The sequence below is a fragment of the Phascolarctos cinereus genome, unplaced genomic scaffold (genome assembly GCF_003287225.1).
Source record: "Phascolarctos cinereus isolate Bilbo 61053 unplaced genomic scaffold, phaCin_HiC Scaffold_2;HRSCAF=192, whole genome shotgun sequence".
Classification (NCBI taxonomy): Eukaryota; Metazoa; Chordata; class Mammalia; order Diprotodontia; family Phascolarctidae; genus Phascolarctos; species Phascolarctos cinereus.
Window position 1 is genome coordinate 60,738,198 of NW_027555625.1, and position 144,179 is coordinate 60,882,376.

General features: G+C 43.5%; 4 protein-coding genes and 1 pseudogene across 9 annotated transcripts in view; 3 read left to right on the forward strand and 2 right to left on the reverse strand.

Annotated features, from left to right (window-relative positions):
* Positions 1-585: 585 nt before the first annotated feature.
* DUS2 (dihydrouridine synthase 2) lies at positions 586-67,303 on the reverse strand. Of its 4 annotated transcripts, none has more exons than XM_020989298.2 (16): positions 67,213-67,303; positions 45,438-45,580; positions 36,216-36,261; positions 32,298-32,389; positions 31,209-31,252; positions 29,376-29,436; positions 27,760-27,807; positions 25,212-25,277; positions 24,844-24,914; positions 18,344-18,430; positions 16,532-16,700; positions 13,205-13,326; positions 10,512-10,655; positions 8,363-8,450; positions 2,863-2,936; positions 586-1,946 (listed from the first exon to the last, which is right to left on the reverse strand). In XM_020989298.2, exons 2-16 carry the CDS (start codon positions 45,561-45,563, stop codon positions 1,709-1,711), a joined length of 1,476 nt encoding a protein of 491 aa, XP_020844957.1. In that variant the 5' UTR covers positions 45,564-45,580; positions 67,213-67,303; the 3' UTR covers positions 586-1,708. The 4 variants fall into 4 exon arrangements, 3 of the variants coding, with proteins under 3 accessions (XP_020844957.1, XP_020844958.1, XP_078005538.1); XM_020989299.2 differs by lacking the exon at positions 67,213-67,303 and adding an exon at positions 33,823-33,914 and having other exon boundaries at positions 45,438-45,458; XR_013484522.1 differs by having other exon boundaries at positions 1,921-1,946; positions 2,863-3,044; positions 67,213-67,300.
* On the forward strand, positions 67,258-69,389 carry DDX28 (DEAD-box helicase 28). The gene is given in 4 exon segments (XM_020989296.2): positions 67,258-67,497; positions 67,499-67,867; positions 67,870-69,005; positions 69,007-69,389. Coding segments are annotated over 4 exon segments (1,743 nt in total). The 5' UTR covers positions 67,258-67,353; the 3' UTR covers positions 69,101-69,389.
* Positions 69,390-84,730: 15,341 nt separating this feature from the next.
* DPEP2NB (DPEP2 neighbor) lies at positions 84,731-91,456 on the forward strand. Its single transcript, XM_020989304.1, has 2 exons — positions 84,731-84,847; positions 90,119-91,456. Exons 1-2 carry the CDS (start codon positions 84,781-84,783, stop codon positions 90,436-90,438), a joined length of 387 nt encoding a protein of 128 aa, XP_020844963.1. The 5' UTR covers positions 84,731-84,780; the 3' UTR covers positions 90,439-91,456.
* Positions 91,457-96,794: 5,338 nt separating this feature from the next.
* LOC110210385 (dipeptidase 2-like) overlaps positions 96,795-144,179 on the forward strand; it is a 49,868-nt gene continuing 2,483 nt past the window's right edge. Inside the window, exons 1-10 of one of the 3 annotated variants that reach the window (XM_020989302.1) lie at positions 96,795-96,921; positions 130,938-131,024; positions 131,206-131,450; positions 132,815-132,941; positions 135,801-135,930; positions 136,483-136,624; positions 137,418-137,487; positions 138,026-138,202; positions 138,920-139,004; positions 139,174-139,249. In XM_020989302.1, coding sequence (XP_020844961.1) covers positions 131,299-131,450; positions 132,815-132,941; positions 135,801-135,930; positions 136,483-136,624; positions 137,418-137,487; positions 138,026-138,202; positions 138,920-139,004; positions 139,174-139,249 — 959 coding nt within the window. In that variant the 5' untranslated portion in view covers positions 96,795-96,921; positions 130,938-131,024; positions 131,206-131,298. Of the gene's footprint in view, positions 96,922-129,077; positions 129,126-130,937; positions 131,025-131,205; positions 131,451-132,814; positions 132,942-135,800; positions 135,931-136,482; positions 136,625-137,417; positions 137,488-138,025; positions 138,203-138,919; positions 139,005-139,173; positions 139,250-144,179 lie in introns of those variants that run through there. The other 2 variants (XM_020989303.1, XM_078149413.1) reach the window with 2 other exon arrangements.
* On the reverse strand, positions 115,091-128,712 carry LOC110210504 (ADP-ribosylation factor 1 pseudogene; annotated as a pseudogene).

Consider the following 144,179-nt stretch of genomic DNA (forward strand, 5'->3'; position numbering starts at 1 on the left):
CTGCTGTCAATCTGGACAATTTATACTTTTGCAAATATTCATCCATTTTATTTGAGATTGCCAGTTTTATTAGCAGAGCCAAAATAATTGCTTTTTTTCCCCCTTTGTTGTCTGTGAATTCACCTTCTGTTTTGATAATGGTAATTTGGTTTTCCTTTCTTTTTAATCATATTAGCAATGGCTTATCCATTTCATTATGTGGGTTTTTTTTTAAACCAGCTCCTAGTTTTATTAGGTCAATGGGTTTACTTTCAATTTTGCTAATCTCTCCTTTGACTAGCTTACTTCTACAAAGTACTTGCCTCAAGACCCTGTGAAATGGATAGCTAGAGGTCTCATCCTCTCAGGTGGCTTAGTGAGGACAATGACTTTCAAAAGCACACAAGCAGCAAATGTCCCAAGAGGGGTTAAAATCTGAGGTTTCTTCCTACATATGGCACTGCAGAGGTTTTCAAAAGGCTGCAGCATTTTTTTCGAGTCATGCTCCAAGAAGCATTTTTACCTTCAATTTGTCAGTGTTCCTATTAGTAAAATGAGCCTTTGGACCTTGTTCTAACTGTGCAGATAGGAGCGCAGACACAGAAGACTGCTTAACCCTTTTTAATTCTCCTCCTTGACATCCAACCCGCCCAAACAATCTTCCTCAATGAAGACAGCATGGAGGCAAGGAAGAGGGCCCTGTGGACACTGTTCATCCTTCGTTAGGACTAGGAGCTCCCTTGGGACCATCAGAGTCAGGAGTCACGGTTTGATATGCTCCAGTGGCTGCCCAGGCTGTGACCATTAGTTCAAGTTACCAGGGCTCAGAATTCTATCCATCTGTTCCCAGGGTCTTCCAATTAGCAGCGGCAAAGATGATTAGTGGCTGACAGCAGTCAATTACCACTGGGATGGGGGGAACCTTCCCCAAGTAGACATTGTTTCACTTGCTTCATCTATCTCCCCTGGGAGACAGGGCAGAAGGTGTGGTGAGTGGTGCTAAGTGGAAGGAAAGGCAGAAACTCTTTTGCCCTTTCCCTACCTAGACCCTCATAGCTCAGGAAGACCCTACTAGTGACAGTGGAGGGAGGCCCTCTCTGCCCCTCCAGTAGCCTCAAGGATGAGGTGCTCACAGGGGTGAAGGCTCAACTCAGTGCAGAGGGCCATCTTTACTGAGGAAAACATAGGGTACCTGGAACAGCTGGCACCACAGAAGATTCCCAGACTCTGGACTTGTGGTGTCAGCCCTGGACAACATCCTCTTGTGTCCTCTCCAACTTCCCCCTCCCCCCAGCTTCAGGCCTCCAGCTCTTCTGTTCTCCCTCCCCAGGACACCAAATTACTCAGTGTCCACCCCCGCCACCCCCTCTGCCCATCCTAAGTCCATAGTGAACCCACAGGTCTTTCGTCACTGGCTCATGCACATTGTGAATGGCTGCTTTCCACACCCTCCAGTGGTGTTCAGACCTGTCTTATGGAAGGGTAAGCCAGGCCAAGCAGTCCAAGTCTCTTGCTTCCCAACACCTGGTGGGGTGGGGTGCGGCAGTACGAGCTAAGCAGCTCCATGTCCCAGTCCCTGAGCCCCACCTACACCCACAGCCACCCCTCCCCACACTCCTTCCAGAAGGCCCAGAGCTCCCACATGGGGGCTTCCCCAGGTCGCTCCGTGTTCTGGGTCCACAGGAATCCTGGGGGGTGGCAGTGGGGAGCGTATGAAGGTGAAGGAGAGTCATGGCCTGTCAGGTGCACTGTTGTTGGTCCCCAGGGTCAGGTGGGGCTTTTTGTGAGGGGCCCCTCCAGGAGGGGCCTCCTCGTTCTCTCGGTCTTTCCAAAGTTCCCTCTCCTCCACTTTGCGCTTGTGCATGAGGGGGCTCTGTGCGTCGTCACTCAGCTTCCCCTCAGGGAGCCCTAGGCTTCTCAGGCAGACGATGGCTGCGGCTTGTTCCGCCAGCTTCTTGGACTTGTCCCTAGGAGAGGACCAGGCACAGAGTGACAGGAAGTGAGGCAAAGATCTCAGGAGCAGCCAAAGCATAAATAAGCCTTAGGCTCTTCATTGGAGCCTGATCTGAAGAAGACAGGCTTCCAAGGCCAAGGACATCATTCCTCATGGTCCCCCAAGGATCTGTCAGCTAGTGGTCACCAGGGGAAGTGTAGAACAAATTCGGCATGCACCTTCAACCCCTTACCCTGAATAAGGGATGACATTATTGACAAAGATTGTCTACATTGTGGCAGAGCGGAGAGGGAGCTGCTCTGGGCCAGAGGGAGACCTGGTCCAAGCCCTGCCTCTGACGTGTGTTAGCTGTGTGTCTGGGGGCCTCAGTGGCCCAGACTTGCAGTTATGCCTCAGTGGGAGCATGTCCACAATGGCTGCTCCCTGCATTGCTCACATCTCAGGTCACAACAAAAAACCATTCTTCTGTTTATTTATCTGAGCACATGCTGCTTTCCCAGAGGAACAGATGCTCCCTGAGGACAAGGCTATTTCCCATGATGGCCTTTGTATCCTGAGGCACAAGAGGAAATACCTAGCATTAGGAATATTACCTGGTGATGGCTGGAGATTCCAGCTGCCTCGGGTGTTAAGCACAGAGAGAGACAATGTCTGAGATGCTGGGCGGGGGAGAGACTGACCAGTGGGGGCCAACTGGTCCCTTGCCTACCCTTGGGCTGATGAGATGGTATTATCCCCAGTCTACAGATGGGGAAATTGAGGCTCAGAGAGGCTGAGGATCACGATCAGGGTCAATTAGGAAGAGGTGGGGGCTGGGAACTCAAGTCTCTTGTTACTCTCCTTCCCTACTCTTTCTTGCCTCTCTGCTGGGTGGGGAAGGAACATTCAGAGGGGCAGCAGGTCGGAGAAAGAGAGATCTGGCTACTTACCACAGTGCTGATTGGTACTTGTGCTCAGAAACAGTGACAATGGAGCAGAACAAGCGGTCCACTGGTCTCTGGATCTAGATGGGGAGAGTACAGATGGGGCCCAGGGCCACAGGTGACTGCCTCGGAGAACGGAGATGCACCCTTGCGACTACGCCTAAAGCAATGTTTTCTGCTGAGGGTCCCTGGGAAGAAATGGAAGAGCCCCTATCCCCAGGCTGCTCTTTTGCCTACCCCTTCACAGATTGCTGTGCTGACTAGTCTACCACAAATCTGTGTCCTCTCTCTAACAACATCTTGAGGCTCTGGTATGAGCTTTACAAAATGAGGGCCTCACTGACCCTCACAACAACCCTGCAGCTAGCTGTTACTATCTTGAGGAAACTGAGGAAGCCAGAGGTTAAATTACCGTAACTTTTCTTGTCACTGTGTTCATATAATTCCTGTGTGTCTTGGCAATTAGTTCATACTTTTTGTAGTTACTTTAATGGGAATTTCTCTATCTCTTCCTACTGAATTTTGTTGGTAACATAGAAATGCCAATCACTTATGTGGGTTTATTTTCATTTACTTTTTTTCACCTGGCCCTCTTTTTAGTTGCATCCTCTGCAAAAAGTAACAGTTTTGTTTCCTTTTTTCTTATGCTTACTCCCTCACCTTCTTTTTCTTGTCCAATTGTTACAGTTAGCATTTCTGGAACTACATTGAATAATAACGATGATAATGGGACACCCTTACTGGAAAAGCCTCCAGTTAAATCTCCATTACAGATAATGCTGGCCCTTGGTTTTAGACAAGATGCTACTGAAAGTATCAAGGAAAGATTTATTTCTATTTTCTAGTGTTTTCAACAGGAATGGGCATTGTATCTTGTCAAAAGCCTTTTCTACATCTCCTGGTTTTTCTTGTTCTTGTTAAGAATATGGTCACATGTTTATAATTTTCCTAATACTGAACCATCCCTGTGCTCCTGATATTAATCTGGCCTGGTCAGAGTACATCATCTTTGTGATGTGCTACTGCAATGTCCCTGCCAATAATTTATCTACAATTTTAGCATCAATATTTTTCTTTTTGTTTTGACTCTCCCTCGTTTAGGTCTTCAGACCATACTTGTATCACAGAAGGAATCTGGTCATTCCTTTCTTCGCTGCCATTTCTCGGTGTCCTTCCTCAGTGACTTGTGCACTGGCACAGCTCTCACTCTCTTCCCAGCCCTCTAACCCTTCCCTTTGCTGGGTCTTCACCCAGGCCTCTCCCCAGGGCCCTCTTCTCTTGTCACTCTCTAGTAGAGGCATCAAACATGCAGCCTGAGACCGATGTGCAGCCTGCAACATCCTACGTGCAGCCCCAGACAAATCAAAATGTAACCAGCAAATAGTTAACAAAATAAATAACAGTACAATAAAACACAGATAATATTACATTTCAAAACGAAGTCGCTCTATGGCCCTCAGGGTTCCTTATGTATGGATTAGTGGAGACTGACATCACTGCTCTATGCTATCTGCCTTGGTATTCTCATTAGTGCATATGGGTTCAATGACCACATCCAAGATGTCTCTTAAATCTGTCTCTCCAGCCCCAGACCCCTTCCTTATCTCCAGTCACGCATCACCAACTGCCTTTTGGACATCTTAACTGGATGCCCCACAGACACCTCAAAATAGCCCCATCCAAAACAAAACTCATTATCTTTCCTCCAAAACCTTCTCCTAGACTTCCTGTATGTCGTGGACACCACCATTCTCCCACAAACTAATTCAAACAGAAAAGACTTCAGGAGCCATTTAGCCCAATTAAACCTTACAACAACCTACCTGACAAACGGCTGCCTAAGCCACATCCGAAGAGCTCGGACGAGGACGCGCCAGCCCCGGCTGATGTGCCATCCCACTCTGGTCAGTTCTCTAGTAAGACCTTTTTCCTTTCATCAACCTAAACCTGCCTCTTTGCACCTTCCGTCCACTGCCTCACCTCCCCTGAAGTCCCTGTGAACAGAGCCATCTTATCTCTTCTAAGCCCACCCTCCCCAGCTCCTTCCCCAGATTCTGGTATGGCCCATATGTGAATGAGGCCATTCTCCGGATGTGTCTTCTCCATTTTATCCAATTTATCCATTTTCTCCGAAAGTGTGGCCCCCAACTGGACCCCGCACTCCAGAAGTGGTCTGCCCTGGGCACAGTGCAGAGATGCCACTTCCTCACTTCTGGAAACCAGGCCTCTCTCAATACTGCCCTCTTTGCAGTGGTGTTTTTGGTTACCTTATCACCCCAGGGCTCACACTGAGTTTGCGGTATACAGAAACTCCCACATCCTTCTCAGAACCACTGTTGCCTGTGTCTCTTCTCTTAAGACTGTGAAGCCAATTTTTAAAGACTCAAATATAAGACTTCACATTTTATTCCCATTAAATGTTAATTTATGACATTGCCCAAATTTTCTGGGCCATCAGCTAATATGCTAGCTATTCCTCTCAGGTCTGTGCCATATGTAAATTGATAAGCATGATATTTGTATCCAAGCATCTTCAACAAATCACTGATAAAAATGTTGAGAAGCACAGGACCACGCACATATCCTTGGGGTAATTCACTGGGGACCCACCTCCAAACGGACACCGCACCATTAATGGCATTAATAGGCAAACTATAGGCATTTTCCTGATTGACCAGTTCAGGACCCCTTTTAAAGGAAGAAATACAATTGGACTTTTATTTTCTATTCTTGGCAAAACCATGCTGGCTCTTTGCTCCCTTTTTTACACGCCCTCTCGCTATCCCTTTAATAATGCTCTAGAATTTGCAAGGAATTGAAATCCAGCTCGTGGGTGTACAGCCTGCAGATTCTATCTGCTTCCCCTCATTTGTCCTCCAGCCCCGTGTCGCCCAGCCACTCACTGTAAGCTTTCACCTGTCACTGACAGCGGCTCAGCAATCTAAGTCATGAGTCCTTTCATTCCCCAAATACGACGTCCATCTGGCCAGATGAGCTGGATTCACCAAGGACATCTAAGCAGTCCTTATCAGCCATTTTTGTTCTGTCCTTTCCAGTCCCAAAGTCAGGAAGAGAGGTGCAGGGGAGAAGCACACTGGAATTCCCTGGAATGAATCCTTCCTCACCTTACTCGTGGTAAGAGGAGGGCACTGGACCGAGGCTCTCAGCCTGTGATCCCATGAGCCTCCTCTTTGCCCCAAACACAGCTGCCTTCCTCACTCCCTCTTCTGGCCGTCCTTAGCTTTCCTTCCTAACCTCAGCTCACTCTCATGCCTGACGCCAGTCTTCCGGCACACCCGGTGCCAGTCTTCTGTACCAGTGCTTTGTCACCTGCCCTTGCTTCCACAGTCACTACTTATCTGTGGAAAATCTAAGTTGGCAGGTAAGCTCTCCGTGTACCCACACTGTTCTCTTCAGACAATTCCCATTATTTCTTCTTACTGGAATTGTTTTTCTGTATGACTTCAAAATGTAATTCTTGAGAGTTTCACATCCCTTCTGGGCTGTCTTCCCTTGTTAGAATTGTAGTTACAGGATCTTCTTTATCTTTTCCTGAAATATATGTGCTCTCTCAAAACTAAGGTGAATGTCAGACTATACATGGCTTTCCTGTCCTTCTCCACCACAAAGTCTAAGGAACTAACACTTTGCCCTGCAGTGTTCCCATCATGTTCTCCTTAGCAATCAATTCTTCCTTATCAGTGAGAATCGGATCCAGATTAGAATTTCTTTTGGGTGCTTCCTCCACACTTCGAAGGATGAAATAATTAATTAAAGCAGTCCAAGCAGTTGTTAGCTGCTCTGGCTTTACAGGTGTCTGGATAACCGAAGTCCACCACCACTACGAGATCATGCCCCTGGGCCAGGCTCCTGTTTTGCTTCCTGAGCTCACTGATTTCTTTTTTCTATGTGCTACGTTAAATATGTTAGTGCCCCCCACCACACTTCCCCATTGGTTCCTGGGTTTCCTAATATGAGTAAACCTTCTTAATGTACGATGCTACCCCACAGCCTATCATGTTTCTAAGGCAGCTGGTGGGACAGGAGACGGAGCCATGGGCCTGAAGTCAAGAAGCCCTGAGTTTGAATCTGGCCTCAGACAAATACTAGTTGACTGTGGGCAAGTCACTTAACCTGTCTGCCTCAGTTTCCTCATTTATGAAATGGGGGTAATAATAGCATCTATGCCCCACAGTTGTTGTGAGGATCCAATGAGAAACTATACGTCAGATACTCGGTAAAGCATAGATCAATGCTGCTGCTATCATCATCACCACCATCATTTCTTTTGAATAAGGTACCCTCCCATCCAGAGCCATGGTCCAGTCCTGGGTCTCATCTAACAAAGCTTAGTGATACCGGGGCAGTCACATTTACCTGCCCAGGTCACCTTGCTGGCTTTCTCCACTTTTCTTCACGTGGCAGGGATGCCAGTCTTTCTATCTATGGGTTACCCTCTGGCTCACTGATATTCTTCCTGCACTGAGTACCCCATTCCATCCAATCTGGCCTGTCTAGGGAAGAATCCACCAACCCCCTCCTCACTATGGGCAGTGGGCCTCTCCTAAGGCAGCCCTATAACATGGTAATATTTCTGGTTGGGCTATCTCACTGATGAATCATACTGATCCTGTCATATACTATAATTCCAGGAATGTTCTTACACAAATGGTTGCCTAGCTACACCTCCTCCCCTCCTTTTCTGGGCAGCCAATTTTTCTGAAGCCAAGTCCATGACATTTATCCCTCTCCAATCTCATCTTCTCGATTTGGTTTCCTGTTTTATCTGATCTCCTAAAGATCTTTTTGACCCAACTCTGTCATCCCCAGTGCTGCTTCCCTCCTGGCTTTGTCATCCGTAGACTTGGAAGAACTTCATTTATTTCTTTAACCTTGCAAGTCACTGATAAAAAAAATGTTGAATGGCACAGGAAAGACCCCCAAGACCCTCCACTAGAAACCTCCTTCTAAGTTGACCTATTAATTCTTTAGTTTGGTCAACCAGGTCAAAATTCGCCTAGCTACATCATCACCTAGCAAACAATTATGATAGTGGCATATGCCAGATATCGGATAACTGCTTCTAATTCAATAGTTAACTTTTAAATTAATCAGGATTCACCAGCTGGGCAAGATACACATGACAGGAGGGCATCGTCACTGTCCTGCCTTGTGATAGGGTAAGGTCTCTGGAAGTCCCTCTCAGTTTCAGACTTAGTGGACTGGGCCTCTTAGATGATCTGGTGTGAGGGGACTCAGGGAAGCTCTTGTTAGTGCCAGGCCTGCTCAGGTCTGTCTCTGGACCCACAGAGGGACCACTCTGACTTCTATCCACTCCCCACTCCCACCAAACCACACACGGGCTTTTTGGAGCTAATTTTGGCCTAATATGCTGCCCCAAATAGGCCTCCCCTAACTTACTGAAGCAGACATGAAATGGATTTTCCCCTGTAGCCTGCCAGACCAACAGGCACAGCAGAATGGACTACCCCCACCACCAACTCACTGTTTCATACACTGGCTGGGCTAACTTCTCCTTCCGGCACCATTCCAGCAAGCACATCTTAGGTGTGATCTGGGGTGGGTATTGTCTCCTGAAGGAGAAAAGAAGTCAAAAATGAGTCCACTTGTGGAGAATGGAAGAAAGGGAAGAGGAGAAAAGATTGTCAACCAGCTCTCCCTTTCTTTCCTTCCTTGCTGGGTGCAGCCAACACAAATGGATGCATTGTAATGGATGCAATTTATCTGCCAGGCAGCTCCTGGCTGCTCTCCTCTCCCTTCTGATGCTCATGGATCTCAACTGTCTGGTTCTGAAGAACAGAGGAAGTACTGAGAGGAGCTGGATGGGCTGTGAGAATGAACCACCACATCCAGGAGCTCTCCTTGCAACACTGATCTCTCACTGATCTACTGAGAGCCTGGGATCCCCTGGAACCCTCCCTAAGGCCCACCGCAGTGGAAGCAGAAAAAAGTACTGGCTCTGATGCCTAAGGACACGGGTCTGACACCAGCCCTGCAGCTTGATACCGTGCAACCTTTCTCTCTTTGGTCCTTACTTTTCTTGTCTGTTAAATGAAGGGGCTGGACCAGATCACCTCAAAGGTCCCTCCCAGATATAAATCCCAATGTCCACCTGCCCACCGGGGAGTGACAGCAGCCCAAAAGGAGCCATCCCAGCTCCCAAGAAGAGCAAGCCCAACTCTGCTGATGATGACCAGCAGCACCGCCTGGGTCAGAAGAGAAGAGAGAAAGAGGAAGGATGGAGGAGTCAGGCACTCGCTGGGCAGCAGTGCTCATGCAGAGGAGGTGCAGAAGCATCTGTACAGATGTGAGAGGCGCAAGAGAGGAATGAAAGCATCAAGATTCCACGTGTCCTATTATTTGGATGTTCTGCTAAGTCAGCGGCTGCCTCTGTCACCCGATGGCCTTCTCACAAGAGGATGGCCAGCCCTGCTGCTCCTGAGGCCCTCTCTACACATAGGCAAGGAATGTCCCTTGCCCCTGGTCACTGAAGTTGCCTCCAGAACGAAGGCCCTGCAACCAAGCCCTGGGGGAAGGGACAGATCCCAGCTCACAAAGCATGGCGAATCACATGCAGGGACGAAATTCAAAGCAAAGAGACTCACAGGGGAAAACCAGCAGGAGCATCCCAGGCAGCCTGTGCAGCTGTCACAACAGGATGATTAGTGTAACAAATGACAACAGCATCAGGAAAACAGAAGGGCTCAAAAAGGGCTAAGGCTCTGGGAAAGACCCCAGAGCAGAGGCCGCATGGGAATGGGGATACGGGTGGGGAGAAGGAAGATGGTCCTGGACCGATCTTAAGTTCTCCGTCAGAGCCCTGAGAGGCAGCCAACCTCCTCCAGCCAAAGGGCCCCGCAGTGGCGGTGAAGAAGGGAGGGCGGGGTAAAATGGATTCCTGGATTTAGTCAGCAATGAGCTGTTCTTCTGATGTTACATAATGCCCCCTTCCGATTCCTCAACTAGGAAGATTACAGGGGAGGGCAAGCATCATAAGCTCTCATGGAACTTCTTACCAGAAAAAGGGGGCTTCTATTTTCAGAAAGATGCCCTTTCTTGGGAGTGATATGTCTATAATGAAATCTTCAAGTCAGAATAAAAACCATCGAGAAACATTTGAGCTTCCTTTGGGGTGAGGGGAGCTTCACAGTGCAAGCCAAGGAAAACTTCTCTTCTGGGCTCCAAGAACTCCCTTAGGGGTCACACCACTCAACACAAACACCTTGAGAAAGAATCCCAGAAGGTCAAAGTCGTTTCCACGGGGTTAGAAAAGATGACAAATCAGGTTTGGCCCTCGGCCACCAGTAAAGGCCTGAGCAGCTTGCTTATTACTACAATGAAGGGGTTTGCTGACGATAACCCCACAACATCAGGCTTTATGCACCATGTTCAGGTTGCCTGGGGACTCTCCTCACAACAGCCTTGTGAGGTGGGCGGTACCATAATCATTATCCCCATTTTCCAGATGAGGAAACTGAAGCTCTGACAGGCTAAGAACTTGTTCATCATTCTATAGCTAGTAAGCAACACAGATCCGAACCCAAGTCTAGGGCTCCATCACTGGAGTACGTTGCTTCAGGCGATCCTTGCTGTCCCTTCTGGAGTGCCCTCCCGCCTACAAGCTTATGACTTACTTGTCAAACTTAACCGCCATTTTGATGACATCAGCGTCTCCAGCCTGGGCATCCTCCTCCTGAGCATCGTTTTGGAGTGTGGCTGCTTTGGCTGTCAATTCTGCTGTTATCTTCTTATAGAAGCTGCCCAATTCAAAGGCGTCACTGTGGAAGACACCAGAGCTTCCTTAGCAACACACAGCACGGCTGATTCTCAGCAGGCACCAGAAAAATGTGGCGCTCCCTCCCTCCCAAACTGGTGTGTGCTTGCCTTCTGCCCTCTTCACTCTCCTGGACCTACCAGGCTACACTCCTATTGCCACATGCCACATCTTACCAGTTCTTTGGCTCACACAGTTGCTGTTAAGCGACCAAATATCCTAGACTGGTAAGAATTTGAATTGGTTGCAATGGTTCATCACCACCATGAGGAGACACTGTGGTCCCTTGGAAATACACAATTCGGCAACTGCTGACCAGTTAGGAAGGGCCCACTTGCTGTCTTGCTGCTGCTGGGGTACTAAGGGGCTAACTATACCCAAGCTGGAGGCTTTAGATCACCCAATCAATCTTGATCTTAGCAGGGTCTTTATAAACATAAGGGAGATACATTGGCAAGACTGCTTCTCAACCAACCCTTTCTTTGTAAGGGCAATGAGTGTGTCTCCTGCCCCACCAAACGCATGGTTTCAGCAAAGATGGAGAAGAGAAGCCTGGAAGCTCAGCAAGGACCCTTATATCAGATGATGACAGCTCACCTCCTTCTGTCCAATAAATGCCACACACCTGGCCAGAGCCTAACCTTCAGGACAACTGCCTTCTCTCACCTGTCCACTGAGGACTCTGCCCACCAAGGCTGCCTTCAGAGCCAATGCGGTCACTCACCCAGCCACCACCTGCCCCAAGAAACAGGCTCAGAAACATAAGGAGTGGCCCTTTTCGTCTGTTCTGACCAGCAGTGACCTAAGGAGTCTAGATGACTTTTGGCATGAGGTGAAAGCACCGACCACCCTCTGCCAGCATGCCATCACTTAAAGTCCGAGGAAGCCTTCTCTAAGCCCTCTGGCTGGTAGAGACCTTCCCACTCGGACCTCACACAATACTTTTGTTTTGCTTCTATTTAATGCACTTATCATGTGATGTTGAATGTTCTCATCATCTCTATGTGTGTCTCATTTCTCTCTTCTAAGCCTTTTTAAGCTTCACAAGGGCAGGCACTATGTCTTATCTAAACTCTGTATCTTCCCCAGCCTAGAACAGAGCTTGACCCACACTGTCACTTACAAGTAGAGCTGAGTAGTGGGCTGAATTTAATAACAAGAAACTGAGTAGGGGTAAATGTAAAGATTTGCATAGGTTCAAAAAATCAATTTCACCAGTATAGGATGGGGGACCTGACAGTGAGGTTCGCTTGCAAGGCCACCTATGACAATTATTTTAGTTTGTTTTCTACAGGTAACACCTGGCCAAGCTAAGAGGAGCTTTGCTCAAACAAGTCTGTTGTTTCTTTCCAATGTGATAACAGTGGCACCACCACCTACTGCAATTTACCTCTCCAACCTTCCCTCCTACCATTACCCTACATTTAAAGATATTTTCACTGATTCATTTCCAAATATATCACTCTTCATTCCCTACTTGGGGAACCATTCCTATTAACAAAGAATCCCAAAAAAGGAAAAAAAGAAATTCAAAGAACCAACACTTTGTGTTTGACAGTATACCCAATATTCCACAACCATAGTCTTTCACCTCCTTGTATTCAATTTTATTCAACAAATACTTATTACATACCTACTAACAGGCTCACTGGAAGAAAATATAGGGAGTCAACTGACAGGCTAACCAAAAAAATTGAGAGAGAACATCTCTTTCTTACCCAGTTTTGTTTTTCAAATTCACAAGCTCAACTTACATTTGGGTTCTCATTTCCTTTCTGAAATATATAAAGTAACACGTCTGAAAAGCTCTGGAGAACTTATGGATAAATCAGTAGTGTGATGTGGCAGCCAAAAAAACTATTGCAATCTCGAGCTGCAGTAAGAAAGGCACAGCTTCAGGGAATGCGGTTGTATTACAACAAGCCCTTTGAAAGCTGCCCCAGAGGCCACACTTCAAGCACAGGGCTCCAGGGATGTCTGGACAACCATTTGTTCAGGGATGTTGTACAGGGGATTCAGATTGGCCTGGAAGGACTGAACAAGGTCCCTTTCTTAGATTGGTCAATCCTGTACCATCTCTATTCTCCTAACTTCTCTAACACTTACAACAACCATAGAGAACTCTCATTTCACACCAGCCCATGTTCATGGCAGCCTTCTAACCACTATTTCATCTCCGTATCTATGTCCTATCTGCCCCTCGAGGGCAGGGATCAGATTTTATGCTCCTCTGGGAAAGGTCCTGGGGGCCCAGGGAAGCTCCCTGAGGCCTCAGGGGCTCTGTAGAGGGGCCCTGCCTGGCCCCCTCCGGGGGATATGGAAGCTCCCAGGGATCTGGGATTGATTCGGCCTTTGTCTTTGCATTCTCAGGTCCCACACACAGCTGGTGCTCAATGAACTGCTACCTGACTGATTAAGAATCCCTGACGGGTCTGACGAGGACCTTGGAGGGAAGGAATGAATCTCCACCCCAGCCACTACTTCTCAGCCTGCCCCTGGTGTAGGGGCTTCCTCCCCAGGCGGCAAATCTCTCTGGCTATCCCCCATACGCACCAGATTTCCTGGGAAGACTGGGCAGCATGGAGCTTCTTTCCCTGGGGAGTTTCTAGCTGTTCTCTCAGCATCTGGCACAAGCAGTACTTGGTGTTAGTGTAGTGGTTATCGTATCTCACCGCCTGGGAGGAAGAGTGAAGAAAGAAAGAGACTCAGGGCTGAGGAGAGGTCAGTGAGGCACAGGGACTGTGTGCAGGATGAGAGAAGAAGGGGGCCTCTCTTTTCATGACCCTTCATGAGGCTCTGAAGTCAGAGGATCTGGGTTCAAATCCTGTCTAATTTCCTTGCCTGTAAAATGAGAGGGTTGGGCTGGAATGCCTCTGAGGCCTTTCGCAGTACAGACCTACGACTGACCTATGGCTCCTGCCTGGGCCAGGAGGGCGGCGGGATTCTTCTTGAGCAGTGACATGAGATTAGCTTCCTTGGCACCACTGGGGGCCTTTATGTGGTGTTTTAAGGTTTTTCAAGGGGTTCCTTTATGCTAACCCTGTGAGATGACCACCATCTGACTTGTCTAAGTTCCTATGGCTAGGCAGTGTCAAAGTCAGGACTTGAATCCAGGTTTCTGACACCATGGGTGGCCCCTCCCTCACTCTCAGAGGAATTCACACACCTGGTTCCTCTTATGAGCAGGAAAGAGTGTTTAGTTTCACAGAAGAAGTTGTATCTTAAACCAAGTATCTGATCCCTCTAAGTATGGGGTGAAGAGGCAACCATCAGAAGCCAAACACGAGAGGGGAGGGCGCCCTCAGAGAGGATGGACAGCTATCTGCTATCTCTACTATTTTTCCTTCCCTGGCCTGGAGCTTTCAGGATGCTTCACAGACGATGAGAAAACTTTGCAATTCATGTTTCCTAGGATGGCGAGGCAGGGGGGAGAGGCCCAGGAGGGCACATGATCCTTCATCAACGAATGGGATGCTACCTCCTAGGAAAGCCCCTGCAGACCCTAGTCATCAGCTACACCTAGGTGGAGTAGGACGCACCTCACGTCTCACACACACTCTCTCACAGAACCACAGGCTTTAGACCTGAAGAGGCCGTGTCATTCCTTCTCTCATTTTACACACATCAGCTGATGTGACTAGTCCGAGGTGGTGAGCAGCAGAGCTAGGTTTTAAACAGGCTCCCTGACCCCAAACTCGGAGCTCCCTTCATTGCCTTCCTGGGGCTGCCCCTTCAATACTGCAAGGCAGGAGAGATCATAAACCTTATTGCTACTGATGGAGAAGCACCCTGCACCCCAAAACGAAGGTAACAAATCAGGAGTCTTTGATTTTGCTACACTTTAGAGACAGAATGTTTTCTTTCATGGTGCACACTCCTTCAGGGCAGGGAAGAAGAGAGAGAGAAGGCGACGAGTCATCTCACTCAGCAAAGCTATGCCCAGCCTTATTCCACTTCCTCTGGCTGTTTTATCAGCTCATTGTGGTTTCACCCCAGCAACCTGCACTTCTGTTTAGCAGTGAAAGCACATTCTGCCCTGTTCCAAGCACATCCATCTCTCTATCTCAGCATCTTCAACAACTGTAAAGATGCCGTTACTGGCTCACAGTGAGACCAGGAGTGGGTGTACCCCAGCCAGCCAGGCGGGCTTGCAAGGCCACCTACAATCATTATTTTAGCTTGTTTTCTACAGGCAACACCTGGCAGGCTAAGAGGCGCTTTGCTCAAACAAGTCAGCTGGTTCTTTCCTATGTGATAACATACCCACTGGAAGAGAACACAGGGAGTCACTTAACAGGCTAACCAAAGTTTGAGAGAGAACATCTCTTTTTCACCCAATTTTGTTTTTCAAATTCACAATTTCCACTTAAATTTCGTTTTTCCCTTATGATCTCATTTCCCTTCTGAAATACCTAAAGCTACTGGCCAGAAGGGGATGGGTGGGGGGGATGACCATAGAGGATCACAAATAGTTTGAAGGTGAAAGGATTTTAGAGCTCAGTCCAGGCCAAATCCCTGATTTTACAGAAGAGGAAACTGAGGCTTAGAAGTGAAATCTTCTGCTGTTCGAGGACACACTATGCCTCCGTATGGTTTTTAGACCAGGCCTTCACTGAACAAGTGAAGCCGCTCCAGACTCTTTCGAGACTGGATCACAATGACTCTCTCTTGTTCAGAAGCATTCATCCCTCTGCCAGTATCCCATCACTCGGCCAACTTGTGTGACTTCCAGTCAAAGATGCAATTAAGGTCCCTCTGTCAGTGGAACGAAAGCAATAGAAAAACAACATTCTGGCAACTTCTTTTCTAGGCTCATGCGTGATCCCCTTGCCCCTCACCTATTTATACTCATTGAGGATTTATTGATAACTGCATCTGGCAGCTCCTTCAAACCCTCCCCCTAAGGGAAACTGGCTTAGGAAGAGCTAACTCTCAATCTCACCTTCCTGGCTCGTGGGTTTAAAATATTCTGGGAATGAAACGGTTTTGATTAACAGCCCAAAGATATGTTGCCATGGAGAGAATTCTGTTCACAACAGCTGTTACATTAACCCCTTCTACCCTGCTCATTCCACTGAGATGTACTCTTAGGTTGTATTATTTTAATGTGTGTTAATGTGCTGTTGCATCCCTGTTCTTAACTTGTTTATTCTGTGTGTTCCATAAAAATTCATGTCTGCAGCATTCCTTCTCTCCCTACCACTGAAGATTACTACTTTCACAAGGGCAGAAGTTATGCTTTCTTTTTAAAAAAAAAACAACAGACACAAGTCTTTATCAAGGCAAACAACTGAGTCTTTAGCCAGTCCAGCCAGCCACTCTAAGGACCATTCATTTAGTATCTCCTCTGTTTTAGTGGAGTCAGCAAGGGGAGAGAAAAAGCAATGTTTGAAAAGCCAAGAAAGGAAAAAAAAACAGCAGAGCAGGAGGTCAGGGGTGTGCATTAACACGATGCTCCCGAATGAGAAGGATTTTAAAGAAAAAAGCTTTAACCAGAGGCAGCATGGTGAACGGGGAAAAGCACTGTGACTATGAGCAAGGCACTTAACTTCCCATTTTTCTCATCTGTAAGACGGGAATAATGCCAGTGTACTCATCTCACAGGGTTGTTGATGTAAGGATAAGTAAAATAATCCAGCACAACACAAATATCAGCTGTTATATTACCCGCATCACACACAGACACCCATCCACAATTTGAGGTATGACGGAAAAAGCAGGGGATGCATAAAGCAGAGGACCTAGGCTCCAGCACTACCTGTATAGCCTTGGACAAGTCACTGACACTGTAGGCCTCCTCTGCACAGTCAGTTGGACAAAGTGATACCTAAGGTTCCTTCTAGCATCTCTATAACTGTTCGGACAAGTAATGAGACCTACGTATTTTATGTACTCTTGCATGATCTTTTCCAGAGGCTGCAGGCCCTCCTTTCTGAAGATGGATGGGTTCCACATGGCTGCACGTGCCACCATCACGGAAGATGCTGAAGTCTCTTGCCGGAAGGCTTCTAGGTCTGAATATACTTTGATGTGGTCATGAGATCCTCCACTGAAAGCCAACACAGGGAGTTATTGCTGTTTGCAATTATGAGACCAACCTCATCAAGCAGAGTGGTGATGGGAGACCAACCCCTGCCCGAGACACTGTGAACATCCCTAATGGGAACAAGACAAGAGGACAGTCCACAGAGCCAGAAGCTTTATGCCACCATGTCTCAGCAGGCTGCTAAGTGGAGAGGATGGCACCTTCTATTTCACCAGGCTGTAGCATTTGTAAGAGGCATGAATGCTCTGTGGTGATCACAGTAACCCAAGCAGTTTGCTAACTATACGCCCACACTCTGCAGCCTGAATGACAATCTCACCTCTGACATTTCTGTGATAGGGATGAAAGTCATAAAAAACCAGACCTGGACATCTGGATCCAGGGTCCCAGGTTTAAGCTGGCCCATAAGAGCAGAGTTGGCACCAATGAGTAGGGTTTCTGTTTTCTCAAAACCACTTCTAAGCTCTCTCTTAGATGCTGCCCCTTGGAGAGGTTGAGTCACCCTACCTGGATCTGAAACAAGCAGAAGTTGCTCACACCTCTGCTTTCACCCAAGCTGACTTGACAATCAGTTCCCAAAAATAGCTTCCAGGGTCCCACCTGCAGGCTCTGGGCAGGACACACCTTTGGTTTTTGCCCTGGCATCAGTATCTCTTTGCTGCGGGTATCCCTAACACACTGTACACCCTAGCCCTAAATCCTGTGCTATCCTCCAGTTCCTGTCTGCCTACCTGCCGACTTGGTGCTTTGACGTGACACTCAATACTACCTGCGTGTTCACTAACTCCAACTGCTTCCCTGGCTCCTGCCTCCCCATCTCCACCTTGGCCTTACATTACAGCTTTACTTTGTTTCAAGGTGTGACTTCAAAGGGTGTCCTTGGTGGAATGGGATGACATTGTGACAGAGATGATGGCCTAGGGTTTCCTTTGAGATTTAAACCCTTCCTATACGGAAGGAGAAGAAAACTCTAGACCACTAGTCTCACAACAAAAAAGGAGCTAGAAGGGGGGTTCACCTTCCGAGGCTGTCTCTCAAGACAAGAACAAAAAGATGATGTAGTGAAGGAGCCAAAGGAAGGGGCTAAAAGAGACGATTAGGCCTGCCTCTATTTACATTCCAACCCACAGCAGCAATGTTTTTAAACTCTCCCAAGCTTGCAATTTTTAGCTATGCTTCCCTCATAATATTAAAAACTATTTAAGTAGTTTAGTAGTAAATTTAAGTAGTTAAGAAGTAAAAACTCTTAAGAGACATCAAAAAAGTGTGTGTTTGCTTCAGAGACAGAGGGAAAAGCTGCATCCTGTTTAGTGGACTCTAGAGACAAGAAAGCCTTGGTTAGAAGAATAAGTGGAGGCAGCCAGAAAGGGGAGAACCTGGACCAGTTCCTGGGTTTGCAGAAAGCGGAACAAACCTGAGTTGGGAGCCACTCAAGAACTCAGAAGAGATCCCCGAGGATGTTCACTAGCAGGCAGACCCTAGGGGATTTCCCAAGCTCCTGGCCCTCTGCTCCCATGACCTCTATGTTGACAGAATGAGCAGAACCATTCCTACAAAACGCACTGTTCCCCAGCTAAATTTCCATGGGCTAGCATCCAGGTCCAATTTGGATCACTCTGAATTACTGATTAATAAGAAAAACTTACTTAGCTATTACCGGAATGGAGACAGCTTCAGCAATGGCTTTGATAATATCACAGTGGACAGGATGTTGAGGTCTCTCTTCCTTATTCCTTTATGACAAAAGAAGGGAGAGAAAACACTGAGGTGAACAAAATACACCCAAAGCTTTCTCTGGGTTGTCAGGTAACACGACCATGCTTTTCCTGGAGAGTCCCAGAAATAAGCTGGACTCTGATGAAACCAGAAGACACTCTTGGTTTAGTGGCAGTTGGGAGGGTGCATGCCTGTGCAACAGAAGGAAAAACCCCTGGCCCACTCATGCTGTCAGTCCTAGATCCCCAACACAACAATGACGTGGGCAGGAGTGAAGATGCATTGGTGGCGGGTGAGAGAACGATAAGATGGACATGACTAACATAACTCAGAGCCATACACCTGGACGAGTTCTGAGAAGACTGGAAGCCATAAAAACTAAAGTCCTGGAATTATTGTCTGTATAATGCCCAAGGAGACTGTGGGGTTGGAGGGGAGAGGGACCCTGGATTCCCCCACCCAGTCCCACTGACACTACGTCAGGATCACTCTGGATCCATCATTTTTTTCAGCCTTGGAGACTGAATCCAGATGGCACAATGCCCAAATACTGGGTCTCCTGGTTTGTGGGATACAAGGCCAATTACAGACTATTAGTCAGGACAATCATGTATTTCCCGAGTTGCTTTCAATTTACATTTCTTATAATTGTAATTCCCACTGCATGAAACCAGCCTTTGAGGATAAATGGGGTCCTAACTAAGCTGATAATGAACAATGATACACAATGTGAAAGATCCCTGATGCCGTTGGGAAGGACTGTCTTCTCAAATTTTCCTATAACAATTCATCTGTCTGTTTATCGGTGGTTTTCCTCATAACCCTTGATCCTGCACTAGTCTGATCTCTAAGTCATTTCCCCATAGCAGAACGAAAGAGTCAGGACTATGCCATTTTCCACCACTGTATCTCCACCAAATGTTTCCTGAACTGAGTAGAATGACTGGAGGCTCAGGATTAAAAATACCAGAAACATGGGGTGCAGAGAGAAGAAAAATCAAGACCTGTCTGGCTACCTAGTAAAGCCAAACAGGCTACCACAGAAAATAAAGTTATCTTTCAGAAATAGAAGGTAGGGAGGAAGGGAGGGAAGGAAAGAGAGAGGGAAAGAGGGAAGAAAGAAGGCAGGAAGGGAAGGAGGGAGAGAGGGAGGGAGGAAAGAAGGAAGGCAGGGAGAGAGGGAAGAAGGGAGAAAAGGGAGAGAGGAAGGGAAGAAAGAAAGGGGAAAGGGAGGGAGGGAGGGAGGGAGGAAGGAAGGAAGGAAGGAAGGAAGGAAGGAAGGAAGGAAGGAAGGAAGGAAGGAAGGAAGGAAGGAAGGAAGGAAGGAGGAAGGAAATATCCTATGGCAAGTGAAAAGTGACCTAGAAATTAGGAGGGATAAAAATCACTCAAGAGGTACCTTGCAAAGGCTTCAAAGTCAGTAAAGAAAATCTTCAAATATAGTGAGAGGAACAATGCCAACTAGAGAATCATTAGGACCATTTAATCAAGGTATGCATTCAAGGATGAAAATGAGTTAGTAGAGAGGGTAAACCAATTCTTTGCCTAGAAGATCCCCTGCTCCAAACAACCTTTTGATATAGACAAGTCTGAGCTGCTGAAACAAAGGGCAAAGAAAACAGGATGCTCTAGAGCTAACCAACAAATGAGATAGATAAATCACTGGGACAGGAGAGCACCCACATGAGAGTTCTGAAAGAATCTGAGAATCAGGCTATGAAAATGTTCTGCAAAATGTGTAGACTGATGCAAACAGCTACTGTGCTACTTGACAGTCAGTGTCAACCTCATCAATCACTAGCAGGCAGACTCTAGGTGTATTTGGGAATATACAGCTCCTAGGATTTCACGGATTCATTCAACAAACACTGATGCTACAGGTATTCCGTACAAAGCACTGTACACCACAATGGAATTCTAGATTTAGACAGAAAAGGTAGAAAAATTGGTATTTTATAGCAAGAATAGTCCCTCGATAAACCAAAACTTGGTCATTTTTGTTTCATTCTAATTATGACAAAACAAAGACAATGCAGCTTAACTGAAGTTACTGTACTCTACCTGCATAACGAATCATCACGTTTCCCCTCTTCCCCCAACTCCGCCTCGGGGATACAAGACTGTATGTCAATGGAACAGGTTCACATTATTACAAAGAAAGTGACTAAGATGGCTGGTTGCCTGCTTAATGCACAGTGGGCCTGCCCAGAGTATATGACTAGGAGGCTGGGAAACATGGCAGAGGGCAAAGACGGCTAGGTTTCAGAATTAGGAGACCCCGGTAGAAGTCCTAGCTCTCACACTGAAGAGCTGGATGACCTTGGACACCATTTAGAGTATTTAAAGCTTCAATCTGTCACTATGTGAAATAGGGACAGTAATACCTGCATTGTGGACTACTTGGCACTGTCAAGAGGAAAACGTTTTGTGAACTCCAAAGTGCTCTAGGGATACGAGCATTCTGCTCTGGTCAGGCCACAGGGAGGCCATTACTAAACTGTCCAGAGAGTGATGTGACTGGTATATGTGCCATCAAAAATGCTGGTAGAAGAAAGGAGGCCTAGGCGTTTAGTCTGGAGAAAAGAAGACTCAGAGAACAAAAGACAGTTATTTAACGCATTGAATGGGCTATCGCACCCTGTGAAGGAGGGATTCAATGGTTTCTGCTTAGCCCCAGACAGCAGAACCAGGAACAACGATGTACAATCTTAGTAAGAAAACCCTTCCTAACAATAGGACTGATACCCAAACGAGCTACTTCAGAAGACGGGGGTATCTCCCTTGTCAGCTGCCCCAAAGCAGAAGCACAAGGCCCCTTGTGGGGGGTGGGGGAAGGATGGTGTCAGAAGGGGATTCTAGTTCAGGTGGATGGACTGTCCTACATGGTCTTGGAGGTCCCTTTCCGCACTGCAATTCTGTGACAGTAATGAATGCAGAGAGGTATGGAAAGATCTTTATAAACTGATGCAATGAAGTAAGAAGATCCGAGAAAATAAGAGACATGGTGACAACAACCAATGGAAACGGAAAGGACCACACACCAAAAATCACGAGTAAATACAACAAAATCATCAAGATCAAGCAGGACTCCCATGGAGATGAGAAGATGCCCCCATTCCAGCCCCTCAGGGAGGTGAGACGTCCACAGGTGTTACACACTGCAGAGGTTTTCAAAGTTTTCCAATGTATCAATCAGTTGCGCTGACTTCTCTATCTTCTCTTAAAAAAAAAAACTATTTGTTATATGGGATGGTTCTCTGGGAGGGGCAAGGGGAGATGCCACAGTGATCTAAGAAAAAAATCAATAAAAACCTATAGGCCCTGGTCCTTAAGGGAATTTCCAATTCAAACAGCTAATAACCTCAGTCCAGGAAAGCCCAGAGGATGAAGGTGAAGAACACGTTATTCAGGGAGGGAAACACAATTCAAGACCAATGACCCCACATCACGAACTTCTGAGAAGAGGAAAAATATCAATACCAAGTATTCCTTCGCGGGTTCAGAACACTTCAGGCGTCAATACACGTGCTCATATATATCCCCTCTGAATCTTTATCTTCCAGTCATTAATGCCTTCTCCCTCCTCAAACCACTGTACCTGTTATATCCCCTAGTACAACGTAAGGGCTTTGAGGGCAGGGACTATTTTGTGTTTTATAAACTGATGCAATGAAGTAAGAAGATCCGAGAAAATAAGAGACATGGTGACAACAACCTTGACCATACTAGACGCTAAGAGATCATTACAGAATTGAACTGATGAGACCCTGATGGGTGGAGGAAGAAGTGCAGATTGTTTGTGGGGCTGGTACAGAGGACCACCACGGCTGGTGTCCCTTTTCCTGGGGGCTCGTCAATGGCACACACCATCTCAGCTGGGCACAAATTGCCTTCCACCAATAGCACTGGAAATAGTGGCTGCAGCCCCTACCAAAATCCATGTTTAACCATCAGAGACACTGGACTCAGCCTCTGGTGAAGGAAAAGCCCAGAGGAGGCAGAGACAGGTTTCTCTGAAGAAGTAAGTTACAATGTTTGAGTGTAAGCTTCAATGCTTCAAGGAATCACAATTTGTTGATGTGAGCGATGCAGAACCTTGTAAACCCCCTTTCCTTCTGTATAGATGGTCTTTGGGTGTTACGTGGTTGAGTACACTTATCAGCCCAGAGCTAATCTTTCTGCCCTTGACTTGGAGGGTCTTTGGATGATAGAGTCAATCAGACCCTAACTGAAATTTTGGTGCGAAGCAATGAGTTATGGGGGGGAAAGTGTTCAACTTACAGGCAGAAGAAGACCTGGGTTCAAATTTTGCCTTTGAAAGAAAAAAGCAAGCTGCATAAGCACATGTAACCAGGCTCAATTCGTCATTTATACAGTGAGGAGAAGACCCACAGTGGCGATCTTGCAGGGGTCCTGGGAGGTTCCAATGAGATAACCGAAGTGCTTCACAGGCTTCCCTGTGCTCAGTGAATGTCAGCTCTCGTTACAGCTTGCTGGAGCCAGCCAGGATGCGTGTCGTGCTGGCCTAGCACCGCAGAACCCGAGGTCACCTTCCTAACATCAGGAGATTCCAGCCAACAGGTCAGCTCCAGCCTTATTCTGCCCCTGGGCTGCTTACAATGCTGTTGGAGACTATGTTACCTCAGCTCTTGTACCTGTGAGATTGCCATCAATCGCCAATACCTTAGTGTGTTCTAGGAAACCTCTCCACAGACAAGCACTCCAAGTGAATACAAAATGCTTCTGGCCACTTGTCAAGACTCAGGCTCAATTACAGATACAACATGCTCAGACATTCTCTGATATTCCCAATCATTTGCTCAGTTCCCTATAAGTTAAATAAAACAGGTTTCTACTTACCATCCCTTTCAGCTGATTATGATCCTGGTTACTCACAGTTATTTATACTTACCAGTTAAAATGACAAGAAGAAGATAAAAGTTTCTCAGATGTTTTAAGACTACGTGTAAACGATTTACCCTGTGACACAAGGGTGACATTTTGGGTCGGTTACCGATCACGTTTCAGGAGGCACACAGCTTGGAAGATAGCCTGCCCCATTCTTATCAGGACTTGTCCTCTGGGCTTTGGAGACCTTTACTTGGGAAGCAAAGAGCAGGGCTGCATCATCCACCAGTGGCTGGACCAATGCACCAGACCTTAGAGCTGCTGGAGAGCAGGAGAGGGGCCCTTCCACCTTGCTCTAATGAGAATAAAATCTCTTAAGAAAGGCCACTGGTGTTTACGACCCTTTTGCACACCCCACTAATCTCATCCTCAGTCTACTAACCACCTCTGCCATCCAGAAGACTGCTGTGAACTCAGAAACCTGCACATTGGGGAGCCCACGTAGACGTATGCCCCAGGAAAGCGGTGACAACACCGTGGGGTCCTCAGGGCAGGGGGTATGGAACTAGAACAGTGAGTGAAAGTAGGGTCAAAGACTGAACAAGACTGGTTACTTGGTTTTCCTTGGAAAACAACAACCTTATCCTAGCTTTGGGAAGACAACTGACTGGTAACAACCCATGGGGCACTGGTTGGAAGGGACGCCTAAAGCAGACACTTGGACCATTGGTTAAATGACAGTGGCTAGTGACCACAGAGGGAAAAGACAAAAGAAAGGCCACTCGGGAACAACGAATTTGGGCTGACAGCCTCATCCACCTCAGCAGGTCCTAAAGGCATCACTGTGCTGCATCACCATTCAGTAACCAAAGCTCACAGCCCCACAGTGCACAAGCACAAGGACAATGACAATGCAGAGAACATTCTGTATGACGGTGTGACAAGTGAAGATCTTCCATAAAACTCATCTTCAGAGTAATGCCAGCCCCTAGTTTCCTTCTCTTATTAGGGAATTTTATTAAATTTGGACCACCTTAAAATGTTGGGACCCTAAGGGGACCACTCATAGGAGGAGCTTTTAGGGTCTTATGAACTTGACTGCTCACGTGACTGCAGACAGGGTCTGTGCAGGAAATCACCTACCTGAGAAGGTCAAATAAAAATGATGAAGCAGAATTGCCCATAATGGTAAAGAGGTGATCATGAGACTGCAATCCCAGAAAAACGTCAAGAGAATGCTAAGCTCCTTTCCATGGGGTGACTGCCCCTTTTTCTTCCTAACAGAGCCGGCTATAAGAGCCGAGCACTTAAGGCTAGAGCTTTGTGCTGAGGGACAGGTAAACTCATCTGGCTGACAATGGAGAAGAATCAATTCCTTTCCCATAACGAGCAGTGTAGTACAAAGACCATGGGAGTTAGTCAGCCCTGGGTTCCTAGCTCCGCCCCTCTGGGGAAGTTTCTTCTCCTCTCTGGGTCTCGGGGCTGTGAGAGGGCTGGGTGAAATGATCTCTAAATCTGTGATCCAGTAAGCCACTGGAAGAAATTCTCTTAAAAATCCTGCTTTCCCATCAAATGTACTTACCTCCCATGGACCGCAATGGCTGCTACCCCAGTCCTCTCTATCCGCTTCACAAGATTCAATGTGTCCTCAAGCTGAGGAAAATGACCAAGGAGGGACATGTCACTCAATTTTTATGGGAATTGGATTATTGTCATCTAACTCACAAAGGGATCTCAGCCCTTCTCTATCTGCCTTCCCCAACCCCAATCCAAATCAACAAACATTTATTGAGCACCTACTATGTACCAGGCACTGTGCTACAAAAAAGAGGCAAAAGACAGTCCCTGCCCTCAAGGAGCTTCCCATCAAATCATCTCATTCTGCTGCTCCCCCCCCCCCATTTCATTAGAGATTGACAAGCTCTTTTGAATGAAATGAATTGTGTTTACCGATGGCAGGATCCGAATCTTGCAGGTCACTGGTTTGCAAATCCCTTTAACAAGGGTACTCAGAATCTACAGACAGGGGGAGAAATGGAAGCATTTGGGACAGTAACTTTATTACATGGTAATGCCTTAATTAAAAACAGTAAGTTGTTATATAAATTGCTTAAGATGTGATAACAAGACCTATATATCCCCATACCATAGACATGGCATGTGCGGGTGCATGCATGTGATAGTGGTCAGACGGTCTGGGTTAAAATGGTAGCTCTGGTTATTTGCTCCCAAGGTGACCTGTTGGACCTCAGCCCCTTCCACTGTGAAATGAAGGAAAAGGTTGCACCGTATGGCCCTGAAACACCCTTCCCACTCTAAGTCTATGACACAGGAAGTGGTAAAATGGCAACAAAGCTTGAAACCTATCCAACGAATGGGCCTGCCGATAATGCTCCCTCTCACTCATCGGGTATGAGCAGAGGCACCATAATGTTTTGCAACCTTCAGGAAGAGCTTCATGTGGTAACTGAACCACCTTTTCAGGAATTTTTGTAAGAGCCCCAGACGAAGGCCCCGAGGAGTTTTAGAGAACACGCCTTGCTACCTCTCAGCTTCTCCATCAGGCCCTTTGGACTATGGGCACAGAACAGGGAGGGGCTCGTCACATTTCTATAATGTCTTCAAGTTTCAAGAGCACTGTCTTCACAACTACCCATGAAGTAAGCAGTGTGAGACCTACTGGCCCCATTTTACAGATGCATGAGCTGTGGCTCAGAAGTGAATTGACTTTTCCAGGGTCACAAAGCTAATTCTGAGCTGGCATTTGGACCAGAAGAGTAGTTCTCTTCTGACTTCAGGTCTAGCCTTTTTTCTATAAAATTACATCATGCTACCACTTGAAGTAAGAGTATAAATTCTCTCTTTCTCTCCTCCAACAAAACTGTGGGTCTTAATTACTTCTCAGCCAAGAATGAGTCATGTTAATTCCTTAGAAGGTCTGTTTTCCCAGTTGAGTTTTTGTCTTTATTTTGTAATTCTGCTTCATGGTGGACCTAGAGAGACCGAGACAATACACTTACTATTGAAGAGGAGGGTTCAACTAGTCCTGATGATGTCACTGCAGGCAGTGCCCTTTATCCCGAAATGGAACTATTACATCAGAGCCTTTCATAGAGAGAGGAAGAAGGTTTTCATCTGCGGTCGGCCCTTCAAATTTCCCATTCTACTGCTATAGCTTACTGGAATAAGCTCTGACTGGCCATCTTCAGGAACCACTAAGTTCCCTCGCTGGCCTGCTTGCAGCGCTGGCTGTCGACCCAAGAGGCTGACATTCTATTGCATCTCCATCTGATATCTCCATCATCTCCTCAGTTCAGGCTGCAGCCCACCCAGGTCTAGGGCCTCAAGGACCCCAAGCCAAAGCACAGGAGGCACTCCCTCGTTCGTGAATCACAGTTCAGCATGCGGACTGTCCACCTGTCACCCCTCTGCTCTGGTCTGTCTCATCTCTTCTGCTTATACACATCTCTGATGTCTCATGTACTATTCTTATGCTCAAGTCAGTGTTGGTAATGTGCTGTGTCCAATTCATACCTAATGTTGTCATCATCATCATCATCATTAGCATTTATGTAACACTTGAAGGTTTTCAAAGCTCTTTACAAGTATCATCTCATCTGATCTTGACAACTACCCTGTGAGGTAGGTGCTATTATTATCCTCATCTTACAAATGAGGAAACTGAGGCTGAGAAAGTTTAAGTAACTTGCCCAGGGTTACACCGCTAGTGCCTGAGGTCAAATTTGAACTCAGATCTTCCTGTGCTCTAACCACTGTGCCACCTAACCATCCCATCATCGACCTTTCCGTTGTTCACTGGGTCACTTACCGTTTTAATTCTTTTGCTTCTAGGTAGCTAGGTGATGCAGTGAGTACAGCACTGGGGCTTGGGGTTGGAAGATCACAGTTCAAATCAGACCTCAGACACTGACTAGCTGTGTGACCCAGTTTCCTCATCTGTAAAATGGGAAAAATAATGGCACCTACCTCACAGACTTGTGAGGATAAAATGAGATGTCTGAAAGGCATTGTGCAAACCTTAAAGTGCCAAATAAATGCTAACTGTAGTTATTAATACCTCACTTGTGGCTTACAGTCTCCCAGAGCTACCTACAGCATTAAGAGGTTGCGCGATACATCCTGGTCACTGAGGCAGGGCTGGGAGACGGGTCTATCCACTGCACTGCAGTGCCTCTCCATGAGATGTTATCATTAGTGTCTACTAGCAGTGTGAAAGCTCTGAACTCCCTAAGAATAGTAACAAACGTCCAGCCTAGCAGTGAACTTCAGCAGAAAACCTCAGAAATTCACCTAACTTGACCAGTGCACACAGGGAAAAAGGAGAGTGGGGAAGAGTCAGGACTTTGCTTGGTATCTTGTCCAAGTTGGGAACAAAAGGTAGGTTATGAATTTGCTTTTACATAATTTCTGGAATCTGAATGTGGTTAATGGAAATATGTTACAGTCTAGCCTAGGGAAGTGTGAATTATTTACTCACCTTCTCGATTTTGTCAGGGTCAGACAAAAGTGCTGCTCCCATTCCTCCCTTAAGAAAAAGCACATTGAGAAAAGACTCATTATAACTAATATACCTATTAGCTCTCAGTATTATCCTTTGCCCTTGCAAAGGACCTACCTCTGAGGCACTCAAGCTGTCATCAGGGGTGGCACTACTCTTCATTAATAACTTCTCCACATATGGAAGAAAACCCACAGCCATCTTAGGGATAAAGACAGGCGGGCTTGGGAGACAGTGTGCATCAATCCCACAGTAAGTAAGGAACAGTATTAAAAACCAAAGCAAATGGAAGGCCTGGATAGATTTCAACTTGTCAGCTGTATCCAGCTGTTTCACCCTTACTTACCTCAAAAATCCTAAATCTAAGGTTTTATGAGCGCTCTCCCTCTCTTCCTCAACCTATGACATCAAATCCAATTCAAATTTTAACTAATGGAGGCCATTAGCCCCATAAAGCATCTAAAACAGTGTGAAAACCAACGACTCACACAGCATGCTGCCATATAACAGCAGTATGAGGGGTTGAGGGGACAGAATTTGAGCAGTAATTATTTTAACAGGTGTGCCAAGTATTAATGAATGCCTGTGGGACACATTCAAGAGGTTTATTTTAAATAATGACTGTTTAATTTTATGTTTGAGGAAGACAGGTTAAATATCAGAGGGATAGTTAAACTTGTATAGACTCACTCAAGCTCAGCTTGCCATACTGGATGCATCTGCAGCTGAGACTTGAGACTCTGACTGGGTGACAGGTGTCAAGTTTGAGGAGCTGGAAGATGCTCCCTTACTCTTTACCTAACACTGATAGCTAATACTGACAGAAAGAGCACTTTCAAGCTTTACGTACATTATCTCAATGGAGCGTCACAGCAAGCAGAAGATACTGAGGCTTAGTGACTGTCCGAGGCAGGCTGTCCAGATCCAAGGCCAAGGTCCCTTCCATGGCGCTGCTACGCCAGGGGTCGAAGGACCACATGCAGCCTGCCTCTTGTTTCAGTACAGCTTGTGAGCTGGATATAGAAAAAATAATTTGTTGCATTTTAAAATGCAGAAAGTGTTCTTGGTTTCCGGGCTGTACAAAAACAGGGGACAGGCTGGATTTGGCCATCAGGTTGTATGAAGTTTGTCGACCTTTGCACTACGCAACTACTAGGAAGTTCCTAGAAGACAAATCAGACGGAGCCCAAGCGCTCAAGTTTACACTGGTCAGGTAAGACCAATCAGGTCCTAGCAGCGACGATCAAGATGTAAAGAGTGGCACAGAAGGCCCTCTATTTTTCATACATCCTTTGCCTCATGTCCCTTTGGACCAAATCAAAGATACTTAAAGGTCTGTACAGTCCAGAAGGCAACAAAGCAAACCTTCCTACCCCTAGGGAGCTAGGGCTACAGAACAACATGTTTTACTGAACCCAGACACTTCAGTCAGTCAGGCTGTCACATCTGGACTATCTTTTCAAAGACAAAAACAGATCAGATGATGACTGAACCCATGAATTTCAATAAAGCAAATGTAAGGATTTTATTTAATGTATAAAAATTACACATATATGTTTCACTCTTCATATCTAAAACAAAAGGAAACAGTTTACCTTAGTGGAGTATTCTTTTGGACAACCCATGTTAATGTCAACACCAGCTACATCATTCTCTCTGGGAAAAAAAAAAGGAACAAAAGGAATAAATATTTAACTCAAAGAAGGAAGAAATCGTAAGTAAGAAAAGGCAAGGGGAGCAGGTAAGCTAATCATATAATAATGATTAGAGGCAACAGAGGGCCAGTCTGAGAGCTATACTGGTACCCCCCAAAAAATAAAAGAACCCTAAGGAGGCATCCAGCATGCTAGGGGAATCCTCTGTGGAGGACTTCTGCAAGGATAGATAGGAAGATGTGGAGGGCTGTGACCTGTGCTGGTGGGAGGAGTGCACAAGTTCCATCGAGCTCACACGCCCCTCCAAGCACAGGTGTGCCCAGAGATCTTTTGCTCCACCATGCACACATGACTCGAAGATGATCCTCTGAGCCCAACACATCACTCGAGGATGCACACAACAACTTCACTTGGTGGTAAGGGAGCTGAGGAAGCCTTTGGAACTTTACTGACCATAGAACCATGGTGTTTGATCACAGCTCTCAAAGACACAGCTAGAGAAGGAAGCCCTGACTATCCCGCCACACAGCTAAGATGCAGCACTCCCTACTCAGGTGGGACCTCTCCAAAGCCAACACATGCCCCAGGACCTCAAGTGCACAATCACAGGAGCTCACCAAACTCAGCCCGTGAGAGGTTCTGTTCTGCACAGGTCACTGAAGGCTATTTTGGCCTGGAGCTGCTGCTTGTCGGAACACAACACATGCACACACGCCACTACCTTAACAACAGGCACATGCACTTTCTGCTGTCCTCAGTGGAAGTGGGGATTAGCTACCTCCTTTTCTGCGTGTGATGATGTCAACATTTCAAAGACCCATGATTCCTCTGGCGCAGGCAACCCCTTCCCCCCCCCCCACCAAGGCAAATCACAACTTCTTTAGGAACTGAATGCGTGCCCCTAATGGTGAGGAGCCCCTCAAAACCAAATGCAGCTGCTTGGCCTGAGGATCAGGCACACAAACCCTGCCTTCTGGGAGCCCAAAGGCAAAGCCTTTCAGGCTGCAGGGGCTTACACTCTTCTGACAGCCTCAGCGTTACCTCCACCCTGCAGTGAAGCCTGGAGAAGGCCTGTCCTAGAGCACGTGTAATAACACCAACAGCTCAAAATCACAGAGAGCTTTCCCCACAACAGCCCTGTGAGCTAGGTGGTGCCAAGGATGATTAACTGCATTATGTAGAGAGGGAAACTGAGGCTCCGAGAAGGTAAATGACTTGTCTGTGGTCACACAGCTACTAAGTGTTGGAGCTAGGGGTCTTTCCATGACACAAAGGGAGAAGAAAGCAGGCTGTCCCATTCAGCGTCATGGATATAAACAGCAGATGCTCCGCGTCTTCAGAAAGAGGAGCTGTTTGAGTAAGTCTGACCTGACTTAGGAAGGGATCCACAAGGCTCACATTTGTTTACAAGCAGCCCCAGTGGATGTTGCTATGCTTGTGGCTCTAAGACTCCCTCATTGGTATCTCAGAAAAGCTATGTTTGAAAAGTCGGCCCCACGCAGCTCATAAGTCAGCTTGTCCTCTTCTGGCCTTTGTAGGTACACCTCAGTCACAGGGACTTCCACGTGCCTTGACTTGGCCTTTAAAGTTCATTAGAGGGACCGAGGCAGCCCCCATCAGAAAGTAGATGGCCCACTGTGGCTCAGTGCTGCTGGAGTGAAGTTTGAGATGCTGATCAAGCGCCACCGTCACCAATGCAGGTCACGGCAGAACCACAGCCAGGGCCTCCAGGGGCAGATGAAAAGCTTCCGATGAGCTTCGGGCACAACTTACACAAGCTTGGCCACAGCAAGGGCTCGCTCAGCATCTGCAGATCCCTGGGGACACAGAACAAGACATTCAACAACAAGCCTGGCCAGCATCTAGACACAAGAGGCATAGAGAGAGAGGAATCTAGCTACTGTTCTCTCTTTAAAGGACATTATCATCAGACTCATTAACTGTTGTATAAAGAGCGATGTTTAAGGAATGGGAACATTTGAAAACCAGGGGATTAAGCTGATGCTGATGCTTTTTAAGGCTAGAAGGGCATTTAGGATCTACTTCTGAAAAGACACCAAGAAATGTTCAAATCAGAGAACAAAGGGGAGGATTATAAACTCACAGCTGGAGGGGGCCTTAAAGATCATCTAGCCCCGGCCACCACCCAACATTCCCTTTCATGCATTAGGAAGCTACGCCCCAGAAAGATTCAGTAATATGACCGAGGTCATGTAGGGAAGAAGTGGACAAACTGCAGTGACCCCCGGTCTTCTGAGTCCGGGGGACGTTTCTTGGACCACACTGCCTCCCAGAGATAGAGACATGAGAAGAAATTCTCTCCCCCAAAACCCATCTTTCAAAAGTCAAGGGAAAAATCTGAGTATTAGTTTCTGGAAAAAACTAATTCTGGCCCCAAGAAACAGTTATAGAAGATAATGATATGAAGACCAGTAATGAGGAGTACTAGGGAATAAAAATAAATAATTCAAGCTAAACAGCTGGATTATTCCCTTTAAGTTTATAAAAATTAAATTCTCAAACAGAAAAACATACCAGACTACTTCTTGGCTCAAATAAAATGTACTATAATACATGTTTATAATTCTTAGAAAAAACTCAGCTCTTAGGGGCTAGAATGGGGTCACATATAATTGATGACGATGATGACGATAACAACAGATAGCATTTATACAGCATTTTATAGTCGGCAACGTGCTTTACATATGGGCATTGTACTGACTGAGGAAGCAAACTTTAGAAATAACAGAGATCACGTGATGTTCAGAATGTGAGTCAGCAAGAGCAGCGCAAGCAATACAGAAGGGAGGGAAGCCAACCAGCTGGGCGGAGTCGAGTGAGGCAGGGCCTTGAGACTCTCACCATCTGAAAGACGACCTTGTTCTGCTCCCTGTCACAGGTACGGAAAACGACTCTCTCGTTGGGGGCTACAAAGTCAATGGTATCCAGCACCTCTGTGTGGAAAGAAGAAGAATAATCAGCACAACAGCCAGAACACAGTAGGCTCTTAAAAACGTTTACTTATTGACACTATCTTCCCATTGGCCTACTCTGATCCAATGAAGCAGAAGGATCCTTGTGACAGGAAGAGAGCAGTTGCTTAAGCCAGTGATCTTGCAGCTGGTTTCTCACCTGTCTAAGGAGGAAGGGGGACTAGATGACCTTTAAGGTCTCTTCCATATCTAAAATTCAATGCTATTATGGAAAAACATATTTTATATGGATCTATAACTGCCTCTCAGATTTTATACAGACAGGTAGAAGGCACAACTTTCAATTTCAGAAACATCTCAATGACCCAGCACCATGTGTAATTAGATTGTCTACAGAAGAGAATTTTCCAGATAACCTTACTCAATGTCCATGCTGTGACCTCCAATCCCTATACCCCTCAATTCTCTCCCAGGACATTTCCCTTACACTAGCCACTCTCTCCTTTTCTCTCCATCTTGACCCCTTGGTGAACTGATTCAATTCTACTCTCTACAACTGAATGCCTAGCCATTGGGTCACACCTGCCATTTGCCACCTTCACTCCTACCCATGTACTGGCCTTTAACGCTCTTGATCATCTCTCCTCTTTGATATTGGTTTTCAGGACATTACTCTCTCCTGGTTATCCTCCTTCCCATCTGTCCATTCCTTCTCTGTCTCCTTTGTTACATCCTCTCCCAGGTCATGCCCTCCACAGAGGTATCCTACAGGGTTCTGTCCTGAGTGCTTTTCTCTTCTCCCTCTGTACTGCTTCATCTGGTGATCTCATCAGCTCTCACGGATTTAATTACTATGACGGTGATTCTCAAATCTACCAGTGATCTAGTGATGCTGGGCTCTGGGCTGTTCCATGAACAAAACACTCCATCTCTCAGCTCCAGGCATTTTCTCTGGCTGTCCCCTAGGCCTAGAACACTCTTCCTCCTCTGCTCTGACTACTGACCTTCCCGGCTTCCTTTAAACCCCAGCCAAAAGCTTACCTTCTACAAGAAGCCTTTCTCAACTCCTCATAATTCTAGTGACTTCCCTCTGCTAAATATTTCTTATTTATTGTATTAAGTTTGTTTGTATATATTTGTTTGTTGTCTCCCCCATTAGATTGTGAACTTCTTGAGGGGAGGAATCGTCTTTTGCCTCTTTTTGTAATCCCCACTGCCTAGCACAGTGTCTGGCATATAGTAGGAGCTTAATAAATGTTTATTGATTGATTGATAATGGAACCTTACCTGAACAGCAATAATTAATGATTAGCAATAGTAGTGTTAACATCATAATAGTTCTATTAGAGGTAACATGACAGAAGAGATCTGTGGCACTTACTAGTAATGCTTCTCTGGGGAGGTAGAGACAATGTGAGAGTGTGTGTGAGTGAGAGAGAGTGTGTGCTACTTACTGCTTGTAAGATGTTGGGTAAGGCTAGCACTTAGAATAGTGCCTGGCACATAGGAGGATTCGATTCAATTCTCGGAGACTCAGCTTCCTCCTCTGTAAAATGAAGGGGTTGGAAAAGGTGCCCATCAGCTGTAAATCTGCCTCAGGCACAACCCTAGGGCTTACACACTAAGCCCAGGCAATGATGAGCATAAGTGGAAGGAATGACTACAAGCAATGACTGCCGGAATCCCCTCATCCGGGGCAGCCAAGATGGTGGAGTGAAAAGGTAGTCGCTCTCACTCTCCCCTGTCGACCTCGGAATCCCCTGATTCTACTCCTCCTGTTAATCACTACCACTACTGTTAACCTTTTCTGATGATCCAGGGTCATCCCGAGGAAGATCAATCATTGTACGTGCCCCCAAGGACATCTTAGGATGATTCCTTAGAAGAATAAAAAACTGACCCCTTTAAGTCCAAGTCACTGTCCAAGAAAATCACATGTACTTAAACCACTGGCCTAAAGGATTTATTTCCATTAGCTTTTTTCTTGTACTGTTGATTTTGGCATTCTTCCATAATTAGAGGTAAGAAATCTGGACAGGTAAAAAAAAATTAACGTCTCTGGAAAACTTTTCTTCTTTTGTCTAAAAGTTGGTTTCCTTCTCTGTTCCTATAATATGTTAAAATTCTAAGAACTTCAGTCCCTTCAACTCCATGGACAGTTTAAATGCCATTAGTTGTGGTTTCCCCCCATTTGTCACTCCTTCAGACTCTAGTTCTGTGGCATAAATTGCTTATTAATTGAACTGAATCCACCTGGCACAGGCTCTCCCTCCTACCAGAGGTGCTCTTCCACCTTACTCCTTACTCTCTGGATCTCCCCAAGGCTCAGCTCAGGTTTTACCTCCTTTGAGAGGCCTTTCTTCCCTAAGTAGTTAGTACTGCCCCACTCGTCCTATTTCTTTGTATTTATTCTGCATATATCCTGTATTGATTCATTGATTGTCATGGGTTGTTTCTCTCAGGGAAGTTCCAAGGTCAAAATCAAAACCCTCTGCTTGGGATTCAAAGCCCTTCACTCCCTGGCCCCCTGCTACCTTTCCAATCTTCTTATACTTCACTCCCCAAGACACACACTTCAACTCAGTGACACCGGCCCCCTGGCTATCTCCCAAGCAAGACCCTCCATCTCTTGGCTCCAGGCACTTTCTCTGGCTGTCTCCCAGGCCTGAAAAGCGCTCTTTCCTATTTATTTCTGGTTCATATATGTAACTTGTTTGTTGTACATATTTGTATTAGATTGGGAGCTCCTTGAGGGCAGGAACTGTCTTTTGCCTTTTTTTGTATCCCCAGAACTTAGCACAGTGCCTGACACATAGTAGACACTTAATAAATATTGACTGATTGATTGAAACTCTTTAAGATCAACTTTTGTAACTGTATTCCTCTGCCCAGTGAAGGTGCTCATAGTCACTGATTCATACCTGGAATTCACTCCCTTCTCACCTCTGCCTCTTAGAATACCCAGCTTCCCTCAGGGCTTAGCTCAGGTAATACTAGGACCTATACTAGGCCTTTCCTAATTCCCCTAGTTGTGGCCTCCCCTCTCCCTAATTCCCCATAGCTCTTCATGATCTGGTATGACCTTGGCTTTCTGAGCTGGATTTCACACCATCCCACCCCATGGAGTCTACCCTGCAGGGCTTTAACAAGCTTTATTTACACTGTTCTCTGTGTGTGAGTGTCCTCCTTTCCTCTATGCCTGATGAATTCTTGCCCATTCTTTACAGCCTAACTCCTATCAGTGAGTAAATATCACAGATACAGCCAGTTCTGGCAAAGTCAATCACAAACAAGAACAATCAGAAATGGAGCTCTAGCTCCTGAGAACAGAAGAGTGTGTGTGTGTGTGTGTGTGTGTGTGTATGTGTGCGCGCGTGCGCGCTCTTATAGAAATTTAAAATGTAAAAACAAAATGAAAAGCCTGTATGTCTCACAGTCGTAAACACAAAGGCAGCCTGCTGGCCATTCCCACAAAGAAGCAGGCTTTTATCAAGCAAGAAACATTTATACAGCACCTACTATGTACCAGGCACTGTGCTAAGCGTTTACAATTATCTCAATTGATCCTCACAACAAACCTGGGAGGCAGGTGCTATTATTATCCCTCTCTGACAAATGAGAAACCAAAGGCCAAAAGGTGAAGTGACTTGCCCAGGTTCACATAGCTGGTAAGTGCCTGAGGCTAGATTTGAGCTCAGGCCTTCCTGACTCTAGGCCCTGAACCACCAGCTCCTTAAGATCATTCCCAAACGACATGAAAGAATGAAAGTCTATTTAAACCGGCCAGCACTAATTGCATATGAAATAGAAAACACCCCAAAGAGCCAGAGAGGAGCCCTGTGCTTACCATTGACAACTCTCTTGCACTGAAGCATCTTAATGTCAATCAGCTCCTGTCAAGAAATGAAAGCATATTACATTAGTTCTTGGGCAGGCGGAGCTCTCTGACTCAATGGGACCTTCCCAGTATTCTCAGAGCAGTGCCTCTGCCTATGACAATACAGGGTACTCACAGAGTTGACAGCCTCAAGGCCCTGAATGCTCTCCTAAATACTCGGCAGCCATTGGAGCCCAAATGATGTCATGTGCTCAGTCCTGGATGCCGCATTTTAGAAATGACATTCACAGAAGGGCGACCACACCCTCTGCGGGTCGTCTGAGGGAACTGTAGACGTTCATCCTAGAGAACCCTAACCCTAATCGGGAAGGATGTCATGGGGAAGAGGGATGACTTGGCTTTGCCCCAGAGGGAGCAATGAGGACTAACTACAAAATGGAAACTACGAAGAAAAGGAATTTTTGCTCAATAAGGAAGAATTTAATAATCCGAGTCCTCTGGAAATGGTACGGACTGTTTGAGGGGAGGAAAGGGCAGCGAATTCCTTCTCAAGCTTGAAGGTCGTCCCTCTTCGGGGATGCGGCTGCAAAGATTCATGCTTCTCAGAGGATAGATTAGGTGACCTCTGAGGCCTCTTCCTACTCTAAGGTTCCAAGAAACATAGAAATGGGACGGCCTAATTCAGCAACCCTCAGTTTAGGGAGAAATCTGGGTGGCCCAAATCCGGGGTTCCTGGGTATGGGTAGTGAGTTGAGCGTTTCTGATCCAGCCAACGAGGACCCCATGGCATCTTTCCTCTCAAGCTACAGCTGATGTCTGTTCATCACCATGCTTTGTTCTGGAACATGCCATCTTAGCTGCTGCCTGCCTTGCTGTACATGCTTTAGTGAATATCTCAGTTTTTTCTTCCCCTACTTTTGAGCACAAACAATGTACTATAAAATTAAAAAGAATGCCATATGTTCACAAAGGAGTCCCGAGCAAGTCTGAATAACCCCTTCTCTCTTTCTCCTAGTCATCTAAACCTCAGTCCTGGAAAACACTGTGTGTCCACTACTCACCAGATAAAAGATGGGGTAATAAGTCACAAAAATCCCAAATTAAGAGCAAAGTCTAGGCAGCAAAATTAGCTGCATTCATCCATGCATGAATCCTGTCACTTCCCTGCTCCAAAACATTCTAAGGCTCCCTACTATTGAGGGGATAAAATACAAACTCCTTAGCCTGGTAATTAAAGGCCTCCAAAATCTGGCTCCAATCTACCTCTCCAGCCTCACTTCACATCACCTCTGTTACATGCCCTGTGTGTTTCTGTTCATACTGTATCTCAAACTCTTACCTCATTTAAGCAGGCCGTTTCTTCACATTTGGTATGCAATTCCCACCCCCTACCTCCCCCCCACCCCCCACATACATCCCTCCACCCCTTAAAGTCCTCCTATCCTGTGAAGCTCAGAACTCAGTTGGTATCTCCTTCATGAAGCTTTCCTTAATCATTTCAGCTGATTAATCACTCAACCTTTTCTACAGCATTTTGTCTGGAATCCTTTAGCCTCATCACACTGAACTCTCTGTAGACATGGTATATCCTCCCAACACACTGTAAAGCCCCTTAGATTCAGAACCTAGGCACATTTCCCCTTTGTACTTCTATCACTGGCCAGAGTGTTTGGTATGCAGGAGATGCCTGTGTTGAACTGAATTACTGGCTCATATCCAACAATCAACCCAACATTTTTGACAATCTGAAGTGTCTTTCTTTTAAAATAATTTTTATTGATGTTTTCTGTTTCCTGTATCACCACAGTGAAACGTCTCTTTTTTTTTTTTAATCAGTGGAACCAGGTAGTAGGAGACCATTAAGCAAATAACCTAGTGTTGGGACCACCACCTCCTTTCTGCTCCTGTGCCCAACAAAGCAAGGCTTGGAGATGGAAGCCAATTCCCATCCACATTAGTGAAAAGGAATGTGAGAAATGAATCCAAGGATAGTCCTGGAGAATTCTTGCAGGCAATTCTGGGTAACAGCATGCATTAAGGCCAGTGGTGACCCTGTGCTGCTCCATCTGTTCTATTTGACCGTATATTTATAAGGCAGAGACAGCATTAGGTAAAGGGGGGGGCAGGGAGGAGAAGGACATTGGCCTTGGAGTCAGGCAACCCAGGGAAGAATGCTGGCTCAGCCACTGACTGATTAGCCATGGGACTCTGGCCAGCTTCTCTGAGCTGTAGTTTCCTCACCTATAAAATGAGGAAGAGGAGGATGAAGGTAGGAAGATAAAAGATATAATTCATACAACACACTTTCTAAGCCAAATGATCTCACTGACCCTCACAACAGCCCTGTGGGGCCAATATTATTATCCCTATATTAGAGAGGAGGAAACAGAGACATGAAGAGTACCTTTAATAAGCTCCAAGGTAACATCTGATCTGATCAAGAAGAAGCTATAGAAAGAGCCCTGGCACTGGAGTCCGAGATCACAGGTTCAAATCCTGGCTCCACCACCTGACCCAGCAAAATTACTTCCCTTTCCTAGGCTTTCTTCTTCTGCCGATTTAGAGAGATGACCCCTAAGTTCCCTTCCAGCTTGAAACCCTACCATCTTTGACGGGTTACACCAAGTCTGATGAAGGCAGGCGTTCCATGCAGGCTGCTTCCACTAGAGGGCGGCACATTCCCTTAATAGCCACAGAGGGGAAAGACCAGGTCACTTAATGCAAATACAAAATGCAGCCAGGTCAGTTAGCATCTTTCTTCTCTGAATGGAATAACCATACTTTGTACTTTAGGGAGGATGAGTTACAGTCCAGGGTATCCCCTGATGGCTGCCCAATGTGCTATGTTTCTAAACCACATAACCTTTCCAGATTAGAAGTATATGTTTTTAAATGTCAAAGGTTTTAAATCATGTCCAAACTCAAGCTAAGCCTGAGGAAGGTGGGTAACCTGGGATAATAAAAATAAATAGTCCACAGTCAATAAAATAAATGATAAAAATGAATACCAGCAGCTTTATAATTAAATAGTGCTTTCACAAATATTTCCCCCTTTGATCCAAATACAACCTTTTGAAGTGGTGAGGGCAAGTATCCTCCACTTAACAGATAAGAACATGTAGATTCTGGGAGACTAATCGATTTGCCCAGAGTCATTTAGCATCTTGCATATAGCAAGCTTATAATAAAGAGCAGCAAATATTGAGCACCTCCAGCCTACAGAGCACTATGGTGGGCACTAGAAACATACAGATAACTAAAATATACAAAGAAATAGGCCTGAGGGTGCAGGTTGTTATCAAGGAGAAAATGGCAGAAGGGTTTCTGGGGGAGTCAGCAATTCAAAAATGGATAGAAATTTTGCAGGTGGAAGGAAGAACATCTTGAATAAATAAGAATGACATCCACTTCGGAGGCTGGGGATGTCTAGCTTGCTTGGCACAGAGAGAGTGAAGGAAAACAAGGAGATTAAGTTTCGAAAGGCAGACTGGCAAGGGGGGAAGGGGGACGACAGGGGGCCTTAAATGCCAGGCAGAGGAATGACATAGCTAATACTATGGGAAGAAAGATTATTCTGGATGGACCAGAAGGGCAAGAGAGTGGAAATGTGAATACCTAAAGAGAAAGTACAGCTCCAGTTTAAGAAATGTTGAACTGAAGTGACAGAGACTGGTCTTGAACTGCGTTGGTTCTTCCAGCTTCAAATTGAGTGTTCATTCACTTCATTCTATTCGACTGTCTTAATGGTCAAACTAGGACAAATCAGGCTCTGCCAACTGAAGAGAAAGCAGATTCTGGGATTGTTCCAAAAATCCAAGGCTCATAACTTCAATTTTTATTTTATTTTGAGCAGCTCATGCAGCTGGAGTAAGTTTCACAACTGCACTGACATGGCACATCACAAATTTACATCATTCAATTTCAGTTGGGCCCTCACTACGAGAAGGCAATCATTTTATTTCTCACTCCCCAAAAGAAGGTATTCCAAACCTTCTCTTCCCTCTTCAATCCTCCCATACCTACCCTCCCCTGAACCCCTGGATGGAGACATTGCCTCAAGTCCCTTCCTTTGCTGGCTCATCATCCATGTCACGCCCCTTAACTGTGTGTGCACAGCCCTCTATGTGCCTTTCTTTGGTAAGTTTATCCCTTACCATGGGTTTAAGCATCACCTCTAGGAAGACGACTGCCAGATCTATGTATGTATTTAGCCCAGTCTTTCCACTGATTTTCAGGCTTACATCACCAATGGCCTACTGGCCATTTCAAACTGCACATCCTGGAGAAATCTCACACTCAACATGTCCAAAATCAAACTCTAACTCCACCCCCGCTTCCCAAACTCTCCCCTCCTGAATTTTGCCATTTCAAAGAAATCTTCCATTTCCCCAGTTCATAATCTCAGCATTAAGCTCAACTCCTCATTCTCCAGCCACCTTCGCTCCCAGAACTGACCTCAACTCCTCACTCTACTTCACCCCCATGTCTAACCAGCTGCCAAGTCTTGAAGTTTCTAACTTCTCATCATTTCTCTTATATATACATCCACTTCTTTCCTCTGACACTGCCATTTCATTTGTAAGTTTTGCTGGCATAACTGGACAAGACAGTTTCAAATAATTTCCTTTTTTCTTGCTCACTTGTTATGAATTCTCCGTTTTATGGGTGAGTTCATCCTATCACAGTCACAGTTAGGATTATTAATTGTGCATTTCCTTCCATCCTATGCTCTTATACTTTTTCCCCTCCCCATCCCCCTGCTCCCTTGGTTTCTCCTTCACAAAGAAAAGGGTGGTGAGATGGGAGTGTGATCAACACAAGTGATCTATATTTGATGCAATGTGCTTCTATTCCTCTCCTCTTTTTCTCTTTCCCTCACCCAGCCCCTGATCATGTTCTTACTTTTTCCTTCCTTTCCTTTTATTCTTCCCTTTTGGATCTATTCTCTGAAGTTGGAGTTTATTTTGCTGATGTCTGATCTCTCCATAAATCTACTCTTCCCCTTACTCCCTTCTCCCTTCTCCCTGTTCCCACCTGCTTCCCTATTGGGTTTGACATAGTTCTACCCCAAAGTCTTTATGTGTATATGTGAGTACATGTAGGTATATTTTCAACTCTCCTTTGTCTGGCTGAAATTAAAGGGAGGTTCATGTAATAGCCTACTTCTCCCAACCCTTTCACATGTTTGCATAGTCTTCTCATGCACCTCAGTCATGTGAGATAGTAAGTAACCTCCTTCATCCATCCTTCTCAACTTCATTTTTTTCCTTCCCTTTTCTTTCTCAAAAATCATCAAAACCTAGAAAAACTCTCAGGCCTCTATCTTATATTCTCCCTCTACCGCCTTTGAAGACCTTAGAGCTCTGTTACTTCTCCCACCATTGGAACATAAATGCATAGAGATGAAGCAAGGCTCTCTTGCCTCACTTCTGAGTCTATGTCTTGGGCATGCCTGGATCCACAGCATTTCTTTATCACTGGGGTTTTCCTGTAAGTACTTATTTTTCCAGTCTTAATACCTGAATGTATCTTTGTGTCAGGACCAGGTTTTGTACTCTCAAAGGAGTGGCAGGGCCTACTGTGGTCCTGATACATCACAGTTGGGGTCCTGCCACTGCTTCTTCCTTGCACTAAGTGATATGTTCTTCAAGGACCTCAGGGGCGGCTCAGGCCAGGGGGCTGCTCTGGTGCAGCACAATCCACAGTGTAGCTGAAGTGCTGCTTTCTCAGTCCAGGCCCGGAAGGCTTGCCGTCACCAGTCTGAGGTCAGAGCGGCACAGCTCCGAGATTCCCTAGCTTGCCCTTGGCCTTGTACAGCATTCAAGCTCTGTGGTCTTGGGCCCATTTTTCCTGGCTGAACCCTTTCTCTAGTGAAATGCTTGCAAGCTTTTGGCTATCTCCTTGTGGAGACTTGGGTTGGAAAAAATGCACTAACGATAGCTTCTCCTCAGATTACTTGGGCATTACTCAGCCTGGTGCTCTGTTTTATTCATAATTACCAGAGTTGTTATACAAGAGAGCTGGGCGATTCTGCTCCTATTCACTCTGCCATGTTGAGGTCTCTAGCTTATAACTTTAAAAACTGTTTTGTTTCATTTTTTAAAAATAAATGAATCTACAAATAATTGAAGACACCACCATCAAACTCCCAAAAAGTGACTGGTGAATAGCATGAAAGAAACAGAACTGACATTTATACTAGAACACAATTTTAAAAAATTAGGGCAGCTAGGTGGCACAGTGGATAGAGCACCAGCCCCGAAGTCAGGAGGACCTGAGTTCAAATCCGGCCTCAGACCAAACATTTGACACTTACTAGCTGTGTGACCTGGGCAAGTCACTTAACCCCAATTGCCTCACCAAAAAAAAAAAAAAGGAAAAAAAATCCTGAAAAATAATTACTATTAGAATAATAATGCTTTCAAAAATATTTGTTACTAACAACACTAGAAATGATTCTTCTATAGCATGTCGCTATTCAACAGGGACTAAAATACAGTGTTTCCCCTTCTTCTTGACCTTTCATTCCTATAATTTTCTAACTTTGATGCTCAAGAGGAAATGCTCCAAACATTAGGAAAGTGTCAGCTGAGACAAATGAACTAAAATATTGCTTACTGTCCCGTGTATTAACACCAGAAGGACTAGAATTTAAGAATACCTTGAAGGTATTCTTATGTATGAAGGTATTCTATGACAACTTGTGTCAGTCAAAACAGTACATTTTCTCTTAATTCATGAGGCAAAGAAAATACAAATAATAGGATGAAATTTTTTTATTTCAAAGTAAATCTTTGTGTTAAGTGACCCTCTTAGCCTTTGCAGTGTAATACTAGACTAGTTGAATTAATATTAGTTAATACAATTATAATAATAAGTAAAGTCTTCTCATAGCTTCTGAAAAGGTATCGAGCATTTATTGACAATTTCTTTCTTTTTTTGGACAGGGATTTCAGTGGCATGAGGGGCTACCAGTGAGTAAAAGCCTACTACCAGTGCATACAGGCATCTGTTCTGCAACTTACAGTTCTAAAGAGTAGTCTAGGGCACTGAGAAATAATTGACTTTCCCAGGGCTACGCAGTCAATGTGACAGAGGTGAGGCCTGAACCTAGGCCTTCCTGACTCTGAGGCTACCTTTCTATCCCTTGTGCCAAACTGTCTTAACACATACACATTTTCTAAACATACACACACACACACACACACACACACGTATACAGGTCTAGATGTGAAATTCTATGCATATATGTAGATATGCATATATATTCATATACCCCCACATTCCTCTCTTGAAGTATGGAGAACCATACAATTGAAAATAAAGTACTCAGCTTTGCCCTCCTAGCTAACTTGCACAGGAGCAGCTAGGGTTTGAGAGCACAGAACACAAACTTAACAAACAATTTTCAGAAGCATAAATAAAAGCTGGTAACAGCCCATGCATTGAAATTATCTGGGAACAGTGGTACAAATTGTACTGTATGAATGTAATGGAATATTATCGTGTCACAAGAAATAACAAACAGGAAATGTAAAGAAATATGACCTTCCTCTTTTCCCCACCCCCACCCTTATACTCTGGGACTTCCACTTCCATGTTGATGACCCTCCCAATGCTCTAGCTTCCATGATCCACATCTTCACTCTACCTCAGCCACACAAGGGATCGGTCTTGCTCTTGATTTCTTCATTACCCACACGCACTCCACCCCCAACATCCATAATTCTGACAGTCCTCTGACTGGCACCTCTTAGCCTCTCATGCCTCCCTGTGCATCCCCCATGCTAAACCCATCCTCCGTCCACTTTACTCCTCCGTGCTTTCCCAGGCTGTAATTACTGCTCTGGCCTGCGGCTTCTCCCTTCAAAATCTCAGCCTCAGAGCAGCCAGTTCAGCTTTATGCCACCATCCTTTCAGGGCAAGTTCCTTAGCTCCTGGTCTTATCTACATTCATCCCTTTCCAAAACCCCACCCAGGATCACTCCAACCACCAGCTTTTCTCCACGTGTAATGCATGGACAGAAGAAGTCACACCACCGTGTAACTGAGCCTAGTGCAAATGCAGGTATCCTATCTTGGCTGGGTCCTTACCTCTGCTTTAGTCCTCACTGACCAGCTCTCTATCAGCAGCTGTTGATCCTGTTCACGCCCATCTCCTCTGGGAGTTTACCCTCAATCATCCTCACATATTTCTATGTAGCAAACTGCTTGGCATAGATTCTGTACTGAATATTCTATGTGCATGCTGTTTCTCCTTGCCAAAATGTAAGCTCGTCAAGAGCATGGGCTGTTTCATTTCTGCCTTTGTCTCTTAAGTGCCTATGACATTAATAAAGGAATGACGTGGACCAAAGGAGGGCAAACTTAGATGAAGGAGTCCAACGTGAAGAAAGCAGCACTAGAAGGTGCACAATGAGCATGACTATGGAAAAATGAATGAATGAGTGAGGAGCACAATAAAATCACAAAAAAGAAGGAACGAGAGTCAGGGAAGCAAACTGGATGTTTCCAATATTTGTGTGTTCAAATTAATGCACATTTATGCTCTTACAGTCTAAATCACAGAATGTAGAGATGAACCTTAGAGATCATCTAGTTGAATCTCCTCACTTTACAGAAGAGGAAACTGAGGCCAAGTGAGGTTAAGCAACTGACACCTGGCCCAATTCCACACAAAATCCTTTTCTCTCCAGATGACCCCATGACATTCGTTAGTTTGCATTCAGTCCACTTCTATATTCCAGTCTGAGACCCAGGTCTGTTCTAGAGTAGATCCCAGGTCACCCAAGGCCATTCCAGAACATATCGACGTGTCCTTCCCCCCAAGGCAGACCTAAAACACCCCTGGATTCCCAGGCCAACCGCCTTTTCTGGAGCTGAACCTGAAACAGACCAGTCTCTAAGAGGGAAAAAAACAAGACTTTGTACCAGGCATTCACAGGTGCCCCTTCAGATTCACAACATGCCTAAAAGAACAGACCAGGTTAGAGTCCCAAGACTACTTGGCATCCATTAATGCCGGGCTTTCAATGCTGAGATCTCCTCAGACAAAACCATTCAGGAAACACATGTGTGTGCATGCCCACATATTATACACACATTTCTTCCTTCCGTGTGGCTCCAGTACGTCTCTGAAAAGTGAGTTCAGGGGCTTCAGTGAATCTTCCCATACACTAGAGAGAACCCACTGTAGGAAGGCCACTCTAGAAAGCTCTGGGGCCTTCTTACCTCACAGTAGACTATGTCAGCTCCGTAGTCCAGGGCCAAAAGACGCATGGGAAGAGTCCCTACTCGAACCATAGGGGCCAGGATGACTTTGCCCTGGTAACACAGCATGAGATTGTTCACAGTCATTCCTCCTCTGCTATGAGCTGAAACAGGAAACAAGAGTCAGAAAGATAAAGGAGGAAAATCATCTCTAACGTTCAAAGTGATAGTTCTGATTTTCATCTTATGTCTAACGCAGGGTACTCTGCCCCGGATTCACCTTGGGTTTTTTTGACCTGACTGGCTAGTTCCATAAAGAAGTCATCAAGGCAAGAATGTTGTACCAGAATTATCAATACTCAAGGAGGAGAGTAATAATAGGAAGCAGATAATACCTGATTTGTGACTCCCAAAGTCACAAAGGCTCTTGGAGGAATTAAACTACACATAAACACTATGGATATATAGATATACAGGTATATATAGATATGTATAGATATATATGTATGTGTGTGTGTGTGCATGTGTATATATATATATATATATATATATATATATATATATATATATATATATATATATATATGCACACCCACCCACCACTGTTGTACACAGCTGTGCCACTGGAGCTTTAATTTATAAAATACAGTTTCACAGGAGACAAGAACAAATTGATCGGTATAGCCCAATTTCTTAAATCCCAACTGGTCTATAAGAAATGATGAAGAGGATGGTTTCAGAGAAACCTGGGAAGACTTGCATAAACTGATGCAGAGTGAATAAGTGGAGGCAAAAAAACAATTTACATAATAACCACATAATTAAAAGATAAACACCTTTGAGATACTTAGAACTCTGATCAACACAACTATGATTATAGAAAACTCATGATGAAACACGCAGAGTACAAACTGTGACCTATTTGGGGGTGATTGGGGTGGGGAGGTCATGGGATTGATTTGCTTATGTTTATAGCAGAGGTTTTGTTTTTCTTTCTTTTTCAGTGGGGGATAAAGGTGAGGAGAAGGTAGGAGAGAGAGAGAAGGTAGATTTTTGCTAATTGAGAAGGAAATAATTTTTAAAATCTAGAGTTGAGGAAAAAAGAAAACTGGTTAAGCTTCCATGCGAATCATTCAGATTTAATGATGAGTTTTAGAGGAGTCCAAATCCTGTTAAGAGGCTACAATTGTTACTAAGAAATTTATTTCACAATCATAGCCAATAAATATTTATTAAGCAACTCCTATGTTGCCAGGCACTGTGCTAAATGCTGGGATATAAATAAAAAAAAGGCAGTCCTTGCCCTCAAGGAGCTCATAATCTAATAGAGACAACAATACACAAAAGGAAGCTGAAAAGGTGGGGAGTAGGGAGATGGGACAGGCGTTAGGTACTAGGGGGTCTCAAACCCTCCGGCATGAAACCAAGCAGCACAGAAAATGAAGTTAGCTGGAAAATTCTAAATCAAGGGGGAAAGTATCAAAGCTGAATTAATCTCCAGGATGATAAGACTTTAGGTGATGAGCTTATCCTGGGAGAGGCATGATATTCCTGGCACCTAAACTAAGCAAGCACAGCCGGTGGGAAACAACGCTACCTGGAACATCCTAAGCTCCCTACAAAAGGGAAGCTTTGGGATTTATGATTTTGTCATTGTGAGCACTGCCCCCCCCCCCAATGCAGACAGAAACCTCTCTACAACCATGGTCTTCCTGAAAAGTTGCTGTGGCAGAGAAATCTGTCACCTTGTAGTTAACAGGGATGAACCTCTTCAAATGAAGCTAGATTGGTCTTTGGCCAATACACACAGTCTGTCTTAGGCCCCATAATGAACTAACTACTGAAAAATGTCACAAAGATGTGCTCAGACAACTCCTACTCGGCACAGAATACCCACTAGAATATCCTCAACCAGTGGCTGCTCAGTCTTTGCCATCATCTCATCAGGCAGCTCATTCCATCTTCTTTCCTTATACTGCCTTATGCCTCCCTGCAACTCCTGTGCACTGGCCACCATTCTGCTCTGTGCAGTCACACAGAACATAGCTGATCCTTCTTCCATGGAACAGCCTTCCAATATCTGAAAAAAGTGGGCAGGCCCTTCCTAACGCTACTTGCTCTAGGACAAACATTCCCAGTTCCTTAAATTTCCTACATGACATAGTTTTGGGTCTCTTCATCATGCTTGTTCTCTAAACTTGCTTCAGCTTATTAATTGATGATGAAAGCTAGGAAATTTTTAAGCAACCAAGTTGACCAAGACGACATAGAGAGGAAGTCAGATCGTACTACAATCAGTTTTGAAGGAAAAAAAGTGATATGGCTATCAAGGGGAAAATAGAAATATAAGGGCAAAAAGGTTTGGCTATTTCCATTCTAAATATCTATTTAAACATTCATTTTCCTTTCAAGTTTTATTATAAACATTAAAACCATTAACAAATAAAATAAAATTTTAACAAAACTTGAGCTCCAAAATACTCAATTTGATCCCTCCCTCACTAAAAAGCACATGTAGGTTTGCAGAACACACCAATGGCATCTTATTTGCTCCTGTATCCCTCTTCCTTCTTTCTTCTTCTATTAACATTAATTTTATAATAGAAGCTAATGACACATTCCCTCCTTTACCGATGATGCAGACACAAAAACTTCTTCAAAGTCCACTTGGGAAAAGCCCTAGACTTTGAAATATGTCCCATTAGGCATCCTTCAACAACAGAAAATATATTTTGTCTTTGAGAAAGTCAGTCTAGCAAGTACGTGGTGGCAGACAGAGGTGATAAAGACCTATTCACATAGACACCTCTAGCACAGGAAGCTTTTGTTTCAACCAAAAGTTAGAAAACCCTAAAACACTGTCTGCCTGAACAAACTATTCACTCATCATGAGAAAGAAAACTTCTGGGCTTTCAGGCTAACTGCAAATTCTAGGTTCTATAACAGCTGTCCAGGGAAAGCAACAAATGAAATCACACATGGCACAGCAGGGAAAAGATTTAGATTTGGATTCAGGAGACTTGAATTCAAATTCTGACCCAGATACTTACTAGCTGTGTGACCCTGGCCAAGCCACTTCACCTCTGAGCCTCAGTTTCCTCACCTGTAAAATGGACATACACCCTACAATTCACAGGGTTACCATGAGAAATGCATTTTTAAAACCTTAAAGCACTATATAAGCTGTGAGTTATTGTCACACCAGAGTCCTCACTTGCACTGCCCTCTGGATGATGTTGAACTAAGAGTCCTCACAGATCAGTATTCCAAGATACATAATATCTGCTTGGTGATTAGACAGCATCATCAGAGAGATATTGATGTCAAAGTAAAGCAATAAAGTCCAGGATCTCCTAAGTGTGAACACCTCTAAAGGTGGCAACTACAGCCCATTCACTCTTTTTCTCCTGTAATTTTTATTCCTATCCTCCAAAGGCCTTCTTGTAGCTCTCGACCCTGGGTGGGTTCCAATGTAACCTATGTGCTGTCTGCTGAATCTTAACACTTGACCTCTTGCTGGTCAAAGATCTCTCTCTCTCCCTTTATACCACATCTACTGAGCAGTTTTTCACTGGTAATGTGCTAAAGGCTGCTCACAGCCATCACGTATCTCTCCATTACCCTTTGGATAATCTGAAACTTTAATTCTTCAGAGACGATGGTATTCGATGACTCACAGTCATATAGGATCACTGCAGGAATGCTGATATTAACAGCAACAGTCTGTGTATATGGTAAATGGAAAAAGAAGGGTAGATGTGAGAGACAGACTGTGACAGTGCCTCAGTTATTCTGTTCCCCCTGCCCCAGTGATCTCCATTGAAAACAGAACCCTGGAGGGACTTCAGAAGCCACAATGCATACATATTATACGAAATGAAATCTGATCTTACAGTCTCTCATCATGGCTCCCTGGCATCATCATGGCTCCCTGGCATTATGGGGGAGGGGGAGGGGAGCAGAGGGTGGAGTCCCACTAGCAAATAGTTCAAACCCTGATTCCAGCAGATTCCAGTAAACTACTTCAATCCCTGGCAAACACTCACCGCTCCCAATTGTGGTACCAGTCTCACTGCAAATGTCTGTTTTGCCCTAATTTCGTCTGAATTCACCAGCTTCACATACCTATGTGAAGCTATCCTGGCTCCCAACCTGCACAATCATCTCTCTCTCTCAGAAGCATCTATCAATAGATGTCATTCAAGTTTATGTCATGATTGTCCTAAATGCTCCCAGACCAACTAGTAAGCACTTGCTTCTCTGATATCCAGAAAAACAGTGGAATGGGGAGGATATTTTATCTTTAAAAAACTTTTTTTAAAAAAAATTTGAACTTATCGCCAAATAAAACAAGCATTTCCACACAAAAGCAGAAGAGAAAAAGAGGACTGCACATCCAGCTGTATATAACTTGTTTCTCCCTCCAAGTACACAACAAAGTAAACATATTTTCAACACTGTCCTTTTTGTTTCCTACTGAAAGAAGGGTATCTTCCATAACGAAATACGACTGGATTTCTTTCCTTTTCAGTCACACAGCATCTGATACTTCAGCACATTATGATGGTAGTAGTATCAATGACTTCACAACAACCCTGTGATGTAGTTAGTGTAAGTACTAATACTTCCATTTCGCAGATCAAGAAACTAATTAACTGCATCTTGGAGACTTGTCTGGTCACCCAGCTACTAAGATTTAGAAATGGGACTTGAATCCACATGACAAGTTAGGTATTCTTTCCACTATACTGTGAGGCCTCAAGCAACTTTTCAAAAAAGTTGTCTTAACACTGAAATGACTTGCTTCTATTGGGAGGAGAGAATCCCACTGTAATCGTAAACATGGATACCTTGTTCAGAACAACTGATTGCAGTCATATAAGTTACTCTTGAGTTACATGTGATGAATACGTGCAACTCCATAGTTAGATGCTGCAAAGCACTGCAAACCTTCAAAATGATGCCCCTAGCTAAGGAAATAATCACAGTTATTACAAGCTGAATTCTCTACCTAAAGGGAGATGGAGATTGGTATTAGAGAATACAGGAACAATCAGATTCTCATCTAATATACTTGCAGAGATATACTAGTTATATAAACATTAACCTCACTTTTTTAGGAATCTTCCCAAGTTGTTTGATACCAAAATCTCCCGCAACAAGGAACCCTAATAAGACATCACAACTTTAGTTCAGGGTAACAATATTTTTTTTACCAGTCTCTCAAGTGCCCATACTCCTCAAATTCTGCCATTTTCTCCTTCTAATTATCAAACCTCTTCCAATAAGAAGGAAAGAATGGGCCTACTTTTGGGAGGATATAACAAGACTGGAATATCAGGCGATGTAATAAGCCTATGTAATAAGACATAGGAGGAAAAGTCTGACTCCCCTCTCTTTTGTGTCAGGCTTGCTCAGGAAGGAGACTAGTCTGTGTGAATCCATCCAGAGTAGCCACACCTGTTCTGGAAGGGCTCTTGGTCTAGAGCCTGGATGACGCACATGCACACGCATACCACCATCATCTGCTGTAAGAGGATATAAGGGTCTTTTAATATTCTTGTTCTCTGAAAGCAAGAACATTTTCGCTTTCATCTTTGTATTTCCAATCCTTAACATGATCCCTGGCACATAGTAGATGCTGAATAAATACCTCTTGATTAATTAATCTAGGTGTAGATTAGTGGAAGGCATCAAAAGGACCTCGAATCTTCTGATAGTCTGGGTTGTGAGCTTTAGCCCTGACAATTACAAATTGTGTGTCCTTGAGCAAGCCACCTCACAGAGTTAGGATGACAATCCCATGCAACAGTCACGATCTCACAGGTGAAAGTAATATTCCCTCCCTCGGTGCAGAGCACGGCAAGCCATCAGCTTGTACCTTCTCTTTCTCTACCTTTCTCAATATTCACTACGTAGCACTGTAACATTAAAACACCTTATAAACAGCCCAGAACAGGGGAAAGAACTTTAGACTCAAGAATCACAACACCTAGGTTTGAGTAGAGGCTTGGATACTAATTGTGTGCTTGGGGGCAAATCACTGAACCTCTCTGAGTCTGTATAACACCTGTACTATATGTCTCACAGGGCTGCTGAGGAGAAAGCACTCTGTAAACCTTAAAGCACCACACAAATGTGAATTATTATTATATAAATATAAGCTATTAAGGAGGTGATGGAGAAAAAAAACACAAGTAGGACTGCAAGGATGAGGAGACTGGAAGACTACATTAATTAATAATAATAATATTCTAAAGTATTGTTTCTCTAAATATTTAAGAAAAGACCAAATAAGGAATCTTTGTTTAAAATGGAAATTGTATTTATGGTTTTGCAGTTTGAAATATAGGTCATGGATTTTTAGAGCTATAAAGAACTCTAGAGATCACCTAGTCATTTTATGAAAGGGAACAATAAGGCTTAGTGTAAGTAAGTGACCAGGCTGGTAAGTGATAAAGCTGAGCTTGACCCCACCCCTGACCCCTTCAGTCCAGCATTCTTTCTCCTACATCATCTTTCCTGTATACAATGCACCGACCAAAGCAATGTGAAGGGTGGCAAGGTGCCAAATACATTCTAGGCCCAGAGAACAGACCAGCCTGGTGGAAGCTCAATAAGGCAAAGAGCAGGTCGTAAAGTTTGAAAGGTCAGAAGAGGCCAGATTTGGGGGATTTTGAATGCCAGATTAAGAGCTTGTCCTATAGGCAAAAGAAAGGTTTCTGTGAATGACATGATCAATGAAATGGTTATGGGAGATTGGTCTGGTGAATAAATCACTATGACAAAATTCCTGTAGTAACACAATTCTGCAGTCCTATTTACAGTTAAGTTCCTTATGATGACAATTTACTTACAGTAGGCTAGATAGCAGAATACTGGAGTCTAGATCAATTGTTCTTAATAACATTTAAAAGTATAAAGGGGTCCTAAAACCAATAATTCGTTTCTACCCAGAGACCTTTTGTTTGTGTGGGTTATATATAGATATTTATTGTATTAGAAAATTTAAAATGGTAAATTTTTAAAATATTTGTTAATTCATTTTTTTAGGCAATTGGGGTTAAGTGACTTGCCCAGGGTCACACAGCTAGTAAGTGTCAAGTGTTTGGTCTGAAGCTGGATTTGAATTCAGGTCCTCCTGACTTCAGGGCCAGCACTTTATCCACTGCACCACCTAGCTGCCCCAATTCATTTTTAAAATAACAGTAACAAACATGTTCGTATAAATAATATTTTTATGAAAAATGACAACTTTCCAAAACAAAATTTAGTGATATAAGTGGGATTGTGTCACATATTTTTGCAAATCTCTTTAATGTCTGATTTAATAGAAGAAAACTAGATTCTCACATCTGCTTCTGCATTCAATCTGTTGCAATATACTGTTTTTGTTGAAGAAAATCCAACCTCACCCAGATATGCAGTTGGAAAAGGGAGGAGTATTTTAATAGGCAAATAACATCTTAGTAACATAAACATAGTTTTGACCTTGAAGACCCTCTCTAAGGGTCTTGGGGGCTCCCAGACCAACAGATTACACTTTGAGAGCCACTGCTCTAGACATTAAACCAGAATAGGGATTGGACACGTTATTTCACTGATACAGGGAATTCCTAGATGAGTAAACTCCCTCTAGGAATCTGGGTTGGTATATTTTCTGCAGTTTATAAAGGATATCTAAGAAATCTTAGTGTTTATTTAAGCTTTAATAACTTAAAACTTTCAGAACACCCTATAGTCTCAGAAATGCTAGAGCACTGAGGTTAAATAACTTGCCCACGGTCACACAGGCAACACGTGTCAGAGTTGGGACTTGAGACCAGGTCTTCCTGGCTCTCAGGCTGGCTTTCTAGTCACTTAGTGGGCCCCCACTTAGAAAGCAGTACTGGAGAAAAAGCAGCAGGACACCATGCTCTGCTTGTCACCCAATTTCCTATCATTTCCTATCATTGCTTAAGCACACAGCTTTTCATGAATTGAGGAAATACTGTGGCTTCACCTGCTTTCCTTTTTTGGGGAGGCAACTGAGGTTAAGTGACTTGCCCAAAGTTATACAGCTGGTAAGTGTCAAGTGTCTGGTTTGAGGCCAGATTTGAACTCAGGTCCTCCTGACTCCAGGACTGATGCTCTATCTACTTTACCACCTAGCTGCCCTCGCTTTCCTTTTCAATCGGTTGTATACTTAAAAGAGCTGAGATTTCATAAGTGTGGGTGGGTATGGACTCTACCTACACAGACCATGATCTGTCCATAGCTTTACTAGAAGGAACTTGAGGGCTGTTATGGCTGAAAAATTCAACTGGCCAAACTTAACTAGGCTGGTCCCTGGACATCAGACACAGAAGCTGTTGCTGGGCCTGTTCCCAAAGTTCCTCTGGAATGCTTGGGGCTTTTGGACACACTGGCATGGTTTTGCAAACCAAGAGTCACCTCCATGCCCTCATGAGACACCAGAAAGAACTTAACTGAAGGACTAGCAGGTGGCAGAGATGATAGAGCACTGGGCCTGGCCTCATGAAGACCTACATTCAAATCCAGCCTCAGACACACACTAGCTACGCGACCCCGGGCATAGCTTCTTAACTTCTGTCTACCTCCCCTGCCTTGTACTATTTCTCTATGTACATTAATTAACAACAACAATAATAATAATAATAATAATAATGATATTCTAAAGTACTGTTTCTCTAAATATTTAAGAAAAGACTAAATAAGGAATCTTTGAGTAAAATACAAATACTCCTTAGCTTGCATTTAAGCCACAATCTGGCTCTATTTTCCTGTATCATTTCACGCTATTCCCCTTCGCACCCAACCTCACACTACTATCTTTCGCATTCTTCCAGGCCATCACCTATAACTGAAATACACTTCCTTCTCATCTTCTCCTAGCAAATAATCTTCCCTCAAAGCTGGACTCAATACAGCCTGACCTGACGTCCCCTTACTTCAAAGGACTCACTCGCCGCTCAAATCCTCCCAGAGCACTCACTTGAGTCTCTCATTTGCCCCCCAAACTCCCTACCTTGCATTATACTTAACTGCATAAGGGACTATAGGTTTTTATCTTCACAACCCTAAAAATAAGCAGGTTGCCTTGTATGTAATAGGTGCTCAATAAATGTGTTGAACTGAACCACTAAACAAAGTTTTTTCCAACTTATGGCACTCAGAATTGGAAACCTGAAAGTGAACAAAGACCCGGTTCTTAAACAGGTAGCATCAAAATGGGCCAGCATTTGCTGCTTTTTCTCATTTCTACATTCCTTTTGTGCTCTGTTCAACCCTTGTAGGCTTTACGGGAAATCTCAGAAAAGAAAGTCAGTAAACAAACACCTCAGCCCTTCTATATGAACTATAGCCACAATTCTGCCCAAAGGTTGGTTTGTGTGCCTGCCTTTCTATGGCGTTGTGGGCAGGTGACAGCTTTTCTCCATGTGGCCCAATCTGTTTTATAATCAGCGCTCCTAAGTTATGTATATGTTTGTATTCAATCTGCTTACCTGGATGGGTGGGTCACTAGTAATAGTTATATATACAGGATCTGTTCATTTACATGCATTCCCAAATTAAGAGTAGTAATCGGCAATGAATATGTGTGTCTTCAATTTATGCAAAACGGCATCACTGTTATTATAACACTGAATAAAATTCAGATATTATGTTGGGCTATCCCACGCTGAAATCAGACTTTGTCAGTGTCACTTGAGATCCGACAAACAACAATGACTATTGTTTAAAATATTACTGTTGTTTCAATATCAATTTAATCAAGAGAAGACTTCCAGAATGAGTGGCTGAAATTATGGTACATCTGTAAATTGGCAAACATGGCAAAAGATGGGAATCATTGATGTTTTCGGGGTTGTAGGGACAGAGCCACATTAACACATTGTTGGTGGAGCTGTGAAATAGTACAACCATTTTGGAAAACAATTTGAAATTATGCAAATAAAATTATTAAAACGTCTATGCTCTTTGACCAAGAGCATACTGCTAGGTTTATACCCCAAAGAGGTCACTGACAAGAATAAAGTCCCCATACACACCAAAATATTTACAGCAACATTTTTTGTGATATTAAAGAATCTGAAACAAAATAGATGCCCACTGATTGGGAGAAGGGCTAAATAAACGCTGGTATGTGAATATAATGGAATACTACTGTGCTGTAAGAAATGGCAAATACCAAGAAGCACGGAAGGACCTGCATGAACTGATGCAAAGTGAAGTAAGCAAAGTCCAGAAAACAATACACACAAGGACATGGTAGAGTGAAAGAGCACACGTACACACACACACACACACACACACACACACACACACAATCAAAAGTAAAATACTGTTAAACTACAAAAAACAAACATGGCTTGAAAGAAGAGACATGAGAAGACGTGCCACATCTTTTCAGACCTTTTCAATGTGTTGATCAGTTGTGCCAATTTTTGATCTTTTCTCTTTTATTTTTCATCTTTAAATAACTTATTTGTTAAATGGGATGGCTCTGGGGCAGGGAAAAGGGGACAATGGGGAAAATTACTGTGGTGTAAAAACCCAAAGACAGAGGCAGCTAAGCGGCGCAGTGATAAGAGCACCCGCCCTGAAGTCAGGGGGACTTGAGTTCAAATTTGGCCTCAGACCAAACACTTGACACTTACTAGCTGAGTGACCCTGGGCAAGTCACTTAACCCCAATTGCCTAAAAATAAAAAAAATTTTAAAAAACAAAAACCCAGACATCAATAAAAGCTTTTTTAAAAAGAGGAGTTAAGGTACAGGAGAAAAGAGTGCTAGATGTGAAGTCGGGAGAGACAGTTTCCAATCCTGCCTGCAATAACTCCTAGCTGGATGACCATGGGCTAATTGTTGAGCCCCTCGACATTATCCTTCATTCTCTTCTTCTCCTCCGCTTTCCCAGCACCCTCATCTCGGACAATTAGTCCTTCCCATGCAAGCCAGTTCCTCTACACGTGCACTTGATTCCACTCTCTTCAGTCTTCTCTGGCAGATCAAAATCTCATCACATCTTCGACCTTCCTTCCCTGCTGCCTTCAAATTTGCTCAAGTCTCCTCTATCCTTAAAACGCAACAAAAACATGCATTATGACTTTGTTTCACCTCAAGCTATTTTTCTCTATTTCTCCCCCCTCTGTCAGCTAAAATCCTAGAAAAAGTTATCTGCTCACATTGCCTCCACTTTCTCTCCTCTCACTCACTACTCCCCCCTTCTCAGTCTGGCTTCTGACCTAATCATCCAACAATCTCTTAATCTCTTTCTTCAACAATCTCTTAATTGCCAAACCTGATGGTCTTTTCCAAACCTCAACCTTCTCAACTTGCTAGACACTGTTGAGGACTCCCTCCCCCAGGTACTTTCTCCTCACTGGGTTTTCATGGCATGACTCTTTCCTGGTTCTCCTACCCATCTTATTGCTACTTCTCAGTCTCATCTGCTGGCTCAAAATTGCTATTATGAATCCTAACTGTGGGTGTATACCTCTCTTTCCTAGACCATCTTCTCTCCCTACACACTCTGTCTCTTGATAACCTCATCAGTTCCCACGGTTTAATTAGCTCTATTCATAGAGGAATATCTTCTTCCCCAGTCATCCTGACACTTTCACCACTTGCCTATTGGACATTTCAAACTATCTCTCAGAAATGTCTCAAACCCAACAAGCACAAAATTGAACTCACTCCCCTCCCCAATCCTCTCCCTCTTTTAAATATCCTTATTCTTGGGAAGGACACCATCATCCCTCCTGGCTCCCAGATTATAAGCTCCAGGCCATCTTGAACTCCTCTCCACCACCCCTACATATCCACTCAGTTACCAAATCTTGCCATTCCTACCTCGACAATATTTCTTGCACTAACTCGTTGTCTCTCCTACCATGGCTACCACCTTAGTGCAGATCATTACCTTTCTCCCTGATTACTCAAACAGCCTCCTACTTAGCGTTCTTGCCTCAAGTCTCTCCTGCTCCATCCTCGTACTACTGACAAAGGAACCTACTACTGACAAAGGAACCTACCGTAAGCCTGTGTCTGACTTTGACTTCCCTACTCATCAACTCCAGTGGTTTCCTGGCTTCCTCCAGGGTCATATATAAACTGCTCCGCTTGGCATCTAAAGTCCTTCACAACCCAGTCCTGGCCTACCTTTTCAGCCTCGTTACCACTCCTCCTGCATTTTGCAACCCAACAAAACCAGTCTCTTTACTGCTCCATCTTCCAAACTTCACCTCCGACAGCCTATGCCCTCCTCTCCCAAACTGTTTGTATTTGTTTTGAATTTGTGCGGCATATACTTACATATGTACTTGTTGCCTCCCTCACTAGAACTTAAGCTCTTTGAGTTGGCATTGTTACATTCTTCGTACTTGTATCCCCATCTCCTAGCACGTGACACCTGGCATAAAGCAGGTGCTTAATAAATACCGGCTGATTGACTATCAAATGAACCTTTCTCAGCCTTAAGCGTATCCCCATTTTTACAGAAGAGGAAACTAACTGTAGTACTTACCTCATGGGGCTATTGTGAGGAGCATATGAGATAAAATATATACAGTATTTTATAAACTTTAAAATGTCATATGAATATCAGCTATGACTATTCACTGCTACTCCCTTTGCCAATGCAGATTATGGTCCCTGCCTGCCTTAGTAAATGATTTCATTTGTTAATATCACTAGAGAGTCAAACCCCAAGGCGTTAGTAACCCTTTGATGATAAATCCTTTTCTAACTTAGCTGGGGTTAGCTGAGGATGATGACAATACTTGAAGGAAGCCAGGAGGCAGAGATGAGGAGGGAGAATTCTTTTTTTAACAGTATTTTATTGTTCCCAATTACATGTAAAAAACAATTTTAAACATTCAGTTTTTATAAAATTGAGTTCCAAACTTTCTCCCTTCCTCCCCTCCAGCCCCCCTAAGATGGTAAGCAATTTGATATAGGTTATATATGTGCAATCATGTGAGACGTTTCCATATTAGTCATGTTGTGAAAGAAACAGAACAAAAGAGGAAAACCACACATACACAAAAAAAGGGAGAATATATGCTTTGATCTGTATTTAGACTCCATCAGTTCTTTGGAGGATGGAAAATTTCAGGTATGAAGGAGAAACAGTGAAAACGTAATAAGTAAGGAGACGGACTGTCTTGTTGGAGGGATAGCAAAAAAAAAGCCACGTCACTAAATAGTAGAGTATGTGGCAGGGAGTAATGGGCAATAAGACCAGAAAAGGGAAGGGGGGGGGAAGATGAACAGTTATAAAAACCAAACAGAGGATTTTAAACTTAATCCTGGACATAACAGACAAGATGCACAATTTTTCATATTATCCCTATCTTACAGCTGAGGAAACTTAGACAGAGGCCGAGTGACTTGCCCAGGGTCACACTGCAGGCTGGATGTGACCTCAGGTCTTCCTGACTCCAGGCCTTGTGCTCTAAACACTGCACCACCCAGCTATCTACCTGATGATTCACTGGAAGATGACTAATAGAGGTGAAAATGTATGGATTACCCCAAAAAGCATCTTAGCATACTGAAGAAAAATTATACAGCAAAGTTACTTCTCTCTGGTGTTTAAAACAATCTCCATGGGTGATTTTTTTTTCATTTTTGCAAAGCATTCCACCAAAACTTAAGACTCATAGTTGCTAGCAACTATTTACTCAATCACTATTATACCTGGGTGGAAAACAAAGCAGCTTCAAATAGTGACTGATGACGTGACAGGAAGGGAAGTGGCATGCTGCATAGCAACATCTCAAGAAAACAAGGGTTCTTTCTGACCCCACATTTTCCCGGAACTTCAGGCTGCTTGTCTTGACTCATGACACCCTTTCCTGCCTGTAATCTGCTCTCTCCCTATAGGGAAGAAGATAAGACTGTACCTATCCCTTAGGCCCAGTTCCAGTATCCAGTAGCCTTTGCTAGGAAATGTTCTTGGACCCAGAAGCCTCAAGTCATCCCCCCACCTCCTTTCCTTCCTTCTCTCTCTCTCTCTCTTTCTCCCTCTCTCTCTCTCTGTCCCTCCCTCCCTCTCTCTCTCTTTCTCCCTCTCTCTCTCTCTCTGTCCCTCCCTCCCTCCCCAGCACACTGAAATCTACTGCATGGTATACATGCATTTGTACCCTTGAGCTCCTTGAGAAAAGGAACCATGATTTATTCTAATGCAAATTCATTCTTGGTCATTTTTCTGTCCCTTTCTCCCCCAAGTAGAGTGTAGGCACTATTATTAATAATAAATATCAGTTTAATCGAATTGAACCTTAGTTATTCCCAATCTAGATTACTGAGTCTGTTATAACTTCAGGGACTTTGAGGGCTCTCTCTGACCCACAGTCACAAGCCACGGATCTAGAACCAGAAGGGTCTGAGCTCCTCTAGCTCAGTCTCCTTGTTTTATGCAGGAAGAGACTTGGTGGCATAGGGAAATTCAGTGACTTGTCCCCCCCAAAAAGTATAGCAGGATTCAAGCCCAACTCCCCTGATTCAAAACCCAGTGTTCTTGTAACTAGTGTATTCCCTCTATAAACTGACCAATACTACCTCAAAAGAGGCCAGCTATCCCCAACTGCCAGCCAACCGGCACCTCTAGGATAGGCAAGCCAGGTGAGTTCAAGTATCAAAGTACCTAAGGGAGAGACAGGAGGCACCACGTGCCACATGAGCCAAATCACAACCACCATACCCAACTGCTGACCACCTGCCACCAACAGGAAGCCGAATAGTATGTTAATTAATGTAACTGAGGCAGCTAGGTGACACATGAGATTGAGAACTGGGATCTATTTGAATTCAGGAAGACCTGAATTAAAATCTGGTCTCAGACGCTTACTAGCAGCGTGACCCTGGGCAAGTCACTTATTTTCTGTCTGCCTCAGTTTCCTCACCTGTAAAAAGGGGATTATAAAAGCACTTCCTTAACAGGGTTGTTGTGAGGATTAAATAAGATAATAATTATACAGTGCCTAGCACAGTGCCCACCCCATAGTAGGTAGTTAATAAATGCTTGTTTCCTTCCTTTAATCAATAATAGTGTAAATATCTGAAAATAAATCTTGTTAAATATCCAGAATACGGCAGATAGATGGCATAGTGGACAAAGTGCAGAGGCAAGAGTCAGGAAGACTCATTTTCCTGAGTTCAAATCTGGCCTAAGACACTTAGTAGATGCATAACCCTGCTCAAGTCATTTAACCCCGTTTGCCTCAGTTTCCTCATCTGTAAAATGAGCTGGAGAAGCAAATGGCAAACCACTCCAGTATCTTTGGCTGGAAATGACTGAACAATAAATATCTAGAATGGCTCTTTTGCTCTGAAGAAAGAACCCTGGGTGATGAGAAAAGTGCCAGGAAAGCAGGAATCCTAGTTCTGAGGACACTGGCGGCAGCCTATTATAAGTGCAGTTACCAATGCTGCTGGGTGGTACAGTGGATAGAGCACTGGCCTTGGAGACAGGAAGATCGAAGTTCAAAGCCGCAGACAGATACTTACTAGATGTGTGACCCTGGGCAAGTCACTTAGCTCTTATTTGTCTCAGTACATGTGTAAAATGAGCCAGAGAAGGAAAAGACAGTATCTTTGCCAAAAAAAACCATGGACAAAGTCCATGGAGTCACACAGAGTCGGACGTGACTGAGCGACTGAACCACCACCACCACCACCACCACCACCACCAAAGACTGAGGCAGCAGTGTTACACAAGCCAGAGCCCTGGCATTGTTGGCTTTGCTTCTTCCAAGACATAAAGTGAGGTAAAGAACCATTAGTACCAAGATGCTGTTGGGTTTCTGCTAGGCCTCAGCAAGAACTTTATTTTTCTTTTTTGGTTTTTTGTTTCTTTTTAGGCAGCTGGGGTTCAGTGACTTGCCCAAGGTCACACAGCTACTAAGTGTCAAGTCTTTGGTCTGAGGCTGGATTTGAACTCAGGTCCTCCTGACTTCAGGGCCGGGACTCTATCCACTGCGCCACCTAGCTGCCCCTCAGCAAGAACTTTAACAAGCAGCAAACAGACCGGTAGGAAGACTGGACAGCAGTCTGGCACAGAGCAGGTTCGGACCAACATCTCACACCATCTACCCTAGTAAGCACTGCTAATCAAAAGCCAACAGCACCAAACAGAACTACGACCTGGGTGATCATAAATAACTTCTTGGGGCATGGAAGGAGACATCTTTCAAAACTGTAGCTAAGGAAGGAGGTCTGACCAAAAAAGGGAGAGAAAAAAGATCACAGGAAATAAAATGGACAATTTTGAGTAAATAAAACGGAAAAGCTTCTGCACCAAAAAAAAACCCCCAAAACACAATGCAGTTAGATCTAGAACAGAAGCGGTTACCTGAGTATTTTTATATCAGCAGCAAGTTTCTATGATAAGGGCCTGAGAGCTAAGCTATTTAGACAGCTGATTCAAATATATAAAAGCCATTTCTCAATAGAAAAACGGTCAAAGGGTTTGAAAAGGTGGTTCTCAAAAGAAAGAAGGCAAGTTATCAAAACCACATGAAGAAATGCTTCAGGTTGCAAAAAATAAGAGAAATGCAAATTAAAACAATTCATGCGTATAAGATTGGCAAAGAAGATTTAAAAAAAGATTACATCATTGGAGGGGGGAGGTGGCAGAACAGGACCTCTAATGTACTGTTTGTGGAGCTGAGCACTGGTCCACCCATTGTGAAGCTAATTTGGAATGACCTCGGCATGCCCTTTGTGTCAACACTGCTGCTTCTCTTGGTTCTACTACTTCTTGGACCGCCCCTTCTCAAGTGTTCTTTGCTGGGTCTTTATCCAAATACAGAAGCATATTTAAAAAAAAAACTTTTATGGTTTCTCTAGAAATACTAAGACACACTATTTCTCTAGCCAAAAATCCTTTCTAGACCTTTCTCTTTCAGAAAGTGGAAAGACCAAAGGGCTTCCTTTGAAATGGAGTAAGGGTGATAAACAAAGTTAATTAACTCTTGTCTAGATGGGATGTTTGCCTCCCCACCAACTGGAGTGACTGCTGCCATGACCCACATGGAGAAAGGAGTCATCTCTTTCAAAATTCAAGGTTAAGATATCGATCACAAGAAGGAACTCTTTAAGGGGAAGTAGTAGTCCAGGAAGAAACTGAGTGGGTGACTATTTTGGAAAATTAACCCAAAACTGTATTTTAACATATTATGATCTTTTCCTTATTCAAAATTTCTACAAATGTTACCTGAAATTTTCTTGAAGCAAAGAGATAGGCTGGAAAGCATGCCCATTTAGACATCTCTCTCTCCAACCTATAAATGGTTTGGTTATATATTCAAATTGTTTCTGACAGACTTGGGCCTAAATTTCAGAGCATATCATTAGTATTAATTTTTTTTCTTCAACTCTACTATCGTGGGTGTCGCTCAAGGCTCTGTCCTGTGCCATCTTGTCTTCTCTGTATGTACCAGGGGTTTGTAACTTGGGGTCTCCAGACTCTTAAAAAATTTTTTGGATAACTGTATTTCAATATAATTGGTTTCCTTTGTAATCTTATGAAGTAATGTAATTTTGGGGGGGGGGTGAGGCAATCGGTGTTAAGTGACTTGCCCAGGAGCTATTAAGTGTTAAGTGTCTGAGGCTGGATTTGAATTCAGGTCCTCTTGGACTCCAGGGCCAATGCTATATCCACTGTGCCTACAGTCTTATGCAATCAAAAACATCATCCTAAGAAGGAGTCCATAGACTTCACCACTCTGCCAAAGCAGTCTATAATGCAAAAACAGTTAAGAACCCCTGCATACTACATTGATTGGCCATTCTGAAAGCCCCCAAGAGGTCAATGACTACACTCTCTACACAGATGATTCCCAGATCTAAATAGCCAACCTCTAACTTCTCTCCTAAGCTCCAGGCTCACATCACCAACAGACTTTTGGACATCTCGACTTGGGATATTTCATGGGCATCTCAAACACAACACGTCCAAAACAAAAATTATCTTTCCCCCCCAAACTCTCCTCTCTTCTTCACTTTCCTAATCACTGTCAAATAGACCAGCACTCTCCCTGTCACCCAGGCTCATGGTCTTGGTGTCTTTTTCAACTCCTTCCTCTCACTCTCTGCATCTGCTGCCAAGTCTACTTTCACATCTCTTTTATACATCCCCTTCTCTCCACTCATACAGCTAGCACCCTAGGGCTGGGACCTTTCATCACCTCTTCCTGGGCTACTGCAACCATCTGTTGGTTGGTCCCTTCTTCCTTAGGACTCTCCCCACTCCCAATGCATCTTCTATTTACTCAGCTGCCAAAGGATTTTCCTAAAGCTCAGGTCTAACTGTGTCACAAAAACTTCCTCCCACAACTGAATCAACTCCAATGGCTCTCTGTTTCCTCTAAGATCAAATATAGACTCATTGGTTTGACTTTAAATCTCTTCACACAATCTGGCCATTTCCTCTCTTTTCAGTCTTCTTACACTTTACTTCCCTCCATGTACTCTAAGATGCAGCAACATAGCCTTCTTGCTGTTCCTGGAGCACAACACTCCATCTCCACGTCATGGTTTTTTTCCTATCTCCCATGCCAGAAATGCTCGCCCCGTCCACCTCAGGCCTCCCAGCTCAACATTCAGCTCAAATCCCACCTTCTGTGAGAAGCCTTCCCTTGGTGATTACCCTCTCTCTCTCTCTCATACAATTTTTGATATGTTGTTTTCTCTATTAAAACGTAAGTTCTGGGCATATGTTGAAAGAGATCAAAGAGAGAAAAGGACCTATATATACTAAATATTCACAGAGAAGCACTTTTTGCTGTAGCAAAGAACTAAATTACAAGGGTGCTCATACGCTGGATGACGGCTCAGCAAATTATACTAATGTGATATTATTGTAAGAAATGACAAAAAAGATTTTAAAAGAAACCTGGTAAGACATGTATGAATTGCTACAGAAAGAACAATTAGGGGTAGCTAGGTTGCCCAGTAGATAGGGTACCGGCTCTGTGTCAGGAGGACTTGAGTTCAAATGCGGCCTCAGGCATATAACACTTACTAGCTGTGTGACCCTAGGCAAGTCACTTAACCCCACTGCCTAGACCCCCCCCTCCAAAATAAAAGAACAATTTATTCAATATTGGAACATTTTAAAAAATAATAACCTCAAAAGATGAAAGTGGCTCACCCATGATCATACAGCTGGTAAATATCAGAGCCAGGATTCAAACCCAGATTTTTCCTGATTACAAATCCACTACTTTTTCCACTACAACCAATAGATACATAACTGCTAATGTGTACAAGTGGAGTGATTGGATTCTATGTAATGTCTTATAGCTCATTTGCCAGACAACTACATCAACTTTGCATTAACATCTGAAGGTAGGGATGAATATAACTAGTCAGAAAGAGAGGAGAGTATATCCACAAAATAAAAAGGTTTGGAAGTACGAAAGTAATGTGCTAATTATGATTGTTTAGTTGAGCAAGACTGTAATGAGAAATGAAAGGCATTATATGAATGATGGTTAGGGGAGCCCAAAAATGCATAAGAGGTTTAGATTTAAGTGGGAACCACTCAGGGTAACAACGGAAAGCGACAAGCATTTACTAGGTCCCTTCTATGTGCCAGGCACTGTGCTAAACGCTTTACAAATATTATCTCACACAACAACCATGGGAGGTAGGGGCTATTATGAACCCCATTTTACAGTTAAGGAAACTGAGGCAGAGTTTAAATGTCACACAATTCGTGTCTGAGGCTGGATTTAAACTCAGGTCTTCCTGACTTCAGGCCCAGCATCTATTTACTGTGCCACTTCACTGACTCAGAACATAATAATACCTGGCATTTATACAGTGCTTTGAGGTTTGCAAAATACTTTACAAATATTATCTCATATGATCCTCACAACAGCCCTGGGAAGTGGATGCCATTATTATCTCCATTTTACAAAGGAAGAAACTAAGGCAGACAGATGTTAAGTGATTTGCCCAAGGTCATACAGTATAAGGATTCTAGCTACATTTGAACTCAAGTCTTCCTGACTTCCCTTGCTATGCCTCTAGCTGTAGAGTAAAAGTCTCTAAGATTGAAAGGAGCAGAGAGTGGAGATAATAGAACCAGATAGATGACAAGAATCCAGATATCAAGGTCTCATATAAAGTTTCTCTGCAAATAAATCAACTCACTGACTGCCTCTTTAAAAACATCCTGTTCATTTTTGGATCCATAACTTTGGTCACCCTGCTTCTTTTTCCTTTCCCACTAATCTCAGTCTATTACTTCATTCAAGTACCAATTCAGAGTTTACTTCCAAGAAGACCACTCTTTTCTCTATATTCTCATAACAAATGTACAGTCCATACAGCATTATCTCAATATTAATAAAAGTGGAGGCCCCTTGGTGCAGTGAATAGTACTATTAATAATAATAGTGACTCAGTATTAGGAAGACCCATTCAGATCTCATCTCTTGACACTGACTGTTTTATCTTAGATCCCTCACTAAACTTCTCAGTGTCTTCATACAGCCTCTCCTTCCTCACCCTCTCTAAGAAGAAATACCCCTCATTCCTTGATAAGGTAAACCATCCCAGTTTGACCCTACTCCTACGGCCAGGTGCCTCCTCCACTGCCTTGCTCCCTAATAAATTTTCCAGTCACACATTTACTCTCTCATTCATTTTTATCACTCCCAATCTGGTCAAACCTGAGTTACAGAGTGCCAAGGGTGTTCTGGGTTTCCAGCTAGAAGACCTGTGTTCAAGTCCAGCTCTTCTTTCCAGCACCAACCATGGCAAGCTAGCCACCTTTCTGGGAACTGGACCTGACATTTCTTCCTAAGCGCTTAGCACAATGCCCGAGGATAGTAAGTGCCCAGTAAACGCTGGTTGCTTGACTGTGTACAAACATAATCAGGCCTCTCTAATACCAAAAATTCTTCCTTAAATCCATCTAGTCAAGGTACCATCCCAAACCTTCTTTTAGTTCTCTCCTAGACCCTAAGCTCTGTAGGGGGAAGCGGCTGTGTCTCAGGTGGATTTCGTACTGCCCTTCAATGCCTAGTACAGTACTTAACGTTTAATGAATGAACGGTGGAAGAACATTTTGGTGAACTAGATGGATAAAGTGAGAAGCAAAGAATAGAGCTGATTCCAGGCCCCGAAAGCAGCACAAAGCCCGAGGGTCCACTGAGGCCCTGGGGGGGTCAGTCCCTCGGTCCCCTGGCCCCCCACCGGAGGAGGATGACCCACAGTTCCCACGAAGGGCCCCTGGGGGACAAGGCTGTGCTTCCACCGGGGCAGCCTGGGGAGCCCTCTCGGAAGAACGAATGTTCTCGGGTAACCGAAGGGCGCTTCTCGTTTCAGTTAGGGGCTAGGAAAGATGCGAGCTGTTCACGGCCACCTGGGGTCCATCGGGGTCTCAGGCCCCGCGTGTGGGGCAGCAGGGGGCGGCCCTCCCGTGCCCGTCCAGCTCCTCCCACGAGCCCCCGAGACTGAGGCCGCCCCGTGCCAAGGATCCCCCTCCCTCCGGGCTCAGCTGTCCACCAGGAGGCTGCGGGTAGGGAGGCCTTGAAGGCCTCAGTCACAAGGACCCGGGCTCCACCCCAGGGCACGGCGCCGACCCGCTCCGCCCGCCCCGCCAGCGGACCTCCGCAGCCTCTCTGGTCCGCCCCCCGCCCGTCCTGAGGCGAAGGGGACCCTGCCCCGAGGAAGCCCGACCCTCCGCCAGGCCCGGATCCCGGGGCAGCGGGCTCGAGGGAGGAAGAAGAACCCGACCCAACGCCCGGCCGCGCTTCTAGGGACTGACTACGAACCTTGCTGGCTCGGAGCTCAGGCGATGCCGCAGACGGCCCCTCGCACGTGGGCTTCCGTAGTGCGTAAGCGCTGTGCGACGGTGACGTCACTGCGGCGCGCCCGGCCTACCCCGGTCTGCCTCGGGTAGCGGCCTCCGAGTGATGGCACTCCGGGCTCCACCGCGCCTTTTGTTGCTCCTCCTGCGGGGGCTGGGTGGGCCCTGCCGGGGCCTGGCCTCGGAAGGGCCCCAGGAGCCGCTGCCTGTGATCCGCGTCCCGCAGCCTCTGCAGCTGCGGCGCGGGGCAGAGGCCCCGAGGCGGGCCTGCACCGCAGGCCGTGGTGCCCCGGCCCGGCCCGCTGCTGATCGAGGCGCGGCGGCCCGAATTCAACCAGCCGGCGCGTCTCACGCTGAGCCGTTGGGAGCGCGCGCCGCTCGCCTCTCGCGGCTGGAAGCACCGGCGCTCGCGCGGCGATCATTTCTCCATCGAGCGCACGCACCGCCAGGTGCCCGCGCTGCCTGCCGAGGGCGGGGCCGAGAGCGTGGCGGAGCACGAGCGGGAGGCCAGGGTCGGCTTCGCCGAGCTGGGCCTGGAGCCCCGCGTGCTGGAGGCCCTGCAGCAGGCAGCGCCCACCGTCGTGCGGCCCACGTGGGTGCAGCTGCGAGCCGTGCCCCCGCGCTGCTCCGCGGCCGCCATCTTCTCTGTGCGGCCGAGACGGGCAGTGGCAAGACCCTGAGCTACGTGCTGCCACTGGTGCAGCGCCTGCTGAGCCGGCCCAAGCTGGCCGCCATCTGCCCCGCACCCCGCGGCCTCGTGCTGGTGCCCTCCCGGGAGCTGGCCGAGCAGGTGGGGGCCGTGGTGGGGCCCCTGGGCCGGGCCCTGGAGCTGTGCGTGCGGGGGATCGGCGGCGGCCGGGGCATGGGCATCGTCCAGCGGCAGCTCTCCCTGCAGCCCCCCGCCGACGTGCTGGTGGCCACGCCGGGAGCCCTGTGGAAGGCGCTGAAGGGGCGCCTCCTGAGCCTGGAGCAGCTCTGCTTCCTGGTGCTGGACGAAGCGGACACCCTGCTGGACGAGAGCTTCTTGGAGCTGGTGGAATACATCCTGGGCGAGAGCCCCGTAGCCGAGCACCTGGCCGAGCTGGAAGACCCCTTCAACCCCAGGGCCCAGCTGGTGCTGGTGGGGGCCACATTTCCGGAGGGAGTGGGAGAGCTGTTGAGCAAAGTCACGGACCTGGGCAACCTCACCACCATCACCAGCCCCAGGCTGCACTGCATCATGCCTCACGTCAGGCAAAAGTTCCTAAGGCTAAAGGGCGGTGAGAAAGTGACAGAATTGATACAGATCCTCAAGCACCGAGGAGAAGACAAGCCCGCCTCATCTGGGGCTGTTCTGGTGTTCTGTAATAGTTCCAGTACCGTGAACTGGCTGGGCTACATCCTGGATGAGCACAAAATTCTACACCTGAGGCTTCAGGGACAGATGCCTGCCTCCATGAGAGTAGGCATCTTCCAGTCCTTCCAGAATGGCACCAGGGACGTTCTCATCTGTACAGATATAGCTTCTCGGGGCCTAGACAGTACCCGGGTGGAGCTGGTTATCAATTATGACTTTCCACCCACTTTGCAGGACTATATTCACAGAGCTGGCAGAGTGGGCCGAGTGGGGAGCGAGGTGCTGGGATCCGTGCTTAGTTTTGTGACTCATCGGTGGGATGTGGAGCTGGTCCAGAAGATTGAGCTGGCAGCTCGGAGGCGGAGAAGCCTCCCAGGGATAAAGACATCTGTTAAAGAGCCTTTGCCCCCAATAGAATTGACTGGTTAGCAGTTACACCAGAAATGTGGGTATTTATGACTGTGCACAAAGGACACTTGTGGCTGTCCAAGAATATGGAGAGCCCACTCCAGAGTAAGAGAAGGATTAAATTGCTATGGGAAAAGTCTTTTGGCTTGTGAAATACCAGTCTGTCTGTATGTGAGGGCTGCCAAACATCAGTGTTGAATTTTGTGTAGCCTTACATAGTAGTGTGAACTTTTGTGTAATAAAATCTAATTTGACTGGTTTGCATTTAGTGTAAACTACCTTGATAATAATATCACCTACTCTATCTGTATAGAGTGGGGATGTCCAAAATTTTTTGATGTGGGATACATGATCAATAAATATGCAGGCCATATGAATGTTTTGTATGGTGAAATATATCCCTTTTTTTTTTCTCATTTTTACTAGTGTCCTTTTTCACATCACAATCATTCCTTTATAGACTCTTCACTCTGCTCTTGGAACAAAAAAAAGTTTTGCCAACAGAGCAACTGTGTCAATCCCAGTGTTCCACATTCAGCCTTTTAATGATAAGATTCGTTCTTGTTCTGCTTACTTTGCTCTGTATTTTTTCATACAAATTTTTTCCTCTGAATTCCTCATATTCCTCAAGATTTTTTTTTTAAATTTCTTCGTCTCCAGACCAGTGATTTCATAAGTGTAGGGAACTGTCTCTACCAGTGCAGATCTCTGTTAGTAACTTTTGGTCTTAGTGGCTACTTGCCTTGGGTGTTGAAAGAAATTGTGATTCCTCCAGGGTCACACAGCTAGTTTGTTTCAGATGCCTGTCTTTGTTCTATTGGCTTTGTGTCCCACATGCCATGCTGCCTCTCAGAAGGATTTGATACATTTGCATACCATAATTTGCTTGATCATTGCCCAGTCAACTAAAGTGTCCATATATGCTAGGACCCAAAGATGTTATTGCTAGATATATACATCCCAAAAAGGTCAAGTCATAAAAAGAAGGGTCCTATATACACCAAAATATTTTTATAGCCCTTTCTGTAGTAGTACAGAACTGGGGAAAAAAATTAGATTTTCATTTATTAAGGGGTGGCTAAACAAGTTATGATATGTGAATGTAAATGGAATATTGTAATATAAACTCTGTATACGTAGTGACATGGAAAGGCACAGGAAATGATGCAAAGTGAAGTAAGCAGTAAGATGTGCAGTAGATAGAGTGCTGGGCCTGGAGTCAGGAAGACCTGAGTTCAAATCCAGTTTCAGACACTAGCTGTGTGATTCTGGGCAAGTTCTTCCATGTCTGTGTACCTTGCAGGGTGGTTGTAAGGAACAAATGAGATGATATTTCTAAAGTTTTCACCCAATGCCTGGCACAGTAAAATCTATCTTTAATCTATCTATCTATCTCTGTCTGAACATCTTTATTACTCCCTTTCCCCTAAGCAGAACCAAGAAGATATGCACAGTGACTAAAACAGTCAGCGGAAAGAACAAAGATTAAACTCTGGAATTACAGTAAATAAGAGACAAGAGCATGTCGCCTTTCCTTTGCAAAGATGGGGACTTCGGGCGTGGGACACCCTTCGTGACGTTAGATGTAGGTGATGTGTTGGTTAGTTTTACTGAGCTATTCTTTGTCTCTTTTCCTTTGTTAAAAGGGATAGCATTTGATGGGAGAGGGGGAACATATTGAGAAATGAGATAAATACATTGAGGTGGGGTAAAAACAAAAGCAAAAATTTTAAAAGACATTCCCAATCAATGGGTTTTGTTTCCAGTTTTTCACCACCACAAAAAGCACTACTCTGAAAATTTTGGTATATCATAGGATCTTCCTTTTTGTCTTTGATTTCTTTGGGGTATATGTGGAATTGCTTGGCCAAAGGGTGTGAATACTTTAGTAACTTTTCATGTATAATTCCAAAATCGTGATCCTGTAGTTAACCTCTTAACTGTACCTTGGCCTCTACCCTTGAATTCTTTGTGGCCTTGACCTGTTGCCACGCATCCCTTCCCAAACCCCAATCCTGAGTCATTCTTAACCTGCCTTTTTCATTGTTCGCATTCTGGAGAACTTGTGCCAGCAGCATTCACTGCACATTTGTTAATCAGCCTCACCTGGGCCTGCAGTGATGCTTTATTCTGCTCTGATTGACTCTGTCCTACAAACTACAGGGGCTTTTCAAAACCTTTCTTCAAGGCACCTGCACATTGATTTTTGGTCTGCTTCCATAGAGGACCTTGACTCATTTTATTGAAGGAAATGGACCAACCTGTTAAGAGCTCCTCCCCTTACTTCAAATCCATACTTCAGATCACTTCAACATTCATCCCTGACTCCTTCCTCCTTTGTGCCAGTCTCAGAGGATTGGGTGGCCCTTTTCTTAGATAATACTAACTGTTGGACTTCTTTCTTGCTGATGCCTCTGAGAGCTTGCTCCTTCAATCATCCCCTTCCCCTAAATGTCAATCTTGTATGTTGACCCCTTCTTCCTTCAGATGTGACCAGATCTCTTTTTCCTAACGCTTAGATCTGATCATGTCATTGCCCTGTCAAAACTCCTTGGCACCCTATTAAGTAGTAAGATCAAGTAAAAAATCCGCTTGGCATTTAAAGCCTTTGATGAAATGGGTAAAGTCCTAGGCTTGGAGTCAGGAGGAATTGTGTTCACATCCCACCTCTTGTGCCAAACTGTGACCATGGAAAAGCCCTTTAACCCTGTTTCCCCATCATAAATGAGGGTATTGGACTGACTACATAGCTTTTAAGGTCCATTCCAACTCTAAATCTGTGATACTATGATCTCTTCACAATCAGGCCTCACCCTACCTTTCCAGCCTTATTATACATGTGTATATGGCTGCCTTTCATCCTGTGGTTCAGTCAGTTTGCCTTATTGCATACCAGCTAGGTGTGCAGCTGGGTAGCTCAATGAATAGAGTGACAGGCCTGGAATCAGGAATACCTGAGTTCAGATCTCTCCTCAGACACTTAGCTATGTAACCCGGCTGAAGTCATTTTACCCTATTTACCCTCCTCAAAAAATGAGCTGGAATGAGAAGAAAATAACAAACCACTCCAAGTATCTTTGCCAAGAAAACCCCAAATGGGGTCACGAAGAGTCAGAAGTGACTGAACACAACCACATTCATCCCCTCTCTGTTCACACAGCTACCACCTTTAGTTCAGAACCTCATCTCCTGTCACCTAGATTATTGCCACAGCCTCATAATTGATCTTACTGCCTCTACTTTCCTTTCCAGTCTGTCCTCCACACAGCTGCCAGAACGATTTTCCTGAAGCCCAGGTATAATCATGCTAATCCTTTACTCAGTTAACTTCTGTGGCTCCCTCTTGCCTCTAGGAACAAGTATACAGTGATCTATTTAGTTTATAAAGGCCTACTCAACCTAGCCCCTCTCTTTCCAGCCTCATTGGACGTTATTTCCTCTCCCACACATCTCTCACCTCCATGCCCTTGCATTGACTGTCTTCCCTGCCTGGAATTCACTGCCTCTTCACTTCTGCTTCACAGAATCCCTCTCTTTAAGACAGCTCCAACATAGTCTACATGAAGCCTTTCCTGATCCTTCCAACCACTAGTGCCCTCCCCTCAACCACCTTGTATATGTCTGTATTTATCTTCTCTATATTTATACCACATATGTGTATAAATATGCTTGTGGTCTCCCTCATTAGAATGCCAGCTTCTTGAGAATGTAGATGGTTTCATTCTTTGTGTTTGTATCCCCAGCACTGGTACAATGCCTGGCACATAGTACTTAATAAATGCTTATGAATTGATTAGCTCCCCCCAGCCACAAACAGTTTCCTCCTCCCTCAAAATTACCTCGTACTTACTTTGCATACATCATACACATATACATAGAATCACAGTCCTCTCAGGTGGAATTTTCCCTAGTTCTACCTTCCAAGGTCAAACAGAGTAAGCCAAATCTCTCCTTTACATGACAACCCTTCAGATTCTAGAAGACAACTAGCATGTGTATCCCCATGAGTGTTTTCTTCTCTAGGCTAAAAGCCTCTAGTCCTTTCAATCCATTGGTTCTCAAAATGTGGTCTAGGGATCCTTGGGGGGTACTCAAGACCTTTTTGGGGGTCTGCGAGGTCAAAACTATTTTCATAATAATACTAAGATGCTTTAATTTAAAATACGGTAAATACCAATAGACGTAACCCACATAGATAACAGCTCTTGGGGGAGGGGTCCTGCATAACTTTTAAGAGTGTAAAGAGGTCCAAAGACCAAAAAGCTTAAGAACTGCTTCATTAGCCAGTCTTCATGTGACATGGACCAAAGACCCTTCACCATCCTGGTCACCTTCTTCAGAATACTCTCCAGGTTATAAATGTCTTGCTTAAACTTGCACCTTGTACTGACCTGATGAGGGCAAAGTAGAGTGCTGTTGTCTCCTTCAATAGAATGCGTACTGCATTAAGGTAGGCACTGTTTGTTTTTGTCACTGTTGTTACTGTTGTTTGTCCTTCATTCTCTCTTTTTAAAAATTTTTTTATTAATTTATTTTGATTTATCAACAATCACTTCCATATGCGTTTGAGTTTTAAATTTTTCTCCCCCTTCCTCCCTAGCACCTTTCCCAAGACGGTGTACAATCTGATATAGGCTATACATATACATTCCTATTAAACACATTTTCACATCAGTGATGTTGTAAGTAAAAATTAGAACCAATAGGAGGAACCACCAGAAAGAGGAAACAGCACTCAATAGAAGAGAAAAAAAATAGCAACAAACAAGCTAACCAAGTTAATTTACTTATCCATACCAATCAAACTATCAAAAACTTTTTTTAAAAAATGGTGATGACCCAGTTTTTGTCACTTCCGTCTCCAGCAACGAGAACAGTGCCTACCACGCTCTCAGTGCTTACAAATACTTGGTGTTTGGTTGATTCTTAAGAAACTTCGATTTGATCCTACTGTCTCCTTAATCCTATATATTTTTTCCCTTTAACAGTCAAATTTGTAGAAAAAAAAGGTGCTTCCTTTTGTTTGCCTCTGCTTTATAATCCCTTACAATCTGCTTCCCTTTTGATCACTCTACTAAATTTGCTCTCTCCAAAATTACAAATGGGGCTCTTTATTGCTTAACCTAATGGAATTTTCTTAGGTGCCAGCCTTGACTTTATGCATCAGGTGACGGACGCTATTGAACATCTTCTCCTTCTGAATACTTCTTTCTCCTTGAGTTTTAGTCACACGGCTCTCTCCTACCCATCTGACAAATCCTTTTCCATTTCTTTTGCAGGATCAGCATCCTTATTCTATGCCCTATTCTTGGATGTACCTGGCCCTTTCCTCTCTAACTTCCCACAGTGAAAGTCTGCCCATATCACCCCCTATTCAATAAATCAAATACAAAACCCTCTGCTTGGTGTTCAAAGGCCTTTATAACCTCACCCCTTACTACATTTCTAGTCTTTTTATGCCAAATTCAACCAATTTGTTTATACTGCCTCTTCCTCCCCATCTCCATATTCTTCAGTTCAGTGATACTGTCCTCCATGCTGATCTCCCCAGTAGACTGACTCTAGGCATTCTCACTGGCTCTTCCTCATGCCTGGAATGCTCTCCCTCCTAATCTCCTTCTCCTGGCTTCCCTGGATTTCTTCAGGTCTTAACTAAAGTCCCACCTTCTGCAAGGAGCTTTTCCTAGTCCTCCTTAGTTTTGGTGCCATCCCTCTGAGATTATCTCCAATATGTCTTGTTTATATAAAGGTCTTTCTGTACTGTGAGCTCTTTGAGAGCAGGGACTTGTCTTTTGCTTTTCTTTGTGTCTCCAGGGCTTAGCATAGTGTCCAGCAAATAGTAGGTGCTTAATAAATGTTATGATTGACTGACTTGATAATTTCATCAGTTCTCAGGGGTTCAATTACGCAGATTACTCCGAAATCTCATTTTTCTCCTGAGCTGTAGTTCCACAACAACAGCTTTGTGCTGGACATCCCTTGGATGTCCAATAGGCGTTTCAAATTCAACATGATCAAAAAAACCATCATCTTTTTTCTTGAAGTTCACCCCTTTCTCTAACATTCTTATTTCTGTTGAGACACTACTGTTCTAGTCACCTAGGTTTGCAACCTAGAAGATATCCTCAACTTAAAAAAATTAAATTTATTTCACTTAGCAAAAATCTATTTTTTCTTCCTTCTATCTCTTTTCCCCACCCTCACCCCTCCACCATTGGAGGGGGGGAGGAACAGTCTTTGTGACAAATATGTACAGTCAAGCAAAACATTCCCATGTTAGATGTGTCCAAAAAAAATGTCTCACTTCTGTGAGGAAGTGGGTAGCATATTTCCTCTTTGGTCCTCTGGAATTGTAGTTGGTTGTTTCATTGATTAGAGCTCTTAAGTCTTTCAAAATTACCTTCACAAAGTTGTTATTTTATAAATTGTTCTCTTGGTTCTGCTCATCTCATTCTGCATCAGTTCCTATAAGTCTTCCTAGGTTCTGAGACCATCCCTTTCATCATTTCTCATAGTACGGTAGTATTCCATCACATTCATATACCTCAGTTTGTTCAGCCATTCCCCAGTTAATAAGCACTTGCTAATTCTTTGCCTCCACAAAAAGAGCTGCTGTAAATATTTTTGTAAACATGAATTCTTTTCCTTTTCTTTTGATATCTTTGGGGTATAGGTATTGTAATAGTATGCTGGAGGTTAAAGGTTACACACAGCATAGTAGCTTTTTGGATGTAGTTGCAAATTTCTTTCCAGAATGACAGTAAAAACTCCCTGCTCCACCAACAGTATATTACTACCTACCCATATCCAATCAGTTCCCAAACCTTTTCAATTCTCTCTGCATGATACCTCACATCTGTCTCCTCTATTTGCATAGCCACCATCCTAATTTAGGCCTTCATCGCTTCTTGCCTGGAATATTTCAGTAGCTTCCTGCTGGTTTTCTCTCCTCCAATCTTTCTTCCACACAGCTGACAAATTAATATTCCCAGAACACAAGTTTGACCTTGTTCCTCTCCTTAAGGAACTTCAGTGTTTCCTACTGCTCGCAAGATAAAATATAAACTGCTCACTTTGATATTTAGAACCCTTCATAACCTGATGCCAACGTTCCAGCCAGATTGTTATGACTTACCCGCCACATTCTGTCTCCCTGTTCTGGGCTTTTGCCCAGGCTACCTCTTCTGCCCTATGTTCTTTCTCTTTAGCTTTCACTCTTAGAAGCCCTTACTACCCCCCCACCCCACCCCGTCCCCAACAACCACTCTTGCTTTGAAAGGCATATTGTATTTACTTCTCCGTGAAAATGCATCTCCCTAGAATATAAGTTGCTGGAGGACAGAGACTTTCCCACTCTAAAAATTTGTATCTCAGGTTTTTAGTTCAGGTCCTGGCACATAATGAGCACTTATTGATTGATTGCTATCCCTTCCCCAAAAGGGAGTGTTCTGAGAATCAAATGAGATATTGTATACAAAGAGCTTTGTAAATCTTAAAATGCTATATTGATGTCAGGTATTAGTTAACATTTTGTAGGGCTAAAAATCTTTGATGAGCTACATTAGCCTCATAAACTACATGTGGCATGCCTGGACTGCATCGCTTTTGTTTTTTCCAAAACATTCCTCGTATATTCCCTGATTTTAGCCTTAACTTCTTGTTAAGATAGAAATACAGGTATTTTTAAAACCCATTTTACACAGAAAAATGAATGGTAGAGCCGAGTTTTGAACCCAGATTTTCTACTTCTTATACCAGAGATTTTTCTTTAAAAAAAACCAATTAGTCCTAAATTTAAACACGGAAAAGAGAGCATTTTCATACACACAGCAGAACACATAAAGAGAATTCTAGATGAAACCAAATCTGCATTTCTACTGCTTGCTTTTTTAAAGGAATATAATGAAAGAATGTAACAAATTCCACACATTACTTAAATTTTTTTTCCTGCTTATCCTTGTTTCCCTGTGAACTTTTTTCTGTTCTCTTCTGTCCACTTGAAAAAAGTTCCAATGAGCCTCTTTTTTTGGTATCACTATTGTTAACCCCTCCTCCCCTCTGACCCTTCCTCTCAATTAAAAACTGAGAAATAAAAATGCACTTCTCATAACAAATAAATAATCAAGCAGAACAAACATACAGAGTGGCTGCATCCAAAAATGTGTGTTTCTGCACCTTGTGTCTGTAATCAGGGGCTCAAAAGTGGAGGGGAGAGGAGGGAGTAAACATTTGTATAGCTAAAGGCTTTACAAATATCTCACTTGATCCTCACAGCAACCCAGAAAAATAGATGCTGTTATTATCCCCATTTTACAGTTGAGGAAACTGAGACAAACAAAGGCTCAGTGACTTGTCCAGGGTCAGGACCAGCTAATAAGTGTCTGAGGCTGGATGTAAACTCAGGTCTTCCTGATTTCAGGCCCATCATTCTATCCACTGTGCCACCTAGCTGCCCATGTACATTAGACTCTCCTCAATGATGAAGACTGATCACTCAATATTCCACACCTTCCTGAGGGGTGGGATTGACGGAAGCTTGATCTTCTGGAGTCCACCTTTGAGAGAGAAGACCTGCGATTCCAGATGCTCTTCAGGGAGGGGTCTATGAAGGGAAAAAAATACTCTGGAAAGAATCTGACTTGTAGAGGATCTGGTACCTCTCTCATGTCCTTATCCCCAGCTTACTACACTAGACAGCAGGGAATTTCCACTTGGGTGAGATCTAGGACTCTCTTGATTTAGTTGAGATAGCTTACTTTGAATGGTAGTATTCATTCACTCTGTGTATTGTCTAGTATGTTCTCATCTATATACCTTCCCAGATTTCTGGATTTATTTGCTATTCACTTTTTTTTTTTGGAGGCGATGGGGTTAAGTGACTTGCCCAGGGTCACACAGCTAGTGTCTGAGTCCAGATTTGAACTCAGATCCTCCTGATTCCAGGGCCAGTGCTCTATCGGTTGCACCACTTAGCTGCTCCTAGGTGTAGTCTTTGTGAAGGTGGCATTTGGTGGAAGGGGAGTCAAGCCTTAGATCTAAAGCTTGGGGCACTGTTTCCTGGTAAGGGATAGTGATTAGGACTTAAGCTTGATCCTAAAAATTATTTTCCCTAGATTAACAATACTTAGAGGACAGGTACACTTAATTCTGGCCTGATATACTTTCTCTGAGGAGAGCACAGTGGCCATCCTCTGGTGCCAATTGCCTGCTTTATCTCCTGGTAGGAATCAAAGACTAACTCAGAGAAGTGTAGGCAGAGTGAGGGAATTGAAGGGATTAGGACAAGAATTGATTAATTGTGGAATTGAGTGAGCCACACTGACTCCACCTAGTGACTTAATTCTAAAGCCAGCTCAGTTCCCTTTCTATTCAATTATGGGTCTAGTCCAACTTCTGTATTGTGAGAAACTTTATTCAATTGGAAAAATTAGGAGAAAACCTTATTGTATTGTTTAAACCTAGCGCTGCGTGGCTGGGAAGCTGGCCCCCCTCTACCTGCTGCTTGGAGACCCTTAACCAAGGACCTAGACTAGGCTGACCAGAAACCCAGTCAGATCCAAAGATTGATGCAAGAAGTTTTCGTCACAGTTGTACATCTCAAGCAACCTATATGTCTTCTCTGAAAACTGGCCCTGAACTGATCGATCAGTTGTTGTTTCCATGTTCTTTCGATTGTTTACCAACACGTGGGGGGAGTGGGACACCATGTTTTCTGATTTCGGGGAACTGCACCTTTTCACTCTCCCCTTCCAACTTGGAAAGTCCCTAATCTTTCAGATAATTAGAAATCAGACTACCTAATGTTGTATTGTTTCCTTTTAATTAATTGGCCTTATCGGATTGTTTTTAATGTATAAAAGTTTGTCTCCCTCTGTATGGGGGTTCCATGCCTAAGCTGAGGAGGTCTGGTCCTGGTTTGTTGGGTAATTGGCTTGCATTGCTTAATAAATCCATATGCTCAGAAGAGCAGACCTTTGTTTGCTCAGTCATTTCATCTCTCACATGCCACAAGAAGAGAGTGTAGAGATACCTATTCCAGCTTCCCTGAAGGCCACATCTAAACAAACCTACATGGGCACACATCTATATCAGGAGGTGGATAACATGCTTCCTCATTGGTCCTCTGGAGACATAGTTAATCTTTACATTTATCAGAGTTCCGCAGGCTCTGAAACACCCTATCTACAAACAAGAGAAATGGAGGCAGAGCTCTAAGCGAATAGCACTTTATTAATGGAACCTGGCACCCTCTAACGAAGGGGACCTCAGATCCTCACAACTTGAGATGCTGCCTTCTCCCTAGGGCCTTACTTCTATAGGATTTGATGCCCAGACACTCAGGGAAGAGACAAGGTAAAATACAAAATCTTATTAATTAATAGACCTTATTCTTGACCAGCCAGGAGGGCCAGAAATGATATATCAGCATGGGGGTCACAGGATGGGCAAGGCAGGGGTCATCTTTGATGACTAAGAGATCATAAGATAGGCCACTCCTCATGTTGGGCAAGAGAAGGTGGTTCAGAGATACAACAGCAAATTGAGGGACTTTCCATGTCACGTCAAGACATCCTGCCCATTCTGAGGTTGGTCACGGTAATTGAGCAAAATGCAGATCAAGAGTACTCTCACCCATGTTGGGTAGAGGTCCCCTAGTCAGCATTCCTGTGGTTAGGCAAGTGAACTTGATAACTGGTTATTATCAGTGGACAGTGAATTTATAGTTTGTAGTTTAAAGTTTGAGGCCTATTATAAGAAAGAATCTATCTTACCTAATTATCCCTAGATACATATAAAATATGTATTAATATATGTAATTCCTATGTTAATATTAGTTAACTAAACTGACCAAATGTATATTACTAGATGAGTATATCATTAATAATTGCTAACAATTACTACCCCTATGGAATCACACTGAATTGATTAATACTGATTGGAATAAAATAGGGACCTAAATAAAATCATCTCTCTCAGTATTTAAGTCTTTCAGTTGTTTGTTTGTTTTTTGTAGTGTTGATGTTCTTGTATAAATTGTTCTGCTGATTCTGCTCACTTCACTTTGCATCTGTTAATTCTACTCGTGATTCTCTGAAATTGTCTCCTTTGGTGTCCAGAGACAAAGTGTTAGGGATCTGAGCCTCTGGGATTCTGGTTTCCTTATCTGAAGCTTTCTAACCACCCTGGAGCTTTCTCAGAGGTCACTCTTCCTGCCTAGGGACACGGAGAAGGTTACACATGTCCTATCTCTTGTGCAGGGGAGCCACCCTACCTGGTGCTACTTTTGGTGCCAAAATTCCCATTCCTGCTATCTATGAGCTTCTGGCTGAATGTTGTATGGTTCTGGAGTGAAGAGAATCACTTTCTGTAATTCCTCATTGGATTTCTTGAACATCATTCATTCTGGTGGCAACAGTGGGCTTTGACTGGAGTAGGTAGATGGGAGGTGAGTGGTCTACCTGCCTTCAGGCAGCCAGCTTGTCAGAAGTCTTATAATGCCCTTTTCATTAATGCACAGTGCCTCATCCTAATTCAACAATGCCCTTTCTTTCTTTTCTGTCACTACTATGTGAATCATAGTACACATGAATGAATCATGCTAAAAGCAAACACATTGTTAGCCCAAGTAAGGCTTCTGTGAATAGACTTCTGGGGTTTATTTTCCATCTTGGGACTTGGCTTTGTGATCCTGCTGGAATGGGATGTCCTGCCTATTAGCCTGTAAATGTGAGGCAGGGAATGAAAAAAAAATAACTAAAGAATATCTAATACTCAGCTGAAGCATTTAAAGTTTGTAAAGCCCATTACATCACTAAGAGAAAAGGAAGCTGATGTAAGTGACTTGTCTGAAGTCTTACAGTTAGTGTCTGATGCAAGATTTGAACTCCATTCTTCATGCCTCAAAGTCCAGCACTTTCCTCAGTATGGTATGTAGCTAACTAGTTGAGTTTAAAGTGCACGGCATCCTTCTCTCTCCTGCCAAAGGAGAACGGTAACGCAGGAAGTATTCAAAGAGCCAATGTCTCTCTCAGATGATCAAACAATCAAAGTGGCAGCTGTTGTGGGAGAGCTAGGCATTCCAAAGAGTTGGTGACAATCAAGTTGAAGGTCATAGAATTTTTTTGTTTGTTCATCTTTTGCTTTTTGGTGAGGCAATGGGGTTAAGTGACTTACTCAGGGTCACACAGCTAATAAGTGTCAAGTGTCTGAGGCTGAATTTGAATTCAGGTCCTCCTGACCCCAAGCCCGAGGCTCTATCCATTGTGCCACCTAACTGCCCCCAAGGTCATAGAATTTAGAGCTGGAAGATACCTTAAGCCAACCCTCTTCCCCTCCATTTTGCACATGTGGAAATGGAGATCCAGAATGTAAAATCCTTAAAGGTAGGGACTTTTCCCCCACTTTGGATAATAAATCAGATCTCTTATTTAGGTGGATGTGGACTTTCTCTAGGATACCTCCAAAGAAATTCCTGTCTCCCATGTTCATGGGATCCCTAGGGCACAGGGAGAATATTTGATTTGTTAGACTTTAATTAGTCAATCAGCATTTGTTAAGCACATACTGTGTTCCAGGCACCCGGGGCGCTAAGCACCCGATGACATAAAGACAGGGCCAGCCCTCAAGGAACTCACATTTTAATGAGAGATTCAATATGTAAATAACATACTTGAAAGCTACAGAGTAAATGGGAGGTTATCCTAGAGGAAAAGCACTAGCTTTGGGGAAGACTGAGAAAGGTCTCCAGGAGAAAGGGAGTCTTGAAGAAAGCCAGGGAAAACTGAGAGTCCAAGGCGAGGGAACAGAACATTTCAGGCAGGGGAGACAGCTCATGCAAACGCTGTGTCATGTGTGAGAAACACCTAGGAGGTCAATGTCACTGGATCAGAGTACGTGAAATAGGATAAATTAGATTAGCAAAGTAGGAAAGGCTTTAAATAACAAAAAAAGGAGTTGACATTTTATTCTGGAGGTAATAGGGAATCCGTGGAGTTTATTAAGTAAGGGGATATGTGATAGCAGACCAGAGCTTTTGGAAAATCACTTTGGCAGCTTTGGATTACAATGGAGAGAGGACTTGAGGCAGAGAGTCCAATCAGAAGTCCAGGCGTGAGATGATGAGAGCCTGTACCAGGGCCATGCTTATGTGAGCAGAGAGAAGGGGACATATACCAGAAATATTTTGAGAGTAGCAATGATAATATTCAACAACAAACTGGATATGTAGGATGAATGTGAATGAGGAATTGAGGATGACATTGGGGTGGTGAGCCAGGCTAGCAGGATGGTGATACCCTCAATGTAAAAGGGAAGTTACAAAGACTCCAGAGCTCAAAGTGTATAGATTTCCTAGAGCTGAACCTGACGTTTACAGCTGAAATGGAAACAAGAGTATGACTCTTTCTGTATATCAGGATGGTTTAGGTTTGCATTAATTTTCACCTGAACTTCTCTTCTGTGTAAAGTAAGCTTCCTTAGCATGGTATAGAGAAAAGTCTACTGCACATGGTGTCAAGAAGATCTAGATTTCATGATGAGAGGCATATTTCAGAAAAAGCTGGAAAGACTTGTACGAACTGATGCAAAGTAAAATGAGCAGAACCAGGAAAACATTGTACACAGCAATAGAAACACTGTGTGATGTTCAACCATAAATGACGTAGCTTTTCTCAGCAACACAATGATCCAAGAAAATTACAAAGGACTTATGATGCAACATACTATCCACATCCAGATAAAGAATTAATGGACTCAGTATGCAGATCAAAGTGTACTTTTTTCACCTACTTTTTTTTTTGTAGTTTTTTCCTTTTGATCTGTTTCTTCTTTCACAACATGACTAATATGGAACAATGTCTCACATGATTACACATATATAACCAATGTCAAATTGTTTACCGTTTTAGGAAGGGGAGGAGGGAGAGAGGGAGAAAAATTTGAAACTGGAAATCTTGTAAAAATGAATGCAAAAAATGTAGGGAAAAGAAGACCTAGATTTCAATCCCTTCTCTAACACTTATGAGTTAGGTATAAGTCATTTAACCTTTCTCAACCTCAAATTTTTTTCTTTCTATAAAATCAGTATAGTAATATCTTTAGTCTTTGCCTCACAGGATTATTTCACAGCTCAAATGAGTTATTAATAAACAAAAATAACTTTGCAAAGGTTAAAGTGCTATGTAAATGTGATTATTGTTAATGGGCTTTAAAAATCTCCTTTTAGATGATGCAGGTCTTAGAAGGACTTTTTTGTTGTTGTTCAGACTTCAGAGTGCCCTCTAAATTTCCAATTTGAGAAGTGTTATAACACCAGGGACTTTATTTTATAAATGTTTATTGATTGTCCTGTATTAGTTCAGTGTATATAGATTCCCTCAGTGTTAGTGCCCTTTCCCTCCTCAAATTATCATTTATGAGACCATTAGACTGTAAGCTCCATGAAGGCGGGGGACTTTGTTTTGTCTTTGTATCCTTAGTGCCTAGCACAATTCTTTGCACATAGTAGGTACTTAATGTTTCTTGGATTAAAGATTGTATTGCTGGTGCAGTAATGTCCACATAGTAGGTTTAAGGGTAAATGTTTGTTATTTTAAAGCAACTTTACCAAGGTCTCACAGTAAAAGAGCTAGTATTTGAACCCTGGTGCCGTGATTGCCAAGCCAATGTTCTTCCCACAGTGTCTTCCATTTGTCTAAGGGGGGCATCTTGATGAGTCACCTGCCAGAGTATATCATGGCAGTGACTGGCGAAGCCCTCTGAACCACTAGATGAAAGCTGTCCCTCATGAATACTCAGGTCCAAGGACTCATGGGCCAATAAGTACCATCCTATTCAGGATTCCCCAATATATGCCCTTTCCTACTCTGGTCAGGCTGTCTGTCCTCTTCACAGTCCTCACTTGCTGTGCACATTCTCACCGAACTATCTCTACTCATAGTTGATTCAACATTTCTTTAGCATCACTACCTGAAATGTCTTCCCCTTCCTGCCAACCTACATCTTTTTAGAGTCCTGCTTTTATCACCGAAGCCCTCCCTGGCCAGCCCAGCCCACAGATATTTTCCCTTTATGAATGTTACCAACACCTAATACCTTGCAGTTTAGCACGCTAATTTTTTCATGCATGCTAGTCTTGTCTCCAAGAGGCAGCAGATGTGGTCAATAAGTGAGCTAGCCCCTGTGTCAGGAAGACCTCTGCTTGGAACCCATCCTAGCTGTGGGACATCCATGGCGAGTCACTTAACCTCTTGGTATCCTGGTCAGCTCTCTAAGATTTTAAATAACAGCTGCAAATCTGCAGAGACAGAGGAAACTCCTCACACCAATTGAATCATAGATCTGGACTCTTCTCCAAAAAAAAAAAAAGTCATCTCTCCAATTCTTCACAGAGAAGAACTTCCTACATATCTCCAACCACACCTAGCACAATGCTAGGCATAAAAATGCCTAGTAAATACATGTTTGTTGGGAGGGAGGCTGTGTGTTAGGGCCAAGGAATGCCACTCCCCACTCCCCTCCTACCATACTGCTTAAAACCCAGTTTATAAGCAGAATTTTCACTGTCCCCATGTGAAAACTCAGAGACGGAGACTCTTGCTGTCCTAAGACAGATTCCTTATGTGACGTCACGGTGGCAGTGATGACCTCACAGGGCAGTGACTACCTCACAGGCCCCCCACTACCCAACAGTTTCCATGGTGGGGTAAGCACATAAACAGGTCACTCCGGGGGAATCTTTCCCTACCATTTCTCAAAGAGATACCAATCTGTTTGGTTAGCCGAGTGAGAATGTCTGACCGGATCTTCTATATACACTCCAACTTATCCTTTGTTCCCTGGGAGGGCAGTACCGCAGGTAGGCTTGATGTACAGAGGAAGTAACTATACACCAGCGTCTGCCTGTGGGGGTGTAACTAGATGTACTGTTTCCCATATGAGAAGATTCTCCACAAAAGTCCTCTGCCAGTGCCTTGTGCCTCAGAACTAACCCTAGGTTCTCAAAAGCTATTGCCAGTAGAGTCCAAGTTCTGGCCCATCCCACCCACCTGAAAAAACTGGATGTAAGGCCAATGATAGGCTGTGTAGTCTGTCCATCCAGAACCAGACTAGGGAAGTTTAGAAAGGCTCAAGTTGACTCCAAGCTCATTTTTTTCAGCCACATTAATTCATGAAAGACCATCCATCTAATCAGTTGTGGGACGTTTGGGAAGTTTAGAAAGGCTCAAGTTGACTCCAAGCTCATTTTTTTCAGCCACATTAACTCATCAAAGACCATCCATCTGATAAGTTGTGGAAGGTTTGTGGTCAGTAGAGGTAGCATGCAAGATGATGAGATCACTGATACTTGAATTAGTGAGTCAATTATTGGAAGTACTATGTATATACATTGATGCTACAGATATTTCCCCAGGTCAGCCTTTTGAGCAAAATAATTTTGGTCTTGTTGACCAGTAATAAGTAATGCACAGAGTGAATTAGATGGCAGGCTGCTGAATCTGTGGAGGTTGGAGGGATTGTGAGAGAACCATCCACATTGGTGGAGCAATCTTGGACCACCATGTTCAATAGCTGAACACGGGTGGAAAAAAGGATGAAGTGGTAGCCCTAGGAAGAGTGGACCCCGCAAGAGAGAGAATGAAAGTGATGCTGACAGATGGGGTATGGAAGAAGGCAGGAGGAGTCTGCTCTTGGAGATTCGGCTTACTTAGTTCAATAAATGTTAAGTGCCTATTACATACAAAGGTCCTTGCTGGAGGTGCAAAAACAAAACAAAATGGTCCCTGCCCTTACGGAGATTAAATTCCATATACACAAGGAGAAAATACAAAAGAATTTCAAGAGAGAGGGAGCTCTAACAACTGGTAGATAGATCAGGAGAGACTGGAGGAGAAGATGGTCCCTGAGCTAGGGGATTCTAAGAGTCCACAGTGAGGAGACACTGCATTCCAGACATGGGGGACCACCAGTACAAAGGCATTGGGACAGGACATGGAATCTTGTGGATGGGAACAGCTACCATGCCACTCTGGAATGGGGAATTGCAGGAAGGAGGGGATAATATTGATGCGGTTTAGCGGTTCAGGGGTATTGGGACCCCAAAATCACAACATGTGGGTCCTGTCCAAAAGAATTCCGCCCAAGCCTTCTTTCAGCCAAAGACAAGGTTTATTAGAACATTGTCATATTGGGCAGACGATGAGTAAGCAGTGGCTAGATTATAAGAATCTAAGCAAGCAGTGGCTAGATTTTAGGAATCCTAGCAGTGGCTAGATTTTAAGAATCTAAGTCTCTTAATGGAGACAAGGTGGACCTTATATACAGAAAGACTGTGGGAGGGACCTAGGAGTGGTCAGTAAGCTGGGGTGAACAGAAATCCTGGGATCTGGACCTTATGGCCAAGAGAGAATGGAGCCTAACTAGGATTAAGGGTGGGAAATAGCCAGGGGCCATACATAGGAAGGTAAAACAAAGGAAGGCCAGGCTAGGTTAAAGGTAACAGAACTGGGAGATCTGGGAGATTGGGTGTAGCCACTATGAAAGGCCAGTTGATGGGATTATGGCCTCAGGCTAATGCCAGAGATTTGGCCATGTGGGAAAGTCCAGGGTTTTTCCTTTCTGGGGCACAGATCCCAACCCCATCAATATGAAGTAAAATTAGAAAGGTAGGTGGGACCCAGGGCTTTGGATGCCGGGCTGAGGAGTCTGTATTTTATCCGGGAAATAAGGAGCCATAATTTTTGAGTAGCATAATGAAATTTAGATCTATATTTTAGGTATATCAGTTTGGCAGCTGTGTGGAAAATAGATTGGAGAGGGAAAGAAATTGGAAGTTGGGAGACCAATTAGGATGAGAGGTGATGAGGGCCTCAACTTTAGAGACTATGAGAATGAAGAGAAGAGAATAGATCTGAGGGATGTTCAGTATGATTCACAGAATTTGGGGAATGAAAGAGAAGGAAGAAGACTCTAGGATGGGTTTGGGGTGGTGAACCTGAGTGTCAGTCCACATCAATAAGCATGTATTAACTGCTTACTGTGCTAAAAGAAAGATAAGAGTGCCTACCCTGAAGAAGCTCCCAATCTAATGGGGGAGATAACATGCAACAACTGTGTACATATGTACAGGATAAACTGGAGATGATCTCAGAGTGAAGGGGGACTGGTAAAGCCTGGAAAGGGACTGGATGATTAGAAAATGGTGGTGCCATGCATAGAAATAGCAACGACTGAAGGAAGGCTGGGTTTTGGAGTCAGTAGAAAATAGAAATGAGGAAGGGGAGAAGATAATCAGGTAAATTTTAGACATGTTGAATTTGAGATACCTAAGGGACAACTAGGCAGATATATCTGATAGGAGACTGAGCATATTGGACTGGAGTGCAGAGAGGGGGTATGGGCTAGATATTTAGATTTTGGTCATCAGCATAGAAGATAATAATTGAATCTATGGAAGCTAATTGGACCACCAATGGAAGATACATTCATACATACATACATTAGAGAAAGAGAGAGAAAGAGAGAGAGAGAGAGAGAGAGAGAGAGAGAGAGAGAGAGAGAGAGAGAGAGAGAGAGAGAGAAGAGGCCCCAGACAGAGTGTTAGCTTTCAGGTGAGAAGAGGACAATCATGTCCTTGGACCCACAGCTTCTGGTACCTCTGGTCTCAGAAGTTTTGTCTTTTTCTAATTTAATAAACTTCAGTTTGAAAAATTCAGATTTAGTGTGGTTAGAACAGATGTTAATTCATTCCAAAGAATAGGATCTAGGAATGGGGGTAAGGTAGGGAGGATGGTTTCTTGCTGGGATACCTTTAAAGTGTTTGCTCTTCCTCCTCCTCCATGTCTCCTCCTTCCTTCTTTTCTCCTTCTGTCCATATGGAGAGTCATATTCTTACATGTGGTTTTGATCTCTTATACTTGGAAAGATATCTTGGGATTGGGGGCTAGATCTTTTTTCTTCTCTATTCTGTCATTGTTTTTTGTTTGTTTAAAAAAAAACTGGGACAATTAACTCTTTTGTCCCATGTAGTTTTCATTCATGATTTCTTGAAATATAGCTGCGATAAATCAGGCTTTGATAAAAAAAAAAAGCCCATTGAGATTCAAATGGACTACTTGACTGTGCCTTTAAATCCAATCACTTTAAGCTTTCCCTGATTGGCCAACAGTAGGTCCCAGCCATAAGTACCATTTAGTGGTCAATATTTGGGTCTAGATGTCTCTGAGTGAATGTAAATAGTAATTGTTTCTATTTTGTCCAGAAACCCCGAGGGTCTTCCTCTCTCAGACTGATTTTTTTAAAATTAGATAGAAGGGGCCATTCCTAGGCTTCACTTCTTTACTAGCTTTAATCACTGAATGGGTGTTGCCTCAGTCAAACTGAGACCTGGGAAAGACCTTAGCTTAAAAAGGCCAAGGTCTCCCAGTGCACTGGGGCCATCCCCAGTCTCCTGATCTTTATCTCGCCATTGGACCAAGATGGCTCTGGAGGAGACCTTGCACAGCCCTCCCTCATTTGAATCCAATTCCCTTGCAAGTCAAGACATCATCTTCCTGATGTCGTTGTTCTTCTCAGAGAACGAAGGACAAACAGAGACGTGTGAGTACTCCGAGCTGCTGCGCTGGGGACCCAACTGGCCAATTCCAGTTGGGTAACTCCTCTCCTCCTTTCCTTTCTCTCCTCTCCTTTCCTCTCCTCCTTTCTCTCCTCTGCAGGATTATCATATGTGTCCCTCTCCCTATGCCTCCAATGTGTCTCATGGTTCGGTCCTATGCCCTTCCTCTTCTCTCTCTACATTCTCTCTTGGTGATTTCACCAGATCCCATGGATTTGACTCTTCTCTCTACAGATGACCACCAAGTTTTTCTCTCCGGACACTGCCTCTCTCTTTTGTTCTAGTCCAGCATCTCTAATTGCCCGCTTGGGCATCTCTGCCTGATCGTCTCATAGTCATCTCAGACTCAACATATCCAAAATAGAAGTCATTATCTCTTCTCCTAAACCCACGCCTCCTCTTAGCCTCTTTTTCTATCAAAGGCACCACCATTCTTCTAATCACCCGGAGGCATGCCTTTAGGAGTCATTCTCAACTCTTGATTCTCAGCTCACCTTCCCTTCCCTTCCCACTCCATACTCAATGAGTTGCCAAGCTTTGTCAATTCTGCACACTACCTCCCTCATCTGTCTTTTCTCCCCACTCATGGGGCCGCCATCTTGATTCAGGTCTTCTATATTTTGATAGCCTGCTAGTCTCTTACCTCCAGTTTGTCTCTTCTCCAATCTTTCCTCTACACTTTTGCCAAATAGATATTCCTAAAGCTCAGCTTTGTCTCTGTTCCTCCTCCTCCCCAGGACCACTGGAATGTTCCATCTGACACCTCCTATATGTGTTGTCACCCCATATTAGTGTGTGAGCTCTTTGAAACTAAGGACTCTTAATTCCCCCCCAGTGCTTAGCAGTTTTTTGCATATAGTGAGCACTTAAGTAAAGTCCTCAATTTGGACACTAAAACTCTTCAATCTTCCTAGAGCCAAGGATTCTTAACTTTTGGGGGGATCCTTTTGGAAATTCTGGGATAGCCAGACTAATTTTCTTTTCAGAGTAATGGATCTAAATGCATAAAACACATAGGATTACAGAGGGAACTATATGAAAATGCAGTTAGCAAAATATCTTTAGAATAAGTGCATTGACTAAGGTTTTAAGAGTTCCTTTATCTAGACTGATTTCATGTCTTTGGTTTTTTTTTTTCCTCATTCACCGCACATTCCACCCACATCTGCCTAGCTGATGCTCCCAACAGGCTAGCCCCAGGCATGGAATCCCTCTCTCCCTTCAAGTTTAACTCAAATCCTACATGGATCCTTTTCTGATCCCCTGAGCTGTTAGGGTTTCCTTATCTCTCTTTTTTTTTGGGGGGGGAAGGAGAATCTGGTTTATATTTACCCCAGTACATCTTGTTCTTCCCCATTGAAGCTTCTTGAAGGCAAGGATTATTTCATAGTAGCCATTGTATCCTCTGCACCTAGCACAATGCTTGGTTATATAGTCGGTATTTAATTATTGAATTGAATTGCAAACCTGTAGTGTTAGGCAGCAATTTCTAATTTGTTCTAATTTCTTTCTCAGCAGCTGCAGCTCCCACTTCTCCCCCTACACCTGGTCACTACCATGTCCTCTACCGAGGTTGTGGAGAGACTCAGGTGGGCTGGCATGGGGAGACTTACTGCCTAGTTGGTGGTTACCGGGCATATGGGGATGCTCCTGTGGCCTCCTTGGAAAAGGCAGAAGCAGAGAAACCGGTTTCCAGCCGAGCTCCCAAGAGGCACCATGCCCCGGAAAAGCCTGACAAAGAGCTGGGGGCCACCAGTCCCAAAGTCCTGCGGCGATGGCACCACGGGGGGAGGAGTCTTCCCAGCCAGAAGCACTCGGGCCAGGCAGCTTCCTAGAGATGACATTTCCCCAGGATTAAGTCAGTAGCCCTCAGTGCTGTGACCTCCCCCTTCTACTGCTCATCAGTGCAGTTAGAACACTGAGCCTAGACTTCTGCTTATGCTTCCCCTCTAACCAGAAGACCCTCTCCCACTGAACCTGATTATAGAGAGGGGACATGATGGACTACGGTTTGAAATGAGGGGCTGCCTTGCATATCTCAGGGCAGGGGAGCTATCCTGAAGCAATTGTTTACTTCCTGAAGGAACCTGGCTCCTCTCTGCTGGGTTCTGTTCTGCTCTTAGGGATCTAGCTTCCCAGTGGAGGAAAAAGACACTAGCATCATCACTGGACTAGAAAGACCAGTACTGAGACAAAGCAGCATGGGAAAAGGGAGAACTAAGAGAAGACCCTGAGAGCTGCCTTTTCCCCGGAGTCTCTGCCGGCTACCGCTGACCAAGGTCCAAAGTTGGGGCCAAGGCTGCGAAAGGAGGGGAAGGATCAAGAGGCTACTAACATCCCTGGTTCAGAAAGGAGAGAGCCTCAAGGTAATGAGGATGCAGTTGCAGCTGCCTTTAAAAACTCAGCTCAGAAGACCTAGAGCAACAGGAGATGGGGATGGCCTCTCCAAAAACTGCTGGGGTGGCCTGTCCTGACAGCCTGAAAGGGGCAAAGAAAGAAAAGGCAAGCCATTCCCAGCACCTGTCTAGAGCCTTCCTCTCCCTCCTGCCAAGGAGTCCTCCTCAGGTCACACCTGGGGAAGGAAAGGTCCAAAGGATGAGGTAGCCTTCTGTTCCTCTTCAGCCCAAAGGACCACAGAGCCAGGGAGGGAGAAGCCTGGCCAAGAGGGTGTCGATGTTACCTCCACTATGTTATCTCCGCTATGTTCCCCCAACTCTCAGACCTCCTCTGGCCCCACATAAGTGGAACTCAATAAACAGTATTTTGTGAGAGGTGGGGCATTTGTTCTAACCAGCCTTGGTGTCCAGACCACCTTCCATGCACAAGGGACATTCCCACTGCAGAAAACTTGGGCCCTTCTCCCTTAGTACTAGGGGCATAGGCCTAGAGAAGACCCTGTGAGGTCAGTGAATCCATTCCCCTGATTCCAGGTAAGGTTGCATCCAACATGAGGGTTCCCCCATGGGAATCGGGGGCCGTTTTTCAAGTTATTCCCATGACTCCGTTGGGTAGATATAGAGCAAGTGCTTCCTAGGCTAAGGGACATGGATGGAATCATAGCTTAGGCCTAAGCTGGGGTTCTGATTCGGATCCCCTGACTCCAATCCCAGTACTTTTTCCTATTGTAGTCAGTCCTGGTAGTATCTGCTGGGTAGGACTATAAACTCATAGATATAAATTCATAGATTTAGACATGAAAGAGGATCTTAAAGGACATTGAATTTATAGATTTAGGTGTGAAAGAGGACTTTAGAGGACATTGAATCTAACCCTCTTATAGATAAGGAAGGAAAGGAAATAAACATTAAATACCTACTGTGCTAAAGATTTCACAAATATCTCATTTGATCCTCAAAACGACTGTGGGAAATAGGTGCTATGGTTATCCCTGTTTTATATTTGAGGAAACTGAGGCAAATAGAGGTTAAGCAACCTGTCCAGGGTCACATAGCTTATGTCTGAGGTCAGATTTGAACTCGGGTCTTTCTGATTCCAGGCTCCATGTAGCTGCCTTTTTCCAAGAGGACTGTGAAAAGACTGTCAAGTAAGCTAATTAAGTGACCTAAGTCGGGCTGGGGTGGGCCAAATACCTCAGGAAGACCTCAGTGAACTGGGCTGCTGAAATGTGTGGGAAAATTCAGGGACTGGGTTGATTTCAAAGATATTCCTTTTAGGGTCCAGGTCCCATCACCCCATCACTACTATGTACCTAGCCTGCTATGGCCCCTCACTGTGCCATCCTGGGCAAGTCCCTTAGTCTTTCAGGATCTCTTCTTTATCTGTAAAATTATCTCACCTATCCCACAGGGTGGTGGTAAAGAAAGTGCTTCATACATTGTAAGGCACATAAAGCAAACCCTTTTTCTCAGACATGACATGGTCTGACCTCCCTCACAACTTCAACTTCTCACCCACTCTAAGTGGCATTCTGACCTCCATGACTTCAGCTATCTCAAACAACAATCAGGCCTTAATCCCCTTTCCCTCACTTACTTCAACCCTGATTTGGCCCAGGAAAAAAATTGTGGGGGTGAGGGAATCACTCTTTTTGAAGGCGTCTTCCCTAGGAAAAAGGATTAGACTTGGTCTACTTGATCTCAGAGGAACAGTGGTTATAAGTTGTAATGTAGATTTTTGGCTAGCTTTAAAGAAAAGTCTTACAATTGCTCCAAAGTAGATCATAAGCCTGCCATCCCTGGAGGTCTTCAAAACAGTCAAGAAATATTTATTAAGTACTGTGATGTTTTAAAAAGTTGGGAGAGTAGTTTCTGAGTAATTTAATAATTTTATTAATAACGGCTAGCATGTTATTAAGAAAAGAGGTTTGTGGCACTCTTGAATGCCAAAGACCTTCATGGTGACAGGCTCAAGGCTTATATTGCTTTGGAAGAGTGAGCAAATAACTCTGATTGTTTAACAAGTAATGAGAGAATGAACATTACAATGTTCATTACAACCTATTCTAATGAACTTTAATTATGTAATTTTTAAATTACTCACATCCTGGGGCAATCTATCGAAGAATTTATCCCCATCCAAACCTAAGTAGAATATAATGCAATTAAATTCCTCCTGGTAAGGTTGGGTGGAGTCTGATCAAGATTGAGGAGAGTTAATTTGATCTCCTTATCAGTAATGTCCTTACAGACACTGACCATTGATATGAGGACTATAGAAAAAAGGGAAAATCTGGATCTCCCCAAATCATTGGTTATTAATAATCATTTCTCTCAGTACCTTACTATGTATCAGGTGCTGTGATAAGTTCTGGGGATACAAAGAAAGGCAGAAGACACTCCCTTTCTTCAAAGAACTCAATCTAATGGAAGAGCCAAGGTGTAAACAATGAGGGACAAAGAAGCAATAGACAGGATAAATGGCTGGCTGTTGCCCTTTGTTCTTAAAGGGGACCAAAATGACATCACTATGCTAGGTCAAGTTACAGTGCATCCCGACTGTGGTTGATCAGACCAATGTGAGCCAGGAATGCTCTACCACAGATTGGGCACAAATAGTCCATGTGAGCATTTGGGGTGGATTCTCTTAAGTTTGCATATCTCACGTTTCTCTTGAGCTACCTCAATTCTGCTTTGCTCATAGAGCACAGTGCCTTTTCTGATGTGGGCACGCCATGCTGGGCGGTCCTGTGCCAGTGTCTGCCATGTCATGTAATCAATTCCAAAGAGACCTTGAAAGTGTCCTTGCATAGCTTTTTCTGACCACCATGGGAAGGCACTGGAATTAAGAGGGCTTGGGAAAGATTTCCTGTAGGAAGTGGGACTTGAAAGAAAAGCTGAGATCATGTGTGTGTGGTGTGGTAGATGGGATTCTTGCTCATGGGTGCCTTGAACTTTGGATTTCAAAGGTCCCTTCTAGTCCTTGTGATGGGGTTGGGATCTAGACCCCAAAAAGGAAATCCTGGACTTTCCCACATGGCCAAATCACCTGAGACTATAATCCCATCAACTGGCCTTTCATTGTGGCTACACCCAATCTCCCCTCCATTATATTACCTCCCTATGTATGGCCCCGGCCATTTCCCACCCTTAATCCTAGCTGGGCTCCATTCTCCCTTGGCCACTAAGTCCAGGTCCAGGGAGTTCTGTTCACCCTAGCTTACTTGCCACTCCCAGGTCCCTCCCATAGTCTTTCTGTATATAAGGTCCACCTTGTCTCCATTAAGGCAGGATTGTTATAATCTAGTCACTGCAGGGATTCTTATAATCTAGCCAATAGCTTACTAATGTTCAGACGCCTTAAGAGTCTGCCTAATATGACGATGTACTAATGAACCTTGTCTTTGGCTGACAGAAGGCTTGGGTTGAATTCTCTCAGACAGGACCCTTATGTTGTAATTTTGGGGTTCCAGCACCCCTGAACTCCTAAACCCATCATTTGGAGTCTATGATTCTGATCTGAACTCAGCCCTTTTTTGTCTCAACCTGTACAACCTCAGCACCACCCTGACTCACTCCATCTCCTTAGTCCTGTGCTGAATCACCCCTCCCCGACTTAAACTTAGCCCAAGCCCCTGACCATCTTTACTTCACTCCTCTCTCCTTGCTTCAGCTCACCCTGATCTACCCAGATTTCAAATCTTGCTGTTATGGTTTGGGGTGCTGGAAACCCCAAAATGTAAGAGTACAGATAGTCTGCCTCAAAAGAATTTGACCATTCAAGCCTTCTTTCAGTCAAAGTATGGAGCCAACAGAAGCTGGTAGATTCTAAGTGAATCTGAGCAATTTAATGGGGGTAAGATTAGTACTTATATACAAAGAAAAGACAGTGAGAAGATCTGGATGGGATTAAGGAGTGGCAAATAGCCTGGGTTGGGCCAGGTGTAGACAGTGAAAGGAGTTAAGTGGTGGAGAGCCACAGTGAAAGGGTAGTTTAAAGGATTTCACTAATCCCTTTAACTAATCACTAAATACTCACTGTATAGGTGGGTTGGGGATGGGCCTGATACCTCAGGCAAAACATCAGGGACTGGGTTGCTGAAATGTGTGGGAAAATTCAGGGTCCCAGTCCCATCACTACATCACTGCCAGACACTTACTAGTTTTGTATGACCCTGGACAAGTTACTTAACCTATTTGCCTCAGTTTCCTCATCTGTAAAAATGGGCATACTAATAGGATTAAATGAGATAACATTGTAGAGTTCTTTGCAAACCTTAATGTATAAATGTTACCTGTATTCTTCTATCTTTACCTAAACCCAATCCCTTCTTAGCTGTGATCCAGTCCTGAACCCAAACTACACCTTAATCTGGGCACAACCTTGAACCCCACCTTATGTCAATTTTCCATCCTTTCAGCCTTACCCTGACTTTCCCATAATGTAAACTTCTCTTGCTTCATGCTGGTCCCCTTAACTCCACTTCCCCTTACTTCATCAAAGTTCTGACTCTCACTTATCGCCACTTCCTCTTCTCTCATCTTTGTCCAGGATCCAGTTGCCTGACTACTCTCAGCACTGCCCTGACCACACCCCCTAATCTTTTAAAAATTATTTAATATTTTATTTTTCCCCACTTACATGTAAAAACAATTTTGAACATTTGTTTTTTAAAATTTTGAGTTCTAGATTCTCTCTCTCACTCTCTCCCCTCCCTCCTCATTGAGAAGGAAAGCAATTTGATATAGTTTATACATGCGTAGTCATGCAAAACATATTTCTGTGTTAGTCATGTTGTGAAGGAAAATACAAGCAAAAAAAAAAACCCAAGAAAAATAAAGTTAAAAAAAAGTATGCTTCAGTCTGCATTCAGACTCAGTTCTTTCTCTGGAGATAGATAGCATTTTTCATCATAAATCCTGTCTTGGATCATTGTATTGCTGAGAATAGCCAAGTCAATCACAGTTGATCATCATACAATATTGCTGTTAGTGCTTAGAATGTTCCTCTGGTTTTACTCATTTCACTTTGCATCAGTTCATGTAAGTCTTTCCTAGTTTTTCTGAAAGTATCCTGCTCATCATTTCTTATAGAACAATAGTATTCCATCACAATCATATACTGCAACTTGTAAAGTCATTCCCCAATTGATGAAACGGCTAAAATTTGACCTTATCTTGTTATATGACAACATCTCTTATTTCAACCACTGCCCTGACCCCTGCTTTACCTCGATTTCTTTTCAGTGGGTATCCCCTTTAGAGCTCAAACTTTGAACTTGAAGGTTAAATAGGGGTGAAGTTGGAACAGGCATCATCTGTACCCTGAAGAGATGAAAAACAAAATGCAAACAGAATGCAGGATGTGACTTGAGACTTAGGGGTTTAGGAGTGCTGGGACCCCAAAATCACAACACGTGGGTCCTGGCCAAATGAATTAGACCCAAGCCTTCTTTCAGCCAAAGACAAGGTTCATTAAATGTTAGGGCCCACCATTCTGGGCTGGTCACGAATATGTCCATGATGTGATACTCGTCCTCCTAACAGAATGAGAGTTATGCATACACATGGGTTGAGCTGACCTGGTTGAGGTGGCAGAGTGCTGGACTCTTGCCACATCTCCATCGACACTCCCACTCAGTGTCCCTTGAGGTGGTTAGACCTATGAGTTCTAGCCAAGTCTCCGTCATTGGCCACCTGTGCATTGTGATTGCTCTTCCTGAGTGTGGAGGCGGGATTGGATTGTGGAGTATAAGTGGCTTGGTCTGGTGACGGGAGGGGCTCTTTCTATTCTTTCCTTGGCTCGAACGCTTACTTGCTCTCTCTGCTCTTAAATCTTTCAACATGATATAATAAAAGTGATTGAACACTTCCCGATCGACTCGTCCTTTCGTGTATCCGGGTAGGCTCCGAAGACCCGTGGTGAGTATGACCCTGGCTGCCTGATCTCAGTAGGAGATAAAGCACGGCGACCTTGTCATATTGGCCAGGCTCTTTAGGAATCTGAGCTTTTCTCCCTCCTCCCTTTTCCCTGCTCCCCTCCCCCCATTCTGTCAAACTGAACATAGACCAGACATCTAACCCCCTGTATGCTCTGGCTTCCCATAGGGAACAGAGCCCACTCAATTTTATAGTTCATACTGTTCCTTAAAAAGTAAACTTTTAGGGGCAGCTAGGTGGCACAGTGGATAGAGCACCGGCCCTCTATTCAAATCGGGTCTCAGATACATGACACTTACTAGCTGTGTGACCCTGGGCAAGTCACTTAACCCCATTGCCTAGCCTGAAAAAAAAGTAAACCTTTAAAACCAAGAAAGATAAAGAGATTTTTCTCTATGCCCAGAGTAAAAAGGCTTCAGAATCTCTCGATCCTGGATCAGAGTCCAGTATCACCCAAATAAATGCCTTTATTTAACTTGGAGACAGTCTGAGAGAATTCTTTCAGGACAGACATCACAATATACATGCCAATTCTTGGTCACATATGTACAAAAATGCTTAAAGCAGTCCTTTTAGTGGCAGCAAATAATTGGAAATTGAGAGGGTGTTCATCAATTGGGCAATGACTAAACAAGCTGTGGTATATGATTGTGATGGTTTCTATCTGCCCCAGCCACCACAGAACATCTGGGAAGGAAGGATATGCAGGTATGCTGGGAAAGTCATATCCTGAGAGGGCATGGAGAAGGTCCTGAGGGAACCCCACATCTCAATGGAGAGCAGAGCTTTTTGCCTGAGCTTTGCTCTTGAACTTCAAATAGTGAAAGAAATGCCATTACCAATATCTATCCACCATTTTCCCCCAAAAAAAAATCCAAGCCTGGGGTTTCCAATTCTAATTAATTGTAGGAAAAGAAGGCCCCTTTATTAGAAGCTTTCTGATTCTAGTCCCTAGGGTAGTACCCAACATGTCCCCTGTCTTATCTCATCCCTGCCATTCCTTTTGTAAAAGGAGTTGGTCTTTCCCAAACTTAATTACAGCAAAAGGGTCAGAGAAGACCCATTAGAAAGACTGGGCCAGGGCAGGGGATCCCTTTATGAGGAGAGAATGAGTCTCTTGAATTAAACAGAAAGGAAGAAACACTAGAGAATGAAGAATGACAGGCCATGTACTTCCAGGTGGTCTTGGTAAATTCAGTGAGCGTAGGAGGCAGAAGCAAAGAGGAACCCATCCCTTAACAAAGGCAAGTAGCAGCAGCAAGGGGCTAAAGAAAAGGAAGCTTTTCAAAACTACATCATTGAAGTCCAGGCAGAGGCAACCCCCGCAAAGGGAAGGACCAGTACCCTGGGAGTGAGACTGCTTGAGCTCAAGGTAGGTTGGGACAGTCATTGCCCCCTCAGCTGGTAATACTATAGCTTCTTTCTCCCCTCGTTCTTATGGGATCCTGAAGTCTTTTCACTCTGGGCACAGGGAAAAATCTCTTTATCTTTCTTGGTTTTAAAGGTTTACTTTTTTTAGGAACAGCATGAATTATAAAATTTGCTAGTTAGGGTGTACTTTATGATCAAATGTAAAGCATTTAGCATAGCGCCTGGCACTGTAGTAAGCACTATATAACTGTTAGCTGTTTATTATGATTATTGCAGGTGTTGTTGTACAAGTCAAAAGGAGAGGGTATGCTTCAGATGAAGTGATGATACCATACAAAGACAGCGTTTAACAAAACTTTATTGCTATTCACAGAGAAATGAGGACAGATGTCACTAGGGAGTTGTATAGGCATGTGGCCCCCACAATCCCATGGGCAGCACATGGAAGGTGGTTTGGACTTCAGAGATGCAGTAGGAGATGCACTCTAGTCTAATGTCTGGAGCTATTCAGAGTTCAAATTTATAGAATCTGTATAGCCTATATCAGATTGCTTGCTGTCTTGGGGAGGGAGGTGGAAAAGGAGGAGGAGAAAAATTTAAAACTCAAAAACTTATGGAAGTGATTGTTGATAAATCAAAATAAATTAATTTTAAAAAACTTATAGAACCTGTAGACAAAGAGCTGATTTGAGCAGGAGTGGGAGCCTACCCTGTTGCCAGTGGGTCAAGACAATAGAGTGATATAGGCCACTGGAATGAGGATATTTTGAATTGACTAATTAGGAATGAGGAAAGAGGGTCAGGGAGTTAGGAAGCTTAATTCTAACTATGCCATAGCAAGCAAGAGGATGGGGGTGGGGGTGGGGGGAATGCCCAGTTTCTAGCTCGGATACACGCATCTTGGTGGGGCTAGGGATGGAGCTGGACCAATCAAACTAGGTTTCACTGGATCAAAAGTTGATAGACAATTGAGGGAGAAATAGTACCAGAGAAGAGATAGAAATCAATCTAACACTGAAGTGTTTTCTCAGAAGTACTGACTCTGGCTCGGGGCTCAGAGCTAACAAAAGGTTAAGAGCTTTTGACTATACTTCTCAAACTAGAGAAGTGTTTATACTGGGAAACCCAGGTAAAGTCAGTAGCAGGATGAGAGCCAAATAGAAGTGGTTGAACATCCCTGATCATCATACTACCACATAATTGCTACACTGTCATCTTGGGACAGTGCTGAGTTGGGAGTCAACAGTCAGAGCTAAAACTCATGAGTTCAAATCTGTCCTCAGACACTTTTTAGCTGTGTGACTCTGGGCAAGTCACTTAACCTTGTTTGCCTCGGTTTCCTCCTCTGTCAAATGAGCTGGGGAAGGAAATGGCAAACCATTTTGATATCTTTGACAAGAAAATGAAGAGTTGGACATGACTGAAATGACTAAACAACAAATCTGACATTATCTAGTCATTCGACCATTGGCAGATCATTTCACCACTATGAATTTGTTTCCTCATCTGTAAAATGGATTTAGCAACCTGGTCCCACCTACCTTTCCAGGCTTTTCATACATTCTCCCCTCCATGAACTCTGAGATCTAGTGACATTGGCCCCCTTACTTTTCCTTGCACAAGACCCTCATCTCCTTTTTTCACTGACTATTCCCTATGCCTCGAATCCTCTTCCTTCTCATTTCCATCTCTTGGCTTCTCTGGCTTTCTTGACATTCCAGCCAAAACCCCACCTTCTGCAAGAAGACTTTCCTGATGTGCTTTCCTTCTGCAATTATTTCCAATTAACTCTGCTTATATCTTGTTGGTACATAATCATTTATATATTATCCACCCAATTCAACTATGAGCTCCTTGAGAGCAAGGACTGCTTTCTGCCATTTTTGTTTTTAATCTCCAGCATTTGGCATGGTGTCTGGCTCATAATAGGTACTCAATAACCATTTGTTGACTTGAATTATACTAACTGCCTCACAAGGTTGATTGGGCAAATTGTTTTGTAAACCTCCAAGTGTTATAAAATTCAGCAAGAAGAGGAATAATGCATAATAAAGCTGGAAAGGTAAGATAGGGTCCAGTTGTAAAGTACTTTAAATGCCAAATAGTTTTCATTTTATCTTAGAGACTGTAAGGAGTCAATGGAGTTCATTGAGTAGGGCAGTGGTAAGTTACTGGTCTAGGAAAATCACTTTAGCAGCTGCAGGGCAGATGGACTGGAGAGGGCAGAAGATAAGGCAGGGAAACCAATCAAGAGGCCAGTGGAGATTAACAACAGGTGAGGGCGGCGTGAACTAGAGTTGTGGTCATGTGGGAAGAGAAGGGGGATATTGTAAGAGATTTTGTGGAGGGAGGAACAACAGAATTTGACCACTGACTGGATACGTGGAGTGATGAGGCATGAGGAGTCTAGGCTAATGCCAAGGTTTTGAAATTGAGAGACTGGAAAGATGCAGTGGCCTCAACAAAAATAGGGAAATTTGAAAGAAGTGTGGGTTTAGGGGAAAGGACAATAAATTATGTTCTGGACATGTTGAGTCTGGTATAGTTCTAGAACATCCAGTTTGAAATGTCCAATAAGCAATTGGTGATTTGGGACTAGAATTCAGGAAAGAGAGGACAGCTGGATACAAAGATCTGGGCATCATCTGCATAGACATAAGACCTTGGGAACTGATGAAGTCACCAAAGGAGAAAATATAAAAAAAGAGAAAAGAGCCCAGGACAGAATCTTAGGGTATTCTTATAGGTGGGGCTATCAAAGAAGACTGTTGTTCAGTGGTTTTTCAGTCTTCCTGACCCCATTTGGGGTTTTCTTGGCAAAGATACCAAAGTGATTTGCCATTTTCTTCTCCAACTCGTTTTATAGATGAGGAAACTGAAGCCAATAGGGCCAACCCTCATCCAGGATCACACAGCTAGTAAATATCTAAGGCCAGATTTGAACTAAGGAAGATGAGTCTTTCTGATTCCAGGCCTAGCACTCTATCCACCTTCTCAAATAGGAGGAGAACCAAGAGAGATCAATGTCATGAGATCAGTGTCATGAAAACCCAAAAAAAGGAGAGTATACAATAGGGGAGAGTGGTCAATAATGTCAAGTGAAACACAGAAGTCAAGAAGCATTGAGGATTCAGAAAGGACCACCAGATTTGTCAATTAAGAGATCATTGGTAACTGGAGAGAACTGCTTCAGCTGAGTGATGAGGGCCGAAACCAGATTACAAAGAGTAGACAGCTTTGGCCCAGAGTTTAGCCATGAAAGGGAAGAGAGATGGAGGATGACAACTTGAGGACTTTCTTGTGAGAGTTTTTTTTTTTTAAAGGTGTGGGAGACTTGGGTATATCTGGAAGCAGTAGGGAAGGCAGTAGGGAAGAAGTAGATGGGGAGAGTTTGAAGATTATTGAAAAAGAGGAGATGGTTTGGGGACAAGAGAAGATGGACTCCAGGGTTCATATAAAAGGAATGGCTTTGTAAAGAAGGGCCTTCTCTTGATCATACTTTAGTAAAGGAGAAGAGAATGGGAAGATGACATCAGGGGGTTTGACATAAGAAGAGGAAGTTCATCATTAATGGTCTCTATCTTGTCAGGAAAGAATGAGGCAAGGTCAGCTGAGGGTGTGTGGTATACTTTTAGCCACCAAGCATGTCTTGCTAGGCATTCTGTAGGGACCGAAGTTTTATAGACTAAGGTGATATATTGGATGGTTCCTATCATTTCCTTGAATAATTTACATTGATCACTAAGTCTGGGTTCCTTTAAGAAAGACCCTTCTCTAACTACTGCGCTGGGTCTAGCCAGTCCAGGAAGTTGCTCCACTGCTGGACGGCTACTGCTTACCAGGCTGGGCTCTTCTTAGAGCATTGCAATTTTTTTTTCCTGAGAGGTGACTGTTAAACATTTACCAGCCTACCCCTGCCCTAGGGTCAGTATCCCCAGACTTGCTCTCTGATGAACAGCTAACAGTCTTTCATCACTCTCAGATGCTAGCTCAGTCTGGTTAGAGTGTTACAATGCTCTTTGGGGCCGCACTATTATTGTGTTCTTTTAGTTGGGGCAATTAAAGCTCCAGCCTTGGCCTTGGGTTGACCAAGGTCTCTCTTCGTTGATTGCCTCACATTTTTGTTGTTGTTGTTGTTTTTGTTTTAGGCAATTGGGGTTAAATGTCATGTGTTTGGTCTGAGGCAGGTGGTGCTCTATCCACTGCACCACCTAAGCTGCCTCCCCTCCCCCTGTTTTTTTTTCTGGTGAGGCAACAGGGTTAAGTGACTTGCCCAAGGTCACACAGCTAAGTGTCTGAGGCTGGATTTGAACTCAGGTCCTCCTGACTCCAAGGCCAGAGCTCTATTCACTGCGCCATCTAGCTGCCCCTCTCTTTGATTGCCTCGGAACCTTATCTCTGAGGTTTGTCACCTTCAGGAAGGAGATGAGGAAGGTCTAGCCTCTCCTGCTTGCCAGTCCTTTCTGGTTCAAATCAAGAAGAGACACCATGGTGTAGCTGGACTGGGATTCAGGAAGACCTGGGTTAAAAGTCAACCTCTGATGCAACCTCTGATCTGGGCAATTCACTAAACCTCTAAGCCTCAGCTTCTCCCTCTATAAAATGAAGGAGTTGGACCAAATGGTATCTAAGACCCTGCCACCTCCAAGTTTAGGATCTTAGCTCCCATCAGTAAGGTCTCTAGCTTTGCTTATGGTGATCAATCCAGATTCATCTATCATACTTCCCCAGATGCCTGTTGGGGTCTTATACAGATGAGCGGCTAGAGACAAAGGTGTGAGAGAAACCAGTGTACCCTACCCAGGCTTCTGCCCCAGTGGCAAGGCCACTTCCTATGTACATTTACATATGTGTTATTTTATACTTAATATGTTATATCTGTATTATCATTACCTATTTTTAAGTTATTTGGTATTTTATTTTCCCCCAATTACATGTAAAAACAATCTTTAATATTCATTTTAAAAATTTTGAGTTCCAAATTCCCTCCCTCCCCCCTGCATTGAGAAGACAAGCAATTTTATATACATTATACATGTGTAGTCATGCAAAACGTATTTCCATATCAGTCATGTTATTACCTATTAGAGCTTCAGATTATTTCTCCTATATCTAAAGGGGCTTCCCCTTCATTTTAAAGCCTTTTTTTTTTTGCCTATTCTGATCTTCTTTGCTTAGTCTCAACAAGACAGACCATTACATACATAAAGCCCTTTGCAAATTTTAAAGAAATATACAAATGTCAGGTTGTTTTTTTTAATTATGATGATGATGCCTAGCATATTGTATTTTAGGCTTGAGAGGTGAAAAGGACCTTCTTCAGGCCTTAGATATCAGCTGGTCCAACCTTTCAGATGAGGAATTTAAGGCAGAGAGGAGACTTACTTGCAAGGTCACCAAGGTGGTAGCTAATATAGTCAGGATTCAAATCCAGGTCTTCAGCCTCCAGATCTAGGGCTATCTCAGGGTACTTTCTCTTCATTTGGTAGATGCTCAGCTAATGTGTATTGGTTAATCAGTGCCACTGAGCTTCCCCAGAACTTGGTAGGGGAGGTATCTGGCTGGCAAGGAGGTGTTGAAAGAAAATTCTTCCTCTAAATGTTATACCGAGAAATGAGCGAGTTGACCACCCAAGCTAATTTTAAATTGTGGACTTTATTAGCGCGCGGCTGCCAGGGATATTCACATCCAAATCAAGCAGCTCCCATCAGGGGTTGAGCTAGGGTTTATATAGGGAGTATACAGGACAGGGAGGGGGATGTATCTTTGAAGTCTGGCTGGTCAAGGACACCCTTCTCCCTCTGTGTAGATATGATAAGGCTCTGCAAACTTTCCTGAGCAGCCAGATAAGGGTCTTGCTAAGGAATTTGGAGTTTTCCAGAGATATGATCTGAGGGCTAGGACCTGAGCAGCCAGATAAGGATCTTGCTGAGGCCCATGCATGAATACTGCTAGGCACAGAGTCCTTGGGCTGGGGAATGGTTGTTAGAGATAGTGTTTCTGAGACTACAGAAGCATTTTGGGGCAAAAGTATAAGCACAAGAATCCGAGCATCCCATCATTACAGGTCAGGGATCACACAAACCAGACCAGGTGTCCTGGTTTCTGGTATAAACATAATTATCTAAAGCCATTGTATTGCAAGTTTTCTTATCCATTTGCTTTGGAGGTATGGGCTGTGCTTAAGCCATGCAGGAGTACGTTTCACTATTGTTTAGAATTAGGAGGAAAGAGGTCTGGGGCAAGATGAAGCAGCAACTTTTGCTTTCCATTGCCTAAAGGGCCCTACTACCTAAATGGTAAAATAATGTTCTGCATTACATAAAGAAATAAGGAAAATAGATAGGAAAAATATAGCAAAAGGAGTTTATTATTACATACAAGAGATACACATTGCATGGGCCTGGCCCCAAGTTCAGGCCAAGCTTAATCTTTTAAAGATAAACTTTGGTAACAAGAGATGTTAATTAATAGGTTAAGAGTAGAAAAGAGGTTGGACTAATGTTACTGATTTCTGAGGGAGATAAAGGCACAAGTGGCTGTTACTATCAGTCTGGTACATAGGGCAGCTTCCCTGCATTTGCCTCTGCCATCCTGTCATTTATATCTCTAAAAGGAATGGAATTCAGACGTCTGTGGTGATTTTGGATAAATTCTGCATTAAAAGTGACAGAAAATTGTTAATATAATGGCAGAAAATTGTTAATACCAAATGTAAGGTTACTAGCCATTCATTCCCTTAATGATCCTAGTAAGGTCAGAATTTCAATAATGTCTTTACATTCCTACTCTCCATTAGGTTGATCTAAACCACACCTCAAATGGTCCCCCTCCCACTCCAACCCCCCCTCAAACTCTCCCACCCTATCCACCTAGCATAAGCTGGATCTCAGCTTCTAATGACCTTGCCCCCTTCCTTTGGGATTCCTTTGGGATTTGGCAGAACAACCAGAATGAAGTGGTTTTCCTTGTCCGGGTTGCCGAGGGCCACAGGGGTCTCAAGACCTCATATTGTCTCCTCCCCATCCCTCCTAAAAGTATAAAAAACTTTTTCATGGGTCTCTGGGTTGAGAAATCCATTGTGCTCTGCACCCGTGGGATATCCCCCAGAGTGGCAGGTTTGCTACCCTGTTATCTCAATGAAGGATGCTTTGTTCCTCCACTCATGACTTTAATTTATTTCAGGGTTTGACAGAGGTAACTTCCTGAGCTCCTAGGACAGGGTAGTCCTGGACCCACCTAGGGAGAGCCAATTGTTACATTTTCAGCATGTGTATTTATACTTAGGGAATTGGCAAACTACAAACTGGGACTCAATTTATTGCTTTGCCACATATTGACTTAGAAAACCACAAATTAATATTATCTATATTGTATTGAATTAAAAAAAACTTGTTAAACATTTACATTTTGTTGAACAATTGCATTTTAATCTGGTTTGGGCTGCCTGACTTTTGTTAAGCTTTTGTTATCACTTTGATAAGAAAGTGATAGAGAAAAAGGTTAATGCAGATTAAACTTAAAAGTTTGCAGTGTGTGCAAATTTTTCCCCTCAGAGAGCTGATTGTTGAACATTTATCAGTATACCTCTGCTCTAGGGTCTACCTGTCCCCTGTGGGTTGTGACTTAAATCCCCACTGGCATGCTGGGGTGAGCTCCAACACCTAGTTTGGGGTTACTATTCTCCTTTTTGTCTTGACATATGCACTCATATACCTGACTATTTTGCAGAAAAGCTAGGTGGTTTAGTGGATAGAGTTCAGGGCTTGGAGTCAGGAAGACTCATCTTTCTGAGTTCAAATACAGCCTCAGACACTTACTAGCTGTGTGACCCTGGACAAGTCACTTAACTCCATTTGCCTCAGCTTTCTCATCTGGAAAATGAGCAAGGGAAGGAAACGGCAAACCACTCTAGTACGTTTGCTAAGAAAACTCCAAATGGGGTCATGAAGAGTTGGATGTAACTGAAACGACTCAACAAATCCTGCTCACCTTAACTACTTGCATTAGACATTGTTGCCTATCTTCTGTCTCCTCTTTAGGTTTTCATGACACTTCATGAAGGCAGATGTTTAAGACTATGTAATGTTGTACTATAGTGGGACATTTTTCAAAAATTTAATTAATTAATTTTTAGTTTTCAGCATTCATTTTTATAAGATTTAGAGTTCTAACTTTTCCTTCTCCCTCCCCATGACGGCATGCAATCTGATATAGGTTATACATGTACAATCATATTAAACACATTTCCATATTATTCATATTGTGGAAGAAGAATCAGAGCAAAAGGGAAAAACCATGAGAAAGAAAAAAAAAAGAAAGAGAAAATGGTATGCTTTGATCTGCATTCAGACTCCATAGTTCTTTCTCTGGATATGGATAGCATTTTCCATCATGAGTCTTTTGGAGCTATTTTAGATACTTGCATTGCTGAGAAGAGCTAAGTCGATCAAAGTTGATCATCACACAATGTTGCCGTTATATAGTGGGATATTTAAAGACTAAGAGAGCGCTTCCATTCCCAGGATTAATGAGCAACAGGAATGAGCCTCAGGTTTGGACTTGCCTTATAGGGGAAAATGTTAACCAGGATGTAATTTCCACTTGGTTTACTGGGAACATACCAGAAAGAAATGCATCACAGAAAGTGAAGTTGCAGCATGAACTCATCAGGTGGTCCCTCGACTTAGTTGATGGGGGGAGCCCTCTGGGAGCAAAACACTAAGCGACAACTTTTCCTGACAATGGAACTTCGGTTGGCCATCCTCTACTGACGCCCGTGAGCCCACCTGGTGACTGGCCTGACGCCCGTGAGCCCATCTGGTGACTGGCCAGGATGTGAATGATTCCGAAAGGGGTAGGGCTTGAGGGCTGCACCTGCCATGCAGTGAGGGGATCGTGGTGAGCCTGGAGTTACACACACTTCTTCAGCCTTTAAGTCTGAGAATGCTTCAGGTGAGATCCTCCACTAAGATGGTCTGTGGGCACATCTGACGAAACACCAGGTGCAGCGGCATGGGCAGGGGAATTGACACTTGGGATTTGCCTAGGAGGGGAGAGATTTGACTTATTGCTCAGGAGTCCAAATCCAACTCTGTTAATTCCATTTTTGTCTCCATAGATATGTAGCTAGGTCGTGATTAACGCAAACAATGGAGCCTGCAAAGTGGTTGCATGATTTGAATTCACATTGCTTATTTTATTGGGACTGGAACCAGTGACCACATTAATACCATTATGACTTGAAACAGAGCAAATTTGAATACATGATCACTTCTCAGGATTCACTATTCACACACATTTAATCTGCATGTGAATCATTAGCCTTTTTAGACCACACAAAGTAGGGAAGGAGATCAGACTTTGTGAGAACGAGAGTCAAGTGAATCATAACTTAGAAATTATTATCATAAGGTTTCCTATTGCAAGCTCCAAACTAGATAAAACTGAATTCGGGCTTTGGCGCTAAAAGGTGACCCTGGGAACCAAGGAACCCAGGCAAGCCCCAGTTAAGGTTGGGTTCTAGAGACAGAGAAGAAGCAGCTGGAGTCCCCACCAGCAGTACCACCTGGCAGCTTAATCAAATATGGCACACTGAGTAACCACTTAGAGTCCCTTCTCCCAGAGCTCCCAATAGATGAAGCACATTCTACCTCTGTGCAGGTGAAATAAGCAAACAGATGCAGAAAAGGACCAAAGACCACACTATATGTAGTTCTCATGGATTCCTAGCTCTGGTGACTCTAAGAATAGTCAGACAATTTGGTTTTATTTGTTTTTCAGTCATGTCTGACTTTTCATGACCCAATTTGGGGTTTTCTTGGCAAAGATACTGGAGTGGTTTGCCATTTCCTTCTTCAGCTCATTTTATAGATGAGGAAACTGATGTAAATAAGGTTAAGTGACTTGCCCAGGGTCACACAGCTAGTAAGTATCCGAGGCCAGATTTGAACTCAGGAGGAGCAGTCTTCCTGATTCCAGGCCTGGTGCTCTTCTCTACTGCACTACTTAGCTGCCCTGAACGCAGGTAGGACTGAGAAAAGGTTAACCTTGGGGAGAGCAATTTCAGTTGAGTGATGAGGTCAGAAACCAGACTACAAAGGACTGAGTGAGAAGAGAGAAAGTAGTGATTGCCTCCTACCTAGCGCTTGCTTTGCTCTTTGGTCTTCTATCTAATAAGATCCTATTCTAAAGTGCTTAGTACAGTGGCTGGAACACAGTAGGTGCTTAATAAATGCTTTCTCCCTTTTCCTTCCCTTCCCTACTATTCCTACCTCACCTGTTCCCCTTCCCAGCTGGATTCAGGATGATTCCCTTGTCCTTGGAAACCTGAGGGTGTGAATGTGGTCTGTTCCAGGAATCCTTCCTGAGAAGTGTGTGTACCTACTATTCTGCTCTATGACAGGCAGGCTGCAACAGGGGGAGGAACAGGGGTGGCTTAGTGGGGAGGATGGAGGAAGGAAGGGAGGGAGGGGGCAGTGGGGAGCCAACTGGGCAGCACTTTGCCAAGTGGTTTGCAAGTGAGTCACTCTCTGGGCTTTAGTTCCACCCCCTGGCCAGATTACCCAAAGAAGAGAGGGGAGCTCCTAAGGACAGAGAGGAACTATCTGCAAATCTAGACCAGCTTCTGTGAGATAGGGAGGGAAGAGGCAGTGAAGGTCCCTGTACCAGCTTGGGACAGCTGGGAGTGGGCCCAGAATTTTAGGAGAGAGGAAGACAGGGTAAGGTCTACCTCACCTAAATTCCTTCAGGCCACCAAAGCTGGGGTGGCAGAGAGTATATTCTGGTTCCATCTGTTGGACAGCATGCTAGCCAGGAGCCATGGTCCAGGAGAGGCTGAGGGCTAAGACAGAAATGGACTCTGTGCCTTAGAAGTACAGTACTGATGGGAAGGGCCAGCGGCTCCAGTATAAGGATGGGTCTGATGATGTACAGGACTGTATTGCCAAGGACCAAAATACCTGAGGCTGGGAGTCTCTAGCCAGCTAGAAGGTGATGGCACCTTAGGAAGGTAACCAGAGCCTTTCTTCACATCCAGCCACCAACCTGCCCAGGCACACCGCCAGATGGCTGACCTTAGTCTGTAGCACCAAAGGTGCCAGCAATGTTTACAGAGAGTTTGGGCCAGAACAGGCTTTAGTATAACAGGGCCCAGGTTTAGTAACTTCAGAACTAGAGAAGGCAGAAAATAAAAGGCTACAAGAAGAGAAAGAATTGAGTAAGATCTTTCTGATAGAAAGGGAATGAAAGCCCAACTTGGGTTTTGTGAGGAAGATTGCAAAATCTCTATTAATAGAGAAAGAATTGGATTTTAGGCAAGAGGACCTGAGTTCAAATCCTGACATTGTCATTTACTCATTAGCTATGTAAACTTGGAGGTTGGGCTTCAGTTTCCCTTTCTGTAAAATAAGGCTGTTGAGGGGCAGCTAGGTGGCGCAGTGGATAGAGTACCATCCCTGAAGTCAGGATGACCTGAGTTCAAATCCAGCCTCAGACATATAACACTTACTAGCTGTGTGACCCTGGGCAAGTCACTTAACCCCAATTGTCTAAAAATAATAATAATAATAATAATAAGGCTGTTGGACTACAAGATTGCTAAGTCCTATGATCCTGTGCTCTCCTTGGAAGCTTTTATAAAAAGGATGAATGCTCACCTGTGGTTCTGAGAAGGTTAGATCCAGTCCAGTCTGGAGGTAAGGGAATGAATGGGATAGGTAACCTCTGGAGAACTTTACTAGCCTACATAACCCATGGAAGGTGGAGAATAATAGTAAAAGTTAGATGGGGAAGGCCATAGTTGGGAATTCCTGGGTTTTTTTAATATAAATTTATTTTTAGTTTTCAACATTTACTCCCACAAGATTTTGAGTTCCAAATTTTCACCCCATCTTGCCCCTCCCCCACCCCAAGATGGCATGCATTCTGAATATCCCTTCCCCTAGTCTGCCCTCTCGTATCTCTCCCCCCCTTCTCTTATCCCCTTTTCCTTCTATTTTCCTGTAGGGCAGGATAGACTTCTGTACCCCATTTCCTGTATTTCTTATTTCCCAGTTGCATGTGAAAACATTTTTTAAAAATATGTGTTTTTAAAACTTTGGGTTCCAAATTTTCTCCCTTCCTCCCTCCCCACCCACCCTCATTGAAAAGGCAAGCAACTCAATATAGGTTATACATGTGCAGTTATGTAAAACACTTCCATAGTAGACATGTTGTGAAAAGCTAACTTTATTTCCCTTAATCCTATGCTGCCCCGCCCATTTATTCTGTTCTTTCTTTTGACCCTGTCCCTCCTCAGAAGTATTTACTTCTGATTACCCCCTTTCCCAGTCTGCCCTCCTCTCTATCATCCCCCTGCTCTCTTGTCCCCTTCTCCGCCTATTTTCCTGTAGGGTAAGACAGATTTCCATATCCAATTGAATGTGTATATTATTCCCTCCTTAAGCCAAATCCTATGAGAATAAGATTCACTCTTTTCCTCTCACCTTCCCCCCTTTCCCCTCCATTGTAAAAGCCTTTTCTTTTCTGTTTTTTTTTGTGAGATAATTTACCCCATTCTACCTCATCCTTTCTTCTTCTCCTAGTATAATCCTCTCTCATCCCTTAATTTTATTCTCCAGATATGACCCCTTAATCTTCAACTCACCCTGTGTCATCTATCTATCTATCTATCTATCTATCTATCTATCTATCTATCTACATACATATAATTTTTTCCCTCCAACTACCCTAATACTGACAAAGGTCTCATGATTTATAAATATCATCTTTCCATGCAGGAATGTAAACAGTTCAGCCTTAATAAGTCTCTTATGATTTCTCTTTCCTCTTTACCTCTTCATGTTCCACTTGAGTCTTGTATTTGAAAGTCAAATTTTCTATTCAGCTCTGGTCTTTTCATCAAGAAAGCTTGAAAGTCCTCTGTTTCACTGAATGACCATTTTTTCTCCTGAAGGATTATATTCAGTTTTGCTGGGTTGGGAATTCCTGTTGCAAGAAAACTAGAGGAAACTGTCAGTTCTATGTCTATTGTCAATGTCTATTGTCTCTATGAAACTCTTTGTTCTCTGAAACTATTGTCCAAGGACAGTACTGTCCTTCCCTCCTTCTACCCCTGCCCCAACTCAAACACCAACCCTGGTGAAATTCCCATTCAACAGGGAAAGGAACCAATAAGGGGAAATTCTGTTCTGGATGCAATTCCCATTAACAAGGAGGAACTGGGTGTTGGGGTGGCAATGATGGGAATCTTGGGGAACAGGGATGGTTATTCCCTTCTAGTGAAGGAGAGGACAACTGGGCATAGCCTAACATGCACAATAGATGTGAAGAAGGCAGATTTCAAAGAATTCAGAGGAAAAATAGATAGGATCCCACAGATTAAAATATGCTTCATGGGTAGTCAGCCCAGGGAAGATTAGGGGATGCTCAAGAATGAAATTCTGAAGATGCGAAGGGAAACCATTCCATTGAAAAGGAAAAATGGGATTTGTTTGAAGAAATCAGTGTAGACACACAGGGAACTCCTAAATCTACTTAGATTTTAAAAAGAAATACACAGAAGATGTAAGCAAGGCCAGATAACAAAAAATAAATAGGAGTATGACACAGTCCTATAAAAATGTCTGAACTCTGAATGTAATTGAAGCATACTATTTTACTTTCTTTATTTTTCTTGGATTTATGTGTGTGTGTTTTCTTTTGCAACATATGAAAATATATTTTACATGATTTCACATGTATAATCAACATATTGCTTGCCTTCTCAATGAGTAGGGGAGGGGCAGGAGGGTGGGAGAGAATTTGGAATTCAAAATTTTTTAAAATGAATGTTAAAAAATCTTACATGCGATTGGGAAATATTTAATGAAATAAATAAAAATATGTATTTAAAAAATAATATCCAAAATGCTAAAGTCAGAATAAGCTGAGACTGGTAAGGGAAGTTAAGGAAAATAAAAACAAGATCTTAGCTCTAATGGGGGAAAATGGAAGGGAGAGGACTTTTGCTTGGGGTAGATGGGATGAAAGGTAACTGACAGAAGGAATAGCTGCTCAAATTTTAATTTGCTTCTGTTTTCTCTGCCAAGGAGAATAAGCTTTGTGCTGAAAATGAAGGAGCAAAAACAGTAAGGGGGAGTTGATATTCAAAATAAGTCAGGAGATAGTAAGAAAGCACCTAGCTAATTTAAGATACCTGGCCCAGATGAACTACATCCTAGGATACTGAAATAACTGACAAACATGATTGACAAGCCATGAGAGTTATATTGTGCCTTTGAGGCCAAGGACCTTACCTGATTCCTGGGGAACAGCCTAACTTGGGGTGACACATTTGTAATCCCTACTACTAATAAAAACTGAAGCCCGTGGATTGCTTGAGCCTGGAAGTTCTGAGCTCCAGTGTAGAGTGATCTGGTGTCCTCACTAAGCCTTGAACCAAGGTGGGGCTGCCTGCCTAGGGATGGGCAAACCAGCCTGAGTCAGAAACACTAGTCAAGACTCCTTTGCAGATCAATAGTGGGATCAGTGAGTTGAATGGCTGCTGCCCTTCCATCCTGGTCAAGTTAGGGAGACCAGATCTCAAAAAAAAAGATTTCTGGGGCAGATTATTAAAGAGACCAGAATAGGTCATGCCAGAACAATCTCCTTTCTTAATTTTTGTTTTCCTTCCTTCCTTCCTTCCTTTTTTCTTTCTGATTATTAAACTAGTGAATGAAAGAAATGCTCTGGATAGAATTTACCTCAATTTTAAATGAAACTTTTAATAGCTCTGAGAATTTATTCTAATAGCTTTAATTACAGTGCTTTTTTGTTAAAATGAAAAATGAAAACAAGTATACAAAACAGTAGATTACTAATTGTATATTGAAAGCAATAAGAGTTTCCACAACAAACCAGTTCTGAGTTTTTCCTGAGATAAAGTTTAACAGCTCCAGCTTCTTCAGTGTTTATCAAAATACAAAAGAAAAAAAAATAAAGATTTTTTTTTCAGATGGAAAATACTGTTGTAGTAATGAGGGGTAGTAAAAGATATTTCATACATATGCAGATAGAGAGATTGTTCCAAAATGGGACCAAATACTTCTAGAATGGAATAACTCCCCAAGTTCTCATGCTCAGTTTATTTTCTTTGAAAACCTAGACACCACAGAGAAATGCCTGGCGTTCTTGACTGTGTTTTTGAAATATCTCTAGCCAAGCTTTGGGGCTAACGTAGGCTGTGCTTACTGTGGAGAGGTTTCAAACAGAAGCACCACATACTTGACCAAAATTTAAAGGCTGTTCTTTTGTTGTCCAAATGTGTCAGAAAGCTCTTCTCAATGTTTATAATCAGCCATCATTGTGTCCTTCCTAAAAGTTATTTAAGTGTGACGGAGAACTAATCACAGCCTGACCTGAACTGCAGGAGGGAAAAGGTCGAGTTATATAAATGGTTTATAATTGAAGATCTAGTACTCTCAATGTACAGCCTACAGTGAACCACAACCTCAAAGCTTTTTTTTTCCTAATAAGTATCCATATGAACACTAAACACAGCACAAACTCTATGAAATACATAAAGATCCAAAGATACAACATTATACAGATCTCTATTTTAACCATGCAAAATTGATCACTTGTTTGATTTTTATCATCATTTCTCAAGTTCCCAAAGAGAAACCACAGACAATTACAATGATTTGGTATTCAAGTTGTTACTGCAAAACCCACTCTGTGTTCAAGCGCTTTATTTGTCTTTAAAAAATTTTTTTACTATTTAAAAAAATACACTGAGTTCAGATTAAAAACCAAACTGGGGGCAGCTAGGTGGCACGGTGAATAGAGCTCCGTATTGAGGGCCAGCTCTGAAGAGTCTGATCTGGGTTTCAGATCCAGGACAGAGTTTGACTCTTGCCCAGGCTTAACCCACAGGGCTCAATCATTTAGGAAGCAGGGCTCTCCAAATCTCCCCCTGCAGGGGAGGTTTTCTGAGACATTCCTTCTCACTCTTTGAACCTTAGATTTACACATTCACTCCTCTATGCAGGTGGTGCCAGGCGCCTGGGAAAACCTTGGAAAATACAACCCAATCTAGGAACCCTGATAATGAGGAAATGTATGTTGTCACGTCCTAAGCAGATGTTTTGGGGAGTATCTCATGGGGAGGACTCTTTGAAGTTAGGCTAGATTTTCTCTATATATCCTGTACCCTCAGATGAATAAACTGAGTCAGTCTTTGCTGCTCTGCCTGGCCCACGTCTCACGTTTATTTTGCTCCTTCCCGTTCGGTGCACTATCTGATTGCTGGTGACAGCTCTGGCCTTGGAGTCAGGAGGACCTGAGTTCAAATCCAACCTCAGACACTTGACATGTACTAGCTGTGTGACCCTGGGCAAGTCACTTAACCCCACTGCCTAGCCAAAAAATAAAATAAAAAAAAAGAATTAGAAAACCCAATCTAGTTTTTAATGGATCTCAACACAGATCTCACAAGCCAGTAGGAGTAGCGTTCGGCTCTGCTGCTGCAACTCCCAGCAACCCAAGCATCAATGTGCTTAAAATCCCTTCCCAGTTCTAAACAGTAAGTTGATTTTTTTTTACAATAAAAAAGCTGAGTGATATTATATAGGAGTGCCAGAAACTGCCCCACTGGAAATAGAAACTACATTAAATAAGAAACGTGTTTTCAGGCATTATTTGCCACATTTACAGCATGGTGCAATAAATACTGTGACAAGAAGTAGGGAAAAAACACCTTCTGGCACACGATACCACAAAATAGCACAGTTCGCCATAAGAGAGTAAAGTGAAGAGCAAATAGGAAGAAATAGGAGAAGGAAATAAGGAGGAGGAACTTCTGTTGATTCATTTCTGGTTTTGGAGCTGATTAGACAACCAGTCCTGTCTTCATAAAGCCCATCCCCACTAGTGCCACTGGTGGTTTGGATGGACCAGTTTCTGTGACGTAGAGAATGTAATCCAAGTTTATCTGTGATTTCAGCTGCATTCATGGCATTGGGAAGATCCTGTTTTTTAGCAAACACTAATGAGATAGCATCTCTAAGCTAGTTCTCTGCCAACATTTTCCTCAATTCTTGGGCCTCATTCACTCATTCTCTGTCATTACTGCCAACCATGAAAATCAGGCCTTGTGTGTTCTAGAAGTAATGGTGCCCTACGGGTAGGATATTGTCCTGGCCACCCACCTCCCACACTGTGAAGCTAATGTTTTTATATTCTACAGCTTCTACATTGAAACCTATAGTGGGAATAATAGTTACTATTTCACCCAGCTTCAATTTGCACAAAGTTGTCTTTCCTGAAGCATTCACACCAACCATTAGAATCCGCACTTCTTTTTTGCCAAAGAGCCCCTTGAAGAGATTAACAAATATGTCCTCCGTATTCCAAGTGTGATGTGTTGAATGTTAGCAAAAGAAATCTTCCAGGAAGCTGTTACAAATATAAGATCCTTTTCCTTTGGTGTTTCTTCATTAGCTTTCACTTGGGGGTCCTCTTTCTTCATCTCTCTCTCTCAAACAAATATCAATGGCCTATTTCATGCAAGGCCCTTACTCCTCTTCCTCCCAGGGCCTTCCAGTGTCCTCCTACCTTGTGCTCACTCTCAGAGGCCACTCTCCTACTCCTTTCAACTTTTCTTATGCACACTCATGCACATGTCTCTCTTTTTCTCCCTGCCCTGCCTATGTCAGGCCACTTCTCTGTCATGAGTCAAGCTGGACCCAAAATTTTTGATAAATAGTCTTATACTATTCTTGTGGAGAAGATGGAGATGCAAGGATTAGAAGACAATGTGTAGTTTGATAGATTCAGAGCTACTTGGATGACTGTACTGAACAGAGTTATGAAAGGGTCAGTATCAGTGGGTAGAGTACAGTGGAACCACCACTTCCCTATTCCTGGAAGCATTGTCATTCAGTCTTTTCTGACTGTCTGTGATCCCATTTGAGGTTTTCTTGGCAAAGATACTGGAGTGGTTTGCCATTTCCTTCTCCAGGTCATTTTACAGATAAAGAAACTGAAGCAAACAGGGTGAAAAGACTTGCCCAGGGTCGCACAGCTAATAAGTGTCTGAGGCAGGATTTGAACTCAAGAAAATGAATCTTCCTGACACCTGACCAGAATTCTATCCACTGCACCATTTAGCTGTCCCTTTCCTGGCAACTGTGCCTCTCTTGATAAAGGCTGAAATTGTGTTAGCTCTTCTGGCTTCCCCAAACATTCTCTGTTAGGTAAGAGGACTCTGATGGAGTCTCCGAGAGGTCTGTGCTTGGCCCTGAGCTGTTTAGCATTTTCATCAATGACCACATGAAAGCATAGAGGACACGCTCATCACATATTCAGATGACCCCTGATGATGGTGTGGAGCATAAGTCTCCCCGAGGATCTCAACAGGCTGGAACACTGGGCTGAATCCAATGAGGTGAGATTCAATAAGGATAAATGTAAGGTCTTACCCTTGGGTATAAAAAGTTAATCTCCCAAGTACAAGGTTAAGGTGGCCATATTTAGATGGCAGCTTGTCTGAAGAAGATGTTGGGATTTTAGTGAAATGCAAGCTGAAATGAGTCAGGAATATGATGTAGCAGTGAAAAAAAATCACATGATCTTAGGCTGCCTTGAGAGAGGCATTGCAGGGGCAGCTGGGTGGCACAGTGGATAGAGCACCAGCCCTGAAGTCAAGAGGACCTGCGTTCAAATCCAGCCTCAGACCAAACACTTGACACTTACTAGCTGTGTGACCTTGGGCAAGTCACTTAACCCCAATTGCCAAAAAAAGAGAGAGAGCGGGGCATTGCTTCCAGGAGTAGGAAGAGGAATCATCTCACTGTACTCTGCCCTCATAAGACCTCATCTGTGCCTCAGACACTTAAAGATATGTGACCCCAAACAAGTTACTTAACCTCTGCCTGCCTTGTATTCCTCATCTGTAAAATGGGGATAATAACAGCATCTACTTTCCAGGGTTGTTGTGAAGATAAAAATGAGATAATAACTGTAAAAAATCACTTAGCACAGTGCCCTGCAATACTAGGTGCTCTATAAATGCTAGCTCTTACTATATTGTAGGGCAGCTGGGTGGCACAGTGAATAGAGTGCCTGGCCTAGAGCTAGGCAAACCTGAGTCCAAATCTGGTCTCAGACACTTACTAGCTGTGTGACCTTGGGCAAGTCACATAACTTTGTTTGCCTCAGTTACCTCATCTGTCAAATGAGCTGGAGAAGAAATTGGAAAAGCACTCCAATATCTCTGCCAAGAAAAGCCCAGATGGGGTCACGGAGAGTTGGACACAACTGAAATGACTGAACAATAACAATTACCATTTTGTGTTCATTTCTGGTCACCCCAAAGGGATTACAGAGTCTGACGTGACTGAACAACAATAAATACAATGATCTAAAACGGAGCACAGAGAATGAAGTAATCACAATAGCCAATATTTATACAGTGCCCTATACATGGTATGGGCCAAGGCATTGTGCCAAGCACTTCACAATCATTATATTATGTGGTCCTCCCACCCACTTTACAGATGAACAAACTGAGATAAAAAGAGTCAAAATAAGGTACCAAAGGCTATGCAATCAAAAATTTTCTTGATGACAAATAGCAATTGCAGTTTGTATTAGGTTATAATGTTTCACAATTACCCTAATAGTGTAACACGTCTCATCCTAAATTAGTTTTAAGAAAAATCTTTTTTTTTTTTGATAGATCTGAGTTCAAATCCAACCTCAGACACTTGACACTTACTGGCTGTGGGACCCTGGGCAACTCACTTAACCCAGATTGCCTCACTGAAAAAAAGCAAAAAAAAAAAACCTTTTTAAAAAATGCATTTATTTTTAGTTTTGAACATTCACTTCCATAATATTTTGAGTTCGAAATTTCTCCCCCTCTCTCCCCTCCCCCACCCCAAGACAGCATGCAATTTGATATAGGCTCTACAAATACATTCATACGGAACCTATTTTTGAATTAGTAATGTTGTAAAGAAGAATTAGAACCAATGGGAGAAACCATACAAGTCTTTCCAGGTTTATCTGAAGTCTGCCTGTTCGTCATTTCTTATAGCACAATAGTATTCCATTACATTCATATATCACTTTCACAATTATGATTACTATCTGTGTCTTTCTCTCCATCCTTCCCCCCCCCTTTATGCTTTTCTTTCTCCTTTCTCCTTTCCCCTCCTCACTAATGTTTTGCTTTTGACCGCCTCCCTCAATCCCACCTCTCTATTCTATTAGCCTCCTCCCTTTTCTTTCCCCTTTTCCCTCCTACTGCCTATAGGGCATGTTAGATTTCTATGCCTAACTGATTATGTTATTCCCTTCTTGAGCCAAATCTGATGAGAGTAAGGTTCAAACAATGCTCATCTCCCTCCCTTCTTTCCCTCTGCTGTAATAGGATTTTGTGCTTTTTCCTGTGATGTAATTTACCCTTGTCTGACTCCTTCTTTCCTTTTCTCTCAGTACATTTTCTTAGTTAGATCAGATTAATCCACTTACTTGGATCCATTTAACCCATTTGATTAGATTTTTTTCATCATTACATCAAAGTCAACTTATACCCACTCTCTTTATGTATACCTCTTTAACACGGTGTAATAACAATACAGTTCTCAAGAGTTGCAAGTGTCATCTTCCCTTATAGGGATGTAAACAGTTTACATTTACCTTTTTATGTCTCTCTTGAGTCTTGTATTTGAAGATCAAATTTTCTGTTGAGCTCTGGTCTTTTTATCAGAAAGGTATGGAAGTCCCTACTTCATTGAATATCCATCTCCTCCCATGAAAGATCATGCTCATTTTCTCTGGGTAGTTGATCCTTGGTTGTAATCCAAGCTCCTTTGCCTTACAGAATATCATATTCCACTTCCGATGGTCTTTGAATGTAGAAGCTGCAAGGTCCTGTGTAATCCTGACTGTGGTCCCATGTTATTTAAATCGTTTCTTTCTGGCTTCTTGCAGTATTTTCTCTTTGACCTGGTAATTTTGGAGTTTGGCTACAATATTCCTTGGTGTTTTCAACTTAGGATCTCTTTCAGGAGGTGATCGGTGGATTCTTTCTATGGCTATTTTACCCTCTGGTTCTAGGACCTCAGGGCAGTTTTCCTTTATGATTTCCTGACAGATACTGTCCAGGCTCTTTTTTTCATTGTGATTTTCAGGTAGACCAATACTTTTTAAATTGTCTCTCCTGGATCTATTTTCCAGGTCAGTTGTTTTACCAATGAGGTATTTTACATTTTCATCTATTTTTTTCATTCTTTTATTTTTGTTTGATTCTTTTTTGTTTGTTTGTTTGTTTTGTTTTGGCTAGGCAATGGGGTTAAGTCACTTGCCCAGGGTCACACAGCTAAGTGAGTGTTATGTGTGTCTGAGGTCAGATTTGAACTCAGGTCCTCCTGAATCCAGGGCTGGTGCTCTATCCACTGCGCCACAGGTAGGTACCTGTGCCTTGTTTGACTGATTCTTGCTCTCTCATAGAGTCATTAGCTTCCATTTGCTCAATTCTAATTTTTAACACTTGTTTTCTTCTATTAGATTTTGTATCACCTTCCCCATTGGCCAATTTTATTTTTTAGGTACTTGTTTTCTTCAGTGTATTTTTTTTCTAGTTGGCCAATTGTATTTTTTAAGGACTTGTTTTCTACAGTTAATTTTTGTCCTTCCTTTTCCAAGCTATTGACTCTCTCTTGCATACCTCTCATTTCTTTTCCCATTTTTTCTTCTATCTGTCTCATTTGACTTTAAAATCCTTCTTGAGCTCTTTTAAGAAGGCTTTTTGGGCTTCAGACCAGTTCATATTCCCTTTTGAGGTTCCAGATGTGGGTTTGTTGACCACGTTGTCCTCTTCAGAATTTCTGCCTTGATCTTCACTCTCCCATAATAAGAATCTATCGTACATTCCTTTTTGCTCATGATGTTTTCTTATTTCCTGGCCTTTCAAGAGATTGAGCTCTCCTGCTGGGGAGCAGAGGGCACACTGACCCAAGCTTCTTGTGTTGGGAGCCTAGGGCCCGTTGGATGGCTTTGTGTGCTGGGGCCTCCGATGTTGGCACTTGGAGGCTGTAGAATTCTGGCAGCTTCCCTGGTGTTGAGCTAGAATCAGCAACACTGTAACTCTAGGGGTAGGATTGGGTAGTGTGGCTCCTGGAGATTTCCTGTTCACCTGGGCTTTTCCTTCCTTTTGCTTTCTTCAGCTCCTTTCAGATGGATGTTGTAGGGTGTTTATCCACCTGGGGCCCCTTGGAGTGCTGCTTCCCTTAGTTTTGCTGAGGCACCTGGTGGTTTTCTGAGCAGTTCCCCTGCACTCACTGAGGTACTCAAGGGTCCAGGTGTTGGTGTTTGCCTGCTCCACCACCTGGGCTTCAGGATCTCTTCCTGGTATGCTGAGGTGGGGCTTTCCACTAGCTTGCTGGAATGCCTTCCATTCTGTACTGCTCCCCTTCCCCCAAGGTAAGAGGGGCCTTTCCAGTTAATTCCTCAAGCTACCTGGACTACTGGACTGCTGCACCCCATCTTTCTTCTGGTTCAGCTGTTCCAGGGTTTTTCCTGGGGTGATATTTTCTGGGCTTTCAGGGGTTAATAGGTGAGGGTAAGAGAGAGTCACCTCTTACTCCGCCATCTTGGCTCCCAGAATTGGAAATCCTCTTGCATTACTTTTAAATAGGTCCCAAGTCTTTCTCCAAAGCTCTTAAGAGCCAGATAAATTAAATCTGCCACCTGTTCCTGAAAATTCACTGATACTTGAGTTGTTTGTAGTTTTAATCCCTGATGCTTACAAACTGGCTCTTCCCTCTTTAAAACAATAAACTTTTCACTTTTTAAGCTCTAGATAGAGTTTTTCTCTATAGATTCAATATTCCACTCCTTTCTTTAAAATACTCAGACAATATTCTGTAATTTCTAAATCAAAAGAATTGTATTTTTCAATTCTAAACATTTCTTATACTATGGTTTTATAATAGTAGCATACATTTTTAAATATTAATTTTTGACATGCTAAAATGATTGCATTCAAGGCCAATATAGAGAAATCTTGAACAAAGTATACTTAAAGAAAAAAAACCCAAACTTGTTTTTTTAACATATTACCTTGATGTTAAATATTGGGTGGCAACATGAAAATTAAACTCAACAGCAATAATCTATATCTAATATTTCCCAGGGCTGGTTTTATCTTAAGGGTTGTCTTTATTCTTCAAATCCTTCTTTTTTTGTGCAATACCTATTCCACAAATATACCCACCTCTTCTTTTTGCAATTCTTAACAACATGCCTTTTCAGATTGCAGAAACAGCCAGTCTGGACTCTGGGCTTAGATTTTTCTTTTACCTTATCTTTTCCCTCATAGACAGGCTGAGCTGTATCTTTAACTCAATTCCTTTTTCATGCCACCCTGAGCAATTATTTTTAACAAATGCTTCCTAATTTCTGGTTGAGACTGGTTGAAAAGGCTAAATAAATAATTCAAGCTTCACGTGGATCACTACAATTGAGACCTGCTTATTGCTTAGCATCTTTGCACAATCTATTAAAAAAAAAAAGTCAGGTAGTTCTTTTGGAAATTGAAGAATACTCCAAATTCTGGGATGGGCATCACAAGGGGCCATAATCTACAAAATTTAGTTTCAGAAACCAGTTAAATGTGAATTTTTAATTTCTATTATTTAAAATCAATTTAACTTAAGTTACTTAAAGGGAAAGATTAAGTTTCACTCACCCTTAAGTTGCTCCTTGGTTTAAATAAATTTCTGTCCTTTGGGATCAAGAAGAAAGTCCACCTTGTAAACTATCTTTGAAGCCTTACTTCTAGTGGTCTGACACTTTTAAAACTGGAGGAAAAATTAAAAAAACCTCCTTCCCTAAAACAATAAATACAATCTATATTGTAGGCTTTTCTGTGGGTAATACAGTTTATATGTAAGCTTTGCTGTAATACAGTCTGTATGTAAGCATTTCTGTACGTAATGTAGTCTGTATGTAAGCTTTTCTGGATGAAATACAGTCCGTATGTAAGCTTTTCTGTATGAAATATAATCTGTATGTAAGCTTTTCTTCTCCTAAAACAAACTCCACAGTTTTGAGGCACAACAGGGGCATAACATCTGCAAACAATCAATTCATGGCCAGTTTATGTATAAGGCTGATTATGTTCTATATTTATGCCTATGCTTACTTTTCACAGACACAAGAAATGTTAGTTTACTCTATCCCCAACACAGGAACCCAAAAAAATAGAGACACAGAGAAACCAAATCACAAATAATTAGGCATGAAACTGATAGACATGTGTAGGACATCCCCTATGAATCCCTGCTAAACTGATGAATATGATGAGGATTCCTCAATTTAATAGAAGTCTTTGATTTCTCCCTTATGAATTTTACCTCGCCTTGTCAGGTAAGGTACCTTTTCAGTTTGGAGAAGTTAAAAGAATCTTTTATTTGTCCAATTTCCAATTAAGATATTTGGGTGGCTAATAGAATGCCTTTCTAATGTTTTAATAGTTTTCTGTAATCCCTCCTGTGAGGCCACTCAATTCAGCTGAATGTGAACCTGGTCCTCAGTACATGGGTCTAATAACAGTTCAGGAATCCCTAACAGGAATCCCTCTGACAGTTCACAGAATTCAAACTGGTGGCCAGTTTTAAGCACCAGAATGGATAATTGTCAGTCAATGGCTAAGGAAAAATTTGTGAGTTGCCCAGAGATGTTGATACTTTTGGTACAAGTGAATTCCTCCTAGGGGGATACAGGGTTCCCCTACTGATCCTTGCTATCTACAACTGGGTTCACAGTACCATACTCCCCATCATAGGTAAGAACACAGTATTTAGGGAAAACCTGGAGACGATCTCTCTCTTATTAGTAATTTAAATACAACAAAGTGATAATAATAAGATAAATGCCCAGACATTAAACACCAGTGATGAAGCTTCAAAAGGAAATTAGCACACACAAACACACAAAATCCCTTTTCAGGCCAATTTTGGAACTTATATATGTTAGGCTAATTTCGTTCTGCATATTTTGGTTATCCCTTCTTTCTTACCCTTTTCTTTTCTTTTTTAAAAAATTTTTTATTATTTTTAGGCAATTGGGGTTAAGTGACTTGCCCAGAGTCACACACAAGTGTCAAGTGTTTGGTCTGAGGCCAGATTTGAACTCAGGTCCTCCTGACTTCAGGGCCAGTGCTCTATCCACTGTGCCACCTAGCTGCCCCCCCTTTTCTTTTTTTAGAAATTTTATTAATTTATTTTGATTTATCAACAATCACTTCCATATGCTTTTGAATTTAAAATTTTTCTCCCCTTCCCTCCCCACCCTCCTCCCCAAGACAGTGCACAATCTGATATAGGCTATAAGTTTACATTCCTGTTAAACATGTTTTTACATTAGTGATGTTGTAAGTAAAAATTAAGACCAATAGGCGGAACCATCTTGCCCCTTTCTTAAATGGGAAGTATGCATCCCTCCTGGCTTTAAAAGAAATATTGCCGCCTTAGAAAAAGAAGAATTCTTCAAAGTTTAAGAACCACTCCCCCTTTAGCCTAAGCCAGGAGCCCCATAAGAGAAAATGATTTTTTTTAAAGTTTAAGACTTCCCTGAAAGGGTATTATCCCTCTTGCCATAATCTGAGAGCCCCCCTTGAAGGAAGAAAAGATTTCTCAAGGGTTTAAGCTTCTTAGGGGAATTTTGTGAGCTTTCTATTACCAATTATTGCCAATCAGTCACACTAAAACACAGAACACAAAACAAAAACACAGCTGCAGCTTCTCCAACAATCGTGGAGGAGCTTTCCTTGGCTTGGGAGGTTTGGGACAAAGAGGCCAAGGGCAGGGATAGATTGCCAGTGCAATCCTCTGTGGAAAAAGCCCCTAGGTGAAAATCCCCCCCAAGAGGTTACTCTGGGACCAGCCCACCACTCCCAATCCCTTTGTGGTTACTAAGCTGTCATGGTAAAAATTAAGGTAAACTGAGAAACAAAATTCCAAGCATGATTGATTTATTAGTTAGGCTAGCAGTAATCAATAAATCGGGTCAATGGCCTCTCTTGATGATCAAAGACCTCGAGTAAGGGCTGACAGGGTCTTTTATAACAATTAGCAAGATGACAGAATAAAATCTAGAGCAACATAGGTGTGTCTTCTTCTGATCTACCAATGATGCAGCCAGAATTGAGATTGCATCATTTGGACCTTACCTTCTGAAACCCCCTTAAGCACAGATAAGACACTTGACCCAGTCCCAAGACAAAGCTTCTCATGTGATGAGAATTGCTACAATAGTTAAAATTAATGAGATTTTTTGTTGTTGTTGTTCAGGTATATTGAACTCGTGGTGACCCAATTTGGGGTTTTCTTGGCAAAGGTACTGGAGCAGTTTGCCATTTCCTTCTCCAGCTCATTTTACAGAACAGGAAACTGAGGCAAACAGGGTGAAGTGACTTGCCCAAGGCCACACAGCTAGTTAAGCGTCTAAGAACATATTTGAACTCAAATCTTTCGGCTCCAGGCTGAGCCACCTAGCTGCTGATGAGATTTTTAAGTTAGAGGTTAATTAAGTTTCCTGGAAAGTGGGTGATAGGTGGGGTTACAAAGGTAGAGGTAATTATAAGACAAAATCTTGCCCTTTAGGCAAGTTTCTCCAGAATACAGGTGGTGAGTGAAGTTTACAAGGGGAGGGAATCTCAAAAGGAAATAATAAATCTAGCTTAAGTCTTAGCAAGATAGAATTAAAATCAATTTTCAATTTTACAAAAGGAAACAGAAGGAAGAAAGGGAGGAGGGAAGGAAGGAAGGAGAGAGCGAAGGAAGAAAAAGTACTTACTATGTGCAAAGCACTGGGCATAGAAACAAAAAATTAAGGCAGTCCCTTCTCTCCAGGCATTCACATTCTAATGGAGTAAACAACACATGTAGTTTCAGTTGCATTTCAGCTGGGGCAGTCCCCCAGTCCTTAGGGTAAGCAGGAAAGCATATGGCAATGCACTGTTTTTAATGTCATTTCCACTAATAAAATATTACTGATTTCTAAGGTTGAACCAGTTGACAGTGCCAAGGACTTGGGTGGCCAAAACATCTTTTCTGGGTCTTCAGCAGCTGTGGCTGTAGCACCTGCTGACGCACTTGCCGGCTGCGTCTCCACAGGGATGCTTCCAAGGATAATGGCTTTGAGGGTTGGGCTGGAAGCAGGACTTGTGGTCCAGGGCTCTTAGGGTTTACCTGCCCGTTAAGGAGCAGTTGGTTGGCAGTGGCGGAAGTGAAAAAGGCCCCTCCCCTCAGCAGTTTCTCCCTTTGGTGATGGTGGTAGAGGCTAGCCTAGAAGTGGGATTAGTGATCTGAGAGGTACTGTCATTCCCAAGGCTATTGGGTTCAAGGTCCTGGGCTAGCTAATGTATGGGTTTTTTTTTAAAATTTAATTAATGCCTTTTATTTTTTAACATTATAGTTATTTTCCAATATTCCTTCCTAGTAAATCTTCCCCTCGTAACAGAAAAAAAGTTAATTAAAATCAGCAGGAAAAGTGTTGATGATGGTGGGTTAGAGTTCTGAAGAAATATTAGGTCCAGATATACAGGTTATCTATATATCGAGACTTTTCCCACTGAGGTTTCTCTATGTCACGGATCAGCATAAGAAATTAAATGAAAAGTTTTGGGGAGTTTTGTGGAAGCCGCAGATGACATGCAAAGGCCAGGAGATGACACAGAAAAATAGTTAACACAAATTTTACAATACGGTACTATGAACACCCATAAAAGAAAAAGAAAAAATTCAGACTTCATCTCTGGTATGAAGAGAGGGCCACAATATTTTATGAGGATTTTCCAGATCATAGGGGCACTGCACCCTCTGTGATGTAGAAGAGATCACTGCATATGGTTTTGGGAATCATCTGTGTACAGATGACATTTGAGCCCTATGGAAATAGATAAGGTCACTGAGGTAAGACTAGAAGTTCTTAACATTTTTGGATTACAGACCCCTCTGGCACTCTGTTGAAACTTATAGACCCCTTGTCAGCATATTTTAAAATGCACAAAATAAAATGCATAGGAATACAGAAGAAACAATTATACTAAAAATTGGTTTTCAAAATATTTTTAAAGAAAATTTCACTAATGATTCAACCATTTTGGAGAGCAATTTGTAACTATGCCCAAAGGGCTATAAAAATATGCATACCCTCTGATCCAGTAATAGCACTTCTAGGGCTATATCCCAGAGAGATCATACAAATGGGAAAAGGACCCACATGTACAAAAATATTTATAGCAGCTCTTTTTGTGGTGGCAAAAAATTGGAAATTGAAAGGATGCCCATCAATTGGGGAATTGCGGTATATGAATGTAGTGGAATACTATTGTGCTATAAGAAATGATGAACAGGCTGACTTCAGAAAAACCTGGAAAGACTTGTGTGATCTAATGCTGAGTGAAGTGAGTAGAACCAGGAGAACGTTGTACACAGTAACAGCCATGTTATGCGATGACTAATATTGATATCATTTTCTGGGGGTAGGGGCTAGGCAATGGGGTTAAGTGACTTGCCCAGAGTCACACAGCTAGTAAGTGTTATGTGTTTGAGGCCAGATTTGAACTCAAGTCCTCCTGACTCTAGGGCCGGTGTTCTATCCACTGTGCCACCTAGCTGCCCTTCAATGACTAATACTGATAGACTTAACCCTTCTCAGCAATACAAGGATATAAGACATCTCCAAAGGCTTCATGATGGAAAATGCTATTCACAAAGAAGAAAGAACTATGGAGTTTGAATGCAGATCAAAACATACTATTTGTTATTTTTTTCTTCTGTTGTGTTTTGTTTCCTCTTTCTTGTGGGTACTTCCTTACAACATGACTAATGTGAAAATATGTTTAATAGGAATGTGTATGTATAGCCTATATCAGATTGTGCACCATCTTGGGGAGGGAGGGGGAGAAAAATCTAAAACTCAAAAGCTTATGCAAGTGATTGTTGATAATTCAAAATAAATTAATTAATAAAAAAAATTTTCACAGACTCCAGGTTAGGAATCCTTAGTCGAGGGAGGAGAGAAGAGGGTCCAGGACAGAACCCAGAGAAATAGATGCCTAAGCTAAGGAAGCAGGGGGCGAATGGTAATGCCCCAAAGCAGACAGAAGGAGCTGTCTGGTAAGCAAGAGGAGAATCAGGAGAGGGCAGTGTCACAGAAATGGTCTCTTTGGATGGGCAGATGGATTCAGTCAACCTCTTTTGAATATTTTCAGCCCTCAAAATAGACGCTGAAAGTTAAGCTCATTTTTGTTGTTTTTGCTCAGTCGTGTCTGACTCTTCATGACCCCATTTGGAGTTTTCATGGCAAAGATACTGGAGTGGTTTGCCATTTCCTTCTCTAGCTCATGTGACAGATGAAGAAACTGAGGCAAACAGGGTGAAGTGACTTGCTCAGGGTCATACAGGTAGTGAATGTCTGAGGTCAGATTTGAACTCAGGCCTTCCTGACTCCAGATTAAAATGATTATGATTAGCAGAGTCTTGCTTTCCTTGTCGAAATGTAGTTGACCCCACCAGTGTTGGGTACTCGGGAACTTTTAAGCTAAATAGGTGTGTTAATCACTGGCCAAACATGGAAACTCTTAATCTGTTAGGGCTTAGAAATAGAGGCAGGGAAGGGAATAAGTATTCACATAGCACCTACTATTTGCAAGGTAGGTACTATTGTTATCCTCATTTTGCAGTTGAGGAAACTGAGGCAAACATGATTAAGTGACTTGCCCAGGGTCACACAGCTAGCAAGTGTCTGAGGCTGGATTTGAACTCAAGTTTCCCTGACTCCAGGCCCAGCACTCTATCCACTGCACCACTTTGCTGCCTCTACTAGACAACAGGTCAGTCCTCATAGCTGAGTTTTTTGGTGCCCAATTCATCCATCTGTTCTTGTCTTTTGTTGACATAAGTGCTTAGAGATGGGAGATTTCTCCGAAGAGCTGCTTTGGCTACATCCCCAAAGATTTGTTACTTTAACTCACTGTTGGCTTCTTTTATGAAATTACCAATTGTTTCTATGATTTGTTGTTTGCTCCGTAACTTCTTTAGGATAATATTATTTAGTCAAGCAGCTGCCTTCGCAATGTCAATTCACCTCCAGATTTCATGCTTTTTCCTCTAGAGCCTACAAAGAGCAGAGAAATAACCCCAGTTAAGCAGTGGCCATGTATACAGCAACGCTGAGAGGCAGGCAATGAAAGCATTACTATTCCCATTTTACAGATGTGAAAACTGAGGCAGAGAATTGTCCAGAGTACACGGCTGGGAAATGTCAGAGCCAGGATATGTCCCTATGTCTCCTGACCTCAGATCCTGGTCCCTTCTCTAACCCAGAGCCTTTCTCCACAGCCATTAGGGTTCCAATAATATTAGGAGGCCTGGTGTACTTTGGATACTTCTTGTTCCTGAGTGAAGCAATGTAAACAATGTGAGATCGATCAGATGGACTCTAGCCTGAATAGGCCTAAGTTTCAGGTTCCTAGAAAACACATGATTTGTACTGTTACATCAGCATTAGGTAATGGCTAATGCTAAAAAAGGATAAAATAGCTAGGATTGGTAGTATTATAATGAGATTCCTTGTTTCTGGGGTAGATTTTCGCATTTTAGATTGTAAGGCTGAAATTCCTGTCCAATGGGAATTTAAGGCCAGTGGTGGGTGGGTATCTCTGGGTTAGGACTATATAACCTTTGTTCTGGCCTTTGTGCCTTGCCTCCCTTCGCTCGGACTGCCGGACAAAGCAGACGCCCGCTTCTCGCGAGAACGTAATAAATCTTTCACTTTATACTAGAAAATCTCTGAGTGTTATTTTTGGGTAGCTGTAGCACACATTCCCAAATATACTCACCTAGTGAATAGCAGGGCAGCTAGGTGGCCTGGTGGATAAAGTGCCAGGACTGAAGTCAGGAAAACTTATCTTCCTGATTTAAAATCTGGCCTCCAACACCTACTAGCCGAATGATCCTGGGCAAGTCACATCACTGTTTGCCTCAGTTTCTTCAGCTGTAAAATGAGCTGAAGAAGGAAATGGCAAACCAGTATCTCTGCCAAGAAAACCCCAAATAGGGGCATGAAGAATTGGACACGACTGGAAAATGGCTCAAAAATAAACAACAAAAGTTAATAGTTATAACTTTAGTTTTGGTGGGTTTTTTTTTTTTTACATTTATTTCCTGCTGTTTCCTACTGGTTCTCTCCTCCACCCTCCTCTACTCTCAGTTCCATAGTGAGTAACTGGAAGTTGAAAGGACATACTGTTTGTCTACCTCCCCTCCCCTGCCTTATCATCTCCATCACGTTTCTGGGGACAATCATTTTCTGAGAAACCTCTCTCTGCAAGGCGATTTTCCCCCCATGTGAATATTTGCAAATAATTCTCTCCCATTATCTTTTCCTGAGTCTCTGTAGCATTGTTAGATTTCTGGCAGGTGCCTTGCTCTAAATATTCCACCAGATGCCTGCTCACTGTCTCCTGCCTCCCTTTCTTTTCCTAAACAAAATTGATGGTCAAATTAACTGTGCCTGACAGCTTCCTAAGCATGTCACTCCCATAAGTCTCCCACTTCTGTACTAAGTGAAGAGAAATCGTGCTCTGTCCTCTGTTCTCTGGGACCAAGACTGGCTGTTGTATAAATAATCTGATCTTTGCCACCTTGTAGCATTATTTTAATTTTGATCTTGCTTAGTTCTCTCTCTCTTTATATATATATGTATATATATATATATATATATATATATATATATATATATATACACACACACACACACATATATATGTATGTATGTATGTATATATGGTTCATTCTAAATATATTCTATACACACACACACATATATTCATTCCTCTGCTTCTCTGAATTCCCAATGTGTATTCCTTTTTACAGTTCAAAATGTTACAGAGAAACTTAAACTAAGAAAAGTGAAATGACTTACTCAAGGTCACACAACTAGCAAGTATGAAAGATGGGATTTTGAGGTCTCAAGTTGGAGTTCCCTTTTGACTTCCCTGGTCACTTATATTGCATTGAAACTAATGGAAGGAGCATCCTTCAACTCTACGTAGATAAAGATGAAATTTGGGGGACACATACACTTCCCTTTCCTCATTACTCTATGTTTGAGTTTCAGCTCTGCCATTAATTTACTGCTGATTTTGGGAAAGTCACTTTCCTTCTGGAGGCGTCAGTTTCCTCATCTGTAAAATGGGGGAGGTTGGACCAGATGTTCTCTAGGGCCTTTTCTAGCTCCATGTGCTGCCAGTCTCTGGGGATGACTTGCCCTTGTTATCACAGTATCCTTGAATAATTGAATAAATGAATGAATAAATAATGAAAAATCACTCCATAACAGTTCATACTCTGTGCCAGGCATATGTTACAGATAAGGACATTGAGACAGAAAAAGGGTAAGTCTTTGAATTAATCCTTTAATTAAACTAAGCCTCCACTAAGGAGAATATCAGAAAAGGGAAGAGTATGTGTGACAAAAATTTTCTTTTTAAGTAGAACTGAAGGATGCTCCTTCCATTAGGACTGGGTGGGATCACCTAATCTAATCCAATCCCCTTGTTTTTTCAGGTGAGGAAACTAAGGTCCCGAGGACAAAGACACAGCTAAGAAAGTTTTGGGGCTGGCAGCTGAGCCCGGTATCTCCTTCTGCCTCTGGTAAGTTTCACACTAAGAGATACAATGAGACACAGAGGGAGACGTGGCAGGACCCTAAAGGCAGCTTCCCCTTCACTGCTCCACCCACCGCCCCAGTCTCCAGGAAGTCTCCAGGAACCCATGTGGCTCCTTCCCAGGGCCCGATGGGAAATTAGTGCCTTTTGTTCTGTTTTGTTTCCAGCACCTCCTGTACCTCCACCCTCGAAGTAGGACCCCTGCATCTCTCCCTCTGGACAACACGTGGCCGAGGCCTCCCCTGGGTACCCTTCTGGGCATGGAGAAGGCACAGAGGCTGCTGCTGCCGCTGCTGCTGCTGCTGCTGCTGCTGCTGCTGCTGCTGGTCGGGGCGGGCATAACCCCCAGCGGCGGCTCTGAGCTAAGAGACAGAGCCCATGCTCTCATGAGAGCCTACCCGCTCATCGATGGGTATGTACCTGCCTCCTCCCCACCCTGACCCTCCCAGGCATCAGGGGTAAACTGATGCCGAGATTTGGTCTCCATGACGGTGGGCAAGTCCTTATTCTGCCAAATCCAGTTCATCTGCCCTAAGATCTGGGCCTGCCTTTTCCCTGCCCCACCAAGGGCTGTGCTGGACTGGGACTGACTTTAGAGTGACCCAAGGTCAGAGCATTGTTTCATCTCCATTTTTGTAGCAAATTGAAGTGAGCTGGAGAGACCTGGCCTCATTTCTGAGGTAGGTAGATGGACCATAGCATTGGACTTGGGGGTCAAGAAGACCTGAGTTCAAATCTGGCCTCAGATATTTATTAGTGTGTGACCCTGGCCAAGTCACTGAACTTCTGCCTGCGTCAGTTTCCTCATCTGTAAAGTGGGGATAATCCTAACAGCTACCTCATATGGTTGTTGTGAGGGTCACATGAGATAATATATGTTGAGCACTTTGCAAAACTCCCGGTGATAAATAGATGTTAGCTCTTATTACTATCATTATCCCCATTTTATGGATGAGAAAACCAAAGATTGAGACATAAAGTGACTTCTTCCATCTTGGAAATGTCAGTACTGGGATTTGAACCCTTTTTTCTTTCTTTCTTTTTTTTTTTTTTGCTAGACAATGGGATTAAGTGACTTGCCCAGGGTCACATAGCTAGTGAATGTTATGTGTCTGAGGGCAGATTTGAACTCAGGTTCTCCTGACTTCAGGGTCGGTGCTCTATCCACTGTGCCACCTAGCTTACCCTGAACCCCTTTTTCTTTTCTTTTCTTTTTTTTTAGGCAACTGGAGTTAAGTGACTTACCCAGGGTCACACAGCTAGTGAATGTTATATGTCTGAGGGCAGATTTGAACTCAGGTCCTCCCGACTTCAGGGTCAGTGCTCTATCCACTGTGCCACCTAGCTGTCCCTGAACCCCTTTTTCTTTTCTTTTTTTTTTTTAGGCAACTGGAGTTAAGTGACTTACCCAGGGTCACACAGCTAATAAGTGCCAAATGTTTGGTCTGAGGCTGGATTTGAACTCAGGTCCTCCTGACTTCAGGGCTGGTGCTCACTGCACTACCTAGGTGCTCCTGAACCCCTTTTTCTAATAACTCACACTGCTTCACTAGGGCACCTTATCAGTCACTGCATTCAAGCAGCTTGTGGCCCTCCTGCCAAAGGATGCTTAATCTCCATCCTCAGTCCTCCCTGACCTTGACACTTGACCCCTCTCCTTCCCCACCTCTGCCCCCTCCCCCATCCCCTGACCTTGGCCCCTGACGCCTGCTTCCCTCCAACCTTGGCTCTTGACCTCCACTCACTGCCCCCTGACCCAGGCTCTCTCTCCTATAGCCATAATGACTTACCAGGAGTCCTGAGATGGTTTCATCAGAACAGACTCCAAGGCCTCAACTTGAGAACCTTCAACAAAAGTCAAACCAACATCCAGAAGCTTCAAGCAGGGATGGTGGGAGCCCAGGTAGAACATCCAAATACAGTCGCCATTGATCAGCTCCCTACCCCTCCTCCCTCACTACCATTGCCCCCTGCCCAGCATACAGTAGGTGTTTAATAAATGCCTGTTCACAGGATTCACGGACTTAGACTTGTAAGGAACCTGTAGCCCATCTAATCCAACCTCCCATCTCGTCCAGCCCCCTCATTTTACAGATGAGGAAACTGAGGCAAGCAGAGGTTAGTGACTGGCCCTGGGTGAAATAGCTAGTAAATGTTTGAGACAGGATTTCGAACCCAGGTCTCCTGGCTCAAAGTCTAATATTCTAAGTCCTGCTAGAACAGAGAAGACATTTGAAAAGAAATCAGGTCCAAAGTTTGTAGACCTCATTCTTGTCCCCAGGAATTAAATGGATATCTGTGGGTTGTTGTTATTGTTGGCACAATTTACTTTATTTTAAAAATTCGTTTTTATATTATTTTCATTTCTATGTCCTCTTCCTCCTGCCTCTTCCTTCCTCACTCAGTGAAAAAGGAAAAAAAATACCACAAACTTTTGTTGTTGTTGTTCAGTCATTTCAGTCCCGTCTGACTCTTCCTGAGCCCACTTGGGGTTTTCTTGGCAAAGATAGTGGAGTGGTTTGCCATTTGCTTCTCCAGCTCATTTTATAGATAAGGAAACTGAGGCAAACGAGGTAAAGTGACTTGCCCAGGGTCACACAGCTACTAAGTGTCTGAGGTTGGATTTGAACTCAGGTCTTCCTAACTCCAGGCCCAGCACTGTATCCACTGGGCCACCTAGCTGCCCCTTAAAAATATGTACAGTCAAGTAAAACAAATTCCCAAAGTAGCCATGTCCATAACATATATAGATATAGATATAGACGTAGACGTAGACGTGGACGTGGACGTGGACGTGGACGTGGACGTGGACATAGACATAGACATAGACATAGACATGGACATGGACATGGACATGGATATGGATATGGATATAGATATAGATATAGATGTTTCAGTCTGCACTCTGAGTCCATCAGCTCTCTATCCAGAGGTAGGCAGGAACTGGGTTGATCAGAGTTCCTAAGTCTTCCCAAATTGTTTATCTTTAGTAACAAGTTGTTGTTACTATTAAACTATTCTCCTTATTCTGTTCACTTCACTCTGCATCATTTCATATACATTTTTCCAGATTTCTCTGAAACTATCCCCTTCATTCTTTTTTTTTTGGCTAGGCGATGGGGTTAAGAGACTTGCCCAGCATCATACAGCTAGTAAGTGTCAAGTGTCTGAGGCCAGATTTGAACTTAGGTCCTCCTTACTCCAGGGCCAGTGCTCTATCCATTGTGCCACCCAGCTGCCCCCATCATTTCTTTTTTTTTTTTACATTTAATTTTTATTTTATTTTTTCTCAATTGTAAAAAGATTTTTAACATGTTTTTAAAAATTTGAGTTCAAAATTCTCTCTTTCTCTCCCTTCTTCCCTCTTTGAGAGGGCAAGCAATTTGATATAGATTATACATGTACAGTCATGCAAAACATTTCTATGTTAGCCATATTGCAAAAGAAAAAACAGATTTAAAAAAAAGAATAATAGAGAAAGTTTAAAAAGTGGGCAGCTAAGTGGCGCCATAGTGAATAGAGTGCTGGGCTTGGAGTCAGGAAGGTTTGAGTTCAAATCCAACCTCAGACACTTCCTAGCTATGTGACCCTGGGCAAGTCATTTTATCCTGTTTGCCTCAGTTTCTTCATCTGTCAAATGAGCTGGAGGAGGAAATGGCAAACCACCCCAGTATCTTTGCCAAGAAAACCCCAAATGGGGTCACGAAGAGTCGGACACGACTGAAAAATGATGGAACAAAAACAATAAAAAGTGTGCTTTGATCCACATTCACACTCCATGAGTTCTTTCTCTGGAGGTAGATTGCATTTTCCATCATAAGTCCTTCATTGTATTGCTGAGAATAGCTAAGTCATCCACACTTAATCATCGTACAATATTGCTGTTGCTGTGTACGTGTTTTCCTGGTTTTCCAATATTTATCATTGTCCTTTTCTGCCATCTTAGCCAAACTGATGGATGGGAGGTGGCATCTCAGGGTTATTTTAATTTGCATTTCTCTAATTAGTAGTGATTTAGAACAGTTTTTCACATGACTATCGATAGCTTAGATTTCTTCCCCTGCAAACTGCCTATTCATATCCTTTGCCAATTTATCAATTGGAGAGTGGCCTTTTTTCTTATAAGTTTGACTCAGTTCCCTAACATATCTTAGAAATGAGATTTTTATCAGAGAAACTTGTTAAAAAGATCCCCACCCCCATTTCCCACTTCTCTTTCAGTTTTAGCTGCATTAGTTTTACTTGAGCAAAACTTTTAAATTTTATATAACCAAAATTGGGGCTAGGTTGTGAAGAACAAATTGAGATTTATATTTTATCCTAGAAGCAATAGGGAGTCCCTGGATTTTATTGAGTAGAGGGGTGACGCGGCCAGATCTGAGCTTTGCCAGCTTTGTGGAGGATGGATGGGAGTAGGTAGAAATTTGAGGCAGGGAGGTCAGAGGTCAGCTGGCAGGCCGCTGCAATAGTGACAGGCAAGGACTAGAAGCAAAGTGCTGGCAGTGTGAGTTGTGATGACGGAATGGGTACTTATCTTGTAGAGAGGGGAGAATCACGGATGAGATTTCAGAGCTGGAAGGAACCAGGGGTTCTCAAATGCTGAGAGTTTGAACCCCCAGCCCTATATTTCTGATTCATCCTCCTGTATCCCCTCATTCTCCAGACCCGGTTTCTAGGTTAAAGGCCAGGCATCTAATGGGAGAAAGGAGGGTTCTCCAGGTCTCATCCCAGGCTCTGGTGTCATGTCTTGTGTCCCCCTTAGTTCTGGTCAGCCTATGTCCCCTGCCAGACTCAAGACAAGGATGCTTTGCGTCTAACCCTGGAGCAGATCGATGTCATCAAACGGATGTGCAATGCTTATGAGGAGCTGGAGTTTGTGAGCTCGGCGCAAGGTTATGCCTCTTGGGGCTTGGGGGACAGGGGAAAAGGAAGGAGACCCACCCCTCCCAGAGAGCCCTTCTCAGCCTCTGCTCAAAGCTCTGAGCCGTCCCCCAGACATCCAGCTCCTTGGCCCCTTTCTTACCCTAAATGAGCAATGCCGCCAGCCAGGACCTGACTGAGAGTCCTGTGTGCGAGGGGATCCCCCAGATACATGCATATTAGCCCAGAAGTGTCTTAAGAGGACCTTGGAGCTGGAATATAATGGTGGAATTAGTTCAAGAGGGCATAATCTTTCTGCAGGATTTGACGGCAAACCTTAGTGACCCTTCTGTCCCTCAAGAGAAGGGTCAGATCCCCTGGGATCAGTGGGGGTGGAGGGTGGGCTTCTCAAAGCCGCTGGCTGCAGCGGCCTGATATATCCTGAGAAGGGGGATGAGGGTATAAGAATCTTTCCTCTTCTCTTCCCTCCCCTCTCCTCTCATCCCCTTTCCTCATGTCCCCTCCCCTCCAAGATAGCAACAACTTGCTTTGGGAACCATTGCTCCTTCTTCTCCCATCCCCAGAGCTTAAGGAGAGCCGGAAGCTGGCTTGCCTGATTGGGGTAGAAGGGGGCCACTCCATGGATGGAAGCCTGGCCGTCTTGCGGGCATTCTATGACCTCGGAGTGCGCTATATGACTCTGACACATTTCTGTAACACACCCTGGTAAGGATAAGGATTTGTTGGGGGTGAGGTTCCTACTAAATTCCATTTTTCTTTTTTCTTTCTTTTTCTTTTTTTTTTTTTTGGCTAGGCAATGGGCTTTAATGACTTGCCCAGGGTCATATAGCTAGTAAATGTCAAGTGTCTGAGGCTAGATTTGAACTCAGGTCCTCCTTACTTCAGGGCTGGTGTTCTATCTACTGCGCCACCTAGCTGCCCTCTAAATTCCATTTTTCAATGAATAAACTTTAGTTTTCTCTCCTTCCTGCCCTCTATCCCCAATTTAAAAGAAAAAACAAAAACCCTCGAACAAACATACATAACCAAGCAAAACAAATTGCCACATCGGCCATGTCCAAAAATGTGTCTGGTTCTGTATTTTTCGTACATCCCCTCTCTGTCAGGAGATGGGTAACCCAGAACTTGGTTCTTCCACCATTTTCTGTCTTTACAATGCAGCCCTTATTCTCTAAACTGTTTTCCTGGTTCTAGAGCCCAGGTATTCTAAAGAACATGAGGGCACAAAATGGCCATCCTTCCAGGGCTTGGGCTTCCAAGATGGAGTTCGTGCTGGGTCCAGTCCAACCCTGGGGTGGGTGGGAAGAGAGAGTTCTAGAGCTCAATGCTTCCCTGGACCCTGGGTTCTAGGAAGATTTTCAGTCTTAGTATACATCTTTCCTCTTTTAGAGGGAGTAAGGTATTGTGTGGCTGAATTGGGTGGATGTTCAAAGTTGGGAGATGCTAGCTTTGTCTCTATTATAGCTAATTTACTTTGGTTTTTTGCTGTATCCTACAGGGCAGAGAGCTCCACCAAGGGTCTGCATCACTCTTACCCGTATATTAAGGGACTAAATACTTTTGGTGAGGTATGAGGTCTCAGGAGTGGAGTGGGAGGCTGGGCCCACTATCTTAGGGACCCGAGAGGTCACCTAGTACAACTGGTACCAGAACCCAGCTGCCAGTGGTTGTGTAGATTCTTCCTGAAGACCTTCAGGGAAGGGGACTTACAACTTCCAGAGGCATCTCAGTCAACTTTTAGGCAGACAAGGTTGTTGGGAGGTTTTCTCTTTTACCGTGCTGAAATCTTCCTCTCTGCCCTGTCTACATAGCTTCTGGCTCTGCCCTCTGGTGCCAAGCAGAATAATGCTAGCTCCTCTTCCCCGGATGGTCCTTGAAGACAGCTATCATATCCCCTTCTCTCCCCCCAAGGTTTTTGTTCATGCTAAATGCCCCCAATTCCTTCAACTGACCTTTGCATGGCCTGGTCTCCAGGTCCCCTCACCACCCTGGTTATCATCTCCTGGTGGGCTCCATGATCCACTCCAGAAGGCATTCCCTAGCTCGTTGGCCTAAAACTAACTCCAGCTTGCTCTCTTCCTTCCTTCCTTGACCCTGATGCGCCAGCAAGTGATACTGGAAATGAACCGTCTGGGTATGATGGTGGACCTGTCCCATACGTCGGATGCCACGGCCAGCAGGGCGATGATTGTGTCTCAGGCTCCGGTGATCTTCTCTCACTCATCTGCCTTCTCAGTGTGCAACAACACTAGGAATGTACCAGACACTCTCCTGAAGCAGTTGGTGAGCCATCATAACCCTGCCGGATGCCAGGCCTGAGACGCTTCGCACCCTCTCCTCCCATCCCCAGAGCTCCTCAGCCTTTCAGCTCCCAAAACCTTGTTATCCTTACTAGGATGTGTTACAGAAGGGTGTCAGGGTTATATATACCGCACTCTGAGGTCATAGAGTACCCACAAGATGGTGGAGCTTCCACTCCAAGCAGGCAAGCCAGCTTTTGGCTCTCCTTGAGCCATAGGAGAGGAGGGAACAGTGCGACAGACATGCTTGCCTGAATCCATAGGTTCTCTCCCCTCCTCACAATCCATCACAGAAGCCAGGGACCCCCAGGGTGAGCAGAGGGCAACAGAGATCCCCAGGATTCAGGATCGTAGGATTGGAAGTTAAGAGGCTTCTTGGAGACCATCAGGAATCCAAACCCTTCACTTTACAGATGAAGGAATTGAGGCACAGAGGGGTTATATGAAGGCAGCAATCTGGATTGAAGGTGCCACGGAGCATCCCACCTAGCTGCCTGCAGACTTCCCCTCCTCCAGTCTCTAGTCTGCTTAAAGTGTTCAGTTCCCATTCCTTGGAGAGAGAAGGGTGACAGAGGATGGGTGGGGTGTAGGATTTGTTAGGAGGATAGGGTACAAGAATAATGAGAAAGCAGGAATGGATCTTGACCTGCCCCAAGGCAACCTCATTGGCTGCTCTGAAGGGTTGTGTCTGGTTCTGCAGAAAAAGAATGGCGGCATTGTGATGGTGACCTTCTCTGTAGGCGTGATTCAGTGTGAACTGTTGGCCAACATCTCCAAGGTAGCAGGTAAGACCCAAATCCCTGGCCCCCTGGCCAAGGAACTGTGGCTCCTTAGAGGTGAGCAAGTGAGTGGGAGGAGAGGAATATAAAGACAAGGAGTGTATCCTGGAGGAAGGGAGGGTCATGAACCTCTGTCTTGCCCCATGCTAAGAATCCTGGCTCTCTGTTCCCTTAGATCACTTTGACCACATAAAGAAGGTTATAGGAGCCGAGTACATGGGGATTGGAGGAGACTACGATGGTGTCGTCCAGTGAGTATCTTATTTCACTTTCCTTGGAGTTGACTATGTGGTGGGAACCTGTCAACAGTGAGTCAACAAACATTTGTTAAGTGCTTGCTATGTGCCAGGTACTGTGCTCAGCCCGAGGGGTGTAAAAAGAATCCTAGATCTTGGGCTGAAAGGTCACGCAGTTCAATCCCCTCGTTTTATAGATGATGAAACTGAGGTCTATAGAGGTTAAGTGACTTGTTCAAGGTCTCACAGGTAGCACTGGCAGAGCTAGGAGCTGAACCTAGGCTGTTTGACTTCAAATCCACCAATCTGGGTTGGGTGGGAAAGGCCTTTGTGGAAGGAGGTATCAAATGCATTGGCACCATCAATCAATCAATAAACATTTATTAAGTGCCTGCTACGTGCCAGACACTACACTAAGCTCTGGAGATACAAAAAGAGGCAAAAAGCAGTCCCTGCCCTCAAGAAGGTTATAATCTAATAGGAAAGATAATCCTAACAAACCATATATAGGATAAGTCAGAAATAATTAACAGAAGGAAGGCCCTAGGATTAAGAGGGGTTGGAGATACCGGCCCTGGATTCAGAAGGACCTGAGTTCAAATCTGGCCTCAGACACATAACACTTACTAGCTGTGTGACCCTGGGCAAGTTACTTAACCCCATTGCCAAAACAAAAACAAAAAAAAAAAGAAAAAGAAAAAAAGAAGGGTTGGAGAAGGCTTCCTGAAGGTGAGACTTGAAGGAAGACAGGGAAGATAATAGGCAGAGATGAGGGGAAGAACATTCCAGGCATGGGGGACAGCCAGAGAAAATGTCCAGAGCTGAGAGATGGAGTGTCTTGTTCATAGAACAGCCACGAAGCCAGGGTCATCGGATCGAAGAGTATGTGGTGGCGAGTAAGAGGCAAGAAGACTGAAATGTGGGAGCAGCTTAGTGGTGCAGGGGATAGAGCACCGACCCTGGATTCAGGAGGACCTGAGTTCAAATCCAGCCCCAGACACATAACACTTACTAGCTGTATGACCCTAGGCAAGTCACTTAACCCCACTGCCTAGCCAAAAAAAAAAACTGCAAAGGGGTGTGTGTGTGTGTGTGTGTGTGTGTGTTGGAGTGTGTGGGGGGGGTCCTGTTAGGTTATGAAAGGCTTTGAATGACAAGCCGAGGATTTTGTATTTGTTCATTGTAACAGGGAACCACGGGAGTTATTGCATGGGAGAGTGACATGACCAGACCTGTGCTTTAGGAGTGGCTGACTGGAGTGTGGGGAGACTTGAGGCAGGCAGACCCATCAGCAGCTATTGTAATAGTCCAGGTGTGTGGTGAGAAGGGCCTGCACCAAGGTGAGGGCAGTGTCAGAGGAGAGAAGGGGGCAGATTCGAGAGATGTTGTGAAGATGAAATCAACAGGCTTTGGGGACAGCTCAGATATGGTGGGGTGAGAGAGAGGGAGGAGGCCAGGATGACTCCTAGGTTGTGCATGTGAGGGACTGGGAGGACGGGGTTGCCCTCCACAGTGATAGGAAAGGTAGGAATTGGGAAGGGTTTGGGGCAAGACTGGAGGTCAGCTGTTTGGGGCAGAAAAGTAGATTTGAGAATAATCAGCATAGAGATGGGGATTAAATCCTAGGGGGCTGATGAGATCACCAAGTGAGGTAGCATAGAGGGAGAAGAGAAGAGGACCCAGGACAGAACCCTAAGGGACACCCACGGTTAGAGGGCATGATCTGGAGGAGGAGCCAGCAAAGGAGACAGAGGGGTGGTCAAAGAGGTATGGGGAGAACAGGAGAAAGGGATGCCCCAACATCGTTGAACACCAGTGTCTGTCCCATCCCACTCATTCCTTTCAATCCCGTACTTCACAAAAGGCTGGGCTACACCCACAGCCAGCATTCCCTCCTCAACTCAGACACCCAGAAATTAAGAGCTGGAAGAGACTTGGGTTGCCAGGGATCACCCAGACTTGTCATTTGGGTCTCACCCCACTGCTCCACCCGATGTCTCTCTCGAAGGCCACTTGTCACTTTCCGAATTTAATTTAACACGGAGCTATTCCTGGGCTTGTGGTCAGCCAGTACCTGGCCAGACATCATCGCCCAATGATCGAGGTGCCCTCACACCTCACCTTCCTTTACCTCTCTGCACTAGCCCACACTGTTGCCCACTCTCCTCCTAGATATTTTTTCCTTCTCTTTACCTTTTTGGCACTGTCCTATCTTGGTTCTCCTCCCATCTTTGCTCATTTCTTTTCTTTCTCCTGCACCCTCAGTCAGATCACCCAAAGTTAAGGTCCTACTCCCCCACTCTCCTTTCTCTGCACTCTCTCCTTAGTAAATCTTACCCATTCCCACTGTTCCAGTAATCATCTTTACTCTCATGATTCTCAAAAATGGTAACTTCTTCCTGAATTTCAGTGCCTCTCCCTCCTCCCTTGTTCCCTTGGATATCAACCAAGCAAGTGATGAACATTTCTTAATCTCCTACTGTGCACTGGGCACTGTGCTAAGCATTGGGGTTAAACAGAGAGAAAAGACAGTCCCTGCCCTCAAGGAGTTTATAATTTAAAGGGAGAGACATCTTGCAAACAAATATATACAGAGCAAGTTATATGCAAGATAAATAGCAAATGAGAATTAAATAACCACATAAGAATATTTCATTATTATATAATTATACAGTATATATGTATGTCCTATACTATATCATGATATAGTATCATAATATGTTCTATAATATATTATTATATAGTATATGATGTTATATACTACATAATTATATAATGCCTTATATGTTAATATATAATTATATAGTATATTATATAATATACTATTATATATAGATATAGAGATAATTATATATAGATTAGATAGATATGTGCTGTATATATTATATACTATGTAATATATGTTAATATATAATTATATGGTATATATTATATAGCATATAATGATTGTATATAGGATGTGCTATATATTATATAATGATACAATACATTATATGTTAATATATAATTATATAGTATATGATATAATATAGTATTATATATAGATACTATATAGTATATGATATATATCACACATATCATATAGCATATGATATATATTATATACAATGATATAGTATATAGTACATGTTATATACTATTTCATTATATATGTTAACATATAATTATAGTATATATATAGCTATATATCATATAATGACATAGTATATATGATATGCTATATATTATGTAATAATATAATACATTATATGTTAATATATAATTATATGTCATATCTTGTATATAAAATAAAATATTATTATGTAATTATATGTTATTATATAATTAATGTTAAATAAATAACTAGCAGCTAGGTGGCACAGTGGATAAAGCACTGGCCTTGGAATCAGGAATACTTATCTTCATGAATCCAAATCTGGTCTTAGACATTAGCTGTGTGACCCTGGGCAAGTCACTTAACCCTGTTTGCCTTGGTTTCCTCATCTGTAAAATGAGCCTAGTTATCTTTGATTGTGTGCTCACATACCATTTTCAGATTAATTAAAAAACCCAACTCTGTCCCTCTGGTCACATGCTCAAGAACCCTCCACAATTCCCTCAGTTTCATAATCTGTCAAATGGGTTGGAGAAGGAAATACAAACCACTCCAGTATCTTTGCCAAGAAAACCCAAATGGGGTCATGAAGAGTCAGATATGACTAAAAAGACTGAATAACAAATGTGGGAATAAGCTTTAGTTAACAATGCATACTTATCATGATGGTTTTCTCTTTTTTTCTTATTTTGTTCAATTGGGTATAAAAGGTAGGGAAAAAAGTGCTTATTTTTTAAAAAAAACCCTAAATTTTTGGAATGAAAGTTATAATTTAGCTGGGGAGACATAGACATGACAAGATAACCAGATGAGGCACTGTGGGATCAGAGCGAGATTATTGGTCCAGGTAATACCTGCTTAAAGGGGATCAGAGCAGGGAGAGGTCCCTGTGAGCTACAGTGATTAGAGAAGGCTTGTAGAGGAAGTGAGACTTGGACAAGGAGAAGGGAATTCCAGGTAGGACAAGGAGTGTGAATAAAAGTATGTTTGGGAACAATAATAATAATGACTTCCAAGGATGCCATGCTTCATGTTCCCCTTCATATATCTGACTAGAGGGGAGTGAGCACATAGGGGAGTAGTCAGAGCCAGAGCCAGAGCCAGACTGTAGTATCCCTTTAATGGCTAATGGCTAAGGAGATTGAACTTTGTGTATTAGGTAATGGGGAATTGTGACAGATGATGAAACTGAGGCAAACAGGGTGAAGTGACTTGCCCAGGGTCACACAGCAAGTAAGTGTTTGAGGCCAGATTTGACCTCACGATAAGTCTTTCTGACTCCAGGCCAGCACTCTGTGCACTATGGCTCCACCTAGCTGCCCAATTCCCATATTGGCCATGCTCAGAAATATGTTTCTCATTCTTCATTCTGAGTCCATCACCTCTCTGGCAGAAGGTGGGGAGCACACTTCATTTTGGGTCCTCTGGAATCATAGTTGATCATGGAATTGATCAGAGTTCTTGAGCCTCGTAAAATTGTTTATTTTTGCCATATTTTTGTCATTGTATAAGCTGACCTCCTGGTTCTGCTCAGTTCACTCTCCATCAGTTCTTAGAGGTCTTCCTCCATTTCTCTGAAACCAGCCCCTTTATCATTTCTTTCAGCTCAATAATATTGCATTACATTGATAAACCATAGCTTGTTCAGCCATTCCCCATTAGATGGGCACATCTCCCCCTTAGTTTCCAGTTTTTTATAGATGTAAAGCATAAACTTTACATAAAGCTGGCTGAGATCATATCTTCAGTTCTTTATATCCCTTCCAAGCTCAGCACAAGGCGCTAGGGAAGGGAAGGAGAAGGGAGTAATCATTTAATTCGGTACTTACTATGTGCCAGGCACTGTGGTAA

What these genes read in the sequence shown, in the direction of transcription:
- DUS2 (XM_020989298.2), bottom strand. Translation starts at nt 45,563, where the DNA reads ATGACTGTGAACAATCTCATGCTGTGTTACCAGGGCAAAGTCATCCTG. An exon ending in ACAAGGTCGTCTTTCAGATG is followed by an intron (nt 31,253 to 32,297) that starts GTGAGAGTCTCA and finishes CTGTGTCCCCAG; the next exon opens with GGATCTGCAGATGCTGAGCG. An exon ending in CTTGCTGTGGCCAAGCTTGT is followed by an intron (nt 29,437 to 31,208) that starts GTAAGTTGTGCC and finishes TTTTTTTCCCAG; the next exon opens with AGAGAATGATGTAGCTGGTG.
- DPEP2NB (XM_020989304.1), top strand. Translation starts at nt 84,781, where the DNA reads ATGTCTGACCGGATCTTCTATATACACTCCAACTTATCCTTTGTTCCC. An exon ending in CTGGGAGGGCAGTACCGCAG is followed by an intron (nt 84,848 to 90,118) that starts GTAGGCTTGATG and finishes TTTCTTTCTCAG; the next exon opens with CAGCTGCAGCTCCCACTTCT.